Source organism: Crinia signifera, chromosome 7, assembly GCF_055691185.1.
Source record: "Crinia signifera chromosome 7, ASM5569118v1, whole genome shotgun sequence".
Taxonomy (NCBI): Eukaryota; Metazoa; Chordata; class Amphibia; order Anura; family Myobatrachidae; genus Crinia; species Crinia signifera.
In genome coordinates this window covers 53,606,484-53,735,590 of record NC_139223.1, presented here as the reverse complement: position 1 = coordinate 53,735,590, position 129,107 = coordinate 53,606,484, and the positions used below count along the sequence as shown (strand labels likewise).

At 44.6% G+C, this 129,107-nt stretch overlaps 2 protein-coding genes across 4 annotated transcripts in view; both read right to left on the bottom strand.

The window, feature by feature from the left end:
• Positions 1-52,725: 52,725 nt before the first annotated feature.
• LOC146020173 (uncharacterized) lies at positions 52,726-111,907 on the bottom strand. 2 transcript variants are annotated; one of them, XM_083153087.1, is made up of 11 exons: positions 111,725-111,907; positions 79,747-79,833; positions 71,042-71,156; positions 66,159-66,303; positions 64,156-64,328; positions 62,830-62,978; positions 61,667-61,841; positions 58,827-58,926; positions 56,264-56,336; positions 54,653-54,699; positions 52,726-54,566 (listed from the first exon to the last, which is right to left on the bottom strand). In XM_083153087.1, exons 3-11 carry the CDS (start codon positions 71,124-71,126, stop codon positions 52,883-52,885), a joined length of 2,631 nt encoding a protein of 876 aa, XP_083009213.1. In that variant the 5' UTR covers positions 71,127-71,156; positions 79,747-79,833; positions 111,725-111,907; the 3' UTR covers positions 52,726-52,882. The 2 variants fall into 2 exon arrangements, with proteins under 2 accessions (XP_083009213.1, XP_083009214.1); XM_083153088.1 differs by lacking the exon at positions 79,747-79,833.
• Positions 111,908-128,693: 16,786 nt separating this feature from the next.
• Positions 128,694-129,107, bottom strand: part of ZFAND2A (zinc finger AN1-type containing 2A) — a 14,190-nt gene continuing 13,776 nt past the window's right edge. For both annotated transcript variants that reach the window (XM_083153086.1, XM_083153085.1), the window contains exon 9: positions 128,694-129,107. This exon is cut by the window's right edge and continues 285 nt beyond it. The gene's annotated coding sequence lies outside the window, so the exon portion shown is untranslated.

The following is a 129,107-nucleotide window of genomic DNA, read 5'->3' as shown; positions in this document are numbered from 1 at the left end:
CACAGTCACCAGTGGCTTGCTAGCTCCTAACAAAGGCCCTCTGCCAATGAAATACCAGGAGAGGAGTTACGGCATCTCTAACTAAACATCTGAAGTGCTACAGGTACATTTCATTTGTTCTGTAAGATATTACATCCATGCAGGCTACCAATACCTACTAAACGCAAATGAACACTAACTGACTTTGCTATTTTAAGACCTGTCTCACATGGGGATGGAGAGTTTGAGGACTAGACTAAGCTGTAGACCCACAGTCTAATTCCCAGTCTGCTGTCATTGATGAAATGTCAGGTGTGTTCCTTACATGAAAACCGAAGTGGTCCCATGGGATGCGATGCAATCTAGATCAAAAAGTACTGCATGCGCATACTTTATTGATTCGCGATATGCCCGCACATCACATCACATTGCAAGCTGAAAGAAACATGGTGCAATGTGAATTGGGTGTGATGCGTTTTGAACTTAAAAGTTCAAAACGCATCCGACCATGGCATCGTGTGTGGGCACCTTTAGAATCCTCTGGGCATATCTTCTCAAGAGTTTTTGGATGGTAACCTATTAGATCATTCATTTTTTTCAGCCAAAAAATGGACTTTCCTATTAAAGCCTGTTTTTGTTGGCTGAAAATTCACATTTCTGTGGCAGGCAAAGCAAAATCCCTGATAAATGCCGAAATCTGAGGATTACCACGTCTGCATATAGGATAGACTATGCAGGTCTATTAGCAGTGGAGGGAGAACAGAATAGTGTGCCGATCGTAGCGAGGCACCATGCCCGAAGCATGGCGAGCCCGCCCGAGGGAACGCTGTACACTTTGACAGTGAAGAAAACAAGGGGTTAGGTGGATGCCGTATGAGGGTGTCCACCTGAGGGCGCTCAATAGGAGTGGTTGATCACAGCAGCTGCACAGTCGGGTTAGTCGTACCCGATGGAAAGCAAAAAAGGGAGATGGAGGTCAAACACACGGTTCTATAGCAGCCCTAATGAAGATGGTGTAGGGTGTTTGTAAATGAAATTAGAAGGGTGATTGGATGATCTATTACAATAAATTTTAATAAACTGTTAAAAGTTTGGGCTGTAAACAGCGGTTAAAATATGCATGAAATAAAAAACATAATAATACACACAGCAATAAATACCTGTTTTAATACCTGCATGTTGGACCTGTTTATATAATCCTGGGGAAGGCAATTATCTGAGTTAATGATGCATTGCTATAGTTACCACTCCATGAGAGATGATGTGGGGATATTGATAGTGAGGAGTCCTCCTGCCAGTTGGCTAGATGGGGTGTGGAGATACCAATTGTATCCAAAAAGGTTCTCCTGGATGTTGTGGAGATGAATGTTTTGCCCCAATGGGCTGGGAGGGTATGTGACTCCTGTATACTGGATCCTCTCTAGTGAATGACCTGGGAATGGATGAAGTTGGATTCCACGGCCACTGGAGGTTTTCCAATAAAACTTTTCACGGGTTGGTAAAGGATGATGGAGTGATGATATGTCCAATATGGTTATGATATATCCAAATGCTATCGATGCAGTGTCAACAAGGCAGCAGTGGGGGTGTGTGTGTGTGTGGGTCACCAACGCATTTCGCTGCTTACCCAAGCTGCAGCTTTATCAAGAATGGACATATCATCACTCCATCATCCTTTACCAACCCGTGGGAAGTTTCATCGGAAAACCTCCAGTGGCCGTGGAAACCAACTTCATCCATTCCCAGGTCATTCACTAGAGAGGATCCAGTATACAGGAGTCACTTACCCTCCCAGTTGATTGGGGCAAAACATCCATCTCCATCCCAAATTTAATGGGATGCGATTTGGAGGCTGAAAAGTGCGATGTAGTGCGAGTTGCGGCGAAGTGGTGCGATTATATGACACATAAAAATGCGATTTCTTCCGCCGGTCATGTGCGAGTTTTGGACCAACCGGAGTGCGATTTACAAGACTGTCTCCGCATGACTAAGAACCCCCTCACCTATTGGCCCACCTCTGTCCCCTCTATTATGCATCACACCCAATATATAAAGGGGCGCTGGTGCCATTTCACTCTTTGATAGGAAGTAAGGAGCATGGAGAGGAGCAGTGGCAGTGTGAGCAGAGGAAGAGGTGTTGGTGGCAGAGTGAGGAGTGGCAGAGGGCTGAGTGCTTAAGAATATAGGCGTCATGGCAGTTCCCAGGGAAGCCTGCTACAACACTTAGGATTTTGAGATGACCATCACATACCACCTGAATGTTCAAAGAGTGCCGCCCACGCCGATTGACATAGACGTATCCCCGCACGTGCGGTGCCCTAATCCCAATGTGTGTGCAGTCTATAGCTCCCAGCACGTGAGGGAATGCTGAAAGTCTATAGAAAGCCACCTTGTGGTCCTGCCACTCCAACTCAGAACGTGGGAATCTGATGTATGTGCGCCACAACTTCTTTAAAGCAAGTAACACTTGAGTAAAATGCTTAGAGAAAGTGGGCTGTGATACCCCCAAGGACCATGAGGTCACAGACTGAGTGGAGCCTGTGGCCAAATAGTAGAGGGTACACATTAATTTCTGCAGCCCAGACACTGCATAGTTGCCTCCCCCGAAAGGGTCCAAATCATCTCTCACCTGCTCATATAAGTCCAACAGGTTATTGCGGTTCAGCCTAAACATCCCCACAACCTGTTGATCCGAGAGGGAGTCCAGGTACAGCCGAGCACGATACATACGTGGGGTACGCAGTAGTCGGGGGGCTACCTGGATCTGGTGCCCAGCTTCCTCCCTCCTGCGCAGCTCCACAAAATGGGCCACATCACAAATCAGCAACTCCAAGCCACTCTGCAAAATCTCCATGTCTCAAACCCTCACAGGTGTCCTTAATGATGTTGGGGTATATGTAGGGGTGTTTCTGAGTGAAATTGAGGGCACCTGTGTTGAAATTAACCATTTATGCACTTGACCAAAGTGAGTTCTGGGCCAAATCGCCCAACAGAACCTGGTCTGAAAAAAGTGCGATTATTAGAAAACGCATCCCATTAAATAAGCGATTTGTATACTTTTCTGTACGAAAACATTTGGATGCGATAAAAATGCGATTTTTACACACACTTTCAGTCCGCATGAGTTATCGCACATAATATGCGATATCCGTCCCTTAGCCCATCCTATTAAATATGCGATTTCAAGGAAAAATGCGATGTCGCCATTTTTTCTACTAATAATTGCCAAAAAACACACATCTCATCCCATAGAATGTCACCCATGGGGTCAATTTACTTGAATGGAGATAACAGCAGGGTTGGACTGGTCCACTGGGGCACAGAAGAAACCCCTGGTGGTGGGCCGTCCTGACTGGGCCTCCACTTCCTCTTCTAGGGATAAGGTCCCAGACTGTGTTTTTAAATTACACATTATACATATTCTGCACAGAACTATGGTGTTTTTTCTACAGTGAACTACTAATCTGATACATTACTATTAGGGTGGGCAATCCCTGGATTGGGGTTGGCGTAAACTCAAAAGGATTAGCCTGTATATGTGCACTCGCACCCACTCAGATGCTGCCCCGATGCTCCCGTCCCTGGCTGTGTGGCTCTGCACAGTATGACATGATGACAAAGGTCACGCTACAAAACCCCCCTACAAAATGATCCACCCCCGATTGCCACCGCTCCATTACTACTGACCACTGAACCTCTTCGCCAACCACTGGATCCGCCCCAGCCACTGCACCACCTGCCACACCTCTCCACTAGCAGTATTTACTGTACATATTTATCAAGGGGGACCATCCCATGAGCTTTCTAATAGTTAGCCAAACCAATGTGATGGCTGGCCACACCATCTATGAAGACCTCTAAACATTGGCCCATCTCCAAACTGCATACTTGCCCAATGCCTAACCTCATGGACTAGACGAGAGGCTTCTGAAAAATCAGGTCCATCTACCCCCAGAAAGGAGGGTAAGCCTCCTGCATGCCCTCGGAACCTCGCCTCCCCCCCCCCCCACTACAACATTCAAATATCACAATTCACGGCCCTTTGTGGAAATGAAGCAAATCGCGTCATTTTAGCCACACCCCTCATCATAGACCCGCAAATTGCAGTATTAGTTGTACTGGAGGCAAGGATTGATGACTTTGAGATCAGTGCCCCCCCCCACCCCAAAAAAAAAATATACTAAAGCTTCTTTATCATTTCTCTATTCTCAATCTGATTGGTTGCAATCTTCAACATAATCTTTTTTCATTTTTAGAAACTTTAGTAAATATACCCCATACAGGTAATAGTTTTTGTGGCGGACAGAGGTATCCAACAGGAAGGAGCATTGACGAGAGAAATGGTATTATACTTCTGCATTGCTGAATAAATGTTTCAAACAAATGATTGGATTGCACATAAGGAAACAGCAAAGTCTGTATAATATTCAGGGCAAATGATAGTGGTGTTTGTGTAATGGGGTGGGGATAGATGTTATTAGGATGAGGTGTATGCAAAGTGCACATGGCAATAAAATCTGTCACAAACTGCAGAGAGATTTGTATATAAGAGCTGTGCAATCGCTGGAAATCAGGAAAGTACCTGGCACATTTAAACCTGCTCGACGGGCAGCGTATATACACTGAATCTCCATCCCTGTGAATTCTAGCTAATTCATATAAACCATATGCAGCAGCAGTAGCCATCCCAATTGATTTATTATTTTATTTTTTACTTATTGCCTCAAGAACAGCGCCAGAAGCACAGTGTAATTTGTGGTGATTCCGTTCCCCACACATTGCACACACACCCCCAGCGTATATACACTGCCTAGTGAACAGCTAATCACCACCCCACTGAAAGAATGCCCCCCCTCAAGCAAATACTCATACTAGCATGCGAGTGGGAATGGGATCATTCGTCAGACTGCATTTAGGTCTACAGTCATTAGGTCGACCCCACTAGGTCGACTGGCAGGAAGGTCGACCTGACTTAAGGTCGACATGGGCCAAGGTCGACATGACTTAAGGTCGAATTTGCATAATGGTCGACATGAGGAAGGTCGACTGGTCATAAGGTCGACATGGGTTTTTCACTGTTTTTTTATCCGAATGTCGACACAGTCGACATGGACACAGTTGGCAATGAGAATCGGACCCTCGCATCGCTCGCTATGCTTCGGGCACGGTGCCTCGCTGCGCTCGGCACACTATTTTATTTTCCCACCACGCCCTAGTGGATGGTAGGGCATGAAATACCCCCTGTCGGCACATGTCGGCTCAAAAAATAGTGAAAAACCCATGTCGACCTTATGACCAGTCGACCTTCCTCATGTCGACCTTTATGCAAATTCGACCTTAAGTCATGTCGACCTTGGCCCATGTCGACCTTAAGTCAGGTCGACCTTCCTGCCAGTCGACCTAGTGGGGTCGACCTAATGACTGTAGACCTAAGTTCATTCTAATAGATGACCGCTTCCCTGCGAGTGGATGTGTACACTTATATTTGGGCTTTATTATGAGTACTTCATTATTCAATAATCAACCGCTGTTTAAAATCGAGCAAAAAAAATGTATTGTGTTTTCTACTAACGTTTACTATACCCCGACAGCTTACTGTATTCCGAAATTGAACTGAAAACTGAAAGTGTAAACGTTTGGGATACAGAAAACTATTGAGATACAGTATTGTTTTTAGAAATGTTTCAAGGCCCTGTAGACTTTTTATCATCACGGACACTCATAAAGTGCTATAGCGATTGTGCAAAAAAGAATAAGCAGAACACATTCAAGTGCTAACCTTATATGCCAGAGGAATAACGTGTAGCCGCAGTTCCCAGGGACCAGTGTGCACCGCTTCCGGGAAGTGTCTCAGAATCGGACTCCCAGTGACGTCAGGCCGCACCTCCATAGGTGGGCCGTCTTCCACTCGCGTCTCCAACTGATCCCGCAGCCCGGATGGGGTGTCCACACCAGGGGATTTAGTGCTGTGAATACAATTATACCAAGTATTGGATATAAAAATTTTGAAAAACTGAAATCGTGTGTTAACTTTTTAAGCCTGGCATATAGGTAGCACCTGACCGTACAAAGCACCAATTTAAAAACATGTATACATACTGTATACAACATAGACATTATATACAAATGGAGACAAGGTCGTAAGAACGGCTATATATACAGTAAACGCATATTGGAGTTCTAGTGTGTAGAACTGATAAACATCTACTGTTATTTCATATGACTAATGACAAGTCACTGTCTGCATTTTTCTCTACTCTCAATGATCATCTCCATTACATAAATGCTCCCCACAAGAATTTTTCATTTAACCCGTTGGGAACTAAAGTATTTAGTTTAAAGATCCATTCCGACTCCCTCTGTGTTAGCAATTTATGTCGATCACCACCTTGAGCTAAGGGGGGAATGTGATCTATAATCTTGCACTTGAAATGGGACAGTGAGTGGCGAAATTCCTTAAAATGCTTAGCCACCGGCTGGTCTACATCTTTCCCTTCCAGGGCTGCTTTTATCGCAGACCGATGTGCTGCCATTCTTTCCCTTAGAGTCCTAATGGTTTGTCCTACATAATATTTTCCGCAAGGGCAAATAATGATGTAAATAATAAATTGGCTTTTACAGGACAACACATGCTTGATTTTGAATTGCTTCCCTGTGTCAGGATGTTTAACTATATGTCCAGCTAATAGGAAGCTACATGTTGTGCATGCTGGACATCGATAACATCCCGGCTTTTTTGTTTTTTACATTAAACAAGGTGGGTTGATGTTTGATATTTACATTAGTTTTCACGACCATATCTTTAATGTTTCTATCCCTGCGATAACTGGGCCAAATTCTTTTATTTTGACAGACATGAAAGGTATTTGTCACTAGTGACTATCGGCCAAAATGCTTGTTAGGCTCTCGGTAAGCAAATGCTGGAAGGGGAAAATGTTGTCACAAACGGAATCTTATTTTCCATTTTGTTTTTGTTTGCTGCTGGACTGAGCAAACTGTTTCTAGAGATGTTCATCACTTCCAGTTTTTGTTTTTTAAGAGCTGAGACTTTGCATCCACTGTCTGGAAACGTATTAACCATGGCATTTAGAGCTGGCTCCAATCCTGTGGGGTCACTAGTTATACGTGCCACTCTAATTAATTGGGATTTCGGAAGCCCTTTCTTTAGGGCAGGAGGATGGTTGCTGCTTGAATGCAGTAATGTGTTCCGATCTGTTGCTTTTTGGAAAACGTTAGTACACAATGACCCTGCTACAAGGGAGATGGCCACATCCAGGTAATTCACCTGTGATTGACTGGCCGTAAATGTAAATTATATGGGATTTTCCAGGGAATTTATGTTATTAATGACTGCAGATAGATGTTCATGAGTCCCCGACCACAAAATCAATACATCGTCTATATATCTTGTATACAGTATGATTTTATCATATATATCACGATCTTGGAAGAAAAATCCATCTGAAACATTTAGATGTTTGCCAGTGAGGGGGAGACGTTAGATCCCATTGAACATATAACCGTATATAAATTTGATACATCCAAAGTGCACAGGATGGTGCTTGAAGGGAGGTCCTGTAACCGATTGAGTTTAATTAATAACTGTGTTGTGTCTTTCAGGTAATGCGGTTCAGCCATAATGTAGGGTTGTAGCAGGGGGAGGTGATGTCAAGGGGGTGGTGGTGTGTATCACACTGGTCTTTTCCCTAGGGGGGGCGGGTTTGTGTAGAACACTGGGCGGGAACATTATACACACAGGGGATGAGTGACAGATCTGGCTAAATATATATATATATATATATATATATATAAATAGAAGGAGCTGGTGCGGCACTCAGTAAAGCAATAATGAAGAAAACTCACGGAGCCATGAAATTAGGACAACGTTTCAGTTGTATTAAACAACTTTTGTCAAGTCTTACATACATGAAATAGTGCAACAACATACCTTTATAGTGACATGCATATACCGTGTGAACAGTGATGGACGGCGCCGGGCAGGACACTGCGTCGATCCGGAAGCCGCCACTAGTGATGACGTCGTGGCGCATCAGCGTCTTGCACGTCCATGCTGTGTACCCCATCACCATGGCAACTATGGGAAAAAGCAGAACGCAGCGTGAGGACCAATGTACTGTAAACAAAGCCTGACGGAGGCTAACTCATGTAGGGCAATACTGACAAAACATGGTGTGTAAATGAATAAACATACGTTACATGAGAAAATGTTAACAGAACTGTTAACATTTTCTCATGTAACGTATGTTTATTCATTTACACACCATGTTTTGTCAGTATTGCCCTACATGAGTTAGCCTCCGTCAGGCTTTGTTTACAGTACATTGGTCCTCACGCTGCGTTCTGCTTTTTCCCATAGTTGCCATGGTGATGGGGTACACAGCATGGACGTGCGTGACGCTGATGCGCCACGACGTCATCACTAGTGGCGGCTTCCGGATCGACGCAGTGTCCTGCCCGGCGCCGTCCATCACTGTTCACACGGTATATGCATGTCACTATAAAGGTATGTTGTTGCACTATTTCATGTATGTAAGACTTGACAAAAGTTGTTTAATACAACTGAAACGTTGTCCTAATTTCATGGCTCCGTGAGTTTTCTTCATTATTGCTTTACTGAGTGCCGCACCAGCTCCTTCTATTTGTATACTCTATTGTGAAGGCACCAGAACTCCATTGCCGATTTCATTGGGAGTGCCGGACCAGCACACTGTTATATATATATATATATATAGCATGCACTGGATACTGATGATATATATATATATATATATATATATATAAAACAAGGTATGGGGGTCTCCTCTCTGCGCTCAGAGTTTTTGGAAGCAGCACCTCCGAGGGATCCTCTGTTAGATAGGATCCAGGAAATAGAAATAAGAAAGAAATGGGGGTTTCAGAGGGCGCTAGAATAACAAAGCAATTTAGATAAAATAATTGTATTTAATACAAAAGGATTAAGAATAAAATTTCACATGAATCACCCTATATCGGGTGTTACAAATAAACACAAATACAAGTGTTACAACAATATGCCACTTCTGGTGGGTAGATGAATAGCTCAGGAGATGTTCACAAATGTATGCACAACTCTGGTGGGTTGATGGTGGAAAGACCAACGCGTTTCGTCATTCTCATGACTTCATCAGGGGCAACTTCATCAGAAGCAACAGAGCGACCGATACAGCTGTGGATCATATTGTAATATGTATAAGTAACAATCTTCAATATTGAAAAAACGTACCAGATGCATAACAATATACACAAAAAAGGACGAAGAACAGGTTTTTCGGGATGGAGGAGAGTGAAAATGAAAAAAAGGGGGGACTACAGTTGGAAGTGTCACCATTAAAAACCATTGGTAGATGGAGTCACCAGTAGAAGAAGGAAGTCAAAGAGCAATGATTGAAACACATACCTATGTCAATCCAAATAAAAAATATGTATCCAGATAGAGTTTCTCATAGATAGGCAAACTCCAACAGAAGCTATACACAAATTAACAGAAAGTAAGTATCTGACAGTTACATTTTGCAAGTATGGATACATTAGTTTTGCTTTGATGTCCAATTTAATTACATACCAAATGAGCTTGATTTTCTCCAGAAACAAAAGGTGATAGGCTCAGGGGTATGAGACCCACACAATCTAATGACAAAATTGATAGCTAAGTTTTAGCTTAAATGTGCGTACAAACACTTTTTTCTCTGACACAAAATGAATACATTATTACTGGGAAATATCCCAGCCCTAATTAAACATGCAAGCGCAATAGAGGGGACCACAAGAGAATCACATAGATAAGGTATACTTACAATGAAGTCCAGAGGGAGTCCACCTCAGTGAATGAATGGGATAGTACCTGTGCAAGATTATATAGTGCTGGATCATGACATCACTTCGTGTGTAAAATAATCCTAGCCTAAAATGAGTGAACTGGTGTGACCAATAATCTAATTACACCCCACACTTAAGGGCATGAATGTTGACATAGTGGAAATGGTTTTAGTATTAATGGTGATAATGTGATTTATTGTTTAATTTATTATTAATTGGAACTAAATTAGTGTTCCTTAAATGCTGAGTATGTATGTGGTATATCTATTAAATAGGTGATAATGTGATTTATTGTTTAATTAATTAATTGGAACTAAATTAGTGTTCCTTAAATGCTGAGTATATATGTGGTATGTCTATTAAATAGGTGATAATTTGATTTATTGTTTAATTTATTATTAATTGGAACTAAATTAGTGTTCCTTAAATGCTGAGTATATACTGTATGTGGTATATCTATTAATGTTCCTGAAGGGGGCATAGTGAAATAGTGATAAACTAGAGCTTGTGGGAACTAATTAAGTCCCTATTTAATTATATTATTATTTTATTAAGTGAAACTATTATTATGATATCGACATGGATAGATGGAACTAAATTGTTGTTCCATAATATCAGAAATGGACACTAAGGCGAAATATATCTACTGGTGCTCCAAAACGTGAAAACTATGATCACATCAACTGGATGTATAAATAGTGGCATAGAATCACATACACTGGATAAGAAGAAATCCTGGTATTTAGCAGGTTAACAGTATACCAGGTACACAGCATAGACAAGCACATTTACAGCATTGCAACATACAGGTGTCACAGCATAGTTCAAGCTCCTCACAATGGGCCTTATTTTGGTTCATTCTTTCTGACAAAATCCTTCTTAGATGGGCAAAACCATGTGCACTGCAGGTGGGGCAGATGTAACATGTGCAGAGAGAATTAGATTTGGGTGGGGTTTTACTTCAAAGTGAGATCTATATTGCAGTGTAAAAATAAAGCAGTCAGTATTTTCCCTGCACAGAAACAAAATTACTCACCCAAATCTAATTCTCTCTGCACATGTTACATCTGCTCCCCCTGCAGTGCACATGGTTTTGTCCATCTAAGAAGGATTTTGTCAGAAAGAATGAACCAAAATAAGGCCCTATGTTCCAGTGGCACCTACCGTAGCCCACACCACCAGCCTATCACCTGGCCAACTATTCCACAACCAGGAACATTGACCCTCTGCCCTGGAAACACTTATATCAGTATAGCACAGGTGCTTCTAATCAGCCTAACTCTGATCAGTTTTCCTGAAGCTGCTGCCCTAAAACCTGGACCGAATCAAGCTACTTTTTTTTGTAAGAGCAACACAGATTTTGATGTGCCTTTGCATAGGGTGTATGATATAGTAGAAGTGCAATACTGTTGTAGAAAAAAAATGTAATCTCTTTATTTTCAACTTTTTTTCTATCAGATTTACAGATAGTAAAAAAATATCAGACATGGTGCTGCAGTACAATTGACAAAACTAAACATTACAACAAGTATACCGTGAATGCAGTACATATTTTTTATATAATACAGAATATAATACAAAATATACAGAATATGAACCCGATTTATTCGCATTTATGGCAACATACCATATTTTGTTAATTAACAAAGAGATTGTGGGAGCCATAGCTTGTTTCCAATATATAGGAAGTAAAAGTAAGCCGCTGTGCAAACATGACTACAGAGTTTATTTTGCGACAATGAATGGAAGGGTTTGCAAAGAAGCACATGTAAGGGGTTTTTGGTTGGGGGGATACCTAACACTTTAAATGTTAGGCGCGTAACATCATCCAAAATTTCGAAATTGTAGGGCAGTCCCTCCATACATGCAGGTATGTCCCTCTCTGTCCGCAATTTTTTCCGCCCTAAATCCATGATATAATAAATTCCTTTTATATCCTGTATCCTGAAAGTTTACTCTATCTGGAAATTCTTAATTCCTTAATACCAAAATTTAACATGGTCAGAGCTCTGGAAACTGCTGGCCATTCCCCCTGCCCCCCACCCCCTCTCCCTGAATAGAGCAGAGAGTGACAGGGGGTATTATATGGGATAGTCACAAAAAAACATGACCGTTCTACAAACATTGGTATGACACAGCAATTACTTCTTTGTCAAAATATTTTGCTCTGGGGCAGCATCAGACAATAAATATGATTACAGAATCCCAGCAGTTACCGCAGAATGGTCGCCACACATGTGTGGTCAGCAGTCTGCACATGCATGGTACGGCAGCATTGTGGAGGCTCAAAATGACCTGAAAATTCTAAAGTAACAGATCAACAGATTTTTCAGACTCCTTTAATCACTGATTTGGAGATTACAGAAGTCGGAAGAGAGAGGTGGAAACCTGCACCATAAACTTATACTAGAAATTTGCAAATTGTCAGTCAGGAGGGAATTTTAGCATATATATTCCCCTACTGGCTTAGGGTGATGTCTACTGATTTGGATTATAATACACAATACAAGTTTTAAAAACACTGTTGTGTAATACCTTAACGGTGTATATTTTATTAAATTATTACAATTAACTCTATAGCTAACAAGCCATCAGCTTTAATCTTAAGTATGCAATTTTATTAATTATATGTGACCTGATAGTCTAAGTCCCTGTGACAGGGATTAATATGGCGAAATATATAAAAAAAAAGAAGATAGTGGGTATAGAGAAAAAGAAAATTAGAAAGATTAAAATTAGTCTCTGTAATCCGTTTATATTTATAATGAACAAAGGCTTTCTTGATGCCTTATCAAACTAGATGTGCCAAGTGTACGTGTTCGTGTGTAGAAGCTATATTGCTCTATTCACACAGGAGTGTATGTCAGGTCTGATCCCAATTCTTCTGATGAATATGGGTCTCTCCGTAAGCTTATCCTCTAATGCAGGGGTGGGGAACCTCTTTTGTGCCAAGGGCCGTTTGTATGGGGAAAAAATCCTTCGGGGGCCATATGTAAAAATTTCTCTTACAAATTGTCCTGCTGCATCCGCCCCACGCTCCGGTGGCTGCTGCTAAATAGGACTCACAGTCTCCGGTTGCTGTTGATTAAGAGGAATATCACGAGAACGACCGACCTCTCGTGAGAATTCCCCTGTTCTTGACTCCCGGCCGACGGGCGGGTGGGAGGGCCACTCAGACCGGCTACGGGGGCCGCATATGGCCCCTGGGTCTGAGGTTCCCCACCCCTGCTCTAATGTGACCAGTATGTACACTTAATATTTGCAACATTGGTGTTTTTATGTTTGTAACTATGTACAGCCAAGGTATTCTATAACTGTTGCAAAAAAAGTGTCTATTTCAAGTACAATCGTATCCTGTGTTACTTTTTGGCCGATCTTTCTATCAGTCTTATATTAGTCCAAGACAGATCCTGTTTTCGTGCTTTACAGTGTGAGTAATTAATAAGCAGTAGCAATATAATTTGCTTTTGATGTTGCCACGTTTATGATAAATTGTTTCTGTGTCTAGCACAAATCACAAAGTACACTTTATTCATAGGCAATAGGATTGCCCTAGGTCCATGCTTTATATGCATGCATTAAATCAGAGCTTCAGATAGGAGGTGTGTTTGCCGCAAAGCCTACCACCCTCCCCTTTATGTCTGATGTACCACGAATATGTACACACTGCGCAATTTTGGAGTTGTGTCCTGCATATATAGGCACCGTGCAGGATTTAAATCAAATAGTATCCGCACTGCAGTACACTGTTATATATAATTGCACAGTGATAGGTGATAGTATATTATATTATTACCGGGGTATTGCTCACGGTACTTGTTTCCTAGCATGGCCACAATCGCGGGCATCGTGTACCTTAAAGTTAAGGTATACGATGCCCGCGATGGACCCGATTTCCTTTGAAATCAGGTCCATTTTGCCGGCAAAGGCAAAATCGGGGGCATCGCGTCGGTCGCGTGCATTAACATGGCCGACGCGATGCCCGCGATTTTGCCATAGGCTTCAATGTTAAAATATTTTTAACATTGAAATCAGGAGCATCGCGTCGGTCTTGTGCCATTATAATGGCACAAGATGAGATGGACTTGATTAAGTCCATTTTACATAGGGAACAATGTGAAATGGGCCAATATGACCCATTTCACATTGTATATGGCCCCGTCATGGGTTACGCAACCCCATTGTGAGTGTCACCCCACGATTGACGCCAACCCGAAGCGCGGCGAGCGCAGCGAGCCCGCGAGGGGCAGCGGTGCGCTTCCTCCGACCTTTTCACACCCCTACTATCCACGTCGGTGTGGAGTTGAGAATATAAAGTCTGGCGAACGCAGCAAGCCACCGAGCCCGAAGCATGGCGAGCGCACGTGTATACCAGTGAAGTTATACGCGTCTGCTCGCCACGCTTCGGTCTCGGTGGCTTTATATTCGCTTGTTTGGTGCGCTCTGCTTCACTGGCTCTCTACCGCTGATCACACATTAGATAATAAGGTAAGGCTGACTATACACAATTATAAACAATACATTTGGCTACATCTGTTGTCAGATTTTACAGAAGAACATTGCCGATGCGCATTTCGCCCTTGCAGGCTTTCTCAAGGCTCTACCTAGGTATCAGACCCGCCTTCTTTGGGCTATATTTATGGGATTAACACCCCATGGGCATTATTTTGTGGGACCAATCCTGTGTCCTGCTCCTATTTTTCAAACGGTCTAGGTATTGTGATTGGTTCCCTTGACATCGTATCTATATGTCAAAACTGCTAATGATGGTATTTATGTCACTGGCAAGTGTACTCTGTCGATTTTCCCTTCTCTGTGTTAGTATTGTCCATATATATCAGTTCATATTAATTTAAGGGCAAGATATCCTGCCTATATTTATTCATTTCATTGCCCACGCATTAGTCTATGTGGATCTATTCATATTGATTTACAGGCACGATGTTCTGCCTATATTTATTTATTGATTTTCCTGCTCATCCTCAATTGGTATATGTTTTGTATTAAATTCACGTATTTCAGTATTGCCCATGCAGCCTGATTGTGGATTATACATACATTTTACCGCTCTCATATTAGATATTTTCATTATCTATGCAATAATTCATGCGTGAATATAATTTGTGCATCTAGTGTGTATTAATGTTCATTTTCATATTGATGTGATGTGACCAGAATTATGTGAAAGATTCTGTGCTATAAAACCAAAACAATGGTGAGAAAACGGGGAGAGTGAGGGAAGTGAAAAGATGTTAAACGTGCGAGTGAAGTGATATTATACCTATCACATATTTTAGGTGACAGTATAGTGTGATATTAATCTAACTTGTGCAGTCCTGCTGCTATATAGGTCTATGAACTCGGTGAATGGTGCCGTTACATGGAATGAAAATGTATTTATTATTGAGCGGTTTTCTGGTTACGAACTGTTCTGTATTTGATGTACACAGTGCTTCTAGGATGATTATATGCTTTATAGAGGGGGTCCTCTAAGGCATAGGGGGTAAGCATATACACTGCTGTAGAGGTATGTAGAGGATGAGTGAGGAATTCTTCTGGTTGCATCTATGCAGGTGTGGGTAAGATCTTCCATTATGAGTTCAGTTGTTATCATATCTCTGTTAGATGATTCTAGGGAGAGTTTTACTTTGAGATGCTGTAATGCAAAATATTGTACCCATCATTTTGCATCATACATCATATTGTACGCCTTTTAGATTCGATTAGAGATTAGAGAAGTCATCAGCCTGACGGTCAGCAACATGGAGTCGTGACCCCATGCTGGGATGACATGTTTAAGAACCGCTGGTTTAGCTGATTAGATATATTAGTTGTAATTTTAATACATGAGAGTATCTTTAGCTTATAAGAAGTTTACTATTCATTTGTCAAAGCTTGATAGAGGGATTTTTGATTGTTAAATAATATTGAGCCAATTTATTAAGCCCTGTAAATGTGATGTCAAATATTTATTGCAGAAATAGAACTATTACTTTCCACTATTTATTCACCTTGTTCTAGTAAAGGACACGTTTGTGTGTTAGACCATATTACTATACTATATAACCTCTGCCACCTATACATAAGTCCCCAATGGCAGCATGCTAAGCACATTATATATTACTAGTCTTAATGCAAGTTTGACGGACGGACGAAAGTTTATACTTATGCAATTCTTTTTCCACCTACCCTTCCCAACCACAGCAGGTTCTGCAGCAGGCACAGCAAGTCTCCAACTATCCACCTAACCTTCCCAACCACAGCAGGGCAGACACTTCTGCAGCAGGCACAGCAAGTCTCCAACTATCCACCTAACCTTCCCAACCACAGCAGGGCAGACACTTCTGCAGCAGGCACAGCAAGTCTCCAACTATCCACCATACCTTGGTAACCACAGCAGGGCAGAAGCTGCTGCAGCAGGCACAGCAAGTCTCCAATCATCCACCTACCCTTCCCAACCACAGCAGGGCAGAAGCTGCTGCAGCAGGCACAGTAAGTCTCCAACTATCCACCTACTCTTCCCAACAACAGCAGGGCAAAAGCTCCTGCGACAGGGGCCAGAGCAGGTCTCCAACTATCCACCTACCCTAACTAACCACAGCAGGGCAGGAGCTGCTACAGCAGGTACAGAAGATCCTTAAATCCCTCATTGAATAAGCAAACAATCAAGGAAAAAAAAATAAGTGACTGGGGATCGATCTCACATGGATTTCACAATATCTACATTGTTCGTTTCACAGACCACTCTGCCGATGAGTAGCTTATTCATTTTAGTTTGCCAAAAATTTTGAAAATGTTTTTCATTTAATGGACCCTTATAGACATTTAAGGGTCCATTTGAAGGAGTGTTTATTGCATTGTATTGAGAAAGTCATAACGACATACTGTATCCCAATGCATGAAAACAACAGAAACAGCATGGACCCTTATGACAGCACCCTTAAGGGCTCGTCCGATTAAACCCATCTTCGAACTTAGATTGTCCCTTAAGATGATAAGGTAGTGTGCAAAGTTTGAAGACAATTCGTTAAAGCGTTCAAGAGTTATCATGGAACATCCATACACACACACACATACATTGTTCAATTATACTTATGTAGAAAATTAGTAAACATACCTGCCTCACTGCTGCTGCCCCATGTGACACTCTGGTTCTCATGTTCCATGTCCGTGGCTATTAGCCGGACTGCTACTGGTTGTTTCTTTGCGAATGAGAATTTCCTCTTCTTTCCCACGGTATCCAGCCCTCTTTCTTTGGCTGTGTGATTTTTTTTGTAAACACATACAGTACAGCCACTTATCACTAACCCTGTTGTTAGCTGTTAGTATTGCTGTCTATGGTTTAGTTATTAAATGAACAAGTTTATGGACAGCTGCCCTAGTTTGGAATTTATTACCTATCTTTCTGTAGAAGAAATATGAATATAGACTACTAAACCCAAGAGTATGTATAGTTTGTAAAATATAGGTATAATACAGGTTTATAAGCAAAACTTTCACTATCTTTCTCACTCACAATTGTATACTGTCTTTAAAACAAATATATATATATATATATTTAGCAACTGTCTATGTGCAGCTAAACCTTGCAACATCTTCATGCACAGAATTGGCACCTCTTGTTCACTATAGGCATGCCCCAAAAGGGAGGTGGGGGTGGATGGCCTCTGGAAAAGAGGGCATGGCTTCACTGGAATGCCGCAACCATGAGCCACTACCACATTTTTCTTCACTGTTAGGGGGGGGGGGCATATCCAGTGCATGAGATACGGGCGGCTGCAGATTTTTAGGGTAGTTCCCAAAGTCTCGGAAGAGAAAGTGGCTCTCTGGCATCCTGCCAGATTTCTGGTGAAGTGAATAGAATTGTATGGTACTCACTGGTAATTGCAGAATATGTGGGAAGGTGGCAAGGCTAAATGATCAGCCTGCAACACTCACACAGGTGGAAGGAAATCCTACTCACCCAGGTCCTCCATGGAAGATCTGAAGTCTTGATCCGCCGTAGTGCTGGGCTTCTTCCAGCTTCTTCAAGCTGCCGGCGATTCCTGGAGATCCCCGCGTCGGACTAAGATGTGCAGAGATCCTTCATCCTCCGCGCCTCTCATCAGAATGATTCTATTGGCTGACTTTCTCAGCTCCTGATTGGCCGCCTAGCGACGACACGGACAACGCCAACATGGACATCGACATGGAGAAGAATGTCGACATAGATCCGGACCAGGACAAGGCACCGGATCAACACCCTGGGACCTACCTACGGGATCAAGATAGGTAAGTATCAGTATGTGTGTAATGTATGTATTAAAGTTTTATTTTTCTTATGTGTCAGTGTGTGTTTATTTCACTATTTTTTTTACTGTGGAACTACAAGTGCCAGCGGGCCCTTTAATGCCCCGCAGGCTGGGAATTGTGGTTCTCCAAGTCCCAGCTTGCGGGGGAGGCTTGCTGGGACTCATAGTTCCACAGTTTAAAACAATGGTTTTTTACATAAATTTTTTTACACTGAATCAGCCCGTTGGCCACTGCACAGGGCCACCGGGGACAGCACCAGGCTTCAGCCTGGTCAGGTAAGTCCTGGAGGGGGGGGACTTTATTGGAGGGGTCCCCACTCCCCCGGGGCCCCTGGCCAGGCTGACCAGTCAGGGGGTTAATGCTTTGGCCGGAGGGACTTGTATAAAAAGTCTCCCCCCGGCTGTGGCATTACCCTGTTGGCTGGTTTGGCCTGGGGCTGGTTCTTAAAATACGGGGGACCCCTACTCATTTTGGCCCCCGTATTTTGGGAACCAGCCCCGGACCTGGAGCCTGGGGCTGGTTGTTAAAAATCGGGGAACCCCTATTTGTCGGGTTCCCTGATTTTTAATTACCGGCCCCGGCTCTGTCAGCCTGGTGCTGGTTGCGGCTGTGGGGGGGGGGACCCCACGCTGTTTTTTTATTTATTTAATTTTCTCTTTTTTTTACACCTTGCAGCCTGCACGGATCTGACTGATCAGTGCAGACCGCCTCCACTAATTCGTATACGGGCGTTAAGACGAATCTATACGCCATCGGAGGGTTACAAAGCAGTCGTATTTGACTGCTTTGTAAATTTCCCTCCGGAACACGACTTGGCATACGACTTATGCAGTCGTAGCCATTCGTATTAAGAATACGAATGCAACTTTTTGCATTCGTATTCTTAGTAAATTTCCCCCTAAGTGTCACATTGTATGTAAAACCTCCAGTTCCTATTATACCATGTTAAAGTGGCCACAGTTTATTTTATACATTATAGTGCCTCCATTACATACTGTATTGTGCACATTGCCTCTCAGTTCATATTATGGGACTTATTCTGGTTGACACACAAAGCTGTGAAATGTGCAGCTTTGCATGTCATTTTAACGCCACCCGCTCGAACGGCCACCCCCGCATGCTCAATCTCCCTGCAGGCATGCGAATAGATGTTTTGCATAAACATCGATTTGCAGCTTGCGTGCGCGGAGGAAATCATGCGACGGTCGCCGACCATCAAATTATTTCTACAGCGCTCGCAGATGTAAGGCACCTATTTGGTATCTTACATCTGCGAGCACCCTGATGTCAGCTGCACACCCCCCGCACCGGCGTCATCAGAAAATTACCATGGACGCAGCCCGTCACTACCGCCACACTGATAGGGGCAAACGGGATGGCGAAAAATCAGTTTACCGTTTCCTTTCGCATCAAGCGGCTGCACATGGGCATCGTTCCCCTCTGCGAACACACAGGGGAGGGAATGGACCTTAATAAGGTCCTATGTTACATTACATTGCCCTAGTTCATATTCAACATGACAGTGCCCTCCAGTTCATATTATACCACATTACTGTACCCAGTTCCCCAGTTCAGAATATGCCACTTACATGTCCCCTTTACCATTATAACATCCATTATACACATCATTCACTGACAATTGAATAGCACCCCATTTAGGGACATTTGTAATGCGCAGAAGGTAAATGTAGTGTGTTCCTCTCCTCTGTGTTGTGCATCCATGGGCTCACCAGACAGTCCAAAAGTAAAATACAAAACTACTAATTAGGCCGCTATTAATATTCATTTGGATGTAAGAAATCAATATATAAAAAAAATTAGAACAGCAGCAAACAACAGGGTGTGCTTGTGTCTACACACCAGCGGTAGCTAAGAAACCTTGTTGTTACACAATGATCTTAGCTTTCTGTGATATACAAAGAAAAAGACTGACACTGCCGCACTATACATCAAGCTGCATTCATGGCAGAAATTAATACAAACAGGTATATTGAAAATAATACCAACAGGTGGCCACCTATAAGACAAATATACAGTATGAAACAATATAATTCCTGTGTATATCAAACACAGGATTCAATCAGTAACATATCAATAGAATAAAAAACTGTATAATCAATGGTGCAGTTCTTGCGTGTGATTTGTAAAAGGGGTGGCCGGGCTTTTGTAACCCGGTATCTACTTTTTTGTACACTTACATACCAGTGATCAACCGGCATCTCCCTTTGGGCCAAATATTCCCCTCCCAATGCAATACGTCCCTTACACAATATGGGCCTTATACTGCTTGGTACGGTGGGACTGTATACGGGCGGATCAGGGTTTTTTTCATCTGCGCATGCGTAGCTTTCGCAATGCGCAGGTGCGGCGACCTCACACCGCTCACGGACGGGTCTCTCCATGCGAAAAAACCTGTCCGCAAGAGTACGGTCATTAGGGGCGTTTTTAGGGGAGCAGCCGGAATAATGAGGAAAACTGGGTGTAAACATGGGCGTACACGGGGGTGTACGGTGCTACAACCGCTCGATCGGCGAACGCACCGTGAATTTTGGGCCAAAAACAGGTGGACGCCAAAGATAGCTCCAGACCACCCCTAGAGATACCATATGAGAGCGGACGCCTGGGTCTGCTAATTAACGCTGATTACTACACCTGAATGTAATAAGCAATGCTGCAGCCTATTAACCCCTTCACGACATTTGACGTATATATACGTCATGGTCGGGAAGTACTTCCCGACACATGACGTATATATACGTCATGACTTCAAACTGTCACTGCGTCTAGAGACGCAGTGACAGAGGGACGATGTCTGCTGTCCCCGACAGCAGACATCCCCCCTCGCCGCCCGGGAGGGGCAGGGATGCCTCCCCCGGTCGGCGATCGCTGTGATTGGCTGTTCAAATCTGAACAAAAAATTTTGAGCCAGAACTGCATTTTTCTGTAAAAAATTACATTTTTTTACAGAAAAATGCAGTTCTGGCTCAAAATTTTTCATTTTCACAAGGAATGAAGGAGACAAAGCACCCCAAAATCTGTGCCCCAATTTCTCCCGAGTACAGCAATGCCTCACATGTGACCAAAAAATACCAGTTGGGTGCATGGCAGGACTCAGAAGGGAAGGAGTGATATTTGGATTTTGCAGCACAGATTCTGGTTGAATGACCCCCGAAGCACCCATACAGTGGAACCCCCCCACAAGTGACCCCATTTTGCAAACTACACCCTTCAGGGAATTCATCAAGGGGTATAGTGTACATTTCAAACCCCCAGGGGTTTCACCAATTTTGATACAACTGAGCTGTGAAAATGAAAAATTATTTTTTTTTATTTTCACTGCCCAGTTGTACCACAATTGGTGAAACCCCTGGGGGTTTGAAATGTACACTATACCCCTAGATGAATTCCCTGAAGGGTGTAGTTTGCAAAATGGGGTCACTTGTCGGGGGGTTCCTAACTTTTAGCATCTTATGGTGCCTAGAAACCTACATGGTGCCTAAAAAATAATCTCATAAAAAGGAGGCTCCAAAATCAAGTAGGTGCTCCTTCTATTATGAAGCCGGTGGTTTGGTCACCGTGCACACTAGGGCCACATATAGGATATTTATGAAAACCAAAGAATTGGGGGAATCAATTTTTAGTCACATTTCTCTAGTAAAATCTACTGTGTTCCTTAGAAAAATGTATTAAAATTGCAAATCTGCAAAAAAAATGAAATTTTGAAATTTCACCTACACTTTCTTTTAATTCCTGTGAAACACCTAAAGGGTTAACAAACTTCCAAAATGCTGTTTTGAATACTGTGAGGGGTGCAGTTTTTGAAATGGCATCATTTATGGGGGTGTCTCACATACAAGTCACTCAAAGTCACATCATAACTGACCTGGTCCCTAAAAAAATCAGTGTTTGAAATTTTCTTGAAAATTTGAGAATTTGCTATTCATATTTGAAGCCTCCTAGTGTCCAAAAAAATGAAAAGGAGGTTGAAATAATGATTGCAACATAAAGTAGACATATGGTCTTTGTTAGTTATTAACTATTTTGAGTGGTATGTTTATTTGTCTCACAAGCAGAAAATGTGACATTTTGCAAATTGCAAAATTTTCCATTTTTTCACGACATTTTGGTATTTTTCACAAAAAAACACAGACTGTATCGACCAAAATTTACCACTAACTTGAAGTACAATGTGTCACGAGAAAACAATCTCAAAATCACTGGGATAAGTAAAAGCAAAAAAAAGTTATCCCCACTTAAGTGAGACATGTCAGATTTGAAAAAAAGGGCTCTGTCATGAAGGCACAAACTGGCTCTGTCATGAAGGGGTTAAGTGAAAACCATGATTTCACTACCTGCAAGCCACACACAGCCCTCAAACACATTGGAAGCATATATTTCTACACTTCTCAACATGTAAAGGTTGTTTTAATTTTAGGTAAGATTCATTCTAAGACCAGCTTACATATGTCAAGGTAGTTACTTTATAACCATCTACACCCATTAAGTAAGTGTTTTTGTATACTTTAAAAAGCAGGACACTCAATTCACAGAAGTCGACATGTGTCAACTTTTTCACTGTAATACCAACATAACTTTATTTAAAAGTTAAACCAATGTGGGGACACATAGATAGTGATTAAAATGCAACATTAGAACATAATAAATATACATGTAATGAGGGTTAAAATGTTGTTTTATTAGAGTGTTTATTAAGGTAGACAATTGAGTTAATAGAAAACAATTATTGAATAACAGTTAGAATAATTAATCAATTAATTAATCATTAATTATAGTTGAAAGGCAAGATTTGCAGTGCCATATATGTGAAGGGTTGCCCACTCTCACGATCGGTGACACACGCTGAGTTTTCCATTGAAAAAAAGCGAGACCCGTCCGTGCACTGTGACGTACGCTCAGATATACGGAAGATGTCGGTGTGAAAATGGATGAAACCCGTCCGTATACAGTGGCGTACGCTCTATTGTACACCAGTTAGCAGTGTCTAAGAGGAGACCCGTCCGTATACGGTGGCATACGCTCAAGTGTACGCCACTCCCTATTGTCGGTGTTTGTGACCGTCCGTATGCGGCTGTTCTGTGGGCGGACTTCCGCTCACCGTCCACGTACGGGAAACGTACGGTGAAACGGACCGTACGTCCGTTTCACCGACCTAACCAGAATAAGGCCCTATGACACACGGTACAAGTCAAAATTCACATTATGACACACGGTATGAGCTAAAGTTCACATTATGACACAAAGTATGAGCCAAAATTCACATTATGCCACACGGTACCACCAAATAATCAGAGCAACTATGCCCACGAACCTAACACAAAGGGTCCTCTATACGCTGCCCATCCATCCTGCTACCTGACCTTCTGGTGACAAAAACAAATCTGCCATGTAAAACCCCATTCCCTGGGACAGTGCCCCTCAAGACTACTGCTCCCCCCCCCCCCCAAAAAAAACCTCCATCCCACTGAACATCTCACACCCTCCACACCCTCCACAACAACCACATGCAAAAAAGTCAAGAATCTTACTGTTTATTATTCTGACCGCCGCCGCTGTATTCTGCCCACTGCCACCACCGTTCAGCCTTTCTGCCTCCAACACTCAGGTTTGCCATCAGATACCAACTGCCCAGCAAGCTCCTTTTCAGCGTGCGAGTGAGTGGTTATTATGTCACCCATGCACCTGAGCACCTGAGTGGCTTCAGAAGGTGAACGAGGTTTAAATTTAAACTTATAAAATGATTGCGATCTGCCAGTGGAAGGTCCACAATTGACCGGTAGATCGCAATCGACATTCTGGATACCTCTGGCATAGGTGGTAACAGTGAACTTCTAAGATGTCACCTTACCCTGTCATTGCGCATTAGGGTGGCCCTTAGCAATAGGTCATTTTTAAAGTTCAAATTTTGCTGCTTCCACATCGTAATCCTGTTCCAATCAACAAAAAAAGGCATGTGCAAAATTTTATCTCAATTGGACAACTGCTAGGCGACCCTCAAATGCCTTGAACTTGGAACATAGCATACGCAATGATTAATTACAGTCAAAAGCAGTATACTCTTCTCTATCTCAATCATTTTCTTTTTTTTTTTCTTAGAGAAATTTGTGTGGACACATCTAGGTAATCCCAGCAATTGTTTAAAAACATTCTGACTCAAATTTTCCAAAAAGTTAACGTGAAAAAGTACAGAAATGACACGAAAAATTTCAGAATGTGCATTTTGTGAATGTGTGGTATGAAAGGTGTGATAATAAAGCTGTACTATTCTCTGTGTCTGTGTATTTATTGTAACATTCTTTTTACAGGTGAACTACAAGTCTAAGGGGGCCCATTAATGCCCCACATGCTGGAACTTGTGATTTGCCAAGTCCCAGCATGCGAGGGTGGCCTTCTAGGAATTATAGTTCTCCTTTAAAAAATGGATTTTTATTTTAATTTTCACACTTTAATTATCAGCCCGGCCCCTGCAGCACAGGAGGGCCGGGGACAGCCCCAGGCTTCAGCCCTAGATGTGTGAAGCCTAGAGGGGAAACCCCTTTATTGGCGGGGTCCTCACTCCTCCAGGTACCCCGTCCAGGGTTGACCAGCCAGGGTCATCATGTATCGGCCAGGGGACCCTATATAAAAAGTGTCCCCTGGGCTGTGACAAATTTGACATGTGCGATTTGATGCGATTTTTAACCAGTCCCAAAAATAGCACCGTATTACATTTTGTCCCATGTTTGGTAACAAAACAAAGATACAAACTCATAACATTATTAAAAGAGAGGTTATAAACATGGTTTTCCGTCATTATTTGGGCTACCAACACAACAGGAGAAGATCTATATCATAATGCCACAAAAAAATGAACGAGTAAGCAATAGTTACTACAATTAAAATAACTTTTATTTACAAACACGGGTGAAGGCAAAAGATAGGTTTTTGTCCTATACCAGCCCTCTTCCCCCAGTTTTGTAAGTTGCCTTCCCCATTATATTTAGGGGGGAAATTTACTAAAGGAAATTTGTAAAAAAAATAGGTGTATTTGTATTTAGAAATACACTTATTTTTGACATTTACTATCCCGAAAATACGGCAATTCGTATTCGTATTGATGTGCTATCAATACGAATACGAACTGCCGTATTTTCGGGATTGTAAATGTCAAAAATAAGTGTATTTCTAAATACAAATACACCTATTTTTTTTACAAATTTCCTTTAGTAAATATCCCCCTTAATGTCACTTATCCTTCTAATATACCAAGAATAAGTCTGAAAAAAAAAAATTATTTAAGAAAAAATTATATACGAGATAAAAAAAATGTATCTGAAATACATGACTTTCTGGGGCGAAAATTTCAGGGTCGATGAGATTCGCTTTGTGGGTGTCCGATTGAGTTAAAATTTCGCATAAATTGTTTTTTTGTTAATTGGAACAAGAGGGGTAGGAGCTAAACTTTTAGAAAGTTGAAAAATAAGGGCCACCCTATTGTGCACCCACACAGAGCTTGACTAGCCCAATGCCAGGGGGCTCACCTCCTCTTGGGACCATAGGGGGATTTTCTATAGTGTATCATTATATATTTTATACAGTACATTATTATTATTATTATTATTATTATTATTGTTGTTTATTATTATTATTAGTGTAGTAGGCATTATTAATTTGGCACAGTAATCAGCATACACTAGCTGTACTTACCATATATATTAAGGGGCACAGACCATGCACTCACCTCTGTAGCAACTCACCACATTCCTTCTGGAGACTGACCAAAACCCTAAACAAGAGTCCCCATCACTGCATTCCCCAGGGAGCTCTTAATGATATGTCCAACTCTGCACACACACACAGTCTGTTCCCCCAGTCATTACACACACACAGCTTGTCCATTCCGGTTACTACACGTTTACACACACAGCCTGTTCAACTCCAGTCACTGCACAAACACACACAGCCTGTTCCACTCCAGTCACTGCACAAACACGCATACACACATTTATGTAAAAACAACTATGGGTAATTCAGATAATAGGGTATTTGAAGAAAAATACAACAATAAGGGCCCCCTTACTGTAAATGAAGGTTTAGACTTGGTAAATATAATTTCTTATTGCTGCTATTTTGGCCATTCATCCATCCCAGCAATGTACAAATATGGTCACCTCACCTCTCTGGTTTTTAAGATTCCACAGTGTCTATACGGAAGGAAGTAACACTCTGCAATATCCACACATGGTGGACCTATATGCGATTTAAAAAATCTGAATATGTGAGTGCAAAATCAGACCAGTAATTATGATTATGGTGTATAGACAATATTGCACTATTATTATCTTTTGAAGTTGTTTGCAGATCCAGTATATGAATTTCAAGAATTACACTTTGAAAGCTTTTTCCTAAAAGAAGAAAGGAAAGTTAATTTACATTTCTGGTGGATGTTATTATAACATCTGGTGGCGCTAATTGAGAGCACAAACTTTTTTGCATGTTCACCTCTCTGGTTCTCCAGGATGGATCTCCTGGAGCTGTTTACCAGGTAAAGATGCTTCTTTCCCTCTGGTTATTTTGAGGTATGTTATCTCCAGAACGGAATGTCCACTGGGTCAACTGGGTTCCGTTTGAAATTGCTGGTCAACAGAAGTCTTTGGACACTAGTTCCAAGTTTCCAGCCCCTGTGGTTCAGGAGATAACTGTGACCAAAGTCAAGTTTATAGCCTATGGACGGGCAAGGGCTCGTTGGAAAGGCCTCAAAATAAGCCCATAAAATGTTTTGGTCCATGGGTTTGGACACTGCAGTGGTGACTTCAAAACAGTGACCACCACAAGTGGTGACCTCCCTCCCCCCAAAAAATAATAACTTTTTTCAAAGTCTTGCAGTTGGGTGACTCTGGGGTCTAGAGACACCCCAATCATGGCATTGGATAGGGGAGATGCTGATGTTTAATTGGGTATAGGTGTTTTGGGGGTAATTTGGACCATTTCTGAGCAAGAAAGTGCCAACAAGTGATTTTGGGGTACCCTGAGGCTTGTAGGGGGTATACTGAACCCATAACTGGTGACCCCTTGTCTTTAGGTACCTTGGTCCCAGGAAGTAGTGCCCCCACCCACCCAAATGTTGAGCTTTGTTGGGACACCTCTGTAGGAATGGGGCATCTTCACCCCAAATCCTAAGTTTGGGGGCCGAGATATCAGGAGTAGGTGGGAATTTTGGGGTGTCACTTTCTGGCCAGCAATTGTGCTCCGCCTTGACCTGGCATCTCTGGAACTGTGACCCGACTAGCTCATGGCTGGGGCCCCAAGGTTATGGAAGTATGATAACTCTGTAACTGGATGACCCAGGACCAGTGTCATTGGATGAGGAAGACCTCAGCTTTCAGGGGAACCCGACACCAGAATTATAGGAGCTCAGCTTTGGGCTGTCATTTTTATTGCACCTGTCTGGACCTTTCATGGCAAACATGGGGTCTAGAGACCACCGACACCTTCAGGGTGTAGCTAACATCAAGGAGCACCTTTGCCCCTCTCCCAGAAGGTACCTTGGGTCCATCCTCCTAACGGTCAGAACTTTTAAAGAATATTTTTGGGTTCCCCAGGATTCTGATTGTCTAGGCCCCAATGAGGGACAGTAAGGGAAATTGATTGTGGGACCAAGTCCATAGATCCCGTATTCATGGAGCCACCTCTCCTCTAGCATGTGCCCCCAAGTTGGGGGTCAAAGCAAGAAATATATGGTGGCAACAGCGCTGCTTTACTCAAATAATATATAATGCAAATTTAAAAAGAATACTCTTTCTTTTAATAAAAAACAAAAACAATTCGTACACATCATGGATGTCTCCGTGTCCCTGGTTTCCGAGAGACCAGCCCCAGAAGACAGAGACAGACAGACATCCTGTCTGCAGCCACACTGAACCCCCCGCCTGTCAGCATGGGTAACACCCAGGCAGTTTCAGAAATGGGAACAGACCAGCACAATGGCCATATAAAATGAGGCACCAAAAATGGGGCACTTACTCTCTCTTGGTATAAAATGTTTGCTGGTTGCAAGCGATGAGCTGTTCCAAGGCTCAAACCTGGAGATCGAGTCTGGGTTTCTACTTGCAATATATGACTTAAGGTGCCATCTATTAAGATCCCCTGACACATCAGTTCTGTGGACCACAATTTGAAATGACCACTATTTTGTAATTCTGAAACATTTCCACTTAGCTCTCCCTAAAGTCCCAAAGTCCATAATCATTGGGGAGTTAAAAGAATTGTGGATTCTTGAATTTGCCATGGACATCTCTGGTATCTAATTGACACAAAAGGCTATGGCCTCTAAGGGCAGTATTCAATGAGAAAAATTCTCTGTTTTATGGAGAATTTTTGCTTTTTTCGCCTTGGAGGGAGCATTTTGCTCTCCAAAAGTGAACCACCCTATTCAATGTGAAATATTCGCCGTCTTTCTAAGTGATTTTCGCCGTCTCTCTCCGTGTAGAAATTCTCCATCTTTTGATGGAGAGCTGGAATGTGAACTTTTAAACTAAAAGGTTTTTTTTTTTAATTTAGGTGTCAAAAAATCTGGGTTTTTTTTCTGTGAAGGGGCATGTTATTTTTATTCATGTGCTTATAGCACATGAATATATATTTAATTTAAAAAAATATATATTTTTTAATTTTTATTTTTTTATTTTTTTACACAGTGCAGCCAGCAGGGGGCCGGAGCGCTCGAGCCGCTCATTAGATATTCATATATTCACTGCACCCGATCGTTAATATGCACGATCGGGTGCAGTGAATACTGGGTCCCCCGCTGGCTATAGGGGGGGGCAGCCTGTGCTGCCTGGGTCCCGGGGAGCCCCCTCCCCTCCACATATGTTCTGGGGCATCCAGGGAGACTTTAATCTCCCTGGATGCCACCGTCCCACGGCTCCCTGTCAGCTCCCTGCCGCGGACGCTCGTCCGCTGCAGGGGTTAAGACTCGCCGCGAGTGGCGGCGAGTCTTAAATACATTGAATAGTGGGAGCAGGAGGCTCCGGAACACGGAGAGTGCATGGCGAGAGAAAAAATCTCTCGCCATGCACAGAGAATTTTTTTCATTGAATACTGCCCTAAGAATGGGGCCACTGATGTTCAAGCTCCTCATTTGATTCATTCATTCGGTGCTAAATTCCTTTAAAAGCACAAAAGATTCCCTGGGAAAAATTGTCAAGGTCCAGGGTGCTAATTCTTATAACTCACATCTGACTCTCCTGCTTTTATTATTATTATTATTATTATTATTATTATTATTTTATTTATAAGGCGCCACAAGTGTTTCGCAGCGCCGTACAAAGGAACAATACAGGGAGACAAAACTTGGCATAACATTGAATAAATAACAAAAATACAGTACAAATAAAAGAGCACCACAGTTCAATACACATTACAGCTTAAATGTAAGTAGTGAGGACCCAATCAACATACAACTAGAGGCTTGAGGCCAATGATGGAGATGAGTATGAAGATGGTCACTGGGTGTTGGAGTAAAGGAGAGCAGTGAGTGAAATGTGAAGAGAAGTGGGCTTTGACAACAGGAGGGAAGAGGGCCCTACTCGGAGGAGCTTACAATCTAGTAGGAAGGGGAGACAGACAGATTACAAGAGGTGCAAGCGAGGGGGTGGTGGTTATATAGCAGGATGTAAACAGGCAAGGGGTCGGAGAACCAGCTGGTTTATGCAGTGGAAGGGTACAAGGTTACCCACTGTCTGCCAATCCAGAGGGTGTCCTCTTGCATCCTGGACAATCAGGGACGGTGCTAGTTTTCTTGGCACCCTAGGCAAAAATTTGGCCTTGTCTCCCCCCCCCCCCCCCCCAATCATTTTTCATACTCACCTGGTCCCCGGTGTCCATCTTCAGAGGCATTCCTGGTTGCAATGATGCAATGCATGGGTGCACTGGTGATGGCATGATGCCACCCACTCAATACATCATTGGGAAAGGGGATGCCTTTCAGGATGGACGTTGGGGACTGCCAGAGGTCCAGGCGAGTATAAAAAAATATATATATACAAAAATCAAAAAAATGTTTTTATCCAAAATGCAATCAGCAACTGGGATGCTGGCGGACAGAATGCCAATGTCAGCATCCAGTTATAGGGAATGCTGTCCCTCCCTCCAGCCTAACCCTAACCCCGCAGTCTTAACCTAAGTCTTCTAGTAGTGCCTAAACCGGCACTTATGTATTATCTGGACTCCCATGTTAAATGCACCCCATTTTTTCATACCCCTACTATCCAACTACGCATGGAGTTGATTTTATATAGTGTGGCGAGAGCAGCGAGCCACCGTGCCTGAAGCGTGGCGAGGGGACACGGTGTCATAAGAAAACCGGGAGCCCAGATATTACATAAGTACCCCTAAACCTAGTGAGTCACACACACACACACACACACAGATGAGGGGGTCACACACAGAGGAAGGATTTAGGGGATGGGAAAGGTTTCACATACAGGGATGGTGGGGTACAGGGGAGGCAAATACAGCTGAAGGGATCGAGGGGGTAACAATGTGGATTTCACAAACACACAGTTGAAGAGGGTAGGGGAGTAATACTGTAGTTTCCCCCGGGAAAATGTTGACTAAATATTCGTCCATATTGTCATGACTGAAATTGACTAGACGAATTTGCTGTATCATTTTCATCAGGAGGACACCACATTTTTCAAGTGTTTAATTTTGGGATTCTTTAATAATACTGTATTTTATATCCATCCTCTGTGGCCCTAGATTTACTTACTTGCGCTGCAGCTGCGCAACAACTGTTTGTCATGAGAACCATTCGGCCAGTTTATGTAGCTAGCGAAATAGATAACTTTAGCTAAATTGCTGTGTATTATAATATGCATCCTTACCGCTTCATTTTATTTTGTAGTACACTAGTACTGTACTACTTACTTGTATCAGGCAGGTTGTATTTTTCTTGAATTATTTAGATTAAAATATTTCATTTAAAATAAAAAATGGTACTTGTTTCCTATCTGGGCGCCCATCGCGGGCATCGCGGGTACATCGCATGTCATTATAATGACATGCGATGGGCCAGACGCGATGCCCGCGATTTTCCCATAGGGAACAATGTTAAATGCCTCAATTTACCCGCGATGACCGCGATTTACCATAGGAAACAATGTTAAATGGATCAATTTCCCCAAATTATCATAGGGAACAATGGGAAATGTGGCAAAAACACCCCTGAACATAAAAATGTCCCCCCAAAAGTAGTTGACGCCACCCCGCCATCAACGTGAACCCGAAGCGTGGCGAGCGCAGCGAGCCCGCGAGGGGCGGCGGTACGCGTCCTCCGACCTTTTCATGCCCTACTATCCACTAGGGCGTGGAGTGAGAATAGAATAGTGTGGCGAGCGCAGCGAGCCACCGAGCCCGAAGCGTGGCGAGCGCAGCGAGCCCCGCGAGGGGACGCGGATACCTTCACAGTGATACGCGTCCCCTCGCGGGCTTCCCAGGTGTCCATGGCGTCGCGGACACCTGGGAAGCCCGCGAAGGGACGCGTTTACCTGTGAAGGTATCCGCGTCCCCTCGCGGGGCTCGCTGCGCTCGCCACGCTTCGGGCTCGGTGGCTCGCTGCGCTCGCCACACTATTCTATTCTCACTCCACGCCCTAGTGGATAGTAGGGCATGAAAAGGTCGAAGGACGCGTACCGCTGCCCCTCGCGGGCTCGCTGCGCTCGCCACGCTTCGGGTTCACGTTGATGGCGGGGTGGCGTCAACTACTTTTGGGGGGACATTTTTATGTTCAGGGGTATTCCCTATGATAATTTGGGGAAATTGATCCATTTAACATTGTTTCCTATGGTAAATCGCGGTCATCGCGGGTAAATTGAGGCATTTAACATTGTTCCCTAAGGGAAAATCGCGGGCATCGCGTCTGGCCAATCGCACCCGATTTTTTATCGGCCGCGATGCCCGCGATGGCCCCGATTTTACCCCCGATGCCCGCGATTAAAATCGTGGGCACCCAGATAGGAAACAAGTACCTAAAAAATAAAAAAATTGTATTCTCGAATTTATATTTTTAGAAAAGAAATGACCTGATATGAAGGAAATAGCATTTTTGTTGCACTTGTCTGATGCCTAGATTACTAAACACATAGGGGTATATTCAATGCAGCCGCAAGTTTTTTTTTAGTGGGTTGGATGGCTTGTTTTCAGCGAGGATCGCCGAAAACAAGCCATCCTTGTCGTTTAACCCCCTCGCTGGCTACTCGCCCTATTCTATGTTCCTGGGAAATCCTTCCCAGAACGACGAGGTTCGCCGATAATGCAGCGAGCACGCTGAATATAGCCGTCGAGCCTTGCCTTTTTGATGGCCACAATCGCTGTTTCCACCTCCCATTTTATAAATGGCGAGGTGGAAAAGGCAAGTGCAGGGGCTCAGTTGAATACTGAGGGAGGGCTATGATTGCGTGCAATAGGCACTGCTCGTCGTCATCGTGTAGGAATGTGCCCCGGTGCTAGGACAGCTCCCCTGCTCCCAGCACAGGAGCACCAGCAGCAGCGGCACAGGGAGATGGAACTGTGTACTCCACAGGACACAGCTCCCCCCAGCACAGGGATCAGCTCAGTGGTTGGGGCAGGAGGTGGACAGGCTGTGCGGCTGTCCCCTCTCTGGTCCCCAAGTAGGGAATGGGAATATATAGGGAGTGTGTAAACTGGCTGGGATTGATATGAAATCCCGGCATTCAAAATCCTGACGCCGTAATCCCGACCGCAGAAATCCCGACAAGGGAGGGATGTGGATCACCCCCCTTGCGGGCTCACCTCTTCTCCTTCCTCCTAGGTGATTGTGTCTGGGTGCTGGAGTTTACTAGGACTGTGGTTCGTCACGGCCTGAAGGTGAGAGGGTGTTGCGCAGGTAAGTGGTCAGGATATACCTGCACAGCAGCAGGCACCACACCGCACCACCTACACCCCTCTTACACTAGCTAATAGGCATTGAATATACCCCATAGAGAAAGGTATACAAAGTATTCAAGGGAATGATAGAGAAATTATCTGCAGCAAAATCCATTACACTATCAATAAACTGCAAAGCTACGACTAAACTAACTAACTAATTTTAGACTAAATTACTAAAATTAGACGAAAACGTTCGTCAAGATCCAATGACTAAAACTTGACAAAGACAAAATTGTAAAATTTGACTAAAATGTGACATTTAATATTGTCACATTTTAGGAAAGTGACAAAAAGACTAAAACTAAATGTAACCCTCCCCTATCCTGGAAAGGTTAATTATAGGTATGCTAGTGCCTCCACCCAAGTCAATTTACAATGTAGGTGGCTTGGGAAACCTACGTATTTCTTTATATAGTGTAGATGGTTGATTGATATGATAGGGCGGAGACAGATGCTCCTCACTACTATTCTAACCCCTGCTTTTCTTTATTTCAGGATCCCTGCATCAGCATATGGACTAGAGGACCCAATTATGGTAGGTAAATTTATTGTACATGTTAGCAATTGTATTAAATTACAAATAGTAAACAGAACAGTTGTTATAGTACCTTCAATAGAAAGATATCAATCAACTCAAATATATCTCTAATCTATCCTTAAGACGCTATACATAAACTTACGCATGCAGTACAAAAAATTACATTTGCTATAATAGCAATTAACTGGCCAGTTAAAAGTAGAAACCCATACAATGCATTGTATTAATATTTTAGTTGGCACGCGTTGGGGCCCATTGTATATTCAGCTGATATAAATACGCTGTTTAGTTTGCCTTTCTGTGAAACTCTAGATGGAAGTGCTGAAAAGTATTAGACTTGGATACTAATGTGTATATAAAAAAGTATCCAATCCAATCAACCTTTTCTTGTTCTCTTTGAAGTCTGCTCTTCTATATACAAAGTAACTTAATTCTGGTTGTTAGTCAAGATATTGATGGACACACAAGACCAGTGTAAAGTATTTGTTTCCGCACTGTTATTTCTCACCCTTCTTGCAGCGTTGCTGAACCTACGCTGTCAGGATGCTTTAATATAGGCTGTACGTTTTGAAGCAGACTGCCTGTGAAACTTCCCTTTGTCACTCCACTTGGGCGCTGTCTCTTTCTTTCTCTGAGCTGTAATTAGCGGTGGGCCGAGCTAAGCTGCTGTCAATCCTCATAAGCAGGTAAGGATATCAGTGGCATCAGCTTGTGGAAAGGAGTGGGTCTCTTGGCAACCTCAGGAGCTCCCAGTGCTCACCAGCGCCAGTGTGGGTGGCGCCGGCACCTATGTTAGGCGGAGCAGAGATTGGATGGAGGTGGTGGATCTCACTTCCTACAATCAGTGACAGCAACAGCAATCAGCCTGTCCACAGCCGACTACACAGGCTCCAATCCTGTAGAATGGGACAGCTTTGTGCAGACTCAGCTACCCGCTGCCAACCACAGTAGGTTATTGAGGGTTTGGGAGGTTGTCTGCTACTTCATATATGCCCACATATGTCTAATGCCTAATGTCTACAGCTGTAGGATTATGGCTCTGGAGGGTCAGTCATTGAAGGAGCGAACAGCAGTCTGTCTCTGGCTGGCAATGACAGTGTTTTTCTCCCCCAGAAACTGATCAGCTGCCCAGCTCGCGGTGAACTGTTATTGCCAGTTTTTTCAACAGTTTGTCCATGCGACACAGCCTTGAGTGACAGATGCATCCCCAGTGAGGGATCCAGAAAGTTCCTCACTGTCACATGAGCACGACAAACAAATCAACAGAGTTGATACATTTTTCCCTTACATACAACCCACAGAGGGTTACATTCTCCCCCTGTTGATCCTTAGACTTCCTACAACTTAATAGCTATGCTTATTAACAAAGGATCAACACATGACACTACATACTATATTTAGCAAAAATAGGGCCACGTATAGACAATACTTGGGTTAATCATCAGAGGAACATATTGCGGCTCACCCAATTCAGGGTAGCTTAAAATTAAGGGAAGTTTGGCATATACGAGAAGATTTTTCTCTACCATGTCCCTCCTCATAGCAACCCATTTGTGTTTCTCCGTGAGGACTAAAGCATACACTCTGATGATTATCTCCATTTGACATACTATCATTTGCTATTTCATCAGTTTCCAACCCCGACAAATTCACAGAATTGGAAAGATTATTTGTCAAAGATGAGGATCCGGTATCTCTACTTTCAATTTCAAATGTTTCAGGTATGATCAGGTTCATCAGTAGCATAGAAAAATCCTCCCTCTATTCCCTCATCTATTGGGGTGTCATCCTCATAACCACAGTTTTCAGTTCCTACAACTGTTTTCTGTTTAAGCAGTCTACTACTGCAAGGACTTACAGATGACTGCAAACCTAATTTAGCCAATCTAACATCCTGCGCAATTGGTAACAGATGTTGTCTGTGATACATGACCACAGATCCCTCCCCCAACTCATCTCTTAAGCGATAGACAGGAATATTTGGGAGTTTTTCCAGGACTACATGAGGCTCAGGCTTCCAAAGTGAAGCTGTCTTTTGACGCCTTGGACATCCTAATCTTTGTATCAAGCATCTATCACCTTCCTCAAGTACATTTTCTTTTACTTTCAGATCATATCGGACTTTATTTTTATGCCCAGCTTTCCTGGAAGCATCCTGTGATATACTATAAGCTTCTTTTAAATCTTTCCTCAGTTGCCTTATATATTGAGTATGCGTCATTCTTTTGATATCTTTTAATGGGAGACTCAATGACACATCAATTGGCAATCTTGCATTTCTCCCAAACATTAACTCATAGGGGGAATAACCAGTAGATTCATTCATCGTACAGTTATAAGCATGAACCAAGTAACAGATTTTCTTATTCCATTGCGTCCTGCAGTTCGGGTTCAGCGTACCCATCATGTTTAATAATGTACGATTAAAGCGCTCAGGTTGAGGATTTCCCTGAGGGTGATAAGGGGTAGTTCGGGATTTTTTTATTCCGCACATCAAACAGAGCTCATGGATAAGTTTGCTTTCAAAATCTCGTCCCTGGTCTGAATGTATACGGGCAGGCAGGCCATAATGAACAAAGAACCGTTCCCATAGAGTCTTAGCTACTGTTACCGCCTTCTGATTAGGTGTGACATAAGCCTGAGCATATCCGGTGAAGTGATCAGTCACTACAAGTATATTACAGATATTACCAGGGTAGGTTTCTAACGAGAGATAATCTATACAGATCAATTCCATGGGACTATTACTTGTAAAATTTACCAGGGAAGCAGACCTGGTTGGAATAGTTTTCCTTACAATACAAGGTCCACAAGTTTTACAATATTGCTCAATATCTTTGTTTATTAATGGCCAATAAAACCTTTCAGATATCAATCCCAAGGTCTTATCAAAGCCCAAATGCCCATGATCGTCATGTAAGGAATATAACATTTTAGATCTGTATGATGTAGGAGCAACCAACTTAATTTTCCCTTTGTTGGTAAGGGTTTGTCTGTACAATACTCCATTCTTTAAAATCAGCTAATTTAACTGTTTCATTAGCAGCTTTGCTGATTCACTCACTGAAGAGGTGTTAGACTCTAATCTCTTAATGATGGGTGCTATGTTTTCATCATCAAGTTGGTCCTGTCGTATTTGATTAGGACTCATACGAGGCAAATTCCCCATTTCAAGTTGACTTAACCAACAATATGCCAAGAAAAAAAGGGGGTGTGGATCCGCACAGACTAGAACATAATTTTTATATATTCATATGAAAAACATTGAAAAAACCAATATACTGGACTGCTCATATAGAATTAAGGTAGTCTTGGATTGGTGGTGCGCCCAACACATTCAGTATTTGTAACTGAGTGAAGGGGGGTGTTTGCAAGAAGCAAACCAAAAGACAAATGTGCCTTTTTGGGCGCACTCTTTATACAAATTCGATATGGTTACTGCATTAAAACATAACTTTTAATAGGCTTCTTACACTAAAATATTGAGAGCATCCGTCAGTTTTTGATCAGTCATTTAATATATATTCAATTGACTGTCACTCAAAAAATCACATATAACATTCAACTGAGACATGGACTGACAAACATTTAAGAGACGTACTATATTAGTAGCCTGTCTTAATGAGCATCATGATATCAATCTGATATAGAATTAACTTGATGATTGATGATTGATATCATGATGCTCATTAAGACAGGCTACTAATATAGTACGTCTCTTAAATGTTTGTCCGTCCATTTCTCAGTTGAATGTTATATGTGATTTTTTGAGTGACAGTCAATTGAATATATATTAAATGACTGATCAAAAACTGACAGATGCTCTCAATATTTTAGTGTAAGAAGCCTATTAACCCCTTCCCGACATTTGACGTACATTTACGTCATGGTCGGGAAGTACTTCCCGACACATGGCATAAATGTACGTCATGGTTTCTAACTGTCACTGCGTCTAGAGACGCAGTGACAGTTAGGTGATGTCTGCTGTCCCTGACAGCAGACATCCCCCCTCGTCGCCCAGGGGGGGCAGGGGTGCCCCCCCCGGTCGGCGATCGCTGTGATTGGCTGTTCAAATCTGAACAGTCAATCACAGCGTTTCCTGTGTTACCGGCGGCTAAGCCGCTCGGTAACACAGAAAACGGTGGTGATCGGTGCAGCACCGATCACCACCGAGCGGCAGCACCCCCCTCCCACCCGCCGGGCACTCACCCGGCAGCAGCAGCAGCTCCAGCGGCTCAACCGCTACGTCCGGAGCGCACGCTGCGCTCCCCTCCTCCCCCCTCCCCCCCGCAGCAGCAGCAGCAGCAGCAGCAGCATCATGCTGCTGCTGGAAAAGTTAAAAATAAAATAAAATAAAAAAATGTGCAAATGTGTGTATATATATATATATATATACACACATATATATATATATATATATATATATATGTGTGTGTATATATATGTATATATATGTATATATATATATATATATATATATATACACACATATATATATATATATATATATATGTGTGTGTGTGTGTGTGTGTGTGTGTGTGTGCGTATACCGCACCGATCACCAACGATCGCCAGCCCCCCCCCCCTCCCACCCGGCAGCCCCCCTCCCTCCCACCCACCCGGCTGCCGCAGCGCCAGCACCCCTCCCACCCCCCGCCAGCCGCAGCGCCAGCCCCCCTCCCAAAGCTGGTGACCAAAATGGGGTCACTTGTGGGGGGGTTCCACTGTATTGGTGCTTCGGGGGTCTTGCTAATGCGACATAGCACCCACCATTCATTCCGCCACCAAAAATCACTCCTTCCCTTCTGAGTCCTGCCATGCACCCAACTGGTATTTTTTGGTCACACGTGAGGCATTGCCGTACTCGGGAGAAATTGGGGCACAGATTTTGGGGTGCTTTGTCTCCTTCATTCCTTGTGAAAATAAAAAATTTTGAGCCAGAACTGCATTTTTGTGTAAAAAATTACATTTTTTTACACAAAAATGCAGATCTGGCTCAAAATTTTTCATTTTCACAAGGAATGAAGGAGACAAAGCACCCAAAATCTGTGCCCCAATTTCTCCCGAGTACGGCAATGCCTCATGTGTGACCAAAAAATACCAGTTGGGTGCATGGCAGGACTCAGAAGGGAAGGAGTGATTTTTGGATTTTGCAGCACAGATTCTGGTTGAATGACCCCCGAAACACCCATACAGTGGAACCCCCCCACAAGTGACCCCATTTTGCAAACTACACCCTTCAGGGAATTCATCAAGGGGTATAGTGTACATTTCAAACCCCCCGGGGTTTCACCAATTTTGATACAACTGAGCTGTGAAAATGAAAAATTTATTTTTTTCATTTTCACTGCCCAGTTGTATCAAAATTGGTGAAACCCCTGGGGGTTTGAAATGTACACTATACCCCTAGATGAATTCCCTGAAGGGTGTAGTTTGCAAAATGGGGTCACTTGTGGGGGGGTTCCACTGTATTGGTGCTTCGGGGGTCTTGCTAATGCGACATAGCACCCACCATTCATTCCGCCACCAAAAATCACTCCTTCCCTTCTGAGTCCTGCCATGCACCCAACTGGTATTTTTTGGTCACACGTGAGGCATTGCCGTACTCGGGAGAAATTGGGGCACAGATTTTGGGGTGCTTTGTCTCCTTCATTCCTTGTGAAAATAAAAAATTTTGAGCCAGAACTGCATTTTTGTGTAAAAAATTACATTTTTTTACACAAAAATGCAGATCTGGCTCAAAATTTTTCATTTTCACAAGGAATGAAGGAGACAAAGCACCCCAAAATCTGTGCCCCAATTTCTCCCGAGTACGGCAATGCCTCATGTGTGACCAAAAAATACCAGTTGGGTGCATGGCAGGACTCAGAAGGGAAGGAGTGATTTTTGGATTTTGCAGCACAGATTCTGGTTGAATGACCCCCGAAACACCCATACAGTGGAACCCCCCCACAAGTGACCCCATTTTGCAAACTACACCCTTCAGGGAATTCATCAAGGGGTATAGTGTACATTTCAAACCCCCAGGGGTTTCACCAATTTTGATACAACTGAGCTGTGAAAATGAAAATTTTTTTTTTTTTCATTTTCACTGCCCAGTTGTACCACAATTGGTGAAACCCCTGGGGGTTTGAAATGTACACTATACCCCTAGATGAATTCCCTGAAGGGTGTAGTTTGCAAAATGGGGTCACTTGTGGGGGGGTACCTAACTTTTAGCATCTTATGGTGCCTAGAAACCTACATGGTTCCTAAAAAATAATCTCATAAAAAGGAGGCTCCAAAATCAAGTAGGTGCTCCTTCTATTATGAAGCCTGTGGTTTGGTCACCGTGCACACTAGGGCCACATATAGGATATTTATGAAAACCAAAGAATTGGGGGAATCAATTTTTAGTCACATTTCTCTAGTAAAATGTACTGTGTTCCTTAGAAAAATGTATTAAATTTGCAAATCTGCAAAAAAAATGAAATTTTGAAATTTCACCTACACTTTGTTTTAATTCCTGTGAAACACCTAAAGGGTTAACAAACTTCCAAAATGCTGTTTTGAATACTGTGAGGGGTGCAGTTTTTGAAATGGCATCATTTATGGGGGTGTCTCACATACAAGTCCCTCAAAGTCACATCAGAACTGAACTGGTCCCTAAAAAAATCAGTGTTTGAAATTTTCTTGAAAATTTGAGAATTTGCTATTCATATTTGAAGCCTCCTAGTGTCCAAAAAAATTAAAAGGAAGTTGAAATAATGATGGCAACATAAAGTAGACATATGGTCTATGTTAGTTATTAACTATTTTGAGTGGTATGATTATTTGTCTCACAAGCAGAAAATTTAACATTTTGCAAATCGCTAAATTTTCCATTTTTTCACGACATTTTGGTATTTTTCACAAAAAAACACAGACTGTATCGACCCAAATTTACCACTAATTTGAAGTACAATGTGTCACGAAAAAACAATCTCAAAATCACTGGGATAAGTAAAAGCAAAAAAAAGTTATCCCCACTTAAGTGAGACATGTCAGATTTGAAAAAAATGGCTCTGTCAGGAACGCAAAAACTAGCTCTGTCAGGAAGGGGTTAAAAGTTATGTTTTAATGCAGTAACCATATCGAATTTGTATAAAGAGTGCGCCCAAAAAGGCACATTTGTCTTTTGGTTTTCTTCTTGCAAACACCCCCCTTCACTTAACCAACAATATGCCAATGGTAAAGCTCTATCTGAGGCTCCCAGACAACTAATACTTTCTGCCTCACTTGTTACAACTCCTTGTACTGACAAACATATTCCTTTAATAATACTTTCGGGAACTTCTGCCCATTCAGATGGTTTGGAAGTGATGTGATCCTGGGGAAGTCTAGAGAGTGAGTCAGCATCGACATTATTTATCCCCGGTCTATACTTGATGGTAAAATTGTATACTGACAGAGCAGCAAGCCACCGATGCCCTGTGGCATCTAGTTTAGCGGTGGTTAGTACATAAGTTAATGGGTTGTTATCGGTGTATACATCGAACTTAGCCCCGTAAAGATAATCATTGAACCTTTCAGTTATAGCCCATTTTAGTGCTAAAAACTCTAACTTATGTACTGGATAATTTCTCTCACTAGGGGATAATCCTCTACTTATGTAAGATACTGGCCTTAACTCTCCCTGGTGCATTTGATATAATACTGCTCCCAGGCCATCGAAAGAGGCATCCACATGTAAAACATATGGTTGTGAGGGATCAGCATAGTCAACAACGGGAGTATGGGTAAGAGCCCATTTTAATTTATTAAAAGCTTCCTCACACCGCGGAGTCCACCTTTCCCCAAAGCTAGTGGATGGTTTAAAGTACACAACTGAATTTTTAGACGGTTTTTGTTTTCCTGTTGGAGGGTAACCCTTTGTCAGGTCTGTAAGAGGACGGCATATGGCAGAATAATGAGGCACAAACCTTCTATAGTACCCACAGAACCCAAGAAATGAACGCAGTTCTTTTAATTTCGTATTAAAAGCTTCCTCACACCGCGGAGTCCACCTTTCCCCAAAGCTAGCGGATGGTTTAAAGTACACAACTGAATTTTTAGACGGTTTTTGTTTTCCTGTTGGAGGGTAACCCTTTGTCAGGTCTGTAAGAGGACGGCATATGGCAGAATAATGAGGCACAAACCTTCTATAGTACCCACAGAACCCAAGAAATGAACGCAGTTCTTTTCATTTCGTGGGCCTCGGCCAGTTTTGTACTGCTTCCAATTTGGTTGGATCTGTTGAAATGCCATATCGGTCCACAACATGTCCCAAATATGTTACCTGAGACTGACAAAACTTGCACTTATCAATCGAGAGTTTTAGTCCCTTTTTTATTAGTCGGTCTAAGACCTTAAGCAATCTGCAGTTATGTTCCTCTAGTGTGGATCCAAAAACAATGATATCATCGAGATATACTATCACCTCCCTGTAATCCATATCACCCACAGTTTGCTCCATTGTCCTCTGAAAAGTGGCAGGTGCCCCTTTTATGCCTTGAGGCATTTTTAAAAATTCAAAAAATCCCAAAGGACAAATGAAGGCAGTTTTCTTACAGTCATTAGGGTTCATGGGAATCTGATAATACCCACTCCGCAAATCCAAAAGGGTGAACCATTTACTCCCCTGAAGGCAGTCCAAAGCTTCCTTTATTTTAGGAACATTGTACTGATCTGTTACAGTGCGCTCATTAAGAGTCCTATAATCAATACACATTCGAATGGAGCCGTTTTTTTTTCTTGCCACTACAATAGGTGAAGCATATGGACTTTTAGAATGTTGTATCACTTCAGAGGCCAATAATGTCTGCAGATGTTGTCTTACATCATCGTAATCCGCAGGGGCCAACCTCCTTGATCTTACTCGAAATGGGGTGTCTTTAGTCAATTTAATACTATGCTCCACCCCCTTAGCTTTCCCTAAATCCTAATCGCCGACAGAAAAAACTTGTCTCTGTTTAATTAATTCTGCACACAATAAATCCCGGGCCTCCCCCTCAATATCACTGTCTTTAAAACAGGGAATTAAGTCCTTAGTAGAAAGAGAACATGTCTCATGTGCTTTTCCTGGATCCCTCACTGGGGATGCATCTGTCACTCAAGGCTGTGTCGCATGGACAAACTGTTGGAAAAACTGGCAATAACAGTTCACCGCGAGCTGGTGAGCTGCTCAGTTTCTGGGGGAGAAAAACACTGTCATTGCCAGCCAGAGACAGACTGCTGTTCGCTTCTTCAATGACTGACCCTCCAGAGCCATAATCCTACAGCTGTAGACATTAGAGTGGGCATATATGAAGTAGCAGACAACCTCCCAAACCCTCAATACCCTACTGTGGTTGGCAGCGGGTAGCTGAGTCTGCACGAAGCGAGTTTGTGCAGACTCAGCTACAGAGAGAGACATAAAAATCAGTAATAAAAGGTCACATGACCACTTATTTATCAACAAAAAACCTTAACTACTAAATGAAGATGTTATTGCTTTAAGGGATAGAGTTCTACATGTGCTGACTATGAAAATAACCCCGCAAATATTATTTTTGAAACTCATACTAAGGACACACAGCCAGGTCCAGTGCTAGGGTGTCCGGCGCCCTCCTGCAAACCATACATTTTACGCCCTTTCACATTGCCATTGCAACAAGCTGCAGCCCGATTGTGGGAGTGTATGCAACATGCGATCCTATGGAGGATTTCAGGTACATGTACATGTATGCATACACCATCTCAGTGCTGTGTCCGCAAAATGTTGCAGGCACTAAAGGTGCCCATACACGCTGCGAGAATCGCATACGTTATGGGCTAGATTGTATCGCACGGCATGCATGCAATGTGTGTGCGATGCGATCCGAAAGCAGTACAAAAAGTATGTGCAGCACTCGTGACTGAGGGGGAAATGAGGGGAGAGAAGGAGAAGATGGAAAAAAATGGGAACAGATAGAGGGGGCGGAGTGTTGAGGATTGGCAGCGGCACTGGCACAGCACACTGAGAAAAGGGAAGGAAGGGAAGGCTGCACTGCTGCCTGTTCGTCATTTGATTGACAGCTCACAGGCGCAGGGAGCAATGGGTAGGGGGCGGATCCGGACATGACATGTCATCCAGGCATTCACAGACAGTGCTTCATGCCTCAGCGCAAGTGTCCGTGAGGAAGAGGGGGCAGGTCGCAGGAGGAGGACAGTGTGTGCACGGTGCAGGGAGCTGCTCAGCCTCTCCATACTGCCGCCCGCTGTCAGACAGGCGTGTGGGTGGCGTGCAGGAGGCAGTGACAGTAGTGGGGCTGAGGCAGCTTTAGCAGAGCAGGGAGGGAGACAGTGCCTTTTCAGCATGGCGCCTCCCTACTTTGCAGGAGCTGCTGAGTGGGTAGCGCCGGCCCTGCACACAGGGGCAGATTTATTAAGCTTGGTGAAGTGATAAAGTGTCTGGTTTTTATCACCGGCCAATCAGTTCCTAACTGTGAAGTTACAGGCTTGGTTTGAAAAATGACAGGAAGGAGCTGATTGGCCCGGTGATAAAAACCTTTATCACTTCACCGAGCTTAATAAATCTACCACATAATTCTTAGAAAATGTTCAAATACAGTTGGCACAAAAAGTTATTGATTTCAAAGAAAAATAATCAAAGATATCTATTATCTTCTAAAAGTTGCAAAATAAAAAAGAAATAGAATCGGATAGGTTGCTATGGGCAACGTCCCATCTTCAATAGGGTGAAATTTACTAAGATGGGAGTTCTATGCTATGGGCAACCAATTAGAATCAACTTCTTATTTATTTAGCACCTTCTAGAACCAAATAGATAGTATCTGAGTGGTTGCCCATAGCAACAGCCAATGGGAAATAGAACTACCATCTTAATAAATTTCGCCCTTTGAATCTAACATTGCTGCACTATCACACATAGCTCAATAGCTGGGATAAAGGTTAAACAGGAACATTGCTCAATAATTCATGGAAGCAATGACTCTCTAATAACTATCCAGGGCCTAATGGCCTTAATAGGAAATTATTATATTACTATCAGCAAATTTATTTATTTACTTATTTAGTATTTGCATATTAAGTTGCTCTTTAGAAGTTTGACTTGAACCAACCTTTTCCAGTAAATAAAACAGAGGAAAACAAAGAGCTTACTACAACTTAAAGGAGACCTTCACAATCCTAAAGGTGCCCATACATATTTCCCAACCGTCCGATTACCTTGGGAACGTCCCGGTTTTCGGGGACGTTCTCATGTCCCTCCTGCGGCAGGCAGTGTCCCACGGCACAGCATCTATTCGTGCAGCCAGCGGGGCTGGGTGCATGGCTAGAGGCTCACAGAGCGTCAAAACGGGGAGTGTGGCCTCGCTGGTAGGTCAGGCCTCCTCCCGTGGCAAGCCACGCCCCCAAATTCCGGGAGCACGCCTTCGGCGCACGACTTTGTCCTTCCTCTGCGTGCTCAAAAGTTGGGAGGTATGCCATACACGGTGCGTTTTGTGGGTGCGATGCATGCTCCCGCGCACATCCCATTGCACAGTTCAAAATGTATGTGCTGCACATACTTTTTGAAATAGCTTCGGATCACATTGCACGCAAATCGCATGCAATCTAGTTGAAAACGCATGCAATTATTGTGTATGGGCACCTTAACTTCCAACCATGATGACACCTTTTTACAGACCAACCTTAAATTAAAATTTTAAATTATTATTGAAATTTTTTGTACTACCTACTACAAGAAATTGGGATTTGCAAAGGACTTGGTTTTGCATATATAAAAATCTGAGCCAAGTGTTAAGGTGCATATACACTATGCAAGACTTAACAATATGCCAAATAATGATATTGCTAACGATATTATTGTGCATATCGTCTAGTGTGTATGCTCTATGGGCCTAATTCAGACCTGTTTGCTACAGTGCGAATTTGATGAATTGCGCATGCGTATGGGCCATAAGGCACGTGCGCGACACCTGATACCCGGATTTGAACATTTTTGCTTGGCTGCAAAGTCTTCACTAGTGTTACACATCCATTCACACAGCATAAACATTGATTCGCAAGGCCAGATTTCACTAGAGCAGGGTGGCATCTATCTGTTTGCTGGCCGCTGTACATTCGTTTAGCAGTGATCAGGTCTGAATTAGGCCCATAAAGCCTACACACTAGACTGAATTACCCCTATATAGTCTACACAGCATTAGTCCTCAGGGGACACTGGTGCAATGGACCTGCTGCACCAATAGAACCGTAGTTCTGACTCTGGATGAAACATCTATTATTGCAGCTTTTATAAACACATTAAAAATGAAAATACATGCAGGGGCGTAGCGAGGGCGGAGCACGAGCTCCGGGTGCCGAAAGATCACAGGGCGCCGGAGCCGCTCTTCCTCCCCCGACCGCCCAGCTCGCCCGCTCCCCCGCCCGCTGAATCCTGTGTCCTGACTCCTTTGCCAGACGGCCGTGGGGGCGGCAGAGAAGTCAGGACGCAAATTCAAGTCTCCCACAGGACCGCTAGCCAATAGGCGCTTGCGGTCCAGCAGCCAATCAGGAGCAGCATTGGTGGCTGCTGGACTGCAAGCACCTATTGGCTTGGATGAGCTTGGATCTGTGTAAATGTACGATATTAGACAGGTAGAGGAAGTTGCAGTAGGTACTATAGATATGTATAAACTCCCAGAGGTAAATTGCCAGTGCAGAAAGCCCTGACTCCAAACATGTGACATCATGATGCTACACCAAGGAGACTGAACCACCTGGAGCAGGAAGATCACTCCCTGGTGCATCCATTGCAGAGGTGCTCAGATTGGGGGCAGGTAATAATTACCCAAGTCCAGGCTTACATTCTTAATGTTTGCTGGCAGCAGCCTGGTGGGTTCAGGGAGGCTGCTGCCGCTGAACACAGCTTGTCTCCTCTGTTTGACCTGGGCCATAGAAAGCATACCTCCCAACTGGTCCGATTACCATGGGACAGCCCCGCTAATTGTATAACTCCTGCTGTCCCTCTCATAGTTCCAAAGAGCAGCCGGTGAGCACTGAGCAATCCCCAAAATTACAAGAATGGGGGTAGCAGCGCTTGGCCAGCTCCCTTTGCATTTGACCCCACGCTCCAACCATGACCCCACCCCCTTTGTTTGTGGCTCGTCCCTTTTTCCAGGAGCGGCTGCGCCTCTGGATCGGCTGGTCCTGCTTCACTTAGTAGAAAAGTTGGGTGGTATCTAAAAAAGCTACCTACACCCCAATCCTTAGAATACTCTGGGTTGGCTACAGGGTGTATGCCCCGAGTGTCCTTTGGAAGCTCCAGGCAGCTCTGCAGCAGTGCTACAGGCTGTAATATGGCATTATAGATACCTTGCATGCCAAATGCAAGTGCACTTGGGCAGTGATGGTGACGGCCCTGATCCTTACCAACCCTTCCAGATAGCAGTTTAAGCTTAATTCTGGTTGTGACTGATGCACAATGCATTCCCAAGGTAGATGCCCAGTTGTCTCCCAGGGACTCTGATTTCAAGGACAATGGGAGTAATTCAGGTTGGTTCTCATAAGCGATTCAACCGGCACTATGCCTAACAGTGGGGTTCTGTTCTTGCACAGGACGGATCATGTGATCGCAGCACAGAACACGGAACCTAATTGACAAGCAGAGGCATGTGCATAGAGGGCAGTGGGCAGCCATTGTTTCCGGAAATGGAGGTGTGTCTCCCCTATTTACTGGGAGTGCCACAGTTTCTTTTGAATCCCAAGCCACGTTGACCTAATGTATGTCGCCCTTTTTAAGGTGTTGACCTTTTGCCTGTCGACCAAGTGGTTGACCTATTGAATGTCAACCTAGACACTGTTGAGCAAACATCTACATTTACGTACCATTAGGGATGCCAATCCTGGGGCATTTGTTCAATCTCGGGAATCAGCCGAGGACAGGAGAAGCCGGAGATGGGAGAAGCCGGGCATGTGTATGCACAGTGTAATCCCTAAATCCCGGGATTGGAAACTCCAATCCTGGGATTAAAATCCTGGCTATTTGAGGAACTAATCCCGGGATCCCACCAATCCAGATCCCGGAATTGGCCACCCTATGTATCATCTATCATGGTGAATATGCATGGGGTGGTGCATACACAGTATGCTGATAACCAGAAGATAAATGCGCATTTGTACTTGTATCCTATTCAGAATCTGTAGTTTCGCTGGGGCTCATGTAGAAAGCACATGATGACTTAGCAATTTCGATTAGATGCACTGGAGATTTAGACTAGATGCACTGGAGATTTTGGCTAGATGCACAAGGAGATATTGGCTAGATGCACAGGAGATTTTGGCAAGATGCTCAAGGAGATTTTGGCTAGATGCACAAGAGATTTTGGCTAGATGCACAAGAGATTTTGGCTAGATGCACAAGGAGATTTTGGCTAGATGCACAAGGAGATTTTGGCTAGATGCACAAGGAGATTTTGACTAGATGCACTGGAGATTTTGGCTAGATGCACTGGAGATTTTGGCTAGATGCACTGGGGATTTTGGCTAGATGCACTTGAGATTTTGGCTAGATGCACAAGCAGATTTTGGCTAGATGCACTGGAGATTTTGGCTAGATGCACAAGCAGATTTTGGCTAGATGCACTGGAGATTTTGGCTAGATGCACAAGAGATTTTGGCTAGATGCACAAGAGATTTTGGCTAGATGCACAAGAGATTTTGGCTAGATGCCCAAGAGATTTTGGCTAGATGCACAAGGAGATTTTGGCTAGATGCACAAGGAGATTTTGGCTAGATGCACTGGAGATTTTGGCTAGATGCAAAAGAGATTGTGACTAGATGCACAAGAGATTTTGACTAAGTGATTGTGTATAAGTAATGATAGTCTATGAGCTAGTCAAGTCCTGTACTAAAGTATAGTTGTAGCTGATTATGAAATGAGAGCACAAAGGGCTTTGTTCATAAGAACACATTTGTTTGAATTACTATATTCTTTATCAGATTTGCATGGTCTTTGTTGCTCACAAACAAACAGACTGTTATTTGTTCTGAATTTAGCAGAGCGTATTTGTTTAATGAAATGTTATGCAAATTGTATAAAACTGAAAACTGCACTTGTATGGCTGTCATTATTTTGCAGCTAAAACTAAAGTCTTACTGGAAAGTAGTATTCCAAAGTAGCAGATGCAGCAATGGCAATGCATTGCTCGGTTTTGTGAGAGTGTCCTGAAGATATGTCCATCTACAAATACAGTTTGTGGTCATCAACCAGTTTTGGATTGGGGCATAAAGGCCGCACCAGAGAAATGCAGTGACAGATGCCCCTGCTTAGGGGGTGTGGCCACATCTCCAGAGGGGGTGGAGGTTTGACTATCAATTAGAGGGTAGAGTCTGAGCCATACTTGCCTACCCTCCTGGAATTGCCAGGAAGGAAGATGGGCAAGTCTCCCACATCGGCTCTGCACTCTCTGCACCCTCTTCCCCCGCTGAAACAAATACCAGATTTTGCTGGTCCGCGGTGAGGGGATGGGGCTAAAATTACACAAATAGCATAATTTTGCATAGTTTTTGCCCCTCCCCCAATCTGCTGACCCACGAATTGCAGCATTTGACCAGCATGTGGATGGGGCTTGGTGACGTTTTTTTCTGTATGGTACAATAAGGGTAGGGCCCAGTGGAGCACATCACTTTTTTGTCATATTTGTTAAACTTGGGGCCTATAAGGTAGACCCCCCCTCTGTTTGTCTTAACAAGCAGATCCCCTATTTCAGGCATTCCCAACCACGGTCCTCAAGGCACACCAACAGTGCAGGTTTTGTAGATATCCAGGCTTGAGCACAGGTGACTTAATTAGTATCTGAGGGATTTTGATTAAACCATCTGTGCTGAAGCCTGGATATCACTAAAACATACACTGTTGGTGTGCCTTGAGGACCATGGTCGGGAATGCCTGCCCTATTTGAAGGGCATTCTATTCTTATTGAACTCCAGGTAATTTCACTTGCAAGGCCTTGTAAGTGACTGCCCCATTTGGCTGGCTTCCCACACGGCCCCCGAACTCGGGTGACATTATATCCTGCCACCCAGGGCAAAAAACTGGATTTTTTTTGGATTTTTCTCAATGTTTTTCTGTAAAACAAAAACCTTTCTGTGTAAAAACCCAGAGGTTCAGTGAAACCTGTGTGTTTTCACTGCCGCAGCCCCGATAGGCCAAGGCTCCTGCCTAATTATCAGGGCTAATGGGATATCCCTCGGAGAAGCATTTAACCACACTAATATTGTTATAATTTACATGAAGTCACGATGAATGTCAACATTCTAAGCATCTAACTAATATATGAAGCCCTTGCTTGTTTATGCATACAGCACATACACAGATGTGAGTTTACACTTTTTGGGTAACTCTGTCCGATGAGTCTTGGCTGTAAGGGATTTTTTTTCGGGACAGGATCTGGGCAATGACAATATGGTCGCATGTTCCCTGACTTGTGGATGTGCTATGGGAGTGTTTGGGGCATGCAGCTAACAGTCGAGTAACACCATTACTGATTTCATGTGTAGATGACCATAGAGTATGGGAAGGTAGTAAGGACAGAGGGAGAGTGTCAAAAACTGTAAACATGTCGGGCAATGAGCATGGTAGGGATGGCTGTAGGCAGTCTATAGATGTGGAGGCGGGTACAAGGAATTTAATAAGGAATACTAATAAGTCTAGGGGAAAATTCAACAATAATGTTAAGGACGCAACTAAGGTTAAACATAAACTTAAATGCTTAATGGCTAATGCAAGAAGCTTAGCGGGGAAAATAGGGGAGCTAGAATCTGTGGTCAGGAGGGACAACTACGACATCATTGGTATTACTGAAACATGGTGTAATGAGTCGCACAATTCGGCACTAAACATGGAGGGATATACACTCTATAGAAAGGACAGGGAAAATAGAAGGGGCGGAGGTGTGCCTATATGTAAATAATAACTTAAAATCATGTGGAAAAAAATGAGCACAGATATAGAGGAAGATATCTCAGAGGTCGTGTGGGCGGAGATAACAGACAATAACAATAAACCGAATAACAAGATATTAGTAGGGGTATGCTACAGACCTCCGAACATAAACGAAAGGGAAGAGTCTCTTCTTTTAAACCAAATTAAACAATCATCAAATCAAGGTCAGGTATTAATTATGGGGGACTTTAACCTACCGGACATTGATTGGGAAAAAGAAACATGTAAATCAACAAGAAGCAATGGGTTCCTAAGTTTACTTAAAGACCAGTATATCACACAAATGATAGAAACACCAACTCGTAATGAGGCACTCTTGGATTTGGTACTAACAATGTAGATTTAGTTTCAAACACAGAAGTAATTGGGAGCAGTGACCACAATATGGTTTCCCTGGAACTCAACTTCAGAAAATCACATCATAAAGGACCAGCAAAAATACTAAGCTTCAGAAAAGCAAACTTTGAACTATTTAGGGAAGCCCTAAAACTGGGGTTTAGTGCCCAATGTAATGTAGCAGTAAAATAGGCCAACAAAATTCTAGCATGCATAAAAAGGGGCATCGAAACTAGGGACTCAAAAGTAATTATTCCACTCACTGGTCAGACCACATCTCGAATATAGAGTACATTTCTGGGCCCCACACTTTAAAAAGGACATCGCAGAATTAGAAAAAATCCACAGAAGAGCAACAAAGCTTATTAGGGGAATGAAAAATTGAACCTATGAGGAGAAATTATCCAATTTGGGATTATTTACATTAGAAAAGAGACGTCTAAGGGGAGACATGCTCAATATGTACAAGTATATCAGGGGATAATATAAGGAACTGTCAAACACCCTGTTTTCTACTAGAAAGTAAGCAAGGACACGAGGGCATGAGTATAGATTAGAAGAAAAAAATATTTCGTACAGTTAGAAGAAAAAAATTCTTTACAGTCAGAACACTCAAACTCTGGAACTCTGTTCCGGGAGAGGTGGTGTCGGCTCCCACAATAAATGCGTTCAAAACAAGGTTGGATAAACACTTATTGGATAATAACATCCAGGGGTATAAATAAGAAACATATAAAAAACGTAATATAAGCATACTAGGTTGAACTCGATGGACGCAAGTCTTTATTCAGCCTTATCTACTATGTAACTATAGCTCTGTGTGATGGGTCATATGTACAGGGAAGCCGGTGCCTGACATGTATCTTGCACCTAGAATGGGTCTGCAGCAAGCAGAGGTGTAGTGTGTAGAAATGACACCCGGAGAAAGTTCATATCACGGCACCCCACTCCTCAATATATGTACACGTGCATACATCCTGGGAGAGTGCGGAAATTACTCAGGCATTCGTCTGTCCGGATGCTCAAACTCACTATTATACTGCTGCAGATCATACAGTCACCTCTACTACATGGATTGTTAAGAGCCTGACTGATGCTGTGCTCTGGAAAGGGGGGGAGTTGGCCTCCACTGCATACTGCCAGGGTGGACAGAGGTGAATCCAGAAAAAATTACGGGGAGCGAGACCATGATTAAGGGAAGCACGGTTGCTGGTGAGAGAGAGAGGGCAGGGATTTGAAATGCTTGAGACATGCAACACCTTCTAATCTCCATCACTCCCCCCCCCAGTACAAGTTGTACCTCCCCCTCTTCCCTTCTGTATAGGTGGCACTGTGTACCTGATGCCCTGGCAGCAGGTCTCTTAGTAAGGCCAGGGTATCCTTCTCCCCAGAGCCAGTGGGGGGAGCATGGGACGGCATTGCTGGCAGGGGGGAGGAGCACGGCACTCTGGCAGCACTGCTTGCAGGAGTAGAATTGGACTGCGCTGGGGTGATCGCTGTACTACAATGGTACTGCTGTCAAGGGGAGCGCAGGACTAGGGCGGTGCCTCTGGCATGGGGTGTGTGTGACTTTCACAGCACCACTGGCGGGGGGATCACAGGACAATGCAGCACGGGACTAAATAAAAAAAACTTCTAAGGGTTCAGGGGATTGCCAGCTAGGCCTTGGGCCCCCCAAAAGACTGGGCCCCATAGCAGTTGCATCCACTGCACCCTCCATAGTTATGCCACTGCTAACACAGCAATACATTCGTATTATCTGAAGATGGTATACTGTACCCACTTACATTAATGTAATTTCTGCAACATTAGATTTCTTTTTGTATTTTACTGAACAGCATACACTGATTTAATATGGTGCACAGAAAATATTACAGGTATGTACATATTTTAAGCATAAATAAAAAACCATTTCGATTTGCGTTATTTACATATTTAAAACAGTTTTAACTTTTGCGATATCCCTTTATTTACACTGCTATCTTCATATATAAATTGCCATTCTTGTCCAGGTGGTTCTGTTGAAGGGGTAAATGGCTATTTGTCTGGCTGGAACCGGCGGCCCTTAGATGGCAATGAGGTAGGAAGTAGGATATATTCTGAAACTTTAGTGAGAGGTCATCTTGAGCAGGATGACATTTCTTGATAGAGAGAAGATCATGAATAAATGTAGCTTCATCCATCTTGCATGGAAATGATGCATGGATTATAGGAAGCCCACCGGGTTGTAAGCTGTTGAGTGAGACCTTGTGTACAAACATGTTTGTAAAATTCCTTAAATGATCACTTATGTCAAAGGTCAAGGCCAAAGGAATATTATCTTGTAATTTAATTTTAGTGTCACACTGGGTGTTTTCTGCCCCCTTTATAAGATACCTGGGGTCTTCAGAGAATGTTTCACCAGACAAAGGATTTTCATTTCCTGTTGTTGTGCTTTCAAAGTCAACTAGACAAAATAATGGGTGGACACCAGGAGCAAGAACTTCATGTATCGATGGTTGATCAGAGCATGTCGTTTTACCCCTATGATCTGTAATGCTGGTGAACATGTCCTTTTCTAGAGGCTCTTCGTTATTTTGAACAGAGTCACCTAGGTTACACTGACTTCCGAGTTCCGTCAGATGAACATTACTGTCCAAGCACATGGTATCGTTTGTTAGAAGACTTTCAAAAGGCTTGTAACCAGACCCAAACAAGGGACAGCTTGTGTTATCAGATGTTTTACTTTGTTCAACTGCTTGATTAAAACTTTGATATCCAGGCACTTGTGACAAGGAAAAGGGACTGGAGTCTACTCCAAGGTTGGGTACTTTGCATTGTGAGACAAGTTCATTTTTCGATAGGGTAAAGAGCTGAAGATCAGCCTCATTACTAGAGGGAACAAAACAATGTTTTGTATTGTAATAGAAAATACTATTTGGTGTCACCAGTTTACTACAGGTGTTAGGGTTGTAAAACATTCTTTGGGAAGAACCGTCCCTACAAAGGATTGATATGGAGTCTCCTTCTGTCATATCAATAACAGAATCCAATGTATCTTGAGCCAGAGCATTAGCAAAGCTGTTGTAGTCTGAATTCATTATTTTAGTCTCGTTAGAACAATAGGAGCAATTACGATCTAGGCTGGAGAGTGGAGCATATGGCACAAAATATTTTTTATTACCAGTATAAGTGGAATTTGGGCTATATAGTTTCGTAGTGGAATCTCCAGGGGGATCTTCAGAATCATAGCTGTGATATCCAGACTCTGGGCAGACTCCAGACTGATGCATTTCATCTTTATTATAAGGTTCCATGAAGCTGGGACCACCGAAACTCCCGAATAGGTTTCCAATATCAAAGTTATCTAATGGTTCCAACTTTTGGGCTGATGATTCGCATAAAATATCACAGAACATCCTATTGATAGAGAAATCAGTACCCAGTAGGTGATCTTCATCTCGATCTTCTAGTATGTCTTCTTCACTTGGGCTATTTTCATCGATGTTTGGGTAAATTTTAACACAGCTTTCAATATTTTCATTCTCAGGTACAAAACAAAATTGTTTCAAATCAGAATTGATTTCGGAACAGTCTTTGAAGTCTTTCTTTAGTGCAAGCTGTCCATTCTTCGAATTATTCTTATTTTTTATTGTACTGCCCAAACAATTTCCACTGGCAAGAACAAAAGATGAATGTTAATTTAACATTGAAGGACACTTAAATTTAAACTCGTTTACAGTTATAAACCAGGAACTTACAATATTTTTGATGCTCTAGATTTTCCATCTGGGTTGAACTGATTTTTCTAAAGAAAAAGTAAAAAAAACAAAAATATGCGTTATTCCATGAAAAAGATAAAGCCATATAAAAATAAGGATGCAAGGGTGGAAGGGGAGGTGGTGGTTCATGGGGGTACACAGACGTACGCTGGGGTAAGCATGGGGGGGGGGGGGTTTCCAGCACAGTGCAGCAATTGTTTCTGGTTCCTAGGACTATTTCGGTTTTCGGAAGATTAGCGGAACTGTGTCCCTAGGTTATGTACAGCCTATTAATTCATTGTGAATTATGTCACTATTTGCTAGTGATCTGATAGGGCAGATGTTCATAAAAATTGTTTCAGGCAACGGGGGATAGATCAATCCTTGGAGAAAGACCAACCAATCAGTTACTTTTCAAACACAGCCTGTAAAATTACAGAATCTGTTTGGTTGGGACTTTATGAGTACTTTATCACTCTCCAAGCTTAATATCTCCTTCAAAAATGTTTGGCACTGTGTGTGGACCACAGCTAAAAGCTCTTGATATGCAAAACTTACATGAAAACGTTGGCACATCTGTAAAATACATATCTATTTGACTTCCTTGTTGATGACCACTGCTATGAAGCAGTGTTTATGGATTGTATACAACAAGGATACTTGATAATGTTCTCCCAGGTGCTACTAGGTGGCGCTGTTGCTCTTTCCCAGCAGTCCTTAAAGCCTTCTGCAAGCTAAGGCTTTGCCTAGAACAGCCACTTTTCCCCAGCAAATTATGTCCACCAGATACTGGGGTGCCGACAGGTCTTAAGTTGGAAAAGGCTGATACAGGAAGCTGGGTAATTCAAATACAGGAGTGAAGTCAGACTGAGACATAGGAGGAACGAACAGACACACAGGACAAATAAGACACTTTAGCACACTACTATGAGCGACTAGCATGGGACCACTGCAGCAGGTGTACACACTAGCATCACAGCACCAGATATGAGCTACTAAGAACTGGGCAGTGAACTGCAATGGCCAAGGTGTTAGCGATGCAGTTGCAGGTAGCGTCACTGTGCCAGTGCAGGTGGACAAACAGGACCGAACTGTGGAGCAGTCATACAAACAGACAGAGTGCTCATGACCTGATTATGACAGGTTAGTCTGCACAAACAGATTTCAGGTTGCAGTAACACAGACCCACCAGAGGCGGCTCGTAACACACGCTTACAGTTCCCAATTATACTGAAAGTGATCCAGCCAAGTAGATAAATGCAAATGGCCTAGTATTTACAAATTTCTACTGTGTACAGCTTGCAATCCCCACAGACTGGTATTGAAATCATCTAATGCAATCTCTTATTATACCATCTAAAGGGGCATACACATGTGGCAATTTCAGCCCAATTTCCTTAGAAATGAGTACTGATCGCTCTGTGTGTATGCTCTGCAGCGCTGGCGATGCGCAGTCCCGCATGTCACTATTGCCTGCAGGGAATTCCTGCTAGATCATCGCTAGATGTTCGGAGTGATCGTGCTTAAGCCCGTCACTCAGCACGGAGGCAGCAGTCGCCCTGTGTGTGCGGGGCTTTAGGTAGACTGTTCCCTTGATCAAACGGAACTCACCTGTTTTAGTATGATCTGAGCTAAGCTGCTCTTCGCAGGATCAGGAATTTTATTCCACCATGTCTTCTTTAACCTGCATATAAATAAATTGAAAAAGCTTATGTCCAATGACAATAGAGCAAGCCCCAGAAGAATATACACAAAACGTAGTTTAATTTATATGTACTAGGTGATTCATCGTGCCCTACAGGTGCTCTTCACACTGTCATAAGGGGCTCCACCCCCTTAACATGTATACGCCATATAGTCAGGGTTTACACTGCGGGAGGGAGGGTCAGGGTTCACGCTGGGGGAAGGAGGGTCAGGGTTTACACTGTGGGAGGGAGGGTCAGGGTTCACGCTGCGGGAGGGAGGGTCAGGGTTTACGCTGAGGGAGGGAGGGTCAGGGTTGACTCTGAGGGAGGGAGGGTCAGGGTTGACTCTGAGGGAGGGAGGGTCAGGGTTGACTCTGAGGGAGGGAGGGAGGGAGGGTCAGGGTTTATGCTGAGGGAGGGTCAGGGTTTACACAGGAATTAGACTGTGGGAGGGAAGGATTAAGGTTTAGGCTGCAGAGGGGGAAAGGGGGGAGGTGTAGGGTTTGATTTAGCAGCGCAGCCCCTTCTCCCTCTATTCCCAGCAACACAGCATGGTTTAGGCACAAACTCCTAGACCCTCAGCCCTTTTCAACATGTGATGCTTTCCTGGGGCAGGCTGTTCAATCACCTCTGGCAGTATTCTATCTCCACCCCCCTGCTAGAACCCCACAGCCCGACACCATTGTGGCTATAGCGCAGGGGGCATTGTAACACAGCCAGCCACAGAACCGCCCCCATCCCATTCACCTCAGTGAGTGGGAGGCTGCTGTTGGCGTGCAGGAGGATGTTCCCACAGCCGGCGCTGGCGCCAACCCACTGGCTTGGGGCCAGTGCTCTATGCTGCCGATGACCCTCTTAGCATTTCAGCGCCTTACTGAGCCCAGCCCCAGCTGCATACCCGGCAAGCTTGGGAGGGGGAGCCGGGCAAGGTGGGCGGAGATGGCTGCCTGCGTGTGTGAATGGAGGAGGGAGGATTTCACCGGGCTAGAGGGAGATCGGCTCCTCCACTGTTTATCGGCGGCAGGATCTGGGGATGTGTGCGCTAGATGGAGGCATGCCCCTAATCGGCTTAAGGGCACGACTCCAGCGGTGATGTGACTGGAGCTTGGTACGTGTTCCCCGGTAAATAGCAGTTGCGTGGTGGGGTGGGTGACCCATAATGTGAGTGGGGATGTGTGCACACTATGGGTCACTTATTTGGGGCCATGCAGCAGCTATAGTGTGTGTGTGATGAGTCTGTGAGTGTGTGTATGACTCCGCCCAGCATTATACACACACTCACAGACTGACAGTTCTGGGCTATTATATAAGAGATGAGCACCAGAACACACAATGGAGCACCTCAGACAAAGGGGTCTATGTACTAAGCCCCGGAGATAAACAAAGCTGAGAGAGATAAAGTACCAGTCAGCCAGCTTCTAACTATCATGTTACTGGCTGTTCTTGAAAATGGCAGTTTAGAGCTGGTTGGTATTTTATCTATCTCCCAGGCTTGGTGCATAGACCCCCAAGTCTTTGCGTAGCTTTGGTGAAACTGGAAAAGAGTGAAAAATACCCTTCTCTCGTATCCCAAAACCCTTTCACTGTCAGAGATTCATCAATTAAACAGGTGTCACAACCTCCCAAATGTAATTCTGCACCCCATACCTCCAGGGGTTGGATAAAGGGAGGATGGAATCTGTGTGCAGCCTCAATTCAGACCCCCTCCTATATGTAGAAAATCTATATTATTTAAATGTTAAATGCTAGTATCCATGATTATTTTGTACTTCACTCTATGGGGTAAATTTACTAAGATGGTAGTTCTAATGAAGACAGGATGTTGCTATGGGCAACCAATCAGATTTTATCTATTATCTTCTAGACGGTGCTAAATAAATAAGTAGAATGGTTCCTTTGGGCAACATCCCATCTACAACAGAACTCTCAACTTAGTAAATTTAACCCTATGATCTTGAAAATATTGGTCAAAAGCACTTTTTTTTTAGACAATAAAGATTATACAAAAACATTGTTTACATGTAACAATTTGACAAAAACGCAACAAAGTACACAAAATACTTTTTAAATGTAAAAAATCATAAAACCCCTAAAGATCTAATTTTAAGCGTGTAGATGATCCTAACACAACTAAACTCCATACTTGTCTACATTTTAATAGTCCTCTCAGGAGCATCGTTAGCGAAATTGAGTACACCATAGAGGATATAATAAACGATATCACTTAGACACCACTTTCTGACCGATATTGCCTAGTGTGTATGGGGCTATAGAATCATCTATAGCTGATGGTCTATCACAAAAATGCGGTAAAACCCCTTTATCGGGATTTTTACCGCATTTTTGGTATGCAGGAAAACCCGCTCACCGGGTTACCGATGTGAAGCTGGCGATACCCCATAGAAGCCTATGGGCTTCTTACCACACCCCATGCCACCCCACACTGACCCCCACAAAAAGGTATTTTAAATGTGTTCTAAAATGCTTACCTGAAAACACAGCAATAACTTGCAAGAATGATCATCAATGTTATAATGCAGAAAATTGGAATAATATAGCTCTTCAGTTCTCCTATAGGAATGCTGTAATCTGTAGACAAGTGAACAATAGTTTCATTAATCTATCTGTAAAAATGTACCCAATAAAAAAGAAAAAATCAATAAAGTGCCACCTAAGGGTATATAAACTAAAGTATATATATATATATATATATATATATATATATGTATATAAACTAAAGTGTGGGATTTTTGGAGGCACACATTACCATTATCCCTAAGGAAGATAAAGGTCATTCCCATTGCCCGAGCTATAGACCTATTTCCCTCTTAAACGTGGACCATTTACTATCATCAAGGATGCCCACTGCTCCCTTCATTTTTGTTTTATGCCTGGATGCTCTAGAGCAGTGGTAGCCAACCCTAGCCCTCGAGAGCTACCAACAGTGCACATTTTCCAGACAACCTAGCTGCTGCACAGCTGCACTCATTAATCACTGACACATTTTAAAAGATACACAGATGGAGCTAATTAGCTCACTTGTGATTCTGTGAGGAGACCTGCAAAACATGCACTGTTGGTAGCTCTCGAGGACTAGGGTTGGCTACCCCAGCTCTAGAGAAAGCCATCCAAGCCAACTTGGTTCATTTCAGGACTGCGGGTTGCAGACACGGAATACAAGCTAGCGCTGTTTGCTGGTGATCCTTTAGCAGTTATTACGAACCCAAAAATGTCCCTACCAAATTGAACAATGGAGTTCCAAACCTTTGGAGACCTATCTTATTTCAAAATTAATTACAAGTCAATGGCTCTTAATCTCCCCACTTCCCCGGATACCCACATTCATTTGCAACAGACCGATGGCACGCCACACATATTAAATATCTTGGGGTTTTCCTTCCAAATAAACTTTCTTCAGTCTGCTCATTAAATTTTACCCTCATGGTCATCCAAGGGCTTATCATGGTTAGGGAAAAATAATGTACTAAAAAAAAATGAATGTATTACCTTATATCCTCTATTTTCTAGAGGCACTATCTGTTTTAATCGCTAAAGTTTGGTTTGTGAAGCTTTACCGGATGGTGAGAAATTTTGCGTGGAGTGGAAGGTTTAGACACAAGTATTTGTATAGGAGGAAAAATGTCAGAGACTTCCCACTTCCTCACTTTGAAATTTATTATAAAGCCATCATGCTTAGTAGAATTTATGAATGGGAAAATCCTTATCCAATAAAACAATGGACTGTTTTACTAATATCCCTCTATGAATTTTGCCCTGGCTACCTAATGTCCCTATTATTTCACCCCCAACTATAGGCCCTACTCTTGGGATATCGAAAGGTAACAGGATTAAGAAATACATCTCCTCAAGGTACTCCCCTCTGACTCCATTATTTGATAACCCAGAATTTATCCAGAGAGATTCTAAATTAGCTTTTAAGTCATGGTACGAAGCAGGTATTTTGAAAATGGGTCAATTAGATAATCCTTCAGGTGTGTTGGCTCTCCATGACATATTTGGTGGACATGCCCGATATCACAGCCCTTTTGGAACAGTGGGAAGTGGGGCCCAGAGATTCCAGGTAGTCCAAAATTTTGCCTACTGAACTTGCATTCCTCTTCTCTGTCAAACTAGAAGTGAATGGTACATAACAGTGGATGAAATTATACTGTCCTCCTCGGACAAATTCCATACTTACTCCATGATATGGTTTCCTTGGTTAGAGTTTTGCAAAACTGATAAATATAAGCACAATGCTAATTTAACTTAGCTTCTACTCCGAGCCAAAACGTATATGTATTAGGACACAGCATAATCTTCTTTGGACATTCATATAGTGGTTCCCCCACTCTTTCCTTTTCCCAAACTTGATTTTCTTCCCATTTCTTTCTTGTTCTACTATATATTTTATATCATTATTGTATTTTATCATTTATTTTACATTTCATATTTCCACAATAAAAAAATAAGGTAAATTTGTTACCAGAGAAATTTTCTTATATGATAGATGTAATGATATAAGAACACAAGGTTGTGATGTTTTTTATATTAATGTAACTACATATCTGTAAACTTACTCATTTGGGTACTTGTTTCCTAGCACGGCGCCCAGATTTCCTATGTACGGCACCGTAGTGAAATCGCATCGCATCGTATCCCATGGGCCATTATAGCGGCATGCGATGCAATTTTTTTATGTAATTTTTTCTATGCTCATTGTACCCCACTATATCGCATCGCATTTCCACAATTACCATGTGCATATTGCAGAATGATCATATGCTAACAGCAGTGTTTCCCAGGCTGCCTAATGCTTAGCAACATGGAAAGTACAAATCAAAATAGTAATTTAGTTAGCATGACATGAAGTTATTGGGTACAGTCTTATTCTGCACTTTAATAATTGCGTATATGAGTTTTATGGGGGTCTTCTGCAACCATTCACCTTTTTTAACTAATTACTTGTTCCCAGGGCCACCAAAATTGTGGCGTCCAGGACTGATTTTAAGTACACTGCCCCCCCCCCTTCCACTGCCATGTTCCAGTGGAATCCCACAGAGCTCAGTCTTCTCCTCTCCTCTGGACGCTGGTGGCCATTTAAAATATGGTGCTGACTTGTAAGCCAATCGTAGCCTCTGCAGGTACGCGGGGTAAAATTCAGCTGAGGAAGTCGGGGGCATGGGGTGGGTGGAATGAGTGGCCTGGGCCTTTCCCTCTCTGTCAGAGTGGCTGGGCCCGGGAGAGTTGTACCCACAGCACCCCCTTGATGGTGGCCCTGCCTGTTCCCTTCTAAGCATCCTGCTAAAATGGGGAACCTATAATTATTTACCATTTCTCCACTCAGTGTTTGGATTCGGCTCGCTCCATTCGCTCCAAATTCCTTGGAGATCTTGATTTGCAGCCGGCTTCGTCCTGACTCTCACCATATAGTCATATCCTCTCTTCAGCTGCTTCTTAAAAAATGTATACCGGGATTCCACTTGTGAAATTGTATCACTTAATGTCTAGGAAAATACATCAGCAGGTCACAGCAAATCCTAACTACATAAGGTTCATTAGATTTAGTAGCAAACGCAAAGCTGAAAAGATAAATGCATATTATCCTGGATTTTGCCAGATGGAGATGCCAGTAATGATGCCTACAGACAGGGCACTTTGAGGGCATTTTCCAAGTGATCTAACTAGATTGCTTGGAAACTGCCCTTACATCGCTCCATGGGTAGGGGCCATAGGAATAGCGATACGCGGCCCCACACGTCGCTTTCACCAGATGAGTTACAAAGTCAAACACAAAACAGCTCTACAAAGACATAATTAACACTGTTGTTTTTTTGTTTTGTTTTTTGGGGGTGGGGAGAGTTGTATTCAGGAATGTTTAAAATCATTTACAAATACACACTTACAGCACATCTGCAACAAACATTTTTTATTATTTCTAATCTTAAAATTCAAAAATATACTTTGCTCTCTCAAAATAGGTCATGTACTGTAATTGCAATTTTTTTAAAGTTTTCCCCCCAAAATCCGTCTTATTCACAATGGGTGCACAAGCAGCGTCTGCTTATTAAAATGATATGCAGTGTGCGTATATTGTGTGTGTAATTGTGACCGAATCTGCATACAAAATGTTATTCTACAGTGTTTTGCAGACAAACACTCTAACATAATATGGTATGTAGATACAGCCGCAATAACACCCAGAATATAGTAGAGAAGTGCAGGTTCTGATTTACTCTGATTTCAAATCAGAATCTTATTGGCTATCAACTGTCATGTGATTTGGGATAGCCAATAAGACCCTGCTTTGAAATCAGAGTAAATCAGAGTAAATTAGAACCTACACATCTCTAGAATATAGGCATGCCACATATCATTAAATGCGACTATATCTGCATACCATAATATCACAAGTATATAAAATCAAAGTGCACTATATATATAAAATTATTATTATTATTATTATTATTATTATTATTAAAAACATAATGTTACCATTGTACTGTCTTGCTTGCAGATGAACTGAACTTGAAAGGAAAACATTTTAGAAATGAATGAGTTCCCATAATTGGTATCCCAATGCACTATGCCACTTTCATTCTCAGAGAGTTCAACACGTACATTTGATGGGGCCTTCGGTTTAACTATGAACAGAATAGAGAGGGTAAAGGTTAAAAATGAATTTACACAGTAAACAGCCAGACAAGTGGGCGAGGAATTGGAAGCACTGATAACTGTACCGGATACTCCAGTGCAAACCACATATGTTCAGTTTCTTCAGTTACAAACACATCTGGTCAGCCCTGACACTACTATAAAGCACTGGCATAAAATATATATTATAGTAGTATTACTGTACTATAAGTACAGTATCAATGGATCAAAGCTAACTTGCTAATCAGATGAAAATGTTTGGTTGCTATGGGCATGTTCTCCGCTGGCTGTCTTCACTACTCTTTTCATTGCGTGATACTCCTTAAAGTGGTCCAGAGAAGTGGGGGAAAAAGTCGACATGCGTCGAAATTAGGTCGACACATGAAAAAGGTTGACATTGCGAAAAGGTTGGTACAGGCAAAAATGATTTTTTTTTAACCGACTTGTTCGTACTTTACCATGCCAGTGGGCATAGAGGTAGAACATAAGAGTGCCCGAAGCATGGTGAGGGGACGATGCAAGCTAATACAGTGTTCATGTCGATCTATGTCGATATAGATATAAAAAAAAATTACAAACTCATGTCGCCCTTTTACAATGCTAAACTTTTCCTAGTGTTGACCTTATGACCATGGTCATAGTTTGATGGTCATCGACCATTGAAAGATATGAAAGGTGCACGCATCTAAAAGTGACTTTCCAGTCACTTACGTATCAGTGCATGCTGGGACGGAAATGGGCGGGCAGCTGACATTCAGTGATGGGGAACACCCATGTAATGCTGGGCATTCCCATATGCTAAAGGGGCTGCCCGGCGCCCCTCTCCGCCCCCTGTCCTGGATGCGTGCACCCGGTGAACAAACTGTTTGCCGTGGGTGCACGCACCACGCACAGAAATGCGAACGCATGGGGGATGCGAATAAATATAAATACCCCCCACAGTACTACCGATCCCAGGGATAACCAGCCAGCGCATATATTACATACAGCATAACATGTAGATTTATATGTACTAACCCCCCACCCCCCCCTTATCAGCACCACTGGTTTAGTAGACATAAGATAATAAAATGTATAAAACAAGTCAAGACTTCAATAGGTTTAAGGAATATGACGTGCAATTCACACACAGGATTCCAGCTACAGACAGCAATAAACCTTTCTTACCTTTATAGGGAACCTTCATAGTTGTGTTGGCCACTGGTGTCCCCATCGATTCTACTTCTATTTTATATTTATCAGTAATGACAAATGCACTGACTTTTATATTGCATCTACATCTATCGGGAAGTATAATGCCTTCAGAATGGTCGTTGCCAAGGTCATGGCAATTCAAAGATCTGAAATACCCCAAAAAAAAAAATTTCATTAAACCTGTTTTAAGCAGATGGTAGTCATAGTTCTGATGTTAGAAATGTATGTGGCTTCTGTATAGGGCATGAACGTACAACAAACAGCCTTCCCCAGTGGCCACATGACCCTTCCAACTTCATACCCGTATTCAACCTTCTTTTCAAAGAGTTGCAAATCTCACTCTCCCCGGAACCAACGTTCATTAGTATCCATGGACATATTTTCATAGCAGCCTGGCACCCCTCCCCTCCCTAGCCTGCATAGCCAGGTTATGTTCCAATATCCAAACCCAATCTGATACATAAACTAATACCCCTTTTACACCAGCACTGGAAACCCGCGTTTTTGCACAGGAGCGCGGAAAATCCCGGGTCTGCGGGTGGTGTAAAAGGTTTGACCCAGGTCGTGAGACCCGGCCATAAATCCGGCAAGCGCTCGGGATTGAACATGAGATCAACCTGGTTCGCTGTGCAGCACGACCCAGGATCCATTCACTGCAATGGAAAAGCTGGGGCTGAGAGATGCTCTCATCTCCCTGCGTCGGCTCAGGCCCCGCCACCGCTCAGACACCTAATACACCCCCCATGCCAACTATAATGCATTTCTGTCAGAATTATTGTGCAGGGCCAAGGTGGAGGTTGAACTAATTCCTCCTCACCTTTACAGGTGGTGAAACTCAGGGGGTCATTCTGATTTGTTTGAATGGGGCCGAATTGTCCCTGTTCCGATGGTTGATAGACTGCGCATGCGCACAGTCTTTTGTGCGCATGTACAGGTCCACTGAGCGAACGGCCACATAGATTTACAATGTTGCTGGGCCATTAGAACGGAGCGATGCGCATGTGGTGGAGGGTGGTGTCACCAATAGGAACGCCCAGCATTTCATGGGCATCCCCATGAAAACTCTGGACATTCCCATGGGAATACGGGCATGCCAATGTGTGCCGGGGACTGGCCTGTCTTCGGCTGGAAGCCCGCAAATACAATTCAGCCTCCACTGACTTATATTTGCGAGCCCTGGAGAAATCATTAGATGATCGGCGACATCGAATGATTTTTCTGGCTGTGGGCACATGCGGAGGGGGGGGGGATGTGACTTCGTAACACATCCCTTGCATGGTTACGAGGGGATACGACTGTTTGGGGGGTGTAATTGCTGGGCGGCGTTAAAAGGACTCGGTAAACTGCAAGCTTCCGAGTCAACCAGAATCAGGGCCTCAGTTCCACCATATTCCCCCCACACACTTTAACCCTTTCAAGTCCAATGTCTGGTCAGGCTCAACAGCCTGAGAGCTAGTAGCAGAGCTAATGGTGAGCCATTTTCAAATAACAACATCGTTCAACATTCAATGTAGCCTATTTTTTTATTTAAAAAAAATGACAATTAATTTAAACATTTAAACCAGTATGTTTCAATTGCAAAAAAAATTTGGTCTGAAAGAGTTAATCCCTGGGCCTGATTCCGATGTAGGCGGAGTCGCTATGGCTGTTGCTTACATAGAAGAAGCAGTGATGGCACTCATATGGTAACGTAGCAGGAGGTGTCACGTGTCCTGATGAACCAGTCATATGCAGCGCAGGATGGCGTTCCGTCCACATCTGAATAAGGCCCATTGGGTTCTGATCATCCTTTACTAATGTGATGTTCCTGTGACAAATGTGTCCCCTCTTCTCACACCCTACCATGCCTCACCCCTTTCTTCCTGTACACCATACTCTTGTGTTTGAAAATACAGAATTTTTAAAACAAAATAAATGAATTTTGAAAACAAAGGTAACAAAAGAAGAAACATTCTAACACAATGACTAAAGCTTACTTGTTGTCCTTCCCCAGCAAATCCGTATACTTCAACTGGAAATCCTTACTGCAGTTTGCATTTGAGTTAATGTTCCAAAAACAAAACATGGTCTTATCATAATCGTTGTAGCAGTCCAGATTTGTAATATTTCGGATCTCCTGGGCTGAAAGAAAATATAAAATACATCATAATCATCGGTGGCTTCTATCCCTTTGAAAGAGGGGGGCTGCCACTGTCCATGATGCTTGGAGGAAAGGAGAGCCCAGGCTGGCCTGGTCCTGGCAACTGTGCAATGGATTTGGTAGGCGCCTGAACTGATGCATGTGCAACACAGGATTCAGCCCATAGAAGCCGGGTAGACTAAATGAAAGGCAAGGAATGTGAACAGTATGCACACTTTCTGCTAATCGCAGCCCCGTCTGGCAGTCCCAGAGTGAAAAAACACCTATCAATTGGACTATCTGTCTTGCGGGTAACTGGCAGGTAGCACTCCCAAAAGGAAGTCACTGCCAGTTAAAGTGAAGCCAGTGCAGTCACATACTGCAACTGGCTCACAGAGGTGGCACATTTTACTGGGGGCTGCAGAGATGGCTAATTTTGTGCCCTAGGCAAGATTTTGTTTGGTGCTCCCTAGCACTGTCGCTAGTTCCACCCTGACTCATTGCTCCTTTTTCATATTATAAAAACCACCATATTGCTCCTTATTCACATTACACCACACCATATTGCTCCTAATTTACATTATATCCAACTGTATTGCTCTTTGTTCACATTACACCACACTGTATTACTCTTTATTCAAATTGCACCACACAGTAGTGCCATTTATACACATTACACCACACAGTAGTGCACCTTATACACATAATGCCAAACAATAATGCACCTTACACATTATACCACACATTAGTTATATAATACCACACAGTAATTCCTCTTACACATTATGCTGAAAATTAGTAATGTCCTTGGACACATATTGACACATATTAATGCCGCTTACACATACTGTATGACACAAATCAATACAACCCAATCTCACCCACTGCACAGAACTCACTTGACCTAGACAGATATTAAAGCCTGGGATGTCTTTAGGGAATCAATCAGTGCAAGCACATTCTAATGGGCTCAGCAATGGCCCATAGGAGGAGGAGCTGCTGCAGCAGCAGCTGAGCATGCACAGCAGCCCTCCTCCAGTGAAAGTGGTCATTTTGGTTACTGCCCTCCGCTGCCCCCATTGTCTCTGTTTACCACACTGGTGATCCCACTGCTGCTGACTCAGTTATATGAGCTGCATGCCCCTAGGCATTTGCCTTGTTCTGGAGCTGACTTTGCAATAGGTAAAATCTGCCAATGGTACTTAAAGATATTCAGTGAACGACTTCACTGACATGCAAAGTTATGTTATCTGTGAAATAAAAACTGAGCCTGCAATCATATATAAAGGGGTACTCTAGCTGTAATGGGTATGGGGTAACAGCTTATTATAATGTATGCAGCACTTGGCTACCTACAAACATTGCAGATTTTCCTTACATTGCATAGATTTCCATAAAAACCCACTATATAGATATTTTAAACCTCCATGCTTTGTCTGGATGTAAGTCGCATGCAGCTCCATTCTGAATGCACATAATGTTCTAACAGTATACCAATGCATCTATATGCACATCATTTGCATTGCTCCGCCTCTCTGTTTTCCATCCACTTGTAGAGACGTCATCCTTAGCAGAGCGCCAACAGTGAATGAGGGTGTGTGGTAAAATCTGTGATAACCGGTCACTCCACCTTCAACGGGAACAAAATAGTATGCAGCCCAGTTCCCATTAACAGCAATCGTCCCTCTACACAGCTGACCAAAAGAAGTATTTTGGGAACACATTACAAGTTAGGGTTCTAATTATAGAGTGATATCACCACTGTTAGCCAGGAATCGGAAAACTCAAATTTCCATTTGTAATTAGCTTTTAGTGCTGACAATTGGCAGAGAAAGATGTCTCCGGCATTTGGGAATGGTAACCGGACATTTTCTGGGAGTGACAGAAAAAATACAGGGGTGCAGAAAGCGTTTCAGGGAGAGAGTGTTATGTAAGCTGCGGCCTCGATCTCTGTCACAGAGTTTTGGAAGGGTCGGTTGTACAGACTGGGAAAATCACAGGGGGACAGGTTCTCTAAGTTTCAAAAGTGATAAAATGGAGAGTGATAAACAGACAGCCAATCAGCTCCTACCTGCCACGTCACAGACTGTGTTTGAAAAATGTCAGGTACAGTAGGAGCTGATTGGCTGGCTGTTTATCGCTCTCTATTTTAGCACTTTAGAAGCTTAGAGGATCTGGCCCAGAGTGAGGTGCCTATGGATTGGCAGTTGGCCGGCATTCAGTGATATTTTCACAAGACTTGATCAAGGCGGGTTTCACTCTGGCTGGCAGCGATTATGTGATCGCAAGTCCTGCAAGCCTGCAAATCCACACAGCAGCGATCAGGTCTGAATAACCCCTGGAATTCCCCCCATTCTATTGCTATTTCTGTTTGTTTTGCTTTATATGCTTGCCTTTGGAATTATCATTGGGAAGTGTTATGTTTTTCAGTTTGTTTTGTACTATAAGAGAACATGCAGCTGCACAATTATGCTGGGTACACACCAGAACGATTTTGGCTCAATTCCCAATTTCAACATGTCTTACGACCGATTGTATGTAAAAAGAGCAGAATTGTGCATGTTTTCAATGCGATTCCGATCCGATGCGCATCCCCACCAGTCATTTGGTTGCATCGGAGATTTTACCTGATGCACTAAAGATTCGTCATCCACACTGGATTGGGTACCGATCGTGTGCAGATAATGTACAGATGTGCAGATCCATCGTGCAACCATCGTAAGATTTCAAGGCAATAGTTTAACAATCACGGCACGGCCATGGTCGGTCTGGTGTGTACCCTACATAAGGTTAACATGATTCTAAAGATTCCACCGTGGTTAATTGCTAAATAAGGCAACAACTTGCCAAGTGGCATTTCAAGCAGCACTACTGTAATCTGTTTGTACAGTTTTGGCTTTTTCTTTAATATAAGAATATAGTTGTTCATGCAAATAATTAATAAAAGTTGCTCATTGCACACTGCAGTTTTTATGCTAATCTCCATCCCATAAGTATATAACTTGGCTTAATAAATAATAATCTGACTTGTAGCACCTGCAACTCCCCTGCAGATAGCCTGCTTAAAATTCAGAAACACACTGTTATGATGCTATCTATCTCGCTACACAGCTGATAATGGCTGAAACTATTAAGCATTGTCATTAGGAGATATCAGGCAGAATTGCTATTTCAGGTATCAGGTGTAGAAAATATAAATTGAAGTAACAAGCATAATTGCATCAGGCAATATAATTTTGTGTTCCGATGAGATCCTCTTGAACTCATTTTACATATGTGTCAAGAGTGTCCATTTATACCCCATTCACACCAGCATAATTTCCCAGGTTGGGCCTGGGAACAACCCGTGACAAGCGCAGGTGTGAAAGGTTCCCGGGCCAAAATCCCGGCAAAAAATGCGGGGATTTCAACCCTGCTATGGAGCAGGGTTGTTGCCGGGTTTAACGCAGGGACCTGGCTGGTGTGAATGGGGTAAGGGATACTTACCTGGGTTGCCGGTCCTTGGTGTGCTGTCCGGCTGGGGATCCACACAGTCGGCGGGCGCAAATGACAGGACAGGTGGCAGATGAAGATGACGCAGCTCTCCGGCGGCAGTGAGGGCACCGGAGAGCTGCGTCATCCTCATCCGTCGGCTGTCCTGCCATTTGTGCCCACCGCCCGAGTGGATCCCTGGCCTGCATGGAGGACCAGCAACCGGGGTGAGTATTCTACACCTCTACACCTCCTGCCCGATTCCACCGCTATCCCGCTGACTGCCCGCCTCCTCCTCACCTCCTGCTGGCCTCCTCCCCGCCCCCTTCACATACCAGAAAATGCAGGGATTTTTCTGGTGTGAAAGGGGCCAACCGGGAATAGCCCGGCATGATTTCTGGGCCATATTCCCGGGTGGGTCCCTTCATTTTCGGGTGTGAAAGGGGTATTAGTAACCAGAAAATCCTGCTTTCCTGCAGGTAAAGGAATGAGGCCAAATAGTTCATAGACATGACTTAGTGTTCATTAACTTAATTTCATTCTAGCACCCTGCCCCTTTCAAAATGTGTGCATTTCCTCTTTACTGCCTGGAGTGTCGCTCTCTGTGTTGATGCTTCTAGCACATTTTAGTCTGTATCTCAGCACTGATATCCAGCTCAGACTGTGCTAGTTGCACCACTGCATGGGTTTTGAAAGGTGCAGAGTGCTAGAAGGAACACTATTGTACTTGTTACTTTACTGAGGAGAGGGGAATGGCTGTCATGTAGAGCTAAAATTATACCAATTCATAAAGCTTCCATTTTATTCATTCTGAAATGTGTGACATCCCCCCCCCCCTCGAACACCCATACGGACAGTCCAGTGGGGGGTCTAAAATACACTGTATTATTTGGCAGGTTCCTGAATTCTCCTCCCATGCCATTTTGGATGTGAAAACAACAGTACAGCCCAGGAATTTTGTAGGAATCTGGTGGAACATGATGGTTCTCCAAAACTACAAGGGAGGTGGTGGTGGTGGGATTATGGATACTTGGGGGCTTGGTTTCATTTGGCTGAATATCTGAGATTACTGCGTAAGATTTCAGTGACTCCTACAGGCACTGTGGTTCAGTTGCACTCTTTCCGCTTACACCGGTACAAAGCATTTGTGTATTTAAGCCCCTACGTAACAATAAGAAACACATAACATCTCAGGCTTTACCTTTTTAAAGTATTTGGTATGAAAAAAAAAGTGTAAACAGATGAACACACAAGCAGCCCGACACTTACCAACACTTTCCGATGTCAGCCATAATGTAATTAATATAATGCAAATCTGTATCATTCTGATAGATTTCATCTGTAATGTTGTCATACTCTTCCTTTCAGTGTACTTTATTAAGACCTGTGGATTAGAATATGTTTGAAATTAAGAAAATTCATATTCCAATAAAATGAGGATCAAATAATAAAATCTCCATTAGGCCTGTGCGTGCTGGGGATAATGATTTTTCACACCAATTTGCTGTTTTAAAATCATTTAAAAATGTTGAAACATTTTTTCACTCTCACACACCCCTCAACAAGTCATCTACACATTTAATAAAGGTTTGTTTTTGTTTGTTTTTTGTGTTTGTTTAAGACACATGGGGAGATTTGCTGAGCATTCTGGGGGCTGCTAGCTCAGCAAGATTGCTCAGCACATTGGCCCTTATTCTGGTTGGTGCGGCCAGAGCCGCACACGGGGCTCCGGCCGCACAAACCAATCCCCGCCCACCCTACGGATCTCCACGTCCGTCCATACACGGACGGCTGGCGATCCGCATAAAAATGGTGGAGGCGTACGCCTCCACCATGGTGGGAGCTGCCCCCTGCATTCGATGGTCGTCGACCATCGAAGGCAGGTCCGCACGCCCCGGCAGCTCCCGCAAGCTGAGACCACACGGACAATCGTCCGTGTGGTAGCTTGTATGGGGGCTGAAAGCTGACATCCGGCGACGTCAGCTTTCCGCCCCCATGAGCTGCGTCATGCCCTCATTAGCATGCGTACGCCCCGCGTTTGCATGGGAACGCCCATGAAACGCGGGGCGTATACATAGGGAAATGAGGGCATGAAGCCCCTCACTCCCCTATACGCCCCCTTTGCGGCGTAGTAACGTTATGTGCGGCGAATTCGCCTGCACATGCGCAGATTGACCTCTGCGCATGTGCAGACGGAAAACATCGGCGGTACGGCCGCACGCGGGCCGTACCGCTCGAATCAGAATAAGGGCCATTGTCAGCGCTGTGTACTAAGCGATCTGTCAGAGTCAGTGTTCTCTGGCGAGAACGCTTAGAATATGCTCTAAAATCACCCGTGTGTATAGGACTCAATAAAGGAATAACAAGATGCTTAACACTTGGTGCCTGTCAGTTCTGCTGAACAATATTAGACATCAACACCAGCGATGCCACAGTCAAAGGCTTGTCTTCTAGAAAGATAACGGTAATAAAGATTCATCTATCTAACTTGGCATTGGCAAACCTTCCTGTTTTTACAAAGGAGAACATTCACAACCCCTAAGCATGCCTGTGGCAGTTGAGTTTGGGGGAAGCGCTGCACGGATCACTACGATCACTATAGGGCCTGATCACACAACTGCGAACTTACAGCGGCCAGCATACAGATAGACTCCGCCCTGCTAAAGTGAAATCCCGCCGCAGACCTATTCATAACTGTGTGAAAATCTTCGAAAACATTCATAAGGCATTAACATCCAATGATTTTTAAGGCCCCCATACACTAGTGAGATTTGGTTATATTCGATTACGATGGATCGGGCTGATAAATTTATTTATGTATTTGACATCCCCTCCAACCCAATGCGCAGTCCCGTGGCTGCACATAAGATAAGATTGGTACCCTGGCCGCTGACAGAGCGGCCGGGGTACCAATAGAGGCGGAGGCTGGGGAACACTGCAAGCTGGTGATGGGAAAAGAGAGGCAGGCATGGGTAGCCGAGCAGTGGGCACACTTAAAAAAAAGGAAAAACCCATACAAATAAATGGGCAGCCAGTGATTGGCTGAGAGCTTTACTTGGCAACTGTAATGAAACCAGGCATATCCGGCCTGTTGCTGACATCACGCACCCTCCTCTAAAACACTTAAGGTGCCCATACACGGTGTGATGATCGCACCCATTATGGTCTGGATCGCATTGCATCGCAATGCATGCGATTTGCGTACAATGCAATCCGAGGTACAGTAAAGTATGTGCAAGACATACGTTTTGTACTCCGCAGGAGCGCACATCGCACGGTGAAAACGCACCATGTATTGGCTCCTTTAGGCACGCCCGCGTTTTCCTAGTCACCCCCAGCATTTTTTTCGGCACACCTAGTGTTTTTCTTGGCACCCCTATGAAATGGCCGGTTACCATCCCCAGACGCATACTTCCTGTCAATCACCCTGTTAAAGTCCAGTGATTAAAAAAAGAAGCAAGCTTTTATCACGGGACAGTCTCGCTCTTGCGTACTATGGGCCATATGCATGCGCAATCGATAACCGAGCACCATGCGATCAGGTCTGAATTACCCCCTATGTGCGTACACACTATACAATACCTTTAATAAACAATATTGTTAACAATTTTGCTCTTGCATTGCCTATGCTCCTGGACAAACAATATCGTGCATACACACTGAATGATATCGTTCGGCAACCACATCTTGGAACATGGAGGATATAGTCAAAATGCGACTAGATGTCGGCAATAGATATTTGCATAAAAATAATGAAATAAGGAGACTTCAGCTATAAAAGCTGTCATTTAACAGTAGGTTAATAGTATACCATCGCTATACAAATACTTCCTGTAGTCCTGATCTGAATGAGCCATATCATAAGTATATACGTAATCAGGACTCCTAATAAACTATTCTGCTATATAAGCGGATATTTAACACTGTGCATTCTGATTAATAACAGCCATTATTACATTGGCCTGCATGAACCTGCTCTATAAATGATACTACATGGGAAAAACTCAACGGAATTTTTACACGTAAACTATTATTCAACATTGTGTACTCTGGTTAATTATTTTCAATTCAACATTTATCCTGTATCATACATACATTTATCCTGTATCATACATACATTTATCCTGTATCATACATACATTTATCCTGTATCATACTGTACATACATTTATCCTGTATCATATATACATTTATACATTTGTTATGTATCATATATAACCCCTATTCTGTTTTGGGGGCAAAGTGGGGACAGTGATGAAAACGCTTTAGCAAACAAGGGTGTGTTGCACTGTTGCCAAGGCTAGGGCCTGCGTCTTCTGGTACAGATTTCCTGGCCCTGGAAACTTGGAATGTACGGACATCCTCCTGAGTATCATGCCCCCTCAACTGGGCGGCTGTGAAAGCCACCCAGTGTGTACAGGGTAGCGATGAGCTGTGAGCACTGCTGCGCATTCCCACATCATTGTTGCTGGCCGCCACTCATCTGCTGGTATTACCTGCAGATGAGCGGCTTTGTGGACGGCCTTCTATAGTGCTGCGCTATGGAAAGCTATCCACCCCCTGCTGACAGCGCTGGGCAGGGGGAAAGCCTCTAAGTGATGACAATGATCATCGCTGTCTATACACGCTGGGCAAAATTGCCCAGTGTGTATGGACCTTTACAGTTCTTGATGGTCCTAATTCTCTCTGAATCTTATATATGTAGTGCATGAAAATACTTAACCCAAAAATGTCCATGTGAAATCTCCTATTCTGCCACAGATGCACGTGAAGGAAGTTTATGACAGTTGTGAGTGGCAACCCTTATGCAAACAGTGGAAGATAGTGAACTCACTATGTTCATTCCCTTAACAATACCAGTTGCATGTAAAGATCCAGTGAGGAAGATACAATGGTAATGCTTTAGCTAGTTTATTGCTGTACCTTGAGATGATGCACAGATAGACCTTGAGAGATGACACATAGAGGTCAAAGCAAAATCCTTTCTGCAGTTCAGGAAAACATGTCTGCTACACATGAGACTGACACAGGAACTACTGGAAGTGAGCTCACAGAACAGGAGTAGTCACATGACACATACATATGGTAATTACATTAACTTACAGAGGTAAATATAACATTGGCCAGTAGATGGCAGCAAAGGATAACAAATACATAACAATACATCATATAACATCCATACAAAATGGTGGATTCAACTTGAGAAACCCTAACTAGGGCAGCACACTCCCCGTCTGAAATCTTAGGATTTCACTTTACCATTTGACATTATGGATTAATGTCCATGATATAATCAACGATGGGTCTGACCTGAAAGACAAAATACAAGAATGCAAAACACAACAATACTGGAATGTGTATATGGAGTAGTCCAGTGAACATGTCTTTCAAACCCGTATCAAATGATGAAACAAATTAAACAAAGTTCTTGAAGATTCCTTTAAGCTTGACAGCAAATTACTTGTCAACAGGTAAAAGCAAGACAACCTCAGATATAGGCCTGATGAAAGATTTGGAATCACCTTGCCTTGAGATGGTCACTCCCACCTTACGAACCTTGCCATCCTCGCTGGGAAAGACTTTAGAGATGAGTCCCATAGGCCAAGCATTTCTTTCTACTTTCTGGTCCTTCATGAGAACAAGATCTCCTACTTGTAGGTTTGGGTTTACCTGCTGCCATTTTCTTCGTCCTTGAAGAAGAGTGAGGTATTCCCTTTTCCATCTGTTCCAGAAACAGTTGGCAAGATGTTGAACATGTTTCCATTTCTTCTGATATAGATTACCAGATGTAAGGTTTTCAGGTGGACTAGGAACAGTTCCAAGTTTTTGAGTGAGAAGAGTTGCTGGAGTAAGAATAACAGGTGTCTCTGGATCCGTGGATACAGGAACAAGAGGTCTTGAATTGATGATAGCAGTCACTTCAGCTAAAAATGTGGTTAGAGTCTCATGGGTAAGCCTAGAGAAGTTAAAAATTCATAAGCATAGAGTCTAGAATTTTACGAGAGATGCCTATCATCCTTTCCCATGAACCGCCCATATGAGATGCATGAGGAGGGTTGAAGATCCATCTGCAACCATTGTCAGCCAAGTAGTCTTGAACTGGTTTAGAGTTAATTTGTAATGCTCGACAGGCACCTGTGAAGTTGGTTCCACAGTCAGATCTCAACTGCTTTACTGGTCCTCTGATGGCAAGAAATCATCTTAAAGCATTGATGAAGCTAGAAACGTCCATGGATTCTATTACTTCTATGTGTATAGCACGTACACTCATGCAAGTAAATAACACTGCCCATCGTTTGCTATCTACATGACCACCTCTGGTCCTACGTGCACTGACCATCCATGGTCCAAAGACATCCAGACCAACATAGGTAAATGGTGGTTCGGTACTTGTCCTATCAGCTGGCAAATCAGACATCTGCTGTTGTTGCAAATTACCCCTTAATTTGCGACACTGAATACAATGATGAATTATGTGGGCAATCAGTCTTTTTGCTCCTACTATCCAAAGGCCTGCAGCCCTTAAAGCACCTTCAGTGAAATGTCTGCCTTGGTGCTTTACCTTTTCGTGATAATGCCGTATCAGCAGGGTGGTGACATGGTGATGGCCAGGAATAATGAGAGGATTCATTTCTGACGTCTCCAACTTGGCCCTGGTTAAACGACCACCTACCCTCAGCATACCCTGATCGTCAATTACTGGTTTCAAGTTGACTATACGGCTGTTCTTAGGAATGTCTCTGTTGTCACGAATACATTTCAGTTCCATATCAAAGGCACTCTGCTGTACATTTCGTATCACCATCAACTCACTTAGAGTAATTTCCTCTGCAGAGAGAGGCTTCTGACACACATGCCAACCATGACAATCAGCGTTAGTGTTCTTAGCACAATAGCACCGTACAATGTGAACTAACCTTGTGATGGTGCGTACAAGATTTAGCCATCTGGAGAAGCGTTCAAATCGATCACAGCCCAAGCCAACCTTCTCTTTGGACATTGTGATAAGAGTACTTATTTCAGGACGAATCTCTGGGTCGATGTCAGGGTCTTGGAGACTGAAGACATCTTGTAGGGAAGTTTCTTCAGGCTGGTTCTGCAAGAACTCTGGGCCCGTCAACCAAGAAGAATTTTTAGAGGCACTATAAGACGCTGGTCTGGTGGCACAATCTGCAGGATTGAGATGTGTTGGAACATAGTGCCATTGTTCAGGTTTAGAGGATTTCCTGATCCTTTCAATGCGGTTACTGACATAAACATAGAAGCGTTTCTTCTGGTTGCTTATATAACCCAGAACGACCTTGCTATCTGTGTAAAACTGAACATCATCTATGTGAATATCCAACTCTCGCTGTATAAAGTCTGCAATCTCTACAGCCAGTACAGTTGCACAAGGTTCGAGCCTAGGAATGGTATGTTCAGGCCTAGGAGCTAATTTAGCCTTCCCAAATAGAAATCCAACATGAGTTTCATTACAAGAGTCTATTACCTTCAAATTGGCGACAGCTGCTATGGCTTCAGTAGTTGCATCTGAGAATATGTGGATTTCCTTTCTCTGACTTGTGGCAAGAGATGTTGGAGTGTAACATCGTTGTACATGAATCCCATCTAAGGCTTGTAGAGATTCCTTCCAAGACTCCCAGCTTCGCTGTTTGTCTGTAGGCAGTGGAGCATCCCAGTCCTCAATAGACTCTGAGAGCTGTCTTAACAGAAATTTGCCTTGTACAGTTAAGGGTGCTACAAATCCCAGTGGATCATATAGGCTGTTCACCACTGAGCGGACTCCCCGCTTGGTAAATGGCTTATCTGCACAACTTACTTGAAAGCCGAAGGAATCATGCAACAAGTCCCACTGCAAACCCAGACTTCTCTGTACTGGTGGATTACCTTGGCCGAGATCCAAGTCTCTAAATTCTGTGGCATAATCGCTGGGTTGAAAAGCTTTCATGACAGCAGCACTATTGGAAGCAATTTTATGTAACCTTAGATGAGCCTTAGAAAGCATACCTTGTGTTCTTTTAAGCAGATCTATAGCTTCTTCTGCTGTAGGTAAAGATTTGAGTGCATCGTCCACGTAGAAGTCTCTTTCAATGAAGTGTCAGGCATCTTTTCCAAACTCTGATTCGCCATCAGAGGCAGTCCTATGTAGGCCATATGTAGCGACTGCGGGTGAAGGACTGTTACCAAACACATGCACCTTCATGCGGTATTCAACCATTTCCTGGCTGGTATCATTGTCTCGGTGCCATAGAAACCTAAGGTAATTCCTGTGATCTTGACGTACAATAAAACAATAGAACATTTGTTCAATGTCTGCGGTAATGGTAACTGGCTCCTTTCTGAATCTCATAAGCACTCCTACCAGATTGTTGGTTAGGTTTGGACCAGTGAGGAGAACGTCATTCAGAGATACGCCACAATGCTTGGCACTTGAGTCGAATACCACCCTGATTTGCTTGGGTTTACGTGGGTGATATACTCCGAAGGAGGGAAGATACCAGTATTCTTCATGCTCTTGCAAGGGTGGAGCTAGCTCTGCATGGTCATTTTGAAGTATCTTATTCATAAAGGTCACAAAGTGATCTTTCATTTCAGGCTTGCTTTTTAATGTACGTTGCAATGACATGAATCTGGATAAAGCCTGTTCTCCGTTGTTTGGCAGTCGTGTTCTAACATTCCGAAAGGGTAAAGTTGCAACCCAGTGGTTAGATTCATCCTTGCAGAATCCACTGTCCATTATCTTAATAAACTCTTTGTCTTCTATGGACAAGGCTATTCTGTTGTCATCTTGCGTTGTGCAAAACACTGATCTTCCTAAGTCATCATAAGGTGTAGGAATTACTTCTGGCACCTGGATGAGGTCAGAGAACTTTTCTCTCACTTCATAGTGATGTGAGCATGGCTTGAAGTGAGTTGTGCGACCGTTTTTGAGCACATAAGTTTTAAACGAGTTAACTTGAGAAGGTTTATGGCTCTTGCCCAGGCACACATAGCCCACAATTACCTAGCCTAAATCGAGTCTTTGTGCATATGGGGCGTCGTCTGGACCATTGCAATATTGGCGTACCTTATGGGCCCTCAGAATGTCTCTTCCCAGTAGTAGTAGAATGTCAGCATTCATGTCCATCGGAGGAATTTCTTTAGCAAGGTGTTTTAGGTGAGGATGATGAAGTGCAGCTTCTGGAGTAGGAATTTCTTCTCTTTCATCAGGTATCTGGTCACATTCAATTAATGTTGGTAAGGGCATGTGGGTATTCCCCTTGATTGAGGAGATAACATAGCCAGTGGCCCTTCTACCAAAAGTCTCTGTATGACCGGAGCAGGTGTCAATGGAATACGGCGTTGCTTGTCCCTTTATACCGAAGATCTCAAAGAATTTAGGTTTTGCTAAAGACCTGTTGCTTTGTTCATCTATAATGGCGTACATTCTGGTGGCTTTCTCAGATTGCCCTTCTGGGTAGACCTTGACCAGACAAACCTTAGCACAGCATTTGGGATTGTTCTCTTCCCCACATACTTCCATGCATGATGAGGAAACTGTGGGTGTAGCTGAGTCTTGAGGTTGTAGCTCCCCGCCATGTTTTGCAACGGGGTTAGGCGCTGTTGAAAGTTGTGTGTTCTCTGGAGGTAGAGTGGGATGCATGGCTGTAACATGTCTATCGCTATTGCATTCGGTGCACTTGACGGTAGCTTTACAGTCTTTTGCAATGTGGTATGAAGAGGCACAACACTTGTAACACACTCCAAGCTCTCTTAAAGTATCTCTGCGCTCTTGCAAAGTCTTAGCCCTAAGCCCCCGACATTCCTTTAGTGGATGAGGCCTTTTGTGGATAGGGCACACACGACTGGAGTCCCTTTGTTTAAGAGCAGGAGCATCTTGCTTGGTGTAGGAGGGCGCAGTAAGTGGGACGTTAGTCTTTCTGACAGATAGTGTTCTCCTTAAATCTCTATGTTTGGTAGCAGTGTTATCATACCTTGAGGATGATGATGAAGCTGCTGGAATAGGTTCAGTGAAGTCAAAGCTGGGATCATTCTTCTTCCGAGCTTGGTCACTGATGAATCTGGAAAAGTAAGAGATTTACGCCATGAGCAGTGTCAAGGTAACTCAGTCCTGTCAGACAAGGATCTAACTTGGCTAGCTCTAAATCTTTTAATAGGTCACTTATGTTAATGGCGATTAAATATGACCAAAGAAACAATAAGTGAAAAGCGCAGGTTACGTATTATGTCCGTAACCAGCGTACCCTTTATACCTAGCTACGTGCGAACAAAACATAGCGCAGCGTAGCGTACCTTTGTATTGTATTGTACACCAAAGAACCAGTACTATTTTAAGAGATCCTTTCGCAGTACTCTGACTCTAATCTGCGAATATACCTTTAAGGACAGTGTCCGTAATATACCTTATCGCTATGCGAATAAACAGACACAACCATGGTATAGAAGTAAGGAGATAGGGACTCCGTAAAAAGATGTATTTAAAGTCCCTAACGGACAACAGGGGGTTACAGGAATAGAAAATACAGGTATAACAGGTATAACAAATACCTGGTAATACAGGTATAACAAATGTCTAACAATGAGTATAATAAACAGGCTCTACTAGGGGAAGAAAATACAGATACAGGATACAATCAGCCAACAATACAATAAGGATAAATACCGTGAATGCAACCGTTTACCGTCCCCTCATCAAATATGCGCAGCGCAGTCCGGTCAGAGCTCGCTATCGTTCAGGGTTGAACTATAGCCCGGTCGAAGGTCAGGGAAAGGAAGATGTGCCGAAGTGACCAAGGCCGCCCTGGGTCACCTATCTTATAGGGTCAGAAGGGGGAGGTCAAAGGACATTCCTATTGGTCGGGGGTCGTATGTCAGGTTCTCTGTGATTGGTGGTAAAATGATGCACCTGGTTTGAATAGGTGCAGGGGAGTGAACTTTTGGAGTTCTTTGTTTGTTGGTTTCGTCGTCAGGGGTCGTAAATAACAGTAGAAACCGGTTACATCTGGATTCCTTTGTTATACCTTTTTCAACAGAAACTGTCCTGGGAATATGGATTATGTCCATAACTATAGGGCCGTGTATATTGCGAAATATTCGCAATGACCGGAATACTGCGCATAAGAAACGGAACGGAACGGTACTAAACACTATACAGACAGATGTATGCAATGCTAACTAAGCTATGTGTGGCGTTCTAAACCTTTAACTATATTTTATTTAGTGTCAGTATGTTCTTATGAATTTATGTGTAATAGTATGGCTACTCTTCTGGTCCACTTTGTCACACAGACTCGGGTATGGAAACTTTATTTGCGCAACTCTGCGAACCAAAATGGCGGCCATACTATCGTAAAATGGCGTGTATGCAACTCGACTTTCACAGTCCACCCTTTAACAGTAAATATAAAACTGTTACAATACAAAACATTTTAAACAACAATACAGAAATTCATAATCCTAACAGAGAAATTAGGATCCGTGATTTGAACATATAAGGGGAGTAAACCATCTGCTCTTTGGCCGATCCGGGATCATGGATAAACGATGGGCCGCATTTATCGAACAATCTACTCAGGGTGACGAAGGATAATGTACAATTTTTGGGATAAAAATAAAAACAAGGGAGGTTACAACATATACACGTTCACAAATATGGTTTCTTTAAAGGGAGGTGGTATTGATTCTAGGGTCATATACCAAACCCTGGTCTTCCTCTGCATCTCTCGTTCTTACACTCATGATTTCTGTACGTTTTGTCTTTCCCCGGGTCACCACCTTTAAACATTTGAACAGTAGCACAAAGACTATGATGGCTCCACCGATACAGAGAAGGAGTTTTCCTATGCTAGCTATGATTCCCTGCGCCCATTCTCCTAAACCAGAGAACCAGTGCATGGGATTCAACCAGGAGGTCCATTCGCTAACTTTGCTACCTATTTCTGCCAGGCTAATATTGTGTTCCCTTCTAAATTCCCATTTAAGATGAAGAATCTCATCCATCCGATGATCGATGATTTCTTCTGGGTCTTCAGTATTGTTGGTGATATATGTGCAACATTTCACCCCAAACTGTGTAGAGAGGGTGACACAATATCCTCCTGTCATAGCTGTCAGATAGTTCAACACCATCCGATGTTGGACTAGCTCTCTTTTATACGCTTGTAACTCCTTCCCAGTGTATCTAAAAGTGTCATCATAAATCTCAGTGATGTTATCTACCAAGCTGGCTAATGCTTGTATATATTTAAAATTTATGACTCCTCTGGCGGTATGGGTGATATCTAATGCGATGAGGAGTTGGATACCGAACGACTCGTGTATCATTTCAGAAGCTAGGGGTTCTTTCTTGATTGTTAAATCCCTTTTGTGGATTTGATCATAGTGGGTATGAGTGTAAGGAGGAGGTATACCTCTGTGTATGCTCACCATCTCATCATGTGTGAGGGTCATCACTTCAGGTAACACTCTACCTAGATAACAAATTCCAACGTAGTTCATGGAGAGCCATTTGTACGCCCTTCTACCACAAATATAATAAACGTCGTCAGGGAGAAAATAAGGGACAGAGTATTTCATGATTTTATCACACATTATCCATAAGAATATTCCTGTCCCCTGCTCCCTGACTTGTTCCTCACAGGTTTCTGGCTGTAGGGTCATATTACAGTAGCCGGCTGATACTCTGCCGGCCATCAATTTACTTTTCTTCACCGTGTAGACATATTTATAGTGTCTCCCACTGGTTCAGATCTTTAACAATAATTCCTTATCAATGGGCTCTCCATCTGGACGCTGGGAGTAAGTTATTGTCTGGTTGTGCCATGTCACTTCCCAAGTACCAATCGTTCTGGAACTCGAGAAGTTCATACAGACCAGGGACTTATCCACTTGGTATGGGTGTAATCTAAGACTAGGGGACCTGGTATACAGGTATCTCTTATCCAGTGGCCTCCCTTTATTTAATACGCTTATCTCTGAAATATTAAGCGGGTATGGGACTAGGCCTACACTACTCCTTTTATGTAGCACTTGTGAACACACCCAGCATTCTGTTTGGTTTAAGACCTTACCCACTAGTGAGTGGTAATCACTCAAGGGATGTCGGCCTGTAGTTGCCTTACTTGTCGACTGACATCGCTGGATGCATTCTTCTTCCATTTGCGGTTGACAGTATCTACAGACACAGTACTCTTCAGACAATAACCCATCACATAGCCCTTGAACTACGTTTTCCTCATACCTTTTACCTTCTCCTGTTATGGGTAAAGTATCAAGCTGATTTAGGGATTCTACTTCACCCATATCGGGGTCCATTATTACACTGTCAGAACTCCGCTCCGATCGCTCTAGAATGTGGCAGCCACCGAGTATCCTTGAATGAGGAAGAGGAAACAGGAAGAAAACAAAGAAATAGATGTACAACTGTGAACCTGTTGCTTGGAGTCCTTCCATCATCTCTACCAGGATACTTTTATTTGCTCTGCTCTTGGACCTTTTCTCGCTCAGGTTGCTCGACCTTGGCTGCCTTTCAGTCTTCCCGGAACAATGCTTCTAGCGACACTTCTTCTCTTTCGCTCTCTGCACTCGGGAACTCTGGGTTACTGGCTTTCTTGCAGTGGGACGAATGTATCCAAGTCTCTCTCTCTGCGACTTTAATTGATGTAGTGCTGGTCAACAAAACTTGGTACGGTCCTTCCCAACGGTCTATCAAACAACCTGAGCGTAAAAAATTTCGGATCATAACAAAGTCTCCTGGTTTAAGATTATGACAATTCTCGGTAGGCATATCAGGTGTTAATAAATTCAGCTCCTTTTGTTGTTTCCTTAGCTGTTTGTTTAGCTTTAGGATATACTGTACAGTTAGCTAATTGTTACACTTGAGATCATCCTGTGGGTCTATCATGACGTGTGGCTGCCGACCAAACAATATCTCGAAGGGGGCCAAGTTGAGCGGAGCCCTGGGAGTGGTCCTAATGCTATACAGCACAATAGGCAATGCCTCTGGCCATAACAACCCTGTTTCAGCCATAACTTTACCCAATTTGTTCTTAATAGTACCATTCATTCTCTCAACTTTGGCGCTCACCTGGGGACGATATGGAGTATGAAGTTTACTATTAATCCCCAGGAGTTTACACATGATTTGGAAGACCTCTCCTGTGAAATGAGTGCCTCTGTCACTCTCAATGACCTTTGGGATACCATATCTACAGACAAACTCCTGACATATTTTCTTTGCTGTAAAGGTAGCAGTGTTGGAGGCAGCGGGGAAAGCCTCCACCCAGCTGGAAAACATGTCAACACACACTAATACGTATTTCAAATTTCTACAGGGTGGTAACTGTATGAAGTCGATTTGTATTACCTGGAAAGGGCCTTCTGTAGGAGGGATGTGGGATGGCTCTGTTGGGATGGCTTTTCCAACGTTCTTCCTCAAACAGGTGAGGCATGACATTGCCACTCTACCTGCTTGAGAAGCGAACCCTGGTGCACACCAGTAGGCCTTTACCAGCTTGCACATACCTTCCTTCCCAAGATGTGTCAGCCCATGGGCCGCCTCGGCTAGACTAGGAAGGTATGCCCTGGGGGCCACTGGTTTCCCGTGTCCATCTCTCCAAAGTCCGGTGGACTCTTGGCCACATCCCTTCGACTTCCATACTGCTCTTTCCTGTGGGGAACACAAATTCTGCATGTCTATCAGTTTGGATGTGGATACCATGTTCAGTGTACAAAGGTTTGTAGGATGGGTGAAAATATTTACAGGGCATGCGGCCCTTTTCGCTGCCTCATCAGCGCGGCTGTTACCAAGTGACACCGGGTCCTTCTCTGATGTGTGAGCTTTGCACTTGATAACAGCCACTCTGTCTGGAAGCTGGATAGCTCCCAGAAGTCTCCTAATGTATGTCGCATGCGCCACTGGTGTGCCAGCCGCCGTCATGAAATTTCGGAGGCGCCATAGGGCTCCAAAATCATGCACTACTCCGAAAGCATATCTGGAGTCGGTATATATGTTAACTGATTTTCCTTTTGCCAGTTCACATGCTCTGGTCAGTGCCACCAGTTCCGCTACTTGTGCTGAGTGAGGTGGTCCCAAGGGTTCAGCTTCCACAATACCTTCTCCATCTACTACCGCGTAGCCTGTGCACAGCTCTCCCGTCTCCGTCTGTCTATGACAGCTACCATCAGTGAATAAGGTTATGTCTACCTCACTTAATGGGCTGTAGCTTATGTCAGGACGTGCTGTAAAGGTCTGATTCAGGTAGGTCATGCAATCATGCTTATCCTCACCCTCACTAAACTCTGCTTTACCATTTTCAGCAACATTCCCATCATCCTCCATCCTTTGTGCCTTGGAGGGCACATGAGGAAGGAATGTGGCTGGGTTTAGTGTGTTGCATCTTTTGATGGTAATATTTACTGGGGCCATCAGCGCCAGTTCCCACTTGGTGAACCGTGCTGAGGACACATGACGTGTTTGGGCAGAATTTAGGAGGGCAGAGACAGCATGGGGAGCATGAACAGTTAAATCGTGTCCCAACACCACGTCCTCACTCTTGCTTACTAGTTGTGCTATTGCGGCCACACTTCGTAAGCAAGTTGGGAGTGAGCGTGCTACTGTGTCCAGCTGGCCACTGTAGTACGCTACTGGTCGGTTGGCATCACCATGTTTTTGGACAAGTACTCCTGCCGCACACCCAGCTGATTCCGTTCCGTACAGTTCAAAGGGTTTCCCATAATCTGGCATTCCCAGTGCTGGGGCCTTTGTTAGGCTCACCTTTAGTTCCTCGAAAGCCAGCTCAGATTCCTCAGTGTGAGAGACCCGGTCTGGCTTAGTTGAGGAAACCATCTCTTGTAGTGGTAATGCCAGAATAGAGAATCCTGGGATCCAATTGCGACAGTATCCACACATGCCTAGGAACGTACGGATCTGGTGCTGGGTCTGTGGCAGTGCCATGTTTCGAATCGCTTGGATTCGGTCGTCGGTGAGGTGTCTCAGCCCTTGGGTAAGGCAGTGGCCCAGATACTTAACCCTGGTCTGGCATAATTGTAGCTTATCCTTTGATACTTTATGTCCTGTCTCTGAGAGATGCATCAGCAGCTGTCTAGTGTCATCCACTGATGACTCCAGTGACTCAGAACACAACAATAAGTCATCGACATATTGTATAAGTATCGAACCACTCATGGGTTGAAAGGATTGCAAACAATCATTCAAGGCCTGGGAGAAGATGCTGGGGCTGTCTATAAATCCCTGGGGGAGTCGTGTCCAGGTATACTGTACTCCTCTGTAGGTAAAGGCGAACAGATACTGGCTGTCAGGGTGTAAAGGGACAGAGAAGAACGCAGAACATAAATCAATGACAGTGAAATGAGTACAATGAGGTGGGATTTGCATCAGGATGACAGCTGGGTTTGGCACTACGGGGAATTGGCTCTCAACTACTTTGTTTACCCCTCTTAAAACCTGCACTAGTCTGTAGCCCCTCCCCCCGCTCTTTTTCACAGGAAAGATGGGACTATTGGCCGTGCTGGAAGTTCTAACTAGGATTTCCTGTTGGAGCAATTGCTGGATCACAGGGTATACTCCTAGCTCAACTTCAGGTTTTAAAGGGTATTGCGGTATTTTTGGAGCTATCCTGCCTTCTTTTAAGCGGATCTCTACTGGAGCTACATTTGCCATCAGCCCAGCATCCTGTCCATCTTTAGTCCAAAGGGAACTCGGTATTTGTGCTGTAATTTCAGCTACCCTAGATGGATTTGACTCTATAACAGTGGAATACAACATTAGCCTCTGAGGACTGTCCAGCATATCTTGCACTTCTTTTGTAAGATTTCTAGGAGTGTCCAGGAATACCCCATCGGGGGTGCAATAGATGACACATCCCATTTTACATAGTAAATCTCTACCCAGGAGGTTAGTCGGGGCCGCTGCAGCCAACAGAAAAGAGTGTTTGGTATGCAGAGGCCCGATTGTAACTTCTGCTGGTTTCGTCAGTGGGTAATGTTGTATTTTTCCTGTTACCCCAATTGCTGCTACTGATTGGTTGGTGAAACCCAAGTGAAGGGGGGTGTTGAGAACAGATCTGGCCGCCCCTGTATCAACCAAAAAGGTTTGCCTTACTCCAGCTATATCAACCTTCACCTGAGGTTCCTCTCTAAGGTGTTGTGTCAATCTAACTGGCTGTAGGATACAGGTATGACCTGTTTCCTATTGTCTTACCTGGGTTGCCCTTAGTACAGTGTCAGCCATCAGATGGGGAGGAGGCATGTTGCGTGACCTGTCTGTCTCCTCCCATTGTCTAGGGGTTGGGTATCTCCGTGTCTCACCCTGGTGAGATTCCCAGTCTCGCTTATGTGTTCTGTGACTCCTGGGGTTTCCTGACCTACATTGTGCTGAGTAGTGTCCTTCCTTATTGCAGTTGTAACAGATAATTTGCTTTCTACCTGTGTCCCTGGTGTTTCGTTGGTATGCAGCTTTATTTGGGGCATTTGTAAAAGCTTGGATGCTAACCATCATCAGTTTATCAGTTTGCAGTTCTCTGTGCTTCTTGATGTTACGGTCGTGGTCTACAGCAGATTCCCGTAGGGCATCTACTGTCATTCCACGCCAATTTGGAAAAGAAGTTTGGACTCTGGCTCTCAGGTTTTCTCTAAGCCCTTCCACCAGCACAGAGACAATCATCTCCTTCAGGTGGGTGTCGTCCTTAGGCTCGGAGACACCAGTGTATCTTGATACCGCCAGCAAACCCCGGTTGAAATATTCGCTAGCTAATTCACCATCTTTTTGTTTGATAGTGAATATCTTGCTATATTCCACTGCTGCAGGAAAATACACTCCCAACTGCAAGTTGATTAGGCGTATATTTTCCTGGTTGATCTCATCATTTATCTCCTTGTCCCCTCTCAATCCACTATCCTGAATGAATTTCGGGATGTCTATGTGAGTAGGGAGACAGGCCCTCAACATGATTCTCCAATCCTTGTTGGTGGGCTCATCAGAGTTTCCCAGATCCCTTACAAATTTCCGGCACAATGCCAGATCTTTCCTAGGATCAGGGAAATCTGTAATGATGGACCGCAGCTCTAACCGTGTCCATGGGTTTAGCATGGTCATCTTCCTGGTAGGTATCACACCCTCTCTGTCTGCCTTACCATAGGGAACCTCCAGAGTGCGTACAGGGTATGTTTGTACCACATCAGCATTACTGGGACCTGCTTGGGAGTCGTCTGTGTCTGCGCTGTGTGGTGCTATCTTACCTGAGTCCATGACTATGCTGTTGGCATTAGCCGTCTCCTCTCCCTGTGCAGGGGCCCCAGCAGCAGGTTTTGCTGGTTCAGCCTTTCCTTCAATCATGTTAATTGCATGGGAGACGGCCAGTGCCAACAGCTGCTCGTTTTCCTCTCGGGTTTCCTTATAAGGGGATAAGACAGGGTACAAGTTAGCAACGGTTACATTATTACTCAGGTTTTGCTTATCAGTCATTAACCCCTTCAGCACATATGGGGGTGGGGGAGCTGTTGCGGCTACGGTTGCATTTTTATTGTGGCTGATTGTATCTGGCACTGCCAGACATTTGATTCCCCATTGTTCCTGTCCTTCCTTCTGCCACACTTTAAGAATTTCTATGTGCTTTACTCTCTTCTTACGACTGGAGAGTAGACATATTTCATCCTTTACTGCCGATAAGACTTCTGGGTCAAAGCTACCAACACTGGGAAATTCTAACTTGCTGCCTTGTGTCATCTTTTTCCATTTCTTTTGGTAAACAACTGCTCGTTCACCGTGCTTACAGCACATAATAAAAGCCGCCGATCCTTTTGGTCGGCTTGCTTCCTCCCTAACTGACACGTTATCACAGCTTGACCCGTTATTACCCATAATTACAGGAATAAACGTTCACAGCTAGTAGATACCGGTGGGTTATTACTTGTCTGAGAGCTCCCCAACCACTCACTTCTCCACACAATGGCACTATTCCGCAATCAAGCGTGAAGCCCACTATGCGAGGTAATGTTACTCAATCACCAAGCTCTCAACTAGCCGCGCACGTCTAGTTGACCTACAAGGTGCGGCCTAATTTTTCCAGGGTACAACAAACTTGTTTTCCTGTACCCCCAAAAACTGGATTTTCTAAAGTAGCTAATCGGATCACTGGGTTCCGATGTATCTTCTTGTACCCTCCTAGTGGATCAAAATAGGTAGTTCCACTGAAGGGGCAGTTCCTATGGGCACGTCGTCACGTACACCTTGTCCTACCTGGACTGTCCTACACTGGACTACACTGCGCTTGAGTCGTGCCGTCACACACCCATTCGCCTCAGTTATGTTTCACACTGGGCGCTAGTTACACCTTGGTCTTATGCTTATTTGAAATATTTCTGTACAGAAAATCTTCCCAGGCTGGTAGCTTTTCCCTAGATACTTATGCAGGTATAAATCCCTTATAATAAGCTATAGGAATCTATTAAAATAATGCTTGAGTTGCTTGTTTTTGGAAAATGAACAAAAAGAAAAAAACTTATTTTCTTTTATTAATCACCGCCCCATCCACAGTATATTACTATACTGTTTAAATAAAGCTAGTGGTTTAATACTGTTCACCTTTGAGTTCCTATGTGTGCTGCATGCGCAGTGCCAGTGAACAGCCACGTGTGTACGTGTGTTTTGTTAAACCTGTTCACAGGCCACGGATGAATCGGCCACCCACGTGTTCTATAGTGTATTTGCAAGGTTGCGCTCGAGTTTCGCCATATGCAGTAATTGCGCCTAAATGTGGAATAAATCCCTTAACTTCGTCCGAAAGTTACGTATCAAGATGCGAAATAAATCCCGCACTTAATCCGTAAATCACGTACAAAGATGCGAAAATTTCCCGATATGGGCACGTGCGCGCGCACCTTGCGTAATACACAATAGACGCTTTACGTTACTGCAAAAAGGCCCAGAACTTATCGCCACGTGGCGGAGTCTCTGGTCTTGCAGTAACTAACAATAAAAGTTATAGTTTTGCACAGAAGGGATCCTCTATGTACTATAATAAAACACAGGCCTTTGTCTCCACGTGTGCGAACTTTATCGCACGTGGCACATATATTGTAATAAACAAGCAACTCAAGACACTATACCCCATTAAACTACTTGTGGCAGGCAGAAGTACAGCTTACTAAACACTTAGATATGTTTTAAAACACGTGGCTTAATGTTTCACTTATTGTACTTCGGGTTCAACGCTAGCACTTCTCGAACCCCGCACCGCCGCGGACCTGGCCTATCCAGCAATGGATAATAAATACTTCCACCCTTTTGCCGGTATAGGTCAGGTCGCGCGCCTGGTACTGAGCTCCAGAATGTGTAACGGACGGACGATGCCCCCAATTGTTAATGGCGATTAAATATGACCAAAGAAACAATAAGTGAAAAGCGCAGGTTACGTATTATGTCCGTAACCAGCGTACCCTTTATACCTAGCTACGTGCGAACAAAACGTAGCGCAGCGTAGCGTACCTTTGTAGTGTATTGTACACCAAAGAACCAGTACTATTTTAAGAGATCCTTTCGCAGTACTCTGACTCTAATCTGCGAATATACCTTTAAGGACAGTGTCCGTAATATACCTTATCGCTATGCGAATAAACAGACACAACCACGGTATAGAAGTAAGGAGATAGGGACTCCGTAAAAAGATGTATTTAAAGTCCCTAACGGACAACAGGGGGTTACAGGAATAGAAAATACAGGTATAACAAGTGATACAAATGTCTAACAATGAGTATAATAAACAGGCTCTACTAGGGGAAGAAAATACAGATACAGGATACAATCAGCCAACAATACAATAAGGATAAATACCGTGAATGCAACCGTTTACCGTCTCCTCATCAAATATGCGCAGCGCAGTCCGGTCAGAGCTCGCTATCGTTCAGGGTTGAACTATAGCCCGGTCGAAGGTCAGGGAAAGGAAGATGTGCCGAAGTGACCAAGGCCGCCCTGGGTCACCTATCTTATAGGGTCAGAAGGGGGAGGTCAAAGGCCATTCCTATTGGTCGGGGGTCGTATGTCAGGTTCTCTGTGATTGGGGGTAAAATGATGCACCTGGTTTGAATAGGTGCAGGGGAGTGAACTTTTGGAGTTCTTTGTTTGTTGGTTTCGTCGTCAGGGGTCGTAAATAACAGTAGAAACCGGTTACATCTGGATTCCTTTGTTATACCTTTTTCAACAGAAACTGTCCTGGGAATATGGATTATGTCCATAACTATCGGGCCGTGTATATTGCGAAATATTCGCAATGACCGGAATACTGCGCATAAGAAACGGAACGGAACGGTACTAAACACTATACAGACAGATGTATGCAATGCTAACTAAGCTATGTGTGGCGTTCTAAACCTTTAACTATATTTTATTTAGTGTCAGTATGTTCTTATGAATTTATGTGTAATAGTATGGCTACTCTTCTGGTCCACTTTGTCACACAGACTCGGGTATGGAAACTTTATTTGCGCAACTCTGCGAACCAAAATGGCGGCCATACTATCGTAAAATGGCGTGTATGCAACTCGACTTTCGCACTTAGTTCCTGGAGCTTGTGGTTCTCTTTGCTAGTTATCTTTGGGAATGCTTGAAGTCTTTTGAATAAGGCACTTTCTATAGCTTCAGAACTGCCATAAGTCTGTTCAAGTCTCTCCCATGCTGCAGCAAGATCTTCCTCTGAGTGGCCGGTATGAACTGCTCTTAATGTCTTGATGCGTTATGCAGATTCTGGGCCTAACCAGTTGACAAGCAGGTCAAGTTCTTCCTTGGCGGTGAAGTTAAGATCATGGATTACAGCTTCAAAGGTCGATTTCCAAGCTCTATAGTTCTCAGCACAGTCATCAAACTTTGAGAGACTGGTGTTTATAAGCTCCCTGCGTATCATATATCTGGCGAGGTCAGACATGTCTGTTCTCTCATTCCTTGTTGCTGGATGAACTTGTGGTGCCGCTGGAGTATGTAAGTTCTCCGGCGTATAAGGCTGAGATATGTCAGGCCAAAATGATGTAGCATAAGGATTAAGCTGTGGTTTAGTTACTGGGGAATCTGCTAGCTAGTAGCTGGAAATTACCTTGTCATTGGTAGGTGGCATCACCTGTTGCTGTGTGGTTATGTCTGCATTGAAGATTGGGGGTGGCATCGGTATGCGCAACTTAGAAGCTTCTGTTTTGAGAGCTGAATCTTCATGGTAAGCAGGAGGTATAGGTGTTAGTTGCTTTAGCACATAAGCAGCAGTGCGGTCTGCTGGGTTTTCTACTTCTCCTGGGATGTAGTGGTTCAGATCAGTACCTTGGCCTAATGCTTGTTCAAGAACTTTCAGTTTGGCTAAGGCAGCTGCTTCTTCCCTTTCTATTTGGAGGATCTTTGCCTCAGCCTTCATCCGTGCCTTCATCTGTGCCATTTTTTCTCTTACCTCTGCTTCCTTCTTAGCAAAGGAACTTCTTACATCTGCATGGATTTCTATTAGCTTCTCATGTAAAGCTGACCTTCTGGAACGAGACGATCTGGCAGATGAGGATGTAAGCTTGGTTGAAGTTGATCGATGTGACCTAACTTCTTGTAAGTGTGCGATGCGGAATTCTGCTTTATTTTTGGCATCTTGAACTAAAGCATTATTTCTTTGGAGTAGAGTCTCTATCTCAGCTAGCTCTGCTGAGGCATCATCAAAATCAGAATTACCCAGAAATGTGATGTATTTTGCGGACAGTCTCTGGTAGCGATCATAGGCGGAAGATAAGCGTTTCAAAACCGCAGTTCACTCTGTTGCATCATTGTTAAAGCGTGGAAGAGCTGCTATGTGGTGTTCCGCTCTTTCCCATAAGTCATCTAAATTGTCCTTAAATTCGTCTCTGGTTGTCTCAAAAGTCTCTCTTATCTTTTGTGTAGGTTTGAACGCACGTTTCGGGCGTACATCTTGTCCTTCAGTAAGCTTGAACTCTGCTTCCTGTACGTCTGAGTTATCAGAGGCATGATGGACTTGCTTTTGTGCAGCCACGGAGGAATCAACAGAACCTTTTGTGGACATGTTATAACTTGCTTAGAACTGCCTCTTGAAGGTAGAATTGTGCTTTAACTTATAGGTGGAGAGCTGAGTAAGGAAGCGCTTGTAGCCATGTGTTCTCATAAGATGGTGGCCAGCTCTAAACTTGCTTGCAGACTATGTGTATACATGCAGATGCTGTAGACTTAGGTTTGCTTTGACTATTCTGCCACAGATGCACGTGAAGGAAGTCTCTGACAGTTGTAAGTGGCAACCCTTATGCAAACAGTGGAAGATAGTGAACTCACTATGTTCATTCCCTTAACAATACCAGTTGCATGTAAAGATCCAGTGAGGAAGATACAATGGTAATGCTTTAGCTAGTTTATTGCTGTACCTTGAGATGATGCACAGATAGACCTTGAGAGATGACATATAGAGGTCAAAGCAAAATCCTTTCTGCAGTTCAGGAAAACATGTCTGCTACACATGAGACTGACACAGGAACTGGAAGTGAGCTCACAGAACAGGAGTAGTCACATGACACATACATATGGTAATTACATTAACTTACAGAGGTAAATATAACATTGGCCAGTAGATGGCAGCAAAGGATAACAAATACATAACAATACATCATATAACATCCATACAAAATGGTGGATTCAACTTGAGAAACCCTAACCAGGGCAGCACATCTCCAGTGTTGGACCTTTTTTAAAAACCCTCTACAAACTAATACGCCAATTTATCAACGAGTGATAAAACTCATTTTGTATGATAAATGGTGGTCCAGCCAATCAGCTTCTACTTTAACTGTTATTTTTCAAACACACGACAGGAGCTGATTGGCTGCAGCGTCATTTAACATACATGGTTCTACATGAATTTCAAACACAAAAAAAATTATACCTAAATCTACAAATAAATAATAGGAATATAACCCTAAATACAAGCAGTTTTATTATTTATCTAATGCATACCCCTATACATTAGATATGTCAACATGTAATAACTTGGCAGTTTGCAGATTTCGACATTTTACTCTGTCAACATTATAACATTGCACATTCTTGTGTAGACATTATAGATGATGACATAATGAATGTTGACAATCTGAGTGCATAACCACAAAGACCTTCTAATATTCTGTCCCAGTAGAACATTTTCTACATCTGTTTTTATCATTGACAAGTTCCTCATTTTGCAAATCATCTAATACATCATATTTCTTCATTTTTTGCAGAGAATTCTCCACCCTCCTTTCTATTCATGCACTAGTTACCAGCCCGACAAAATGACGGAACAACTTGAGGCTGGGGCCACATAGCTGCCAGATCCAACTGCAGCATGCAGCATGGCAGGACAACCGGATTTCATAGAGAACACGTATATTTCAGTGTATGTATTCACACACTATGGCTATGCTGCACTGTGTTCCACTCTGGTCAGCACTGATCGGATCCTGTTCTGCAGGAAATTTGTAAAGGGGTAATCAAAGTAGCTAAAAGGGAAAATGAAGAGCGCATAGCCGCTGAGAGCAAAACCAATCCCAAGAAGTTTTTCAAGTACATCAATAGTAAATGAATAATTAAAGAGAACATAGGCCCATTAACCAATATCAATGGTGAAAGTTTTACAGAGGATAAGGGAAAATCAGAACCGTTAAATGAGTTCTTTTCATCGGTGTTTACTAGGGCAGAGCAGACAGTGGAATGTACAGGTACCACAAATGAGACAAACAAGCCAGATATTATTATTGCTTTCACGACCGATGAGATAATATTGCAGCTCAGCAAAATCAAAACAAACAAATCACCAGGCCCAGATGGGATTCATCCTAGGGTACTAATGGAATGAAGGGAGGAATTAGCGAACCCTCTATATTACGTTTTTGATAACTCACTTTCATCAGGTAAGGTACCAAAAGACTGGAGAATAGCAGAGGTAGTGCCAATTCAAATTCAAAAAAGGTGAAAGGGATGACCCAGCTAATTACAGACCTGTGAGCTTAACCTCAATAGTGGGTAAATTATTTGAAGGATATTAAAGGGATGGTATCATGGAATATTTAGAACTTCATAGTTTACTTAGCATTAACCAGCATGGGTTCGTGAAAAATCGATCATGCCAAACAAATTTACTAGGCTTCTATGAGGATGTTAGCAAAAAGTTTGATAATGGAAACGCTGTAGACGTGGTCTTCCTAGGTTTTGCTAAAACTTTCGATACAGTGCCACACAAAAAGTGGAAGATGAGGTTTAATGTGGATAAATGCAAGGTTATGCACCTTGGGAGACATAACCAGTGTGCTAGTTATAAGCTAAGCGGGGAGGCATTGAGTAATTCAGTACTGGAAAAGGATCTAGGAGTCCAAATAGATAACAAACTGGGGTGTAGTGCTCAATGTCACATAGCAACAAAAAAACGGCCAACAGAATTCTAGCATGTATAAAAAGGGGTATGGAAACTAGGGACTGAAAAGTAATTATGCCACTGTACAAAGCATTGGTTAGACCACACCTTGAATATGGAGTACAATTCTGGGCCCCGCACTATAAAAAGGACATCACAGAAATGGAAAAAAAAAACAAAGAAGAGCAACAAAGCTAATTAAGGGAATGGAGAATTTAAGCTTCGAGGACAGATTGAGCAAATTGGGATTGTTTACACTAGACGTTTATAACGGGGGACATGCTCAACGTGTACAAATATATCAGGGGCCAATATAAGGAACTGTCAAACACCCTTTTTACTGCTAGAAAGGAATCTAGGATACATGGGCATGAGTTTAGATTAGAAGAAAGAAGATTTCGTTCCCTTAGAAGGAAAAATTTCTTTACAGCCAGGGCAGCTAAACTATGGAACTCTCTTCCTGGTGAGGTAGTGTCGGCAGACACAATAAATACGTTTAAAATAAGGTTGGACAAACATTTATTGGTTAAAAACATCCAGGGGTACAAATAAGAATCGTAATCTATCTTTAAAAAATATCAGAATACACTACATATAACAAGGCATAAGTTATTAAAACCTAGGTTGAACTCGATGGACACAAGTCTTTATTCAGCCTTATCTACTATGTAACTATGTAACTATGTAGGATTCAGCCACCATCCTGCCTAGCGGGTCCTGTTCACCAGGACCTGCTAATATGCCAGAGTGTGGCCCAAGCCTAACAGTTATGTCAGTGCCAATAGCTGCGCGCAGGGGCGTAAGAAGACCATTGTGGGCTCCATAGCAAGATTTTGAAAGTGCCCCCTTTGACCCAGGAGAGGGTTTGGGGTGGTGGTCGGTGGTTTGCTTTTGAGCTGATCAGAAAAGCATAGACAGTGGATGCGCACCTTGAGTCTTGTAATTCTGTGATACTTTGATATATTAAATGTACTATTCTTTCACTACGTCCCACATAGTAATGCCCATTGCTCCACATTATACTACACATAGTAAAGCCAATTGCACCCCATTACAAACCACCGGCGCCTCACACACATTCCAGCTTGCACAGTAACTCCCATTGTGCCACAATCTATTCCGCACAGTATTGCCGACTGCTCCATATTATGACCCGCACAATGTAATGGGCCTACTGAGCCGCATTATGCCATGCACAGTAACGCTTACTGTGCCACATTTCACCCCGCACAGTACTGTCCACTGTGCCACATTATGCCCTGCACGGTAATACCCATGGTACTGATGTTAGCACCACATTACGCCCCAAACAGTTATACCCATTGCAGCAGTCACCTCTGCATATGGTGGAGCAGCCAATCACAGCAGCTTCAGAACACTTCCATGCTTAGTGACAAATTTTGATCTGTCAAAGGGCAGGAGTGTGAGGTGAATCAAATGGGCTTCTAATAATCCAGCTATGGATGATCCAGGGGATGGGGCTCAGAAAGGCCTAGGACGGAGCTTAGAATGAGCCATGGGAAGAGCTTCTGGAGACCTGGGTGGACCTCAGCTGTTGAGAAACAAGGGAGGAATATGAGCGGGTCTTCAGGGTCAGAATTGTGGCCGGACCACATGCGTGTGGCTTAGTGTGGGGGTGGAGTTTTAGGCAGGGGAGGTTCTATGGCATGTATGTGCTGCTCTGCAGGGTGAGCAGTGGGCCCTAGAAACAGCTCTGGCTCCATAGCAGCTGCACCCACAGGAGTTACGCCACTGGCTGTGCGCACCCAAACAGAACAAAACTTAAATTGATACATATTTTATTATAATGTATTTACTCTATATTATATTAAGCTTTCTTAATCACCTTTTACCAAGCACATAAATTTTGTGGTAAAGAGAAAACTTAACCAATCAAGGCTGGGCAAAACTAACGCTTATTGCTCACCCCACCACCCACACACCGACACCAATGTTCCAGCCACCAGGTGGCCAGTGGTGGAACTACCATTGGTGCGGCAGATGCAGTGTACCAGGGTCCCAGAGGACTAAGGGGCCCACTGCTGCCCCTGTCACCCACTGTTTTTCCTGTCACCCTCTGCATCTCCCTGTCATCCATTGCTGTGCTGCATATTTTGAACTTGGGTTAGGGTGGAGGAGGGGGGGCCCAATTTTATATTTTTGCACCTGAGCCCACAAACCACAAGTTCTGCCACTGGGTTTGAGCTATGCTATGTGTTCCAGGAACTATTCGGTTATGCTGTGCCATCAATGTAGGAGAACCATCTTGTTCTCCCTCATCAATGGCAAAAGTTTTAACCATAAACCATAGATGATTATGAATTATTGATGGTCAATGGCCATCCCTACCATGAAAATGAAAGTTTGAATTAACTGGCCCATTGAAGTGGACCAAAGAGTGCCAAGTAGGTGAAGATTAGGTTGGGTCAAAGAAGAGAAAGTAGAGTAGGCCTGAGTAGGCCCAAGGATGTCCCTGATCTGGGCTTGCAAAGTAATTATCAGATCATGTTTTCTGCTTTTTAAGCCTAATCAGCCTCTTGATCATTGCCAGCTGCCCTGCAGGTGTGTCCACATAAGCCTTTTCTAAAATTTAGCCATATGTCTTGATTTGGCACACCATGAACTAGGCCATTGGTGGTCTAGCCACAATGTCTCGTGGGGAAGGACATTATAGCAAAGCTTGTTGGAGGAGCCTGACGGGGGCCCCAGGTCAGCTGCTGAAGGAGAAAAAGAGAGATTACTCATAATGCACTCAGTGTATACCCAGAAGCCCTAGTGCGCATATGGAAATTAGTAGACCCATAATGCAATATGCATTGTGATCTTAGTTTGGGGTGGAGGAAGGGGGCTCAAATTCAATTTTTGCATCTGGCCTCACTACCCACAAGTTCCTCCACTGGAGCTGGTGAAGAAATCATTCGATAATCAGCTGGGCAGCCCAACGCTCTCTGCCCAGTTATCACAGCTTTCTCGGAGGAGGACCTGACCCGTCCTCCAGCGGCCGGCAATAAGATAGGCGGTATGTCTAATGGGTGGTCTGGTGCACCCCAGATTCAAAGAAGAATATAAAGATCACTGCGCTGCTTCTCCTCTCACAAGTATGACAATTTCAGTCTAGATTTTCACTGTAGTTCTTTATCTGATGTTACTCCTTTGATGTATAATTTATCTCCATATATGAAAAAGAAAAACAACAAAAAAAGTACAGGCTGTCAGGTAGTGTTTCCTTTTATATGGAATGACAGAATGTTAAATCCAAAAGGGGGAAGGATCCCAACTTCCCACGGCTGGATTGCTTACACTGCTTACAAAATAAGACGTGTGTATAGTCCCATCTGGGTATCTTTTATGGGACCACCAAAACGTGCTCAGGGTAGTAGAGACTCTTACATGTGCTTACATGTGAAACACTGGAAAAACACATATATTGGTATCTTTTGTATTCCAAAAGTATAGCTCACACTGGCCCTTATTCTAGTTCGGACGGTACGGCCCGCGTGCGGCCGTACCGCCGATGTTTTTATTCTGCACATGCGCAGAGGTCAACCTGCGCATGTGCAGCCCCCTTCGCCGCAGACGGATTTCGTCCGCCGCAAAGGGGGCGTATAGGGGCGTGAGGGGCTTCAGACCCTCATTTCCCTATGTGTACGCCCCGCGTTTCATGGGCGTTCCCATGCAAACGCGGGGCGTATGCATGGTAATGAGGGTATGACGCAACTCATGGGGGCGGAAAGCTGACGTCGCCGGATGTCAGCTTTCAGCCCCCATACAAGCTAGCACACGGACGATTGTCCGTGTGGTCTCAGCTTGCGGGAGCTGCTGGGGCGTGCGGACCTGCCTTCGATGGTCGACGACCATCGAATGCAGGGGGCAGCTCCCACCATGGTGGAGGCGTACGCCTCCACCATTTTTATGCGGATCGCCAGCCGTCCGTGTACGGACGGCCGTGGCGATCCGTCTCGTGGGCGGGGTTTGGTTTGTGCGGCCGGAGCACCGTGTGCGGCTCCGGCCGCACCAACCAGAATAAGGGCCACTGTCTTACGTGATATGGTGTATCGCCAATCTTGTAAAGGTATCTTTCAATCAGATGGTGTACCATATAAATGAGATAAAAAACTCTTAATGGTGCAAATATGATAAAATACATGAGGCTTTAATAACAATATATAAAACAACAGAAGGTCAAGCCTCGTACCGTAGGAACAGGGATAACAGTCAGAAGATAGATGGAACCCGAGTCACTCCTGCTGAAGACTTCCAACCTGATCCTTGGTAACGTGGGTGGCCTTTATAGATACACTCCTCCAACATGTTTCGACGCTCCAGGCGTCTTTCTAAAGGTGGAGTGTGTATAGGGTGCAACCTTTTATTTATACCCCCGTCAATCCGGAAGTTGTGACATACCGGAAGTAACTCTGGGAGGCACTCGTAGTTAAAGTAGTAAACTTAGCATATATAAACAGATATATCTAATACTACAGGGTGGGGGTTGGAACTGCACTGACTTATAGTAATTATGTGGCAATTAATGGAAAACCAATATTAAGACTATAACAAGTACATTCTAATAGTCATATGATTGGTGGTGCACCCACGATTTCAGTATGGCAACTGAATAGGAGTTTTTGTTTGCTCAAGAGAGGGCAAACACAAGACAGAAAAGGGCTTTGTGGGCGCACTCTTATTTATGTATATATGAAAATAATTTAAAACGTAACTTTTAATTTGATCTAATAATATAAGATAGCCAAAAATTTTTTTTTACAATTTTTAAAGAGAAAAGTGTAGGAGGTGAAAAGATATATATATATATATATATATATATATATATATATATATATATAGACAGTTAGGTACCAATTCATAGAGGCAAAAAAGTTTTTTGCATAAAAATGTTGTGTGATGGTCCTATTGGCTTTTCACACTTTGTTCTCCATTCGGCGCATCACGTCCTTATCGACATTGATATATGGACAATGCGATTATGGGCGAAAATGAATGGTTTGGGTCCCCAGTCGGTTTAAATAACCTGTAGGGATGTATGTTGCCCCAACAACTGTTATGATGGTATTATCACAGCTTGTATTGCTTATGCAGTAGGCGTGTCCAGTACAATTTAATTAGGGATACCTCTATTAATACCACACCAGGGGTTCTTCGGGGGTCTCCCACAGGAATACTAATCTGGCCCGTCACTGCTTAGCTTCCAAGTTCGGGAAGTTTTTGGGCAGTTCCAGTGAGGTATGGTGGTATTTTATTGAGGGTTAATTCCCAAAATCCCAATTGTCTGGTTAACTACGTCAAAGCATTAATAGCTGACTCGATACCTGATTTTTGTTGGCCACCATTCGATTAGCAGCTAAATATTGGTAATCAATATTGCTTAAAAAATCCACATCATGTAGTGAAAAAGGATAAAGAAAGGGGGGAGGGGGGGGGAGGAGAAAAAAAGAGGGGGTGGGAGAAGAAGATTTTGGAGAGGGTTGGGGGAAAGAAAATGAGGAGTAACAGGTTTGGAAATGAGGGAAAAAGCGGTGAAAAAGACAGAGAGAAGAGAGGAAACAGTTAATGATGTGCGAGGCTGGATCTGGGTGGTAAATACAGACAGTCTTGCCCCTTAGACTGTTTCCAAAGTGCATTCAGCACTTTGGAATCCTGGTATCCACATCCGGTTTAGCTCCTGCTTGCCTGATTTTCCTGTTACCCTGTTTTGTGGAAACTTGGGGTAATCAATTCCCCCTAAAACCAACTCACCTGACTTGGAATACACTGAACAGCCAGTATTTATTGCTATACCTGATCATCAGGGGATTGCGAGTTGTTTCTTCATTTGGGAAATCTGATCCCTTAATTGCAAGAATCCTATCCACGAAATTTGCTTTCGTGTGAAATTTGTCTGTACAAATCTGCTATAATGCCCCTGAGGAAGTCAAGTTTTTGACGAAACGCGTTGGGCTACCGACATCTTGCAGAAGACACTTTTGAATAAAAGTTGTTTTTTTTTTAAAACATTTTATTGTAACTCATTGAAGTATTATTTGTGATTGTAATTTGAGGCGCACTCTGAACTCCCTTCTATCTCATTTCTATTACTTTGGTTCCTGTCTAACAGAGGATCCCTCAGAGTTGCTGCCACTAGCAAACGTTAGCGCGGTCTGGGTACCTTTTTCTTTACTATGTATATATATATATATATATATATATATATATATATATATATATATATATGAAAAAACAAAATAGAAGGAGCGCACAGATGAGCAGGTAATGTATCAGAACTTTTACTAAAAGAATTAAGGCTCACATACAATTAAATAAGCACTTATCAACGTGGGACACCTCATACAGCAACCGCAGCATGACCGGTCATCATACGTCAGCCAGATGGAATCACGGCAGCGGCAGCGTCTCCACGAGAGAAGCGATGGGATTCAGACACAGCACGTCAGAAAGAACACACCCCATCTAGATGACGAAACACGTTGGGGTGTGTTCTTTCTGACGTGCTGTGTCTGAATCCCATCGCTTCTATCGTGTGGACGCTGCGGCTGCTGTGATTCCATCTGGCTGACGTATGATGACCGGTCATGCTGCGGTTGCTGTATGAAGTGTCCCACGTTGATACAGTAAGTGCTTATTTAATTGTATGTGAGCCTTAATTCTTTTAGTAAAAGTTCTGATATATTACCTGCTCATCTGTGCGCTCCTTCTATTTTGTTTTTGGTACTCTTTACCTAGAAGGGCGCCCGCGATTGGAATCGCGGGCGTCGGGGGTAAAAAATCGCGGGCATCGCGGGTAAATCGCGGGTACATTAAAAACGGGTGCCCGCGATGACCGCGATTTTCCCATAGGGATCAATGTTAAAAATGGTGATTGACCGCGATTTTAATGTTAAATGCCTCAATGGCCGCGATTTGGCCATAGGAATCAATGTTAAATGGGCCACAGAGCCCTAATAGTCACCGTGAACTCTGAAATGGCCCCCACAATTGTTAACGCCACCCCACGATCAACGTGAACCCGAAGCGTGGCGAGCGCAGCGAGCCCGCGAGGGGCGGCGGTACGCGTCCTCCGACCTTTTCATGCCCTACTATCCACGTCGGCGTGGAGTTGAGAATAGAATAGTGTGGCGAGCGCAGCGAGCCACCGAGGCCCGAAGCGTGGCGAGCGCAGCGAGCCCCGCGAGGGGACGCGGATACCTTCACAGGTAAACGCGTCCCCTCGCGGGCTTCACAGGTGTCCGCTTTTCGCCACGGACACCTGTGAAGCCCGCGAGGGGACGCGTATAACTGTGAAGGTATCCGCGTCCCCTCGCGGGGCTCGCTGCGCTCGCCACGCTTCGGGCCTCGGTGGCTCGCTGCGCTCGCCACACTATTCTATTCTCAACTCCACGCCGACGTGGATAGTAGGGCATGAAAAGGTCGGAGGACGCGTACCGCCGCCCCTCGCGGGCTCGCTGCGCTCGCCACGCTTCGGGTTCACGTTGATCGTGGGGTGGCGTTAACAATTGTGGGGGCCATTTCAGAGTTCACGGTGACTATTAGGGCTCTGTGGCCCATTTAACATTGTTTCCTATGTAAAAATCGCGGGCATTGAGGCATTGAACACTAAAATCGGGTCCAATCTCATTTTTAACATTGGTCCCTATGGGAAATCGCGGCCATCGCGGGCATCGCGTCGCACCCGATTTTTAGTGCATTCGATGGTCGCGATGGGCGCGATGGGCGCCCTTCTAGGTAAAGAGTACCTTGTTTTTTCCTGCATGAAATTGGTGGGGGTTGGGCATACCCCATGTGGAGTCGAGCTGCACCCGGATTTGCTTTGAAATTTCAAGAAATTTGGGATTGGACTATTTTATTCTTGTGAGGACTTTGTGCATAATTGATCATTTTATATATATATATATCTGGCGTCTGGCCGGCACTCCAAAGTGCTTGGTGCTGTATCTTGCCTGGTGCCTTCCTCCAAACCTGAGGTCAGGTATCTATAACTCACTCCACGGCGGCACTCAAAGGACGGAACACAAGAGTCGACACACACTGTATGTGTTCAACGTTTCAGTGCTGTGCACTTTTATCAAGAACAGTGTAACAAAAAGTTTTGTTACACTGTTCTTGATAAAAGTGCACAGCACTGAAACGTTGAACACATACAGTGTGTGTCGACTCTTGTGTTCCGTCCTTTGAGTGCCGCCGTGGAGTGAGTTATATATATATATATATATATATATATATACATATATATATATATATATATAGTATTCGTAGGTCCGGCACTCCCAATAAGAATGGCAACTTGGACTGGTGCCAGCACAGAAATGTAAATGGAAGTCTGTAGATCATGGGTCTTCAAACTGTGGCCCTCCAGATGTTGTGAAACTACAAATCCCAGCATGCCTTGCCACAGTTTTAACACTTCCTTATAGAAAAACTGTGGCAAGGCATGCTGGGATTTGTAGTTTCACAACATCTGGAGGGCCACAGTTTGAAGACAAATGCTGTAGATGGTGCGGCACTCAGCGCGGTATAGCAAATAAACGTACCAACGACAGTGGCTTTTAGACAACGTTTCAGTTGTATTTATCACAACTTTTTTCAAGTCATACCATGACTTGAAAAAAGTTGTGATAAATACAACTGAAACGTTGTCTAAAAGCCACTGTCGTTGGTACGTTTATTTGCTATACCGCGCTGAGTGCCGCACCATCTACAGACTTCTATATATATATATATATATATTTTTTTTTTTTTTTATTATTATTATTATTATTTATATACATTTGGTCTATCTATAATACTTTAACTGACCCGGCATATACTGGGTCACCTAAGTGTCCATCTCCGTGCTTTGCTCCGCCCCTCTGGAAACCCCCTTCTGAAAATCCTGCGTTTGCCCCTGCCCTGGACACATATGATTATACAGAGTTTAGGCTGATGTGCAGCAGCTCCATTCTGCTCTCTATAGTGCATATAGTGGCTGCTGGCGATGTTCTAGGGAATGGGGAATTCCAATCACCTGAGAAATACCTTCCAGTTTGTTCTACACATCGGATCTTACAGTTCTGTCAAATTATAAAACGAGTGTTGTATGATGTCTCAACAGTTGGGATTCTGACGGTCAGTATATAGACATCAGAACCCCAACCGCCGGTACTCCGACAGGGCGGCGAGTGCAAAGGGGCCCTTGCAGGCTTGCTGCGCTCGCCACGCTGTGCGTTCAGTGGCTTGCTGCGCTTGCCACATGTTCTATTCTCCTTCTATGGGGGTTGTGGACCCCACGATGGAGAATAGACCCTGTGAGTCAGGATTCCGACTGTCGGGCATTTGAACAGTCGGGATTCCGATGTCGGTATACTAACTATCAGGGTCTCCACTGTCAGACCATCACTCGGCACCCCATAAAGCATAGGGCTTGTAATAGGCTTTCCTAATTTTGCCAGTGCCAGTTCTAAGGGTTATGCAGCCATTAGGTCGATAGTCAAAAGGTCAACCACTATTTGGCGACAGTCAAACGGTAGTTTTTTGGGAGATCCGCGCATGTGCAGCAGAGTCTGAACCCTCTAGCACTCAGACTCTAGGGCTCAGGAGCCCTAGCAGAGGAGGCTACAAACGAGCCTCCTTCTTTCTTAAAGCGCTTTTGGGAACAGGCATGAATGTCATGTAGGAAATCTGAGCTGAAATGCTCTGTACTGCTGTCAACATCATAAAGCTTGGATTAATTACTTGAGCACTGCTTACTTCACCTCTCCCTTGTCCAAGTGTACTCTGTTCTGAAGAATACTATACAATGGGTGCTCTGATCAGAAACAAAAGAGGTACTTATGTAGTATCTGGGCGCCCGATTTTAAAATCGAGTCGGAAAAATCGCATCAAATCGCATGCGATATCGCATGCGATCTGATGCGATTTTCCATAGGATTCAATGTTAACATAGTCCTGTTCATTTCCCACTATCCAAGTGGGCAAAGAGTTGATTTTATAAAGCGTGGCGAGTGCAGCGAGCCACCGAGCCCGAAGCGTGGCGAGCGCCGTGGATTACTTAATATGTTTTCCGCATCCCCTCGCCACGCTTCGGGCTCTATGCCCACTTGGATAGTGGGGAAATGAACAGGACCTTGTTAACATTGAATCCTATACAAAATCGCATGCGATATCGCATGCGATTCGATGCGATTTTGCCGAAAATCACGTTAAATCGCATCTGATTGGTAAGGCATACAATCAGAAAATCGGGCGCCCAGATACTACATAAGTACCACAAAAGTAAATGAACACACCGCTGGCTAATCATTGTCATTTGTGAGCCGCATATGGCTGGGAATACTTGTCATTCCATCCTGTGCAGAAAAACATGGTTTCAAAATGTACAGCAAAGCCCCATTGGATTTTAGCATGGCTGTTACTCCTCTTGCTATCTACGCAAACTAATCCCCATGAAGAGAGAAGAGAGAACCCCTCCCTCCCTCTCCTTACAGGGGATACGGTCATATTGTCTACAGCACAGGTGTCAAACACAAGGCCCGTGGGCCAAATCCGGCCCGCCAGACCTCGTCATGTGGCCCGCACGAGGAGATAGCACGCAGGGGCAGTGTGTCTAAAACAGGAGTGCTACGGGCCACGTCCACGTCCGCGGCCGCCTTATTTGTTCCTCCACTGTTGGCGGCCATGTTCCTGTAGGCACATATGTATGCGGCTATAGAAACACAGCCGCCTGTTCCCTCTGATGCCCGGCAGTGACAGACAGGCTCGGACTGGCCTGGGGGGGAACCGGGGAATCCCCCGGTGGGCCCCGGTGATTTCGGACCCCGCCCACTTGTTTAGGGGGGCGGGGCTATTGCTCTTTATTTCCCCCTGCCGCCACAGTATTAATATGCCGGCGGCTGCAAGCAGGGCAGAGGAGCTTTGCCTGGGAGCCTGTCACGTTGCTGCGTCGTGCGTCAGCACAGGACTCTGCACGGGACGGGAGCAACTGCCACCAGGGCCCCAAATACAGATCCCCGCCTACAGGATAAGAACTGCGGGGGTAGATGTCCTGAGAGGAGACCTCCCGGCTGGTGAAGAGGGAGCTGCTTGCTTTTGGACCCCTTCTGCAAAATGGTAGGTAATAACCTAACCATTTGCTGTATTAACTTTTTAATATTCCCCCCCTTTTTTGCTATATGTGCTATATTGTGTATGTGTGTGTGTGTGTGTGTGGGGGGGGGGGACCTATGTGCCACATTATCTGGGTAGGGAGGACCTATGTAATGTACTATATGGGGGGGGCTATGTGCTGTACTATATGGGGGCCTATTTGAGTGGGGGACCTATGTAATGCACTATATGTGGGGGACCTAGGGTTACCACCCGTCCGGGATTACTCCGGACAGTCCGGTAATTGGACCGGGTGTCCGGAGTCCGGACGGGTGCCGTTCCCGGACTATACAATGTCCGGGAACTGGAGACCAGACTGGAGATCCTGCGCAGCGCTGCCGGGCACAGCCAGCTAGAGACCGGCAGCGCTGCGACTGTGTGAGGAGGAGGACGAGCACTTCCGCCTGTGACTATTTCAAATATCGCGCCTGCCCTGCTCGCAGTCAGCCAGCCAATCGGGTGCGGCGGCTCCTGATTGAAAGCTGGACTGCGAGCAGGGCAGGCGTGATTTTTTAAATAGCGCGACGGTCTCTGGGCGCAGCAGCTGCAGTCAGGTCAGGTGGCCGGCTGACCCTGCTGTGACACGGAGCTGACGGCGGGCAGGGTGAAGCCTGGCCAGATTGGCTATTACGTTTACCTGGGAAGGTCCCGGGGGGGGGGGGGGGATTGGTGTACGGGGCCGCCTGTCATATGTGGCCCCGCCCTCGCCTACTTCCGTGCACAACAACGCTTGCTGACTGACTGATGTATACCGCGCACACCCACCGGCCCGCATTAGGAGAACAAGCCCCACCCACCCGGCTGTCAGGTTTCGAATAGGATGTCCATGGTAAAGGTAAGTATGAGTCCATTTTACATAGTCTGACCTTTTCCTGCTCTGCGGTATTTATGTGCTGTCTCTGGTAGGCATAATCTGTATCTGATGTTTGTCACTTGTGAGCCCTTAGTCTTGCCTGCTATTTAGGTTTAGGCTGTCGCAGAGGGTTAGTGTTAGGCTATAGGGGCGGGAGAGTAAGGGTTAGAATGGGGGGGTTAGGGTCAGGACTCGGGACGGGCGGGTTAGGGATTAGGGTTATTTTAGGATTTTTAGAGGGGTCAGTATTTTCAGTTTTGGGATGCCGGGGGAGTTTAAGATTAGGTAGGGATAAAGTTAGGCTGCAGGGTAGGGGTTAGGTTTAGGCTGCGGCGTGTGTGGGATTACCACTCGTCCGGGATTACTCCGGACAGTCCAGTAATTTAGACCGGCGTCCGGTGTCCGGACGGGTGGCTTCCCCGGACATAGTCCGGGAATGAGTCCCACCTTCAGTCAGGTCGACCTAAATGCAAGTCGACCTAATGGTGTAGACCTAAATGCAGTTTGAAGAATGATCCCATTCCCCTTACAGCCACTCAGAAACAAATTATTCAGAAACATTTCTCAAGTCCTGACGTGTAGTTCTGAAGAAGTCTGAAATCATGTCCAGCTGTGTTCTCAGCCACCTAACCAGATAACACTGGCTCTTGGCAGCGCAGAAGCTATTGCTCAACCATTTCTGAGAAATCGTTACTCAGGACAGTGATACTATGGGTAGAATGTTTTAGGTTTTTTTATACGGCATTTATCGATGCACTAAACCCCGCATGTTGGGGTCTCTGTGCGGAGAGTAACACCATTGAAAGCTTCTGCTATCCTATAGAAGCCTGTGGGCTTCAATCCATAGTTGCCTACTTTCTGGCTGCCCTCTCAGGGATGCCGGTATTTTAGCCATTGCACAGCATTGGGGGGGGGGGCCTGCAATGATGCAAGTCGCATAATTTGCTCCCATGATCTCCCCCCCCCCCCTCCCTGCCCACATGCCTGGAGGCTTGCTCCCCTTTCTGGGATTTACGGGAGGGTAGGCAACCCTGCTTCAATCCCCGGTGCTGGTTGGTGATCCTTCACAGATCCCTCCCAGCATGCCCTGCTGCTGCCGTCACTCATGCGCATAGGGAAGTCCAGTGACGACACCGCTTCGCAAAGGACATCTCTTATCGGAAGAGCTGTCTTTTTTAATAATAATCGCATATATATACGATTATTAACAATGTAAACCCTGTAATGTGTGGTGGGATACACCATCAAATTTAAGTGCATCCCATCCTATAACATTTATAAAAATGAAACATTCTATATAGAGATGAGCAAAGTTTAACTGATATTTCGCGTGAATGGAGTTTTGCGTTGGAACGGCGCTTTCTGTAGAAGTACAATAAAGGACAGAGCCAGGCCAGCTATTATACAGGACAGGCTCCTGTCTCTGGTCTTGGGCCCAGATTTATCTTTTTAAATGAGGCAGGGGGAAGCGGCCTCAAACAAGCTCCATGCCTAGGGTCCCATAGGGTTTCAATCATACCGCTTTCAGGTCGCAAAGCCTCTGACCCTTTTACACTAAACCCGGGTTGCCCATTATACAACCCAGGTTTAACCCTTCTTCTTATAACCTGGGTTGAATTGTTGGGTTGATCGACCCGGGTTATTAAGTCTGGTGCTTCCACACTGCACCTCAACCTGGGTCTACCCGGCAACAACCCAGCAACAAACCGGATTATTGCTGCAGTCTGAAAGAGGGATTAGGTTGACCCTATTAAGGTCAACATGCATTGGATTGACCACTGAAGGTCGGCAGGCCTTAGGTAGACACCCAAAATAGGTTGACATGGCTAAGGTCGACAGAGTTGGAAGGTTGACACAAGCATTAGATCCACAATGGCAAGGTCGACAGTCAAAATGTCGACATGAGTTTTTCATGTTTTTTTTTTTGAGCCAACATGTGCCAACAGGCAGTATTTCATGCCCTACCATCCACTAGGGTGTGGAGGGAGAAGTTGACTATGTGGACATTTGAGACATAAACTGGCAAAACCCCATGTCAACGTTTTAACTGTTGACCTTCCAACCCTGTCAACCTTCAGTATTCGACCCAATGCATGTCTACCTAAATGGACTGACCCAGTGACTCATACCCCTGAAAGGCGTATTACTCTGCACATGTGAAGAAGTGAGGGAGAATGCTCCTGGGACCTGTGCGCAGTATTACCTGACCAGTGAACTCAAGAGAAAGGGGGAATCCCAGCTGATTGCTTGCCACATTTTCAGTTACTTTATATTCCACTTTGTGATATGTGTCATGATTTGTTATTTGTTAGTTTATCACAATATAATATTATATTATATTTATAACTAATAATTTTATATCACATCACATGATCTCATAGGCCCTTATTCTGGTCTGTGCGGCCGGAGCCGCATACGTTGCTCCGGCCGCACAAACCAATCCCCGCCTACAATACGGATCGCCACGGCCGTCCGTACGCGGACGGCTGGCGATCCGCATGAAAATGGTGGGGCGTACGCCTCCACCATGGTGGGAGCTGCCCCCTGCATTCGATGGTCGGCGACCATCGAAGGCAGGGCCGCACGCTCCAGCAGCTCCCGCAAGCTTAGACCACACGGACAATCGTCCGTGTGAAAGCTTGTATGGGGGCGGAGAGCTGACATCCGGCGATGTCAGCTTTCCGCCCCCATCACTGGCGTCATAGCCTCATTACCATGCATACGCCCCGCGTTTGCATGGGAACGCCCATGAAACGCTGGGCGTATTCATAGGTAAATGAGGCTATTAAGCCCCTCACGCCCCTATACGCCCCCTTTGCGGCGTATAAAATTTTTGTGCGGCGATTTCCCCTGCACATGCGCAGAGTGACCTCTGCGCATGTGCAGAGCGAAAACATCGGCGGTACGGCCGCACGCGGGCCGTACCGCCCAGATCAGAATAAGGGCCATAGTTTTACATGAAATGCGTACAGTGGCTGCTATAGCACCTGGGCTGCAGCTCAGACCACGTCCTCCAGGGGGAGCCAGTCAAAACATATGAACATATGTGCAAGGATGTATGTATATGTGGTGGCTGCAGATCCACAAGGATCTCATGTTGATTTTGCCATGTGTCAACATTATTAATGTCGATCTTTACATGATGACCTTTAATTAATGTTAAACTTTTGAATGTTGACAATCTGCATCTCCACCTATTGACTGTTGACCGATCAGTCGGATACCGTCTCAATACCGAGTCAGTAATACAGCAAACCTGCCCTCTAATACAGTACTGCAGATCCAAATCTGTAACACAGCAAACCTGCCCTCTAATACAGTACCGCAGGTCCACATCAGTAATACAGCAAACCTGCCCTCTAATACAGTACTGCAGGTCCACATCAGTAATACAGCAAACCTGCCCTCTAATACAGTACTGCAGGTCCACATCAGTAACACAGCAAACCTGCCCTCTAATACAGTACTGCAGACCCACGGATTCGGCATAAATAGCCGGCGGTCGGGATCCCGGCGTTCAAAATCCCGACGCCGGAATCCCGAACGCCGAAATCCCGACAAGGGGGGGACGTGGATCGCCCCCCCCCCCCTTGCGGGCTCACTGCGCTCGCCACGCAGCGGGCCCGGTGCTTCGCTACGCTCGGCACAATAATTTATTCTCCCTCCGAGGGTTTCGTGGACACCCACGGGGGGAGAAAGTGGCGGGATTTCGGCGTTCGGGATTTCGGCGTTTGGGATTTCGGCGTTCAGGATTCCGGCGTCGGGATTTTGAACGCCGGGATCCCGACTGCCGGGATTTAAACTGCATCCCAGGCCCACATCAGTAATACAGCAAACCTGCCCTCTAATACAGTACCGCAGATCCACATCAGTAATACAGCAAACCTGCCCTCTAATACAGTACCGTAGATCCACATCAGTAATACAGCAAACCTGTCCACTAATACAGTACTGCAGGCCCACATCAGTAACACAGCAAACCTGTCCTCTAATACAGTACTGCAGGTCCACATCAGTAATACAGCAAATCTGCCCCTCTAATACAGTACTGCATGTCCACATCAGTAAGTATTGACAACAAAAACAGAAATGTCATTTTTAAATTTAAACCCCTAAATTTTAAAACTGCACAATATAATAATAAAGTAAGTAATGGTGTCCATTTAAATGTAATAGTTTGTAATTTTTTAAAGAGACTGTAACCAGTTTTTCTCCCTGAAGGAGAGGCCCAGGTTGGCAAACCTGATATATCTGCACATCAATTGATCTGCATACTGTATATATCTACTAGTATGCACCCAGCCTTACACTGACAAAGTAAACAATTACCCAGATGCAGTTTATCCCATTCCCAACACATTTAAGTGCAAGACATTACAATTTATATATATAGCATTAGCACCTGCATATGCCCTACTGCTGTACAAAAGAATAAAGTATAAAAAAAACTAATCGACCACTACGCCTGGCTCCTTTCCAGACCCCCAGCTTTTCTCAGCCCACTTTCTAGAAGATCAGAATGACACTTGATGCACTTACATTGTATTGCGGCCACCTGGCTGGGGAAAGTTAGGTGAGGCTGTGGCTCCCATGGACAGCAAATGTCTACTGTACTCTGCCACCGTTCTTATCTTGTACTACACGTATTTCCTCTTCAGCTCAGGCTAGATAGTCCAGCCTACTGTACAAATAACTTCTTTTTCCTGCTATAGTTAGTAAGCACATAGTTTCCCAGCACTGACACAGTCATTGTGGGCAGGGACGGAATACAGACTGAAAACATACTGAAGCAGCTAGGAAAGCAGCCACTGCCTCACTGATTGTTACACGCTCTGCTGGCATACACAGACGTACAGCTCCCAGTAAGTCACTCCTGCAGCATTGCACCATGCAAAGTTCATTACTTAAATAATTCATTATTGTAAGTAAAAACTTGGGAAATCTATTTAAGATGGGATGTGTGCTATGGGCAACCAATCAGATTCTATTATTATGTTCTAGAAGGTGCTAAATAAACTTAGGGCATGGGCAGGGCTGTTACTAGGAATTTTGATTTCCAGTCTGCCCCCCTCACTTCACTTACCGCCCGGCTCCTGCTCCCCCATCTCCTCTTCCACTGTACTGTCTGCACTCAGTGCACTGAACTAAGCAGGTCTCGGAGCGCAGGCTTCTTCAACTCAGGACACCGGCAGCCGCTTTGATTGGCTAACGGTACCCAAACTCTGATTGGCTCATAAGCCGGTGCAGCATTTTAATTGGTCGCCGGCACCCTGAGTTGAAGTGACCTGCTTCATTCAGCACACTGAGCGCAGTGCAGGCATCACAGAGGAGGCAGTGGGGGAGTTGGAGGGGTGGGGGTGCGGTGGGCATAATTAGTGGCCTGGGCCCTTACCTCTCTCTCAGAGCGGCCGGGCCCTGCACAGCTGTTCCCACAGCACACCCTTGATGGTGGACCTGGGTGTGGGTCATAGGGTTGACTTCATTAGGTCGACCACAGAAGGTCGACAGGGCTTAAGTCGACACCTGAAATAAGTAGACATGGCTAAGGATACATGAGTTTTTCACCTTTTTCTGTCCCAAATGCCGACATAGTCGACATGGACATCATCTAAGAGTACCGCGTCCCCTCGCACGGCTTGCTGCGTTCATCATGCTTAGCGCATGATGCCTCACTGCCAGGGGCGTAACTAGATATTCGTAGGACCCATAGCATAGGTTTGTAAGGGCTCCCTATTTAGCAACTGATGGAGACAAATGTATGTAAAACATATAACAGTAAAGATGGGCCCCCTTCAGCTCTGAGCCCCATAGCCAGGGCCGGCGCTACCCACTCAGCAGAGCCTGCAGAGCAGGGAGGCACTGGGCTTTATAGGCACTCTCCCTGCTCTCCGACTCTGCCACTGAGAGGCAGGGATGTGTGTTGCTGCAGAGGGGAGGGAGGGATGAGACCAGCAGCAGTAATAGGGCCGGGACTGGGGAGGGCTAACATCAGAGAGCAGCAGCTGCAGTGGAAGTCCCTGCACCTCCCTCACTGCGGTGCCCAGCCCCTCCCCCTGATTTCAGCATCAGCATGTGCCGCGTTGTCATTGGATGAGCTCGGCACATACTGATTTGAAAAAAGAACCCCTGATTGGAGGAGCCTATCATATGCTCCTCTGACCCCTGGAACACGGATGATCATCCCACAGCATGGCTTCCTCTGTGAGTTTGCAGCCTGCCACCTCTGTCTTTGTAACTTCTGCCTCTCTGCAGCTTTTCTCTCTCTCTCTCTCTCTCTTTTTCTCTTAATCTGTCCTACCCCTTCCCAGCCCAGTATCTGCTCTCCTCTCCCTGCCTAGTATCTGCCCCCTCTTCCTGCCCAGCATCTGTCGCCCCTCTCCCAGCCCAGTATCTTGCAACCCCTCTCCCTGCCCAGCGTCTGTCGCTCCTGTCCCTGCCCAGTATCTGCCAACCCCTCTCCCTGTCCTGCATCTGTCCCCTCTCCCTGCCCAACATATGCCCCTCTCTCCCTGCCCTGTATCTGTCCCCCTCTCCCTGCCCAGCATCTGCTCCCTCTTCCTGCCCAGCACCTGTCACCCCTCTCCCTGCCCAGTATCTGCCAACCCCTCTCCCTGTCCAGTATCTGCCCCCCCTCTCAATGCCCAACATCTGTTCCCCTCCTGCCCAGTATCTGGCCCCCCTCCTTGGTCAGCACCTGGCCTCCCTCCTGCCCAGTATCTGCCCCCCTCTCCCTGCCCAGCACCTGTCCCCCCCTCCGTCTCCTGCAGTAATGAAAAATGACACGACAAAATGGCTGCCCCCTAATAGCAGACAGTTTTTAAGGATGCTAGAGGAGGCCGCCGCCTCCTCTAACATCCCTAAAAAAACTGTCTGCTGTACGGGGGCAGCCATTTTGTCGTGTCATTTTTCATTACTGCAGGAGACGGAGCCCGGAGGCTATCTGCGGTGTCGAACTGAATGCGGTGGCGGCGGCATGCGGAGGGGTAAGGGGGGGTCTGACCAGAGTGACCACAATATTAGTTACGCCTCTGCCTCCTGCCCAGTATCTGCCCTACTCTCCCTGCATAACATCTATCCCCCCTTTACCTACCCAGCATCTGTCCCCCCTATCTGACCAGTATCTGCCCCCTCTCCCTGGCCAGTATCTGCCCCCTTGCTGCTTAGCATCCCCCCCCCATCCTGCCTGGTATTTGCATTCCTCTCTCCCCAGCATCACTGTACCCCATCTCCCCACATCTATACCCCCTCCCACTCTCCCCAGCATCTGCCCCTCTCTCCCCATATCTGTACCCCCTCCTTCTGCCCATCGTATGTCCATCTGCCCCCCTCATGGTGCAAGATAAGGGCATTTTAGGTACTTGTTTCCTATCTGGGCGCCCAGGTTTTCTACGTACGGCACCGTACTGAAATCGGATCGCATCGCATCGTACACATACACGATATTGAACGATGCGATGCGATGCGATGCGATGCGATCCGATTTCCCATAGGAAACAATGTTAAATGGCTCAATTTAGCCAAATTATCATAGGAACAATAGTAAATGGGCCAAAAACACCCCTGAACATTGAAATGTCCCCCCAAAAGTAGTTGACGCCACCCCGCCATCAACGTGAACCCGAAGCGTGGCGAGCGCAGCGAGCCCGCGAGGGGCGGCGGTACGCGTCCTCCGACCTTTTCATGCCCTACTATCCACTAGGGCGTGGAGTGAGAATAGAATAGTGTGGCGAGCGCAGCGAGCCACCGAGCCCGAAGCGTGGCGAGCGCAGCGAGCCCCGCGAGGGGACGCGGATACCTTCACAGTTATACGCGTCCCCTCGCGGGCTTCCCAGGTGTCCATGGCGACGCGGACACCTGGGAAGCCCGCAAAGGGACGCGTTTACCTGTGAAGGTATCCGCGTCCCCTCGCGGGGCTCGCTGCGCTCGCCACGCTTCGGGCTCGGTGGCTCGCTGCGCTCGCCACACTATTCTATTCTCACTCCACGCCCTAGTGGATAGTAGGGCATGAAAAGGTCGGAGGACGCGTACCGCCGCCCCTCGCGGGCTCGCTGCGCTCGCCACGCTTCGGGTTCACGTTGATGGCGGGGTGGCGTCAACTACTTTTGGGGGGACATTTCAATGTTCAGGGGTGTTTTTGGCCCATTTCCTATTGTTCCTATGATAATTTGGCTAAATTGAGCCATTTAACATTGTTTCCTATGGGAAATCGAATCGGATCGCATCGCATCGCATCGCATCGTTCAATATCGTGTATGTGTACGATGCGATGCGATCAGATTTCACTACGGAGAATAGCATGGTGCTCAATTAACTTAGTGGGCGCCCAGATAGGAAACAAGTACCGCATTTTATAAGCAATCTAGTGAAATTGCTTAGTAAATGCCCTGAAATCGCACCGTGTGTAGGCCCCTTAAGAAAATAAATCTGCTGTTATCTCTCTGAGATCAAGAATCCATTTCTCACTGCCCTGTCAATGTATATAACATCTTTTCATGCCTGTGTCTTTGGCATGCGCAAAAGGACGCCATAGGGTGCCAAAGTATATATTTGCTTTCAAAGACATTTGGTGGAGAGACATAAAGTTTGGGTCAGCTTCTAACTGCCTTAGGGGCAGATTTATTAAGCTCGGTGAAGTCATAAAGTGTCTGTTTTTTTATCACCGGCCAATCAGCTCTTAACTGTGTAGTTACAGGCTTGGTTTGAAATATGACAGGTAGGAGCTGATTGGCCAGTGATAAAAACCAGAGTCTTTATCACTTCACCGAGCTTAATAAATCTGCCCCTGAGTAACAGACTGTTTTACAAATGACAGTAAAAACAAAGATGATTGGTTTGTACTATTTCTCTCTTCATTTGATCTCTCTCTCTCTCTCTTCCTCTATCTCTCTCTCCCTCTCTCTCTCTCTCTCTCTCTCCCTCTCTCTCTCTCCTTTAATACATCTCCAAACAATTTCAGTCCCTCATCTTGTCCAACTCAAATAACACTGTAGGCAACAACAGGGTAGATTTCCTATTGGAGGCCTTGGCAGATAGTTTTAAGCACAATAGGAATACATGCTAAACCAGACTTGTTTATTATTTATATATATATTGATGTTTTAATGTTATACAGATGGAGCTGGCCTAGTCTTTGCTGGGGCTAGTGAAAGTATCGCCAGCTCCCAGCCAGCGTCCGGCTCCTGCTAGGGGCACGGCACGCGCGCGCGAGACGCTCGTGCACCCCGTGGCAACGGAGCTTGCCCCGGTTCCCTGCCGTCTCCCTCGCCGCCGGTCCCCCTCGCCACCCCCCCACCCCCCCCCCCCCCCCAATTGCAATGGAGCCTGGTGAAAATTCTAACCCTAACCTGTGTTAATACAGCGGATTTTACTACATTCCCACAAGTTATGAAGCAAGGTGGCTGAGTATAATTTACATTTAGAACAGTGTCCTGTTTCCCCTTGAACCGTATGATGTCTCTGTCCCTGAGGAACATACGCTTGGTGTATCCCTTTCACATTTACTTCTTGAAGAAGAGCTGAGGATAACCACTTAAGCATGCAGTCGTAATATTTTGTAGTGGGATCATAACATTCAAAGGAAGGTATAAAAGCCTGCCAACTTGACAAACAAGAAGACCACAATAGGAAGAATGTGCTTGAAGCAAAGGGGTGGTGATTAATTTACTACAGAATGCCCTGGGCGACGTACGTCAAAATAAGGCAATTAGACTGCCATCTTCCATGACATGATGACCAGATGGGGAAGCAGATGAAACAAAGTGATGTACCTAAAGATGCATAAAAAATGTGTGGGTGTGGTAAATAAAATTTAGTGTGCAGATTGAAAAGTCATTGGGCCTGATTCAGAGTTGATTACAAAATCTTTCTCAAATGGGCAAAACCATGTGCACTGCAGGTGGGGCACATGTACAGAGAGAGTTAAGCTGGCTATACACCTAAAGATTTATTGTCCAATCCGGCTGGTTGGTACAAAAATCTGGAAAAGATCTGAATGATTGTTTTTTTGTCCGTTTTCCAGCATTTCGAAGCAAACGATCAACTGTAATTTTGTCCTATATGTTACCAGATTTTTGTTCCAACCAGCTAGATCAGGCATGTCCAAAGTCAGGCCCGGGGGCCAAATGCGGCCCGTGCTGTCATTTTAAGCGGCCCACAGCCTCCAGCTGGAAGCGGGCAGAGCATCAGATGTGGGTAGCACAGCACAGCACACTAAAGGTGGGGCCCCGGCGAGCACGCCTTTACCTTGCTGTCTGCTGCAGTGAGGAGGTTCCGGCCGCCAGAGTCAGATGTGTTTGGTGCCTTACAGGTGAGTATGCATCCAACCCCTGCAGCTGCAATTGTATATCACCCTCCTCCGTAATCACAGTGACAGCAGGGTGTGGGTAGAGGGGGCAGCAAGGGGGAAGCTTGTTCTCGTAACATGCAGAGTGTAGGAGGGCAGCAGCGGGAGCCCAAGCATCTCCTGTCCTTGCAGCTCCTGCTTTGCCTCTCCGTCCTCTGGCTCACACAAGGGGCTGGGAAACATACAGAGAAGGGAGGGGGCAGAGTGGGGGACATACAATGAAGGAGGGTCAGGCTGGGGGACATACATTGAATGGAGGCAGTGATGGCCATTCAGAGAAGGGGGAGCAGGGGCAGGTTGGGGGACATACAGTGAATGGGGGCAGAGTGGGGTACATAGTGAATGGGGGTCATACAGTGAATGGGAGTCATACAGTGAAGGAGGGTCAGGCTTGGGGACATACAATGAATGTAGTCACTGATGGACATTAAGAGAAGGGGGCAGGCTGGGTGACAGAGTGAATGGGTGCAGAGTGGGGAACATACAGTGAATGGGGGACATACAGTGAAGGAGGGGCAGGCTGGGGGACATACAGTGAATGGGGCAGAGTGGGGGACCAATATGATGTGATTAATGATTCAAAGAATGTCAGGCTGAATGGTCGGCCCCCACACATTTACACTTCACCAAATCTGGCCCTAGTCGCAAAAAGTTTGGACACCCCTGAGCTAGATCAATCAATAAATCTTTAGGTGTATGGCCAGCATTACATTTGGGTGGGTGTGTTCAATCTGAAATATAAATTGAATTATACAAATAAAGCAATAACTGCATGCACACCATACTTGCCAACTTATTGACTGGTTTTTGGAAGGGAGCATCCAAGGTGGCTCAGAAGGAAGCGGCGGTATTGTGGGGAAGATGCATCAGAGTGAGCAGGTGGTGTGGATAAGGGGTGGAACAAGGGAGTGGCAGCATGCACATGTCATAGTAGCCATGCTCTCGCTATATAATTATGAGATTACAACCATTATAAAGCCGGGTAGGATGACGCAACACAGCAAGAATTGAGTCATCGGCCGCATGGACCACCTTTGGTGGTTCTGGAGGTGCATGAGCCTTCTGTCTGTTTTGGGAGAGTAGATGATGATGATGAACACTTCTTACTAGTCTGTCCTCCAGTTAAGCGCATATGGAGATTAATGCAACATTCATTATGTTAAACAAACACAAAAAATGATATCGGCGCTAAACTCAATATACCACTATCTTGGTTGAAGATGTTTGGGGTATAGACCCAAATACACCACTGTGTACACGTACCCAATAAATATATTGGTATATGTGCGCAGTGGGTTCCAGCCGCATAGAGTGAGGGAATTGCCTATTCCCTAGGTATGCAAGAACAAAACAGAAAAACACATATAATGCGCTAGAAACAATGTATAAATATATAAATTTATTAAATAGAAATTACACTGGCCAGTGTTAAAAAATCAGATTGTTACAAACAATTTCATTAGAATATAAAAATTGGAGAAAAAGACTAAAAAAATGAGGGGGGGGGGGGGGGGGGGTTTTAGTCCGCCATAAAAAAATTTTTTTAGATATTATTTTCCCACAGTCTTGTATGGAGATTAAGATGTTTATTTGGTTTCAATCATAGGTTCTCCTTGTGAGATGGGTGGAGGATGTCTGTATTCCTCTATACATGAAACCTTCTCACACTATATTTGTCTGGCCTGACATAAAACAAGAAAAAATCCAATGTATGGAGAAAAAATCGAATAAAATATATAAATAAAAAGGAGGGGAGGTATCCTCCCTGTACCTGCACTGGAAGTCCCAGGTTTGTGTGCTTTATATTTTGTTAGCAATGGTGCCTTTGTATTGATGGTATTTTCCTGGGAACCCGGGCTCCTTCTTCTAGGAGAGATCACAGTTTCCTTTTATTTATATATTTTATTCGATTTTTTTCTCCATACATTGGATTTTTTCTTGTTTTATGTCAGGCCAGACAAATATAGTGTGAGAAGGTTTCATGTATAGAGGAATACAGACATCCTCCACCCATCTCACAAGGAGAACCTATGATTGAAACCAAATAAACATCTCAATCTCCATACAAGACTGTGGGAAAATAATATCTAAAAAAATTTTTTGATGGCGGACTAAACCCCCCCCCCCCCCCCCTCATTTTTTTAGTCTTTTTCTCCAATTTTTATATTCTAATGAAATTGTTTGTAACAATCTGATTTTTTAACACTGGCCAGTGTAATTTCTATTTAATAAATTTATATATTCATTATGTTAGTCATACTTTGCTACCCTCCTGGAATAGCCTCCTGGAATAGCTGGAAGGCTCCAGAAAATTGAGACCCCCTCCCGGCCCCCCCACAAGGATGGGCAAGCCTCCCACATGTCAATGGAACTCCTGCCTCCCCCTGTAACTTCTACCTCCGCGGGTGAAAATCCTGCGATGCACGGCTCTATGGGTAGAAAGCAGGGCTAAAATACACATAATTTAAGCCACTATACCATAGTGGAGGTGGGGCTTGACGACATCAAGCTCTGCACCCCACCCTGGAAGTTCCTCTGAAAGTCTCCTCTCCAAGGAGGTTTCTCCCGGACAGAAGAAATAAAAAGTAGGCAAACGGGTAAGTAAATAGTATAATAAGAAATAGAAATAAGTAAATAGGATTTTGCACGTCCTCACAAAAAAAAAGAAAAGAAAAAAAATCAACAAAAAGATGGGCGATTTGCCATTTTCACAGAGACTTTTGCATGCACATGTAGACAGTGCCCTGGCGTCATTCTGAATGTTGCTGCACTGCAAGGGGGGGGGGTGTTAGAGCAGGGTTGCCGACTTTTGTAGTCTCCTCTCCGGGAGAAGCCCAGAGAGGACACTTTCAGAAGGACTGCGGTGAGTGAAATAATTAAGCCCCGCCCCCATGATGGAAAAGTTGCATATTTAATTAAAATTATTAAAATTACAGGGCTAAAATTATGCGATTGTGACACTTTAGCCCTGCCCCCTCCTCAGAGATCGGCAGAAGGGGTTATTTATACGCTGCGGTTAGGGGGGAGGAAGCCGCTATCAGGGGGCGGACCGGGGTCCCCCAGAATCCAGGAGGGGGAGTATTTTCAGCCAGATTTTACACTGCAATTTATATAAAGTCAGAACACACCTCATCCAAATCTAACTCTCCGCCTGGATATTACATCTGCCCCACCTGACGTGTACATGGTTTGGCCCATTTGATAAGTTTTGTCTTTGCGATCAACTTTGAATTAGGCCCTGCGGTTTCGAGCATAACCTGTATGATTTCACACAAGTTACAACAGGCCATCTGGTGTATAACTCACTCTGCATCACCCCAATTGTGTATACTAGTTATGGGAAAAAGGTAATAATAAAATGATTTTATGCTGGGACATTTGCCTTTAAGTGAAAATGTCTAAATCAATAAAGTTTTTCTTTACAAGCCTCCATGTGAATCTTTTACTGCGGTTTATCATGCTATGATTTATATAGTTTCATAAGATCTTATCCTCCAGGATATGTAAAATAAAAAAGTAACTTATGTAGGTTTCTCTGTATGAAATAAGATTTCTAGGCGCATTTATGACTCGTGAGAAAAGTTACAATGCTTTGTGGTGTGAATTTACTAAGCAGCGCTTTTTAAGGCCACTATGTCTTTGGCAGTATCACACGCTAATTTTAAAGGGGTGATAATATTAAATACTAACATGCCTGGTTCTGTATTTAAGATTTCCCCCCCTTTAAATTAGAGATGAGCGAGCCCGGATCTCCGGGATCCGACTAGGGAAGCCAATCCCGGGGCATTTTTTCAATCCCGGGATTCGGGATTGAAAAAAGCTCAATCCCGGGATTCCCGGGATCCCGGGATTGGCTTTCCTAATAGAAAAACACCCTGGCTGCCCCGCATTTACTTACATGCAGGTGCAGCTGGGTTGTCAGGTGGGTGGATGGGCGGGTTGCCGGGTGGGTGGATGGGCGGTCAGCTTCAGGAGCCGGGTTGGGGGATGGGTGGTTAATGCTGCTGCTGCTGGCTGGCTAGTTGGGCGGACGGGCTAGCCACGCGGCTTCTTCATACTGCCGGGCGCGACGTGACCTGCCTGCGCAGCGTGACCTCTGATCTCGTCATGCTGAGAAGTCACGCTGCGCAGTATGCTCTGCTGGGTCCTGGGAGAAGCCGGGCAGCGCCTGAGCGGGTGCTCAGACGCTGCCCGGCATTAGACTGCGCATGCGCAGTCTAATCCCGAAATCCCGGGATTGGAAACTCCAATCCCGGGATTGAAATCCCGGCCTTTTGGGGGCCAAATCCCCGGATCCCGCCGATCCTGATCCCGGGATTGGCCACCCTAGATCCGACAGATCCGAATATCGCGATCAGAGTCTGGATCCGACCCGGCTCGGGAGCTCCCGCCTAAGTTCCGGACCGAAAACGAGGCAAAACGTCATCATCGCGCTGTTGGATTCTCACGGGATCTGGATTCTATATAAGACGCACGCGCGCCGCGCCATCTTTACTCCAGCATAGGAGAGGGAAGAGGGTGGTTTGTGCTGTGCTATAATAATAATAATAATATATTATTTTGCTACTGCTCACTCGATTAGGGTCTGCAGGGGCTGCTGTACACAAGTCCAGTGTACAGGGGCTGCAGTGGCCAGTGTACAAGGGGCTGTACAGGGGCTGTGTTCAGTGTGACAGGGCTTGTGTCCAGTGTGACAGGGCCTGTGTACAGTGTGACAGGGTCTGTGTCCAGTGTACAGGGGTTGTGTCCAGTGTACAGGGGCTGTGTCCAGGGGCTGTGTCCAGTGTACAGGGGTTGTGTCCAGTGTACAGGAGCTGTGTCCAGTGTACAGGAGCTGTGTCCAGTGTACAGGAGCTGTGTCCAGTGTCCAGGGGCTGTGTCCAGGGGCAGTGTCCAGTGTGACAGGGGCTGTGTCCAGTGTACAGGGGTTGTGTCCAGTGTGACAGGGCCTGTGTCCAGTGTACAGGAGCTGTGTCCAGTGTCCAGGGGCTGTGTCCAGGGGCAGTGTCCAGTGTACAGGGCCTGTGTCCAGTGTGACAGGGGCTGTGTCCAGTGTACAGGGGCTGTGTACAGGGGTTGTGTCCAGTGTACAGGGGTTGTGTCCAGTGTACAGGAGCTGTGTCCAGTGTCCAGGGGCAGTGTCCAGTGTGACGGCTGTGTGCAGTGTACAGGAGCTGTGTCCCGGGGCGGTGTCCAGAGGCTGTGTCCAGGGTAATGGGCTGTGTCCATTGTCCAGGGGCTGTGTCCAGGGTGACGGGCTTTGTCCAGTGCCAAGGTCCAGGGGCAGTGTCCAGTGTGACGGCTGTGTCCAGTGTACAGGAGCTGTGTCCACGGGGGTGTCCAGAGGCTGTGTCCATTGTCCAGAGGCTGTGTCCAGGGGCTGTGTCCAGTGTGACGCCTGTGTCCAGTGTACAGGAGCTGTGTCCAGAGGCTGTGTCCATTGTCCAGGGGCTGTGTCCCGGGTGACGGGCTGTGTGCAGTGTCCAGGGGCAGTGTCCAGTGTCCAAGGGGCTGTGTCCAGTGTGACAGGCTGTGTCCAGTGTAATGTAAGAAAAATAAATAAAAGTAATAAATAAAATAAAAACACATTTTTGGAGGATAATGGAGGAGGAAATAGTGGGAGATCAGCAACCTGATAGAAGTGCTGAAGCTGCTACCACCAGTCATGACAAGGCCGATACCTCTTATATATGTATTTTTTGCTCTTTGGAGCAGTTCTCTTTTTTTGGGAGAGTTTATTAAATTGCCACCCTGTCTGCCCCTGCAGTGCCACTCTGCTTCCAAGATGTGCCAGGTTGGAAGTGTAAGGTCCACATATATGTGATGCCCACTGCTGTCCCTTAGCTTAGTCATTCAGCTACCTCGGTATACCCTTTTGGCCCAACTACAGTAAATGAAAACAATTTTGTAAGTTGTGAAGTGATCAAAATTGACTAGAAATTAATGGAAACTAATGTTATTGAGGTTAATAATACTTTAGGGGCAAAAACAGGCCCAAATTCTGTTATTTTAGCCATTTTTAGCATTTTTTCATAAAAATCCAGATCCAAAACCAAAAAGGGTGGTTTTGCCAAAACCAATCCAGATCCAAATCCAAAACCCGAAAAAGTGGCCGCCGCACATCTCTACTTTAAATGCAGTGACAAATATTGCAGTGACTATGAAAAGCACTGCTCAGTACAATTACCCAGAGTTGCCGACTTTAATATTCTCCTCTCCGGGAGAAGCCCGGAGAGGAGAGTTTCAGCGGCTGCTCGGGGGGGCGCAGCTTGAGCGTGACGTCATTAAGCCCTGTCCCCATTAGGCTAAACAGGTGAATTCACGGATTTCTGTGGAAGGGGGCGGGGCTAAAATGACGCGATTTAGCCATTTTAGCACTGCCCTCTCCTCTGAGACCCGCTGATTACGGCATTTAAATGCCACGATCGGGGGCACAGCGGGGGTCCCCCCTGAATCCGGGAGGGTTGCACGATTTTCGGGAGACTTCCGGCCATACCGGGAGGGTAGGCAACCCTGCCCCAAGTGTTCTAACTCCTCATCCAGGAAGCTTTTGCATACATTTTGCACAAGCCAACAGACATATATAAAAGCTCAAGGTCAATCATTTAATAAACTTTGGGAAAGTTGCAGAAGTTAGTAGTAGTAGTAATAGTAGTAGTAAGTTTATTTATAAGGCGCCGCAAAGTGTCCGCAGCGCCGTACATAGAAAACAAAAAAACAAATTACAAGGTAACGTACAGGGTGTGTTGAAAAATACAGTATAAATAGGGGAATAGCTGGTAGAACTAAAATCAGCATCAGTTCAGAAGTAGGTGTCAAAATTGTCGAGGAGACTGAAGATGAAGTAGAGGAAGGGAAGAACAGGACAGGTGAGGTAAAGAGGTAGGGTGAGTACGTGAGGAAGGAGGACCCTACTCATAAGAGTTAACATACTAAAAATAGGTGTGTGGACGAACGAAAAACAATAGGATAAGTAGGAACGGAGGGGAACGGAGGCAGGATAGGAGGATCAAAAGAGGTTAGGAGGAGGGATAGGCTAGTCAAAAAAAGTGGGTTTTGAGGGAGCGCTTAAAGGAGGTAAGGGAATCAGAAAGCGTGATGGGTGGCGGGAGGTTGTTCCAGTGCAGGGGGGCAGCGCGAGAGAAGTCTTGGACACGGGAGTGGGAGGAGGTGATTAGGTGAGAGGTCAGTCGGCAGTCAGCGATGGAGCGAAGAGGACGGGAGGGAGTGTGGATAGAGATCAGTGAAGAGAGGTAAGGAGCGGTGGAGGAGGAAGTTACTGTAAGGAGGAAGAATTCCCCAAAGCAGCTGTGTTTTGCTTTTGTTTTTGCTGTAAAAAAACTATGATTGATTGTAATATCCTTATCATGTAATCCAAGCTACATACTGTAGTGTTACTTGTAGGGGTAAATCAGGGCCCTAAACACGATACCGATTTGGGGGCCCTTTCCTCAAGCAATCCAAATCACTATATTTTTTATTTATTCCCTTTACATTATTTGTCATAATTTCTCCTTACATTCTTAAATCCCCTTTAGGGAGATATCCTATTAGCAGTGGTGATTCACAGGTTCAGGCGGAGGTATCCTACTAGCCCCGATGCCGGCGTCCCTTCTCCCTTTCCCTGCTGTTCTCAGTGAATATACGTCGTATGCCAGAGGCGTGCGAAGCATAATCCCCAATAAGCAGCTGCTGAGACCTGCAAGAACACATGGGATTTCCCCCCTAATATCCACAAGCAGACTTGGGGGGGGGGGCACATTTACAATGGGATGGCACATGCAACGCAATGTGTGATCCTATCAGTGAATGTATGTCCCTGCGATCTGCTTCGCCAGGTGCCGGGGGGACTGCACATGTGGCAGTTAGGCACCTCACCTCCCATACCCAACCCAGACTATAAAACTCCTCTCCATCCCACTAAAGAAAAATTAGGAAACAGTCCCATAGCCTCCAACACACATATTGACAATGTGAATGCGCACTCGCTATCAGGCTCCCGCAGCTCCCACCCCCCCCCCCCCCCCGACGTACAAAGTAGATCCATGTGCACCCACTAGTAGACAACAGCTCCCATAAAAGACCCCTCTCCGTTCTGCTTCTTCCATGGAAGCAGTCGTGTCCAGGCCCCCTGGGCCCTAAACACCTGCCTAGGTTGCATTGTGGCACATCCGCCTCTGGTCTGGCCCTGTGTTTGGTAATCATTCATTCTCACTACTGGGATTTTACCCTCTCTCAGTGGTATTTTATTTCTACTCCACTACTGTTTATTCTAAGGGAAATATTTTTCCACTCTTCAGACAGCATAATTATTAAAGTGCAGTCACTGCTGGTAAGAGAATGAGCAGGACCCTACGCACCGCTTGTTGTATTTGCTTGGTTAACTAATGTTATCATTATACAATACACAGCTCTCAAAAAATATTGTTAGTATTATCTAGCACCATCTGTTATTCATCCTCTGGCAAAGGCCTTATAGACACTGGCAGGAACAAGTTCAATGTGATGTTCTTTGTGGTATTTGTTTTGGTTGTGAGCTCAGTTTTAGATTTCCAGGAAATAAACGAAAGTAAAATGTTCATGAACGTAACAAAGCATTTGCATTTAGGACTGCATTTTCCAGTCCTAAAGCCTTTGTATATTCAATGTAGCTAACATTTCACTGCCAGCTGGGGTTTGTGTTGAGCGGTCTGCACTATCACTGATGCTGTGATATGTGATTTGGTACAGGGGTCCGACAGTCGGGATCCCAACTGGCCGGACCCAGACAGCATGGCGAGCGCAACAAAGCCCCTTGCGGGCTCACTGTGCTCGCTACGCGAGCCACCTATTCTATTCTCCCTCAACAACCACCCCCTTCACTAGGGTAGTGTCCGGGATGTGTGCAGACACAGACATGTGTAGCAAGTACACTATAATCTGTAGTAGTTTTCCACACAATGAATCATATTTAATAAAATATTATGATTTAATCAAACTCTTATTACCTTTGGTAATAATAGGCTCGAACATGTACAATACGTCTATTTATAATGGTTATAGAACTACAAGTGCCAGAAGGCCTGGTATTTCCCATTTTCCACATTTGTGCCAGGATCAGCTGAGAAGTAATCCTAAAGTGGAGAAAGTTGCAGGTAGGTGCCACTGTCCCAAGGAGGGATTCAGGAGGCATACAGGTGGGGGACATGGCCCCAGGGTAATGTGCAGGTGGCAGGTAGGTGTCACAGGCCCAAGGAGGCATTCAGGAGGTATACAGGAGGGGGACATGGCCCCAGGGTAATGTGCAGGTAACAGGTAGGTGTCACAGGCCCAAGGTGGTATTAGGGTGGCAAGAAGGTGCCACAGGTCCAATGTGGAATTTGGGCAACTGGGCATATGCGGCAGCTCCATTCTTCTGTTGTGCTGCAGGTAGTGGCCACTGGCCGGGCTGTGGGGAGGGGGGTAGTGACAACCGGAACATCTCCTCCTTTGATTACTTATGAATTGTGAAGTAAATGTGAGATAACAGTTTATGGATATTAAGCTATTCTGTACCTGAGTGACCAATGCTCAATGGCGGCTCCTTTACCCCCCTTACATGGTAAATTGCCTTAAGTTTATAGATTGCATTAAATAAAAAATAACGGTACTCTTTACCTAGAACGGCGCCCGCGATTAGAATCGCGGGCGTCGGGGGTAAAAAATCGCGGTCATCGCGGGTACATAAAAATCGTGTACCCGCGATGACCGCGATTTTCCCATAGGGAACAATGTTAAAAAGCCTGATTGACCGCGATTTTACTTTAAAATGCCTCAATGCCCGCGATTTTCACATAGGAATCAATGTTAAATGGGCTACAGAGCCCAAATAGGCAGAATTAACCCTTAAATGTCCCCCCAATTTTTGTACGCCACCCCACGATCCACGCCAACCCGAAGCGTGGCGAGCGCAGCGAGCCCGCGAGGGGCGGCGGTACGCGTCCTCCGACCTTTTCATGCCCTACTATCCACGTCGGCGTGGAGTTGAGAATAGAATAGTGTGGCGAGCGCAGCGAGCCACCGAGCCCGAAGCGTGGCGAGCGCAGCGAGCCCCGCGAGGGGACGCGGATACCTTCACAGTTATACGCGTCCCCTCGCGGGCTTCACAGGTATCCGTGGCGAAAAGCGGACACCTGTGAAGCCCGCGAGGGGACGCGTTTACCTGTGAAGGTATCCGCGTCCCCTCGCGGGGCTCGCTGCGCTCTTCGGGCTCGGTGGCTCGCTACGCTCGCCACACTATTCTATTCTCAACTCCACGCCGACGTGGATAGTAGGGCATGAAAAGGTCGGAGGACGCGTACCGCCGCCCATCGCGGGCTCGCTGCGCTCGCCACGCTTCGGGTTGGCGTGGATCGTGGGGTGGCGTACAAAAATTGGGGGGACATTTAAGGGTTAATTGTGCCTATTTGGGCTCTGTAGCCCATTTAACATTGATTCCTATGGGAAAATCGCGGGCATTGAGGCATTGAATGCAAAATCGCGGTCAATCAGGCTTTTTAACATTGTTCCCTATGGGAAAATCGCGGTGATCGCGGGCATCGCGTCGCGGCCGTTTATGTACTGCCCGCGATGCCGCGATCACCGCCGTTCTAGGTAAAGAGTACCAAAATAACAATGACAACTGCAGCAGCGCACACTGAACCATTCACAGACGTATAGAAGACTCAGAACATAAATGTAAGAAAAAATACATCTTAGATCCATTACACATATATGCCTGGTTACTAAGCTCTGAGATGAATGGATTATGGGAAAGAGATAAAACAATGGCACTATAATGGATATAGTGCAATAAAGGGTGTGGTATGAGCTGCAGACAGGTCGGATTCTGAATCCCGACTACTGGGACTCCGACAGTGGGGCAAACTATATGAAGCCCCTTGTATGCTGCGCTTGCCACAGATTCTATTCTCCCCTATATGGGTCATGGATAGGGATGGGGGGGATTGCCCCTATAAGTCGAGATCCCGACTGTTGGCTTTTAACAGTCGGGATTCAGACGTCGGTCTACTGACCACCGGTATCCAGACTGTCGGGAAGCCATTCGGCACCTACGCGATGACGGTAGTCCTACAACATGAGTATATGTATGCATTAATAAGACAGATTTGAAAAAGACTGCAAATAATTTCACATGAATACTGGAACTTCTATAAATCTAAATATTTATTGCATATTTGAAAAATCGATTTACAGCCTCAAATCCTAGAAATATATACATGTAATATAGTACAGATAGTGAAGCATGGGAACAGTTACCCTTTTACACTTCTCAGACCCAAATGACAACAACCTGTCCAATCTCATCTGGAAACCACTAGAACCTAAGGGGTACATTTACTGAAGTGTGAGTTTTAAAGAAGGGAGATGTTGCCCATAGGAACCAACCAGATTCTACTTCTTTATCTAGCACCTTCTAGACCAGGCATGTCCAAAGTGTTGCCCTCTAGCTGTAGTGACTACACATCCCAGCATGCCTTGCCATAGTTTTAGCATTCCTAAATAGCAAAACTGTGGCCAGGCATGCTGGGACTTGTAGTTTCACAAGGCTGGAGGGCCATT

Coding starts and splice junctions, on each gene's coding strand:
- LOC146020173 (XM_083153087.1), bottom strand. CDS start 71,126: ATGACAACATTACAGATGAAATCTATCAGAATGATACAGATTTGCATT. Junction 64,329..66,158: donor TTGCTGGGGAAGGACAACAA/GTAAGCTTTAGT, acceptor GGGGTATTTCAG/ATCTTTGAATTGCCATGACC. Junction 54,567..54,652: donor TCTAGAGCATCAAAAATATT/GTAAGTTCCTGG, acceptor TGTTCTTGCCAG/TGGAAATTGTTTGGGCAGTA.